At 47.9% G+C, this 121,896-nt stretch overlaps 1 protein-coding gene across 4 annotated transcripts; it reads left to right on the plus strand.

Annotated features, from left to right (window-relative positions):
- The first annotated feature begins 18,111 nt into the window (after positions 1-18,111).
- On the plus strand, positions 18,112-121,419 carry PARVB (parvin beta). Of its 4 annotated transcripts, none has more exons than XM_020982827.2 (13): positions 18,112-18,376; positions 75,859-75,948; positions 79,047-79,117; positions 86,339-86,441; positions 92,166-92,306; positions 94,108-94,223; positions 96,027-96,085; positions 98,397-98,416; positions 102,082-102,143; positions 103,516-103,584; positions 109,154-109,255; positions 114,296-114,368; positions 120,842-121,419. In XM_020982827.2, the coding sequence occupies exons 1-13, from the start codon at positions 18,247-18,249 to the stop codon at positions 120,916-120,918; spliced, it is 1,113 nt and encodes a 370-aa protein (XP_020838486.1). In that variant the 5' UTR covers positions 18,112-18,246; the 3' UTR covers positions 120,919-121,419. The 4 variants fall into 4 exon arrangements, with proteins under 4 accessions (XP_020838486.1, XP_020838489.1, XP_020838487.1 ...); XM_020982830.2 differs by lacking the exon at positions 18,112-18,376 and adding an exon at positions 62,450-62,648; XM_020982828.2 differs by lacking the exon at positions 18,112-18,376 and adding an exon at positions 62,857-62,960.
- Positions 121,420-121,896: the final 477 nt, after the last annotated feature.

Below are 121,896 nucleotides of genomic sequence, written 5' to 3' on the forward strand. Positions count from 1 at the left end.
GGTCTGGTAAAAGATGCAGCAGACTTGTCTCATATTTTTATAGGGCATATATGTATATATAGACAGGGAGAGGGAGAGGGGGAGGGAGAGGGGGAGGGAGAGGGAGAGGGAGAGGGGGAGAGAGAAGGAGAGAGAGAGAGAGAGAGAGAGAGAGAGAGAGAGAGAGAGAGACAGACAGAGACAGAGAGACAGAGACAGAGAGACAGAGAGAGAGAAGGAGAGAGAGACAGAGAGATAGGAGAGACACAGAGAGAGAGACAGAGGAGAGAGAGAAGGACAGAGAGAGGGAGAGAGAGAGAAGGAGAGAGAGACAGAGAAAGAGAGACAGAGAGAGGAGAGAGGAGAGACAGAGAGAGGAGGGAGAGAGACAGAGAGAGAGGAGAGAGAGAGAAGGAGAGAGATAGAGAGAGAAAAGAGAAGAGAAGAGGAAAGGGGAGGGGAGGGGAGAGGGGAGAGAGACAGAGAGAAGGAGAGAGAGAGAGAGAGGAGAGAGAGGAGGAGGAGGAGGTAGGAAGGGAGAAGGCTGATCTCCTGTGACTCCTCTCCCTGCAGCCTGTGCTTTAGCTGGTACACACGGCAGTCTCCTGCTTCTCTGCTCATATTTACAGCGCTATCCAGGCCAGAAATATCCTCCCTCCTCCGTTTACCGTTTGAATTCCTAACTGTCTCTTAAAACCCAGCTCTGATGCCAGTTTGTACCAGTCCATTGCTGTTTGGGGAATTCAAGGTTTCCACAGTGAAAGCAAGCTGGCCAATATGCTACAAGCAATAATAGGCTTTTGTGGGGTTTATTTTTACTCACATGATGGAAGGTCCTCCACTTGAGACACCCAGGAGGAGGACGGGAAGGATTGGGAGAGGTTCCAGTGGGTTATCTAGAGGGGCAGGACAGGATGCATTCACAACTCTGCCCCAGAAGGAATCTGGGCCCTGGGTGAGACAATCTTTAAGCCATGGCAAGAGGTGGAGGAGGACCAGTAAATCTGTGAGACCCAGCCTGGATCCAGGATTTTTCAGGCTCTTGTCACACAATTCAATTTATTCATTGTCAAACATGTATTAGGCACCCGCTGTTAGGCACAAGACAAACGTGAAATAATCTCTGCCGTTAAGGAGCTTCTATTCTAGGATGGGATTCAACCTGAACATAAATAATTACCAAGTCTGAAAAAAGGAAAGCAAAGTAATAATGCCTCCTGTTTTGGTGTGGGAACATCTGGGTTGTCACCTGGACAGAATCTAGGTGTTGTGTAGGGAGGGATGGCGACTTTCTCAGGTGAGTCTGAATGATTTTCCATCTCTGAGCTCAGAGTTTGGGAGACTACATTTAACAAATTTGCATGGAGCATGGGAATTTCCAGCCAGATTATGGGGGGGAGAGAAGTAAGAGGGGAGATTCCAGGAAAGAGGCAGGGCAGAGGGTATCAGGCAGTGCAGAGCACATGTCTAGAGCAGACAGCCTCTTACAAGAAAGGCTGGTCCTAGAAGACCAAGATGTTTTGGACCATCACTAGGTCCTCCATGAAGATTTCCCTGATTCCCCCCAGTTGGTAATGACCTTCCCTGTAGAGCTTTGTTTTGTGACAAGAGATCCCTTCTGGGCCCACTGGGGTTGGGTGCCCACTTTATCTCACTAAGGGGCCCCTAGCTCTGAGCTCATGCAAACCAAGTTCAGTCCTGGGACAGCATTAGCTGGAAAGAGGAGAATTAGACTCTTTGTCCCTTTACCCCCCAATCCTGGGGGTCCCAGGAAAATCACTTAAAACTCAGACCTAAGGGCTCCCCAAAAGAAGTAGTATGCTGTCTATGTACAAGGTCAGTCAGATATAGGAAATCTATTTATTTACTCAATTACAAAAGAAATGCCAAAAACATAAAAGACTCCTGATTGCACATTGATAAACACTTAGAGCATGAAGCAATTATCCCTTTTATACCATCCTGGGAAGTTGATATTTAAAAGCAGTAAAAAATGGAACTTTTAGTGGGATTGTTGAATATGTATTTCACCTTCCACTTGGCTCTGCACTGTCCAGATAACTCCCTCCAAGTCCATGTCTTCTGACAAGCTGGCCCAGGGCTCAGACCCAGCCTCCTTCCTGTGGTCAGCTTGTCTTCTGAGAAAGGTCATAGTGGCCACAGAAAACCCCATCCACAGTGAAGTCATCGCTGACAGAGGGACCCTTAAACGCAACAGAAATGTCTGTCTTTGGGTTGCTAGTCACTCACCTAGGCTCAGGAAAAGAAACAGAAAAGACGAGACGCCTGCTCTAGCTCCCAGGGTGGGGAGGCGAAGAAGTGGATAGAACCAGGAGAGTTCCAAGTCACGCATGCAGAGGAATGCATGGATACAGCATTTATGAAGCACGCTGTGTGCAAAGCGCTGTACTAAGCTTCAGGAGCTGCACACAGAAAAGCAAGACAGTCCTGCCAACAAGGAGCTCACCTTCTAATAGAGGAGACAGCACCTGGGGGAGATCTCAGGCGCAAGTGAGATGGAAAGGTCCCTGGTCCATAGGTAGCAGGGGCGAAGCAGATGGGGTGGGGAGAGCCTGAGGGCGTGGAATGAAGACTTCTCCTGCTCAGTGGCCAATCAGGGGGTCGCTTCATCATCTCAGCACAAATCTGTTAGCCCTGAACCACGCGTCCCCTTCAGGGGCCAGGAGAGCTCAGCCAGCCTGAACATGCTCAGTTAGACAGGGAACACTGTGGGAGGGGCTCGGCTGAGGGCCCCCATCACTATTGTGAAGGTACTTTTGTTGTTATCATTGTCTGTCCTTCTTTCTCAAAGAGGACCATGACATCAGGAAGGCGATGCCATGACTTGTGAATTGGAGTTAGGTGAGGCAGGGCTGTGCAGAGTCACCAGCCTCCCTTTCTCCTCCAGAGCCGCAGGGCCCAATGGCCGGATATAGATCAGGATGACTGGCCCTGAAGAGACTTTTACGGAATAATGGATAGAGTACCAGGCTTAGAGTCTGAAGATCTGAGTTTGAATCATGGCTATCTATAACTATCTATTTTTTATTTATTTATTTTTGGCCAGGCAACTGGGGTTAAGTGACTTGCCCAGGGTCACACAGCCAGTGAGTATCATGTGTCTGAGGCCGGATTTGAACTCAGGTCCTCCTGATGCTAGGGCCGGTGCTCTATCCACTACGCCATCTAGATGCCCCTATAACTATCTTTTTTAACACAAACATACACACATATGTATGTATATATATATATATATAATATATATATATATATATATATATATATATATATATTCACTCTGTCATTCTAAACAAGTAATATATATAATAGGTAGTTATAGATAGGTGAGTATATGTATGTATGTGTGAATGTGTGTGTGTGTGTATAAATATTTACGCTATCACTCTAAGCAAGCCAGATTTCCTCTCTAAGCTCTAGTTATAGTTACCTTGTTTTAAAAATAGAGATAATAGGGGCAGCTAGGTGGTGAAATGGATAGAACACCAGCCGTGAAGTCAGGAGTACCTGAGTTCAAATCCAGCCTCAGACAAAACACTTGACACTTACTAGCTGTGTGACCCTGGGCAAGTCACTTAACCCCAACTGCCTAAAAAAAAAATAAAATAAAAATAGAGATAATAGAGATAATAGGGGCAGCTAGGTGGTGAAGTGGATAGAGCACCAGCCCTGGAGTTAGGAGGATCTGAGTTCAAATGTGGCCTCAGACACTTGACACTTACCAGCTGTATGACCCTGGGCAAGTCACTTAACCTCATTGCCTAGCCAAAAAAAACCCCAAAACCAAATGAAAACAGAGATAATAATGATACTGCATACATCACAGGGTTGTTACAGGGATAGTGTGTGGTGCTATATAACTGTCAGGTGTTCTTAGCTACATAAAATATTGAGTATCTGCATAGATGACTCACCCCTTGGTCAGCTAGAGGCTCCATGAGGGCAGGGAGAGAGTCCTGTATTTAAAGCCAAAGAACTCGAGTTCCGGGATCACAGAATCTTACTTATGGAGGCGAGAGGCCCTCTTGTTCGTTCCTTCCCCTGATTTTACAGATGGAGAAACCGAGGCCCAGAAAGCTCAGGAGCTTTTTAATGTTTTATTTTTTAAATTCTATTCTTGATCCAGAGAATCCACTCCGAGCGCTCACAGGGACTGTGTGTGCCTGACCTGTGGTAGAACCTCCCGAGCCTGCGCTGGTCTGATCAGCCACAGCTGGGCGCGCTGTGCCCTGGCTCTAGCGCAGGGCTGTCATTTCGGTCCACTTCAAGGACAAAAGACTGGAACCGACCAACCAATCTGACCAATGTCAACAAACATGAGTATTTCCACGTGTCTTCACGTGGAATGTGAAGCCACAAATCCTTCTTGCACGCAGCTTTTATTTTTTTAAAAGTAGATAATGAAGGGCAGCTAGGTGGAGCAGTGGATAGAGCTCCAGCCTTGGCATCAGGAAGACCTGAGTTCAAATCTGGCCTCAGACGCTTGACACTTGCTAGCCGTGTGACCCTGGGCAAGTCACTTAACCCCGACTGCCTCGCCAAAAAGCAAAAAATAAAATAAAGTAGATAATAAATTCAATCCATTAGTTTCAAAGCTTCAGAGAAGGACTTCCATTCAGATTATTCCAGTATCTTTTGAGAGAGAAATCCTAGTGGATGGAGTATGGGACATGGAGTCAAGAAGACTTAAATTCAATTTTATTTTATTTTCATGAAGATCCAGTTTTCTTTCTCCTTCCTCCCCAACCCCACCAAATGAGAAAGCAAGCAAAACAGATAACCTCATTGCAAATTTGTACAGGCAAGCAAAGCAAATTCCGGCATTGGCCACGTCCAAAATAAGAACCCAAAATAAGAACCCTAACTCCTGTCTGGCTCTGTACTCAAGTCCCCATCCTGAAGGATAAAGACCTGAATCTGCATCCCACTTCTGACACATATTAGCTATGATTATCGTCCCCCCGATTCTACTCAGCTCACTCTGCATCAGTTCATACAAGTCTTCACAGGTTTCTCTGAAACTAAGATGATAGATCTATAGGTGGAAGAGGCCTTGGAGGCCACTGAGCCAATGCCTTTAATTGACAGATGAGGAAACTGAGGGCAGACAGAAGTGGCCCGCCCAAGATCACAGGGAGATAAATCATATTAGGTCATCAACAAACTTTAAAATACTGTAATAAGATATTAAGTTATTATTATTCAAAGTTGATAACCAAGTAGGATTAACTCAGTATGTCAAAGTTCTATGTGAAGGGAGACTGGAGCTCAGTCTTTTTTTTTTTTTTAACGTCCCAGCCAAATTTTCCAGGCCATGGGTTGGAAGCTTTAAAAATTGCTGCATAGGGAAAAGTCATCAGACAGCTCAGCTTCTGCCTGGCAGGTTACAATTGCTTTTACTTTGCCCAGTTTTCTCATTTGTGAAATGAGAACAATAATTCTCCTTGTCTAGCTCATGTCATCTCTTGCTTGGACTCGAGAGAGATAAAATACTCCTGAGACTGAAAAGGTTTTTAAGGAAACTAGCTTGCATTATGGGTGCCCAAGGAACATTCAGTCCCAGGACAACAAATTTATCACCCCTCTATGGCATGCAAGGCTATGTTTGATGCAAAGGGATAAAAAGACAAAAAGAAGTGGGAGTTCTGACAAGATGGTGGAGTGAGAGGTGATAAACAAGGCCAACTCCTCAATAGACACATTAATGAAGAGAAAAGTGCCCCTAAATCCAAACAAATGCTGGAAGGAAAGCAAAAAAGGGGGAGTTGTTTAGGGACCCCAAGACAGTGGGTGGGCACACCTCAGAGTGGGGTACAAGGACTCTTCAGGGTCCTGGAAAACCTTTCAAGGAGTCCCCAAGTTCAAATCTACTTTCCTAACAATACAAAGACATTTTAATTTCTAACATAGTAGCTACTGATAGATATAACCCACATAAACCAAAGTTTTTTGAGGTCCTCAGTAAGAGTATGGCTGTGAGACCAAACAGTTTGAAAACTGTTGCTCAAAGGAAGATCATCTGTTGTTCAATGGTGCCTGACTCTTGGTGACTCCATTTGGGGTTTTCTTGGCTATAGTATTAGAACGGGTTACCATTTCCTTCTCTAGCTCATTTTACAGATGAGGAAACTGAGAAAAACGGAGTTGTGACTTACCCAGGGTAACACAACTAGTAAGTGTCTGAGGCTGGATTTGAACTCAGGAAAATGAGTCTTCCTGACTCCAGGTCTGGTGCTTTGTCCACTGCACCACCTAGCTGGATAACTCTAGGATTAAAAAAAGAAGAAAGAACAAAGGAATGAGTAAGCAGAGAAAAACTCCAATTCAATGAAAGAACATAGATGAAAAGATGCCAAAGAGAAGTTACCAGAAGGAGAAAATAATATGCTTCCTTCAACAATGGCTCTAGAGATGAATCCGGCTCTCAGACAAGACCCATGGATGTGGCGTAAAACTCTTCAAAGGAAATAAAGGAGGATTTGGCCTAAGAAGAGAAACGTCTGCTCTCTGTAACAGCCCACCAGTAAAATGGAACAATGCTAATGGCACACAAGAAAATAGTAACACGGAAAAGGCTCTCAAAGGTTCGCATAACAGCACACAGTCAAAAAGAAAAGAGATCCCCAGGATGGAGATGAAATGATAGAAGTGTTGGAAAATGGCACATGATCAGATCAAAAGACAACTTTGCTTGGCATTTTACAGGGAGAGTTCAGAACGACAATTTACAAGTCTCCAGTTTCCCCAAAAGAGGTGAAATTGGAAATCTTCTAAGTAGTGCATTTTAGGAACTCACTCAGGAAAATTTCCCAAGACTGTTGAGATCAAAGGATGACATTTGGATAAACAAAATTTACCAGGATCCTTTATTGGGAAACATCAGCTTCAACTCCTCCATAGATTTAGATGAAGAGATGATGTTTACAAGCAGCTAAGAGGAAGAATATCACCGACTTATCAAAGATCCCACTTCAGATCACATGGGATTATTCACCCATCATGAAAAAACAGAGAAAAAATGGAACATGGTTTACAGAAAATGAAAGGATATCAAGCCTTATCCTAGAATCTTCTGCCCAGGGAAACCAGAAATAATATTTGAAGATGGAAGATCTAACTTTGATTGTCCACATTTCCACACACTTACATAGGAAGATATAGAAAAGAAATTGGCTGAAGGTTTTTTCCTGCAGAGGAACTGTGTCTTCTGGTCACTACAGGAGAGGAGAAGCCAGCAGGGAACATTTCATGAACAAATCAGGGGTGTAGTGACCTGAAATTGGTTGGGGTGGAGGGGGGGAGAAATTGATTTAAGGGGTTAGGGAACAAAATCGAAAAGAGTATTTATTATAAATGTTACTCAAGGCAAGAAAAACTCTCACAGGGATTTGAGAGAGCCCCAAGGAGGAGAGGAGGAGGAAGAAAAGACTTGGGAGGGAGGTTCCATGCCATGTTAACTGAGGCTAACATGGTGGGCATCATTTGCTAACTGAGGCAAAGATGATGTTGCTTTGATGTTTCCCCATGAGTCTTCTTTTGGGGCCACCATACCAACACTTATGCCATTCTGATGCATCATCCCTCGTTGGGGTGAGGAGGGGACCACTGGTTCTTGAAGGCTGTGCCAGTAGGACCCAGTGCCTGGGAAACATTGAGCCTAACAAATATACAGGAAGATACAGAAGATATATATACCTGGAAGAATAAGAGAAAGGGGTCTTACGGACTGACGTCTGGGAGGAGCCTCTGGGGGTGCTTTCCCAGAGTTTGGGGTCTTCGTTTTCTTTTGCCCACTCCCTGTTACTGCAGCCCAACTATTCAGTGAAGGGGCAGAGGAGCAGACTATCTGAGACTGGGGACTGCAGGAGGGGGTAGAGAGCATGCACTCAAAACTCAGGACTAAGCTAATGGTAACATCAGGGAGACCGACCAGAATTCCAGTGAAACCTTTCTAAAAATGAACAGAAGAAGGCATTGAGAAGGAAGAATAAACAAGCAGGAGAGTTTTGAAAGTAACATGTAGAACTGTCTATATGCCTTTAAAAAAAAAAGCAAAGAAACGTAAAATAGAGACTCATGGTTTCATATAGAATCCTATTTTTGTATTCAGCGTATACAGAAATGCTCATTTTTTGGTGTTTAAGTTCAAAATTTAAGAAACAGTTTTAAGAAAGAGATTGAGTAGAATTCCACCTCCCTGCCCCCACCCCCACCCCATCTTTTTTTCCTTCCTTCCTCAGAGAACTTTGCTGGGCAAACTCCTGCTAATTTTAAACATATATTCAATCCCTTTTCCTTTTGTCTCCTTTTGTCTTTTGTACCAAAAGTTGGGAGAAGGGGTGGGTGGGTGGGTGGGGAGGAGAGATCAACTCAGGCCACAATATTATCGTATCCTGCTGTTTGAAGCATTGTTTTCATTGTTTATTTGACTTTCTTAGGCTGTTTTTGAGTGTGTTAAAAATCACATGGTCATTAATAGGGAATTGTTGAGTCTTTTGAGGTTTGGGGGAGGATGTGTCCAGGCCCTGAGAAAATGCCAAGGGGGCATAGACAAGTGTCACCAAGTGCTTACGCTGCATTGCAGTCCTTGCCACAAACAATGGGGAAACTTTGGGACCTTGTCCACGGATCAGGGCATTAAGTAGGGCTGTTCACTCTCAGAAAAGAGAAGCATATTCTAAGTGGAAAAATGGAGGATCTCGGTTAGAGTCTCAGTTCTGTTGTTCTGACCTGTGTGACTCAGGACAAGTTACTTAGCCTCTCTGGGCTTCAGGTCCTCACCTGTAAAACAAAGGGATGGGACTTTTCCCATCTCTTTCTCTTTCTTTCTATTTCTACATCTATGATCCTAAGAACCTATCATTGTTATTCATGTGGTCCTAGAAATGTTAGCTATTGCAGTAAGACAAGAAAAAGAAATGAAAGAAATAAGGACTGGTAAGGAAGAGGTTAAAACGTCTTTACCTGAAGATGAGATGAGCGTTTTTTAGGAGAACAGAGATTGAGCTAACAAACAATTTCAGAAAAATGGCAGGATAAAAGATAAACCCACAAAATCACCTAGTTCGCCAATCAAAATCAGAAAAAGTGACAAGAGAAATACTATTTAAAATAGCAATGAAATGCATTAGCTGATTAGCCTACCACACACAGGGCACTTAAACTCAACCATAAAACATTTACAGAAATAAAGTAAAAATAATTAGGGATCCAGCGTTCATGGCTAGGCTGAGCTAATACAGAAAAGGGAGCATGGAAAACTATACAGATCGAAATAGCAACAGCATACTTTATAGAATTAGACGAAGTAATCATATAATTCATAAGGAAAAAGAAAAGTTCAAGAACAGAATTAAGGTTAGGGAAATTATGGGAAGAAATAAAAAGGAAAGGAAACATGTATTCTTAGATCTCTATTCACGACACGAATTAATAATTATTAAATTGTTTCACACTGGATAAAAAACAGAAAAAATATATCAATGGATATATTTCTTGATAAAACTAGGATCACAAGGCACAGGAGAAAATCGTCATTATCAAGAGAACTTGTTGAAAAGATAGCAGTTTGGCAAAAAGTGTTAAGAGACAAGCATCTCCTTCCCCAGTCCAAAGTAAATTCCAAATGTTTCAATGATTTAAGTATTAAAAAAAAAAATCACACCATGTGAAAACTAGAGAATAAGGAAATGTCATCTTAACTGTGGAGAGTTCTTAAAAAACTATGACTTGGAAGAAATTATAAATGAGAAAGTAAAAATCAAAAGCTTGTACAGTAAGAACGGGTGCATCCAGAACAAGAAGGAAAAGAAACTAACCCTAATTCTGCAGGGCTCTGACGGTCAGGTAGGCAGGGGTCTTGGAGAAAGGCCGAAGAATGTCCACTGTAAGCTCCCTGAGGGCAGAGACGCTTTCATTTTTGTTTCTCTATTGCTAGTCCCTTGCACAGTGCCCGGTGCTCGGTAACGCTTGTTATATTGAATGGAATCAAACCCATTTATAACTTAATAAATAGATGGTTCCTAGGGAGCTGCCAGAGGCACAGAGGAGATGGAACTGGTGTGGGTCACATAACTCTGTTAAGTGTTAGGGGCAAGATTCAAACCCAGGTCTTCCCGAATCCAAGCCCAGCAATCTACATGCTACTCTTCTATATTTTAAAAGTGTTTGAGGGTCTTTTTTCAGTGGAGGTCTTTGTTCTCAACTCACTGGTGTTATCATTTAGCCTGTTCATGTTCGCCCCTCTGTTTCCTTCCACTGGGATCCAACATTCCAGCCACTGGATGGGGGCACAGATCGGGCCAGCTTGTCAGATGCGGTCTGCTGTTTCTGTGCCTGTCCTATTTACCAGCCCCATCACGGATCCTGCTGGGTGTCTGGCTTCTCCATCGACCACAAGAGCCCTGTGGAATTTGGCCACTGAGTCCCAGAGTCCGCTGTTAACCCTCGCTCCATGACTCTGAATTCTCTAGTCTCTGACTGCTCAGGTCCCTGACCTCTGATGCTGACCCTCCCTTGGGAGGCCTTTCCTGGTCCCCTTACCACTAGCGCCTGCCCTCTGCGGATTCTTCTAATTTATTCTGTCTGTATTTTGTTTGTACATAAGCGTTTGCACGTTGTCTCTCCGGTCAGAGTGGGAGCTCCCTGAATGCACTCACTGTCTTTTGCCTCTTTGTGTATCCCCAGTGCTTAGCACGGTGCCTGGCATACAGTAGGCACTTAATCAGTGTGGATTGAATTGAACTAAACCCAATTGCCCTGCTTTCCTTATAAGAAAACTCACACTTCTTTGCACCATTAAAACACACACACGTGCACACACACACACACGCGGTGAGAGGAGGCTATTCACAGGGACACAAATTTGGAGCTGGAAGGAACCTTAGAGAGTCTCATTTTACAGATGAGGAAAATGAGACACAGGGAAGTTAAATGACTTTCCTGAAGTCACACAGACTGAAAGGAGCAGAGTCAGCATTTGAACCCAGGTCCTCTGACTCTTTGCACTAGACTATGCTGAGTTTACCCTATGAGGGGCAAGTGAACAGTTATAGTCCTTTTTTTTCTCTCCTGGATTGTTCTATAATGCTGGTTCTTGCAATTTAAAAGTGAAATGAAAAGTTGTTAGAAAAGTTGGAAAGTCTTTATTGGAAATGCCCATAGAGCTCAAAATGACTGGCAGGTTCTGAAGTATAAAGAGAGCTCTTCTTGCTCGCCTGAAGCCTCAACAATAGGGCTGCTGGCTCCCTGCAGGTGGCTGGCTGATGCCCGACTTGTAAAGGAACAGTAACCTTTGACAACAAGAGGCTCTAGTGGCTGGTTTTAATAGGGCCCCTCCAATCCTATCATTGAGCAGAGGTGGGCAGAACACTGAAGACTGAGAAAAATGGAAACGTCAAGGGCTGGTGCCTGGCTGTAGACACCAGCTGCTGACTTAAAGAAATAGTTGGAGCATCGGATAAATTTGGAGAGCAAAGACCAAAATTAATGTACTGAAATTTCAGTTTAAAAAGAATTCCTCCGAGGCTAGTATTTCCAAACACAATAAAGGAAGACCAACATTAAAAGATTTTTTTTTCCCAAATGTTTTGTTCCTTTCCCGGAAGGAAAATTAGCCATGTTTATGATCTGCTATAATTGACAAGAATTAGATTGTTGCAGTATCGGGAAGATGCCAGTAAGTCTGACCTCATTTCTGAGGAGGCTTGAAAGATTCTGTAATAGCTTCCTGCTACCTGGATGTGGGTAAGGATGGAGTGATGACCTCCAAATATCTTTGAGAAAAAAACAAAACAAAACCCAGAGCAATGCTGAGGCTGAGAAGTTATGTCCTAAAATAGCCTTGATATCATAGAACCATACAATTAATCCATTGAACTTGGAGTCATAAGGCTGGACACAAGCCCTTGCTTTTGTAACTTTGAGCATGACACTTTATAGCACTGAGACTCAGTTTCCTTATCTGTAAAATGGGGATAGCAGTACTCTGCACTCCCTTCCACACGAAGGTTGTACTACTTAAAATTTTTTTTCCCTAGTTCAGCTTTTTGAATATTCTGTTTTTACTTGATGCCTTTCCAGATTTAAAATTTGTTTGGTTAGAAAGATCTGCCTACTTAGATGAGGCAAAGCACCGACTGACTTCATGCTTCAATTCTTCACTGTTGCAGTAACATTGTTTACTTACATACTCCTACATTCTACAGGAGTATGATGAGTGTACTGTCAGTGAGCTTGTCACTTTCTAATGTGCCTATTTCAGACCTCGACAAAAGAAAATTTGATTAATGGATGCCATCTTGCATTGCTGACAGATTAGCTTGTTCAGCTGCATCTGTCTTTCTAATTAAAATGTATTTTGAATTAGTCTAGAAATTATGACTGATGGGGTAGAAAGGGCAGTGACCTTGGAACCAGAAGAACAGAACTCCACTGAGTCCTAGGTCCAATGCTTAGTAGCTGTGTGACCAGGGCAGAGTTTCTTAACCTCTCTGTGCCTCAATTTCATCACCTATAAAATAGGCATTAATCAATAAGCATTTATTAAGTGCCTATTATATGCAAGACACAGTGAGAAGTTATTTGGATAGAAAGACAGAGATCTAACAGTCCTGCCCTCCAGAAACTTACTCTCTGTTTGGATAATAACATTTGTGTTTAAAGAACTTATAGAATGGTTGTGAGCAGAATTATGGAAACCTCAAGCTGCTATGTGGATGTGAGTTCTTACTGGAATGACTGATTCATTCAAGCATTTCTTGAGTGCCTACTGTGTGCACTCTGAAGGAAACACAGAGATGAGGAAGATGTGGTCCTTTAACTGGGGTGATCCACCAGAGGGGACAGGTCATTTAGGTAACACAAATGGAATGTGAGACAGGCATAAAAGAGGTCAGAGGAGGGAAAGATTCCTCCAGGGTGGGGAGAAGACTACAGAGAATTGATCATTGTAATACTCATCCCGAATCATTGAGAAAAGGGTAAATTAAGTCCTTGAACTAGGACTGGTTCTAGGACAGTTTTTAGAGAAGGGAGTGAGGGAGACTTTCCTCCAGAGTCACAGAACCTCAGATGTCATCCTCAGAGAACATTAAATCCGATCCATGTGAATGAGTGAATAAAAAAACACATATTGAGTGCCTGCTGTATGCCAAGCACTGGGCTAACCCACATTAGAGCAGGAAGCCCCTTTACTACAAGCCTAAATCATTTTGGAAAAGGGAGTTGTCATCCCTATTTTATTTCCTCTGAATAATCAGAAATTTGATTTTGTTTTCCTTAATTCTCATTCACAGCTTTTGGAGGAAAAAAACCCAAACCCAAGGCTGATAATAATAGCTCAGGATCCCGCTCCCTTACCCCCCCCCCCAGTCTGCCTCTTGGATGGGAGTGGAGACTCCAGAGTAAGTTAGGACTTCAAGAATAAAAGGCAGAGTTCAGACAAAATACTTTTCACTTGGAAGACATTAAAGTCTTAGAGAATTTCCAGTCCAGGGGATGGCCTACTAATAATACCCTAATAATACTTAATAATAATAATAGCATTTATACAGTGCTTTGAGGTTTGTAAAGTATTTTACAAATGTTATCTCATTTCATCCTCACAACAACCCTGGGAGCTAAGTGCTATTATTATCCTTATTTTACAGATGAGGAAACTGAGGCAGAGGGGCAGTGACACAACTATTGAGTGTCTAAGGCAGAATTTGAACTCAGGTCTTCCTGACTCCAAATCCAGCATTCTGTCTATCCGTGTGGCAGATCCAAAAGTATCCTACCCAGTAGTTACAAGGGGGAGAGAGTGACCTGTGCCTTTTTTCCCAAGGGAGGGAAAGCCAATTGCCCACCTGGACCAGAGGACCATCAAGGGGTTGGCGTCCATTGTCCCCTCAACTGGACCATAGGATCGTATGCCTAGAGCTAGAGCAGGCCTCAGAGACCATTAAGTCCACCCTCCTCATTTTACAGATAAGGGAACCCAGGCCCAGAGGTTAAGTGACTTGCCCAGGGTCATAGAGGTGCTACCTGTCAGAAGGAGGTTTGGAATTCAGGGCTTCTTGACTCTGAAGGTGGTCCACCAGCCTTCCCAACGCATAGTGGAGATCTCTGAGTCCTCAGCAGTCCAAGTTCTGATAGTAGCCCTGGGGTGGGGCACAGAGCTCAGTTATCCGGGGTTCCAGAGGCCTGAGATAGAAGCTGCCTGTGGTTTTGTCATTTCTCAGGGCAGCCTGTGGCTTAGAAATTTGGCTGTCTCTTGGGCTGAAGTGGGTCTCCTAGGCCCTGCTCAGCCTGTTCCTTCTTTAGGCCCCAATTTTCTTGAGCTTGGCAGCCTTCCTGAGGCACACTGCCTGGCACAGAGTAGGTGCTTAATAAAGGTTTTAGATTATCCTTTCCTGGGTCACTGCCTCTGCTTCCCTCTCTGGGTCCCCCTGATCTCTGCTTCCCTCACATCCCCCACTTTGCAGATGAGGAAAGTGAGGTCCAGAGAGAAGAGACTTGCTCTAAGTCAAGCCACAGCTCAGTGGCAGGCAGGGTCCACCCTGACCTCTAGGCTCTTCTTTTGACCCTACGTTCCCCAGCCCCATTTGCATGGTCCCTTGGGATTCATCTCATTGGGATGTGGTGACTAATTTGGTAAAAGGCCTTGGCAGCCCAGATGGATGGATTGTCATGGATTCTCTCAGCAGAACTCAGAGGAGAATGAATGTGACGCTCCTCCCTTACCACTGTCCCGTTTTTTCCCTCCCAGCTACCCCAGGAAAGCAGGAGGGTAGAATGTTGGCCTGATGGCCATTAGTAGTACACCTAGGTGGGCCATGCATCCTTCCTGAGCCTCAGTTTCCTCCTCAGGAAATAAGGACATTGGACTTGGTGACCTCTAAAGTCCCTTCCAGATGAGTGATCCTAAGACCCTAAGATCCCAAGCCCTGCTGGCTCTCCATGGGCTCCCCCATCCTGTTTGCTCTTTCCTCCCAACCCCTAAAATTGTCCCTCTCAGCTCCTCCCAAATGAAGCAGTTGGCCCTCCACTTCTGAAAATAGCCATCCCCATCTACAAAATACCTAGAAGGCCTGAGATAAATAGATAGTTTCATTTCCCCACCATGCAAAAGCAAAACCCAGAAGAAGGCTGTCCCCATGGGTGTCATGCAGCGTGCCTGGTTTCGACGTTTGCTGACTCACTTCAGTTAGAGACAGGGTCCAGGTGCGAGGCGTGGAGCCCAATTCTGCCACTGACTGGCTCTGGGACCCTGGGGCAGATCCCTCCATCTCTGAGCCTCAGTTTCCTCATCTGTAAAAAGGACATAATGATCAATGCACTACCTTATGCACAGGGCTGTTTGTGAGGAAGGCGTTTTGTGAATTGTAAAGTGACTTAGAAATAATATTATTTAAAACAGCCTGTGATTTGCTCACATGAAGGGGAGACTTTCACGGGGGAAGCCCATAAACCGCCCCCCTCCCCCAGTGTGGTTATTGCCTTATAGATTTTGCCCATAACTCTCTTGTGAGACCTATTTTGTATTTGCATGCCCTTCCCGCCCTCCTCTGTCCCCACCCCAGAGCCTTCAATAATAATAATAATAATAATAATAATAATAATAATAATAATAACAACAACAACAATAATAATAATAATGATGATGATGACGATAATAACTAGCCTTTATATAGCACCTACTGTGTGCCAGGCACTGTCTAGGCAGTTTTACGAATACAATCTTATTTGATCCTCACAACAGCTCTGGGAGGTGGGTACTGTTGGTATCCCCATTTTACAGATGAGGCTCCTCCATCTGAGATTGCCTCCAGTTACCGTTTAGGTCTTGGTTGTATATAGTTGTTTGTGTATTGTTCTCCTTATTATAGAGTGAGGGCAGGGGCCATGTTTTAGTTTTCGGCGTATCCCCGGCGCTCAGCCTAGTGACTGGCACACAGTAAGAGCTTAATAGATGCTTGTTGTCGCCACAAAACCACAGAATCTCAGCGGTGGCAGTGTGCTCGTCTCTTAAAAGAGGGGCCTCTCTGAACTCTAGATCTCTGATCTGATGAGGCCATATTCATCTCCTCAGCCTCACTGGCAGATGGATATAATGGTAGCTCCCCATGACTCCCTCTAAGGAGAGCCAAGAGGGCCAGAATTCGAGCCCCCCAATCTCCTGCTTCCCCATTGGCACAAAGAAAATCTCTTCTGGAGGAGAGCTGGGGGAGCAGAGGCTAGAGATGTCTGTCCTGCCCCTTCAAGCCCCGCCTCCCCCCCAAGGTTACATGTGGGGACAGCCTTTTCGACCCATGTCTTGTTAAAAAAGAGCCTGTACAGAATTCAGTTTATGGCTTCATGAGAAAGGCAGAAGGATGCAATGGAAAGAGAGGTATCCTCGGGTCAGGACCACCCCTGACAGATCCTGGCTCTGTGGGCTTACAAAGTCCCTCCACCTCTTTGTAGTACTCTAGGCAATTTAAGACTCAAGGACTCGTGTTCAAATTCTGCCCATGAGCGTTGGTGCTTTAGCAAGGTGACCCACGAGTCCAGAGCCCAGGACGCTGAACCTCTCAGGGCTCCAGGCAACTTCCTCGAGGCCACATGTGGCCTTCTAGGTCCTTGGGTGCAGCCTTTAAACTGAGTCCAGGTTTTACAGAACAAATCCTTTTTTGAAGGGGATTTGTTCTGTGAAGTTTGGATTCAGTCAAAGGACTGAACTTGAGGACCTAGAAGGCCACATGTGGCCTCCAGGCCAAAGGCTCCCCACCCCTGTTCTAAGACCATAAATTTAGCAACAGCTGAGAATGTGTGCTGGTGGAGGGAATTTTTTATTTTGGGAACTCCCTACCGAGACAAAACCACAGGTCCCCCTTTCTTAAGGATTTTATGCATGATCAGTTTTAAACATTTTGTGCATTTGGTTGTTAAGTTTTGGGAATAAAGAAAAATTAAAGAATTAATCCATTTTTACAAAAGACTAAATTGACCCTTTCTGGTGGTAGCTGTTAGGGTTGCTGGTGGTTTAACCCCACTGACTTTCAGATTTTTACCTTCCTCTTGTGGTTTACACTGTGGTTCACCTAGGCTTCAAGTGTTTGGGGAAGTCCGGCCTTCCAGCCTGCAGGGCCCCCTGATGGCCCAGAACCTTGCCTGACTCGGATTTCTGGGTCACGGAACTCTGCTCCGACACCCATCTGCCTTTCAGTCTGGACGTGTGTGCCGGTGGGCGCTTCTGAGTTGGGTTGACCCCACACCCACTTCTCTGGCTCAGTACTTTGCCCTGGGGAGAACTCCTGGGATGCTTGGGACAGACCCTCGAGGAACAGATGAGGGGCTGGCAGTCTCCTTGGAGACTCAGGGGCTGTGGTGCCACTGGATCGCTGTAATTATTTTTCAGCCAGAATGTGGCGGCAGGCGTGTTGGCGAGGGCCTCGCAGTCCAGGGGCACCGCGGTCCACAGACAAGGGAACCCCTGGCCACTTGGTTGAATCTCACCTCCGGGCTGGCCGCCAGAGTTTCCGGGCAGTAGGGCCCTTGTCGACGCCTTCCTCTGACCCCGACCCCAGTCAGTGCCGACTGCCGTCTGGGCCGCGGAAGCAGCCTGGACGGCGCGGGCCACACAGGCTCCGAGCTCCGTGGGCTCCTGGTCCGGCCCCATCAGCCTGACTGTGGGAGGCGCCAAGAACGCTTCTGAAAGATTCCGCCTCGGGCATCGGCCGTCGTTGGACCCAATCATCTTGGTGACCTTGGACTTTGGCCTCCATTTTTGTTAAGAGCTTGCGCTGGTCTAGGCGCCCAGAGCGTTCTCTGGAGGACCAACTCTAGACTCCGGGAGGGTGGGCACTGTTTTTAGACCCCTCCCCGATCCAGGGCGTGGCACACAGTAGGCACGCAATAAATGCTCGCTCGCTTGATCTGGGCCTTTATAAAGTGAGGGCGTGGGTGCAGAGCGGGGGTTCTAGTGTCCAGCCGCCAGTGTGGGCTTGGGGATCACGCCCATACCAGCTGCTGGCCCCGGTGGGGGCGGGGTCGGCGCCCCGTGGCCAAGGTCAAGGTCAGCTGGGGCTAGCGGGCTGGCCAGGCCGGGGGCGTGGCAGGGGCGGGGCTCGGGGCGGACCCAGAGATGGGGGCGGGGCTCGGGCCGGACCGAGCTCACGCTCTCACACCGCCCCCAACTCCACTTGGGCTGCTCGTACACGCGCTCCTGCTCCCTGGCAGCCGCGCGCCCATTCCGCCGCCGGTGCCCCCGCCGCCCCCGCCGGCCCCATGTCCGCGCTGCCCGCCGCCCCGCTCCGCTCCCCGGGGCCTCCGCTGCGGCCGCCCCGGACCAAGAAGGACGAGTCCTTCCTGGGCAAGCTCGGAGGCACGCTGGGCCGGAAGAAGAGAGCCAAGGAGGGTGAGTGAGCGAAGCAGGGTCCCTCCCGCCCCCGAACTTGGCTCCCCCCACCCCCAGCGCGGGACCCAGGGAGGGGCGCGAGACCTCCGCTTCCTCCCCCCTTCGCTCTGACCCTCTCACTTTATTCCCTTCCCCCTTCTGAATCTTTCTCACCCTCTCCCTCCTCCCCCTCCACCATCTCTGTTATTCCTCTCTTCCACTCTCCTTCATTCCTTCCTTCCCGCTTCCTCTGCCCCTTCCTCTTCCTCAAACCCCTCCTCCCGCATCTGCCCATTATTTTTTTGCTCTCTTTCCCTCCGCTTGCTCGCCCCTCCTTTGCTCCCCTTCCCTCCCTTCCTTCCTTTCCCCTCTCTTCCCCTCACTCCCCAACTCCCTGAGAAAAGCATTTCACAAACTAGTGGGGGGGGGCTGGGGCACTGTCCTTATGTCATTGCACATGTTTTTTGTGGCCCCCCCACTATTTGCTGGAAACCCACTGAGTTAGATAATGAGGAACCCTGGGATAGCCCAAGTCCTGGCCTAGTCTTGACGGTTCACATCCAGGCCTTCAGGAAAGGAACTGCCTTTCAATATTGATGCAAGAGACAATTATTAAGCACCTACTATGTGTAAAGACCCTGTTTATTTACCCGAGGGTACGAAGATGGAGGGATTAAAAAAAAAAGCCAAACCCCGCTATGATCTCTGAACTGACCTAAGGGAGGCTTGCAGATATTGGACTGGGTTATTTCTTAGATTCTGTTTGATTCTAAAATTCCAACATTTAGCCAGACCCTTACTTCCTCACCTCCATCCCCTCATTTAGTGGTGACAGTTTCCAGTGGCCAGGGATAGCTGTCTATCCCCATTTTTCTGATGAGGACAGTCAAGTCTTTCAGGGTGAGGCCGTTTGCCCAAGGCCTTGAACTAGAGCCGGGCAAGGGTGAAAGCCCAGGTGCTCCTGGCCTGGTGGGTGCCTCAAGTCCTTTCCCCTCTCTCCTCACCAGCCAAGACCCCCCTAATGGCTCGTGGCCTTTGGAGCCTGCATTGGGTGATGAGAGGTGAAAGTAATGGGGGTCCAGTCAGAAACTCGGGCTTGTCAGTCCATGGATTATTTGTGTGTCTCTCTTGGATAAGCAATCTCCTTCAGGCCAAGGGCTCTTATTCACTATGGGCACCTGAGTATTTCAGTACCTTATATTGGACAAGTAAATGACCCCGATACCTCTTAATCCTAACCCTGACTGTTACCCAGGGGCAAAAGTGCTGGGCTTGCCCTTGCTCTTCTCTGCCCATGCCCACTTCGTCTGGGGGGGAAGGAGCGCTGATCCGAGCTGTCCGTCTGGTCTACACACCGTCCTCCCATTCTGGGTTGTGCCTCAGAGGAGTTACATAGGGCTGCCCTTTGTTAGCATACAGAGGCGGAAAGAATCGTGAAAAAACCCAACCTTTACCTGCTGTGAATGATCAGGCACAAAAGGAGGCAGGCAACAAGCATTTATTAAGCTAAGTGCTGAAGATACAAAAAGGCAAAAAAAAAAAAAGAGAGAGAGCGACTCAAAACTACAGCCAAAAAACAAGCCCCTGCCCTCAAGGTGCACATATTCTAATGGGGGAGACAACATGTAAGTAATGAGGTACGTACAAAAATATATACAGAGTAAGTAGGAGATAGTCGGAAAAGAGACATTAGCAGCTGAGGGCCAGAGGTGGGATTTGAACTGAGTCTTGAAGGAAGCCAGGAGGCTGAGGGGAGAAGGGAGAACATTCCAGGCATGGGGCACTGCCAGGGCAAAGGCGTGGAGGTGGGAGATGGATTTGGAGTGGCATGTTGGAGGAATCACAAATAGATTCCTGGGCTGGATTCCAGAGGAGTAAAGTTTTGTGTAGCTTCGTGTCTGAAATTGTGGTCTCTCATGACATCAGTCAGCATTCTGAAGTTCCATTTCAGAGAGTTTTCCTTCCTATTGTTGTGGTCCTCGTGTAAATTGTTGCCTTGGCTGTTTGCTTGGCCAGGCATCAGGTCATATATGTCTCCCGAAGTCTAGGCAGCTTGGTGGGGCGGTGGATAGAAGGCAGCACCTGGGTCAGGAAGACCTGAATTCCGATTCTGCCTCAGACCCTTCCAGCAGTGTGACCCTGGGCAGGATACGGGACCTCTCTCTGTGCCTCATTATCCTCATCTGTCAAACAGGGATAAAAATAGTATCGACCTCCGAAGATTGTTATGAGGATCAAATGAGTTAATATATATAAAGTACTTGGCGAATCTCAAAGCATTGCGTAAGTGCTATCTGTCTGTCTATCATCATTACTATTATTCTCTGAAGTTGTGCCTTCCATTATTTTTATGGGGTGATAATATTCCGTTACATACATGTTATGTTTTTAGCCAGTCACAGTTGATGGTGATCCCCTTTGCCACAAAGCAAAAATCTGCTCCGTGTTTGCGCACATGTGGGTCCTTTCCTTCTGTATTAGACTTCCCCAGGGAACTTGCCTAGTAAGTGATGCTATGCTTCGCGATGACAGGTTCTGCCCAGGTGGGTGTGACAGTCTTTCACAAGGTCCCTCCCCTTGGCACCCAGCAGAGGAAGCCCCCGTCCCAACCTCCTTGTGTGTTAGAAGTAGCATTTCTTTGTCATTAGAAGCAAGATTTTTTTGTCTGGGGGAAGAGTCAATGAGAGAAGATTTTCCATCGGTGCCAGTCATTCAGCCCCGCTCACAACAGTTGTGTTCTCCTTGTTAGGGAGTTAGTGGGAACTCTAGCAGAGAGCAGTTATCTTTGGGAGCACCACACGTGGGGAAGATGCTTAGAAGAGGGAGTGGGGGAGGGGGCGGAGGGTGACCACAGTGAGAGACAGAATAGGGGACTGCAGTTATCCAGAAGTGATTAAGAAGCCAGCATCGGTCCACAAATCTTAGAGATAAATCTTTCACTGAAATGGGATGTTGAGCAAGGATTTTAGCCAAGACTGATGCTCGTTTCCTTGAGCAGGCATTTTAGAAGCCACAAGAAAGGAGATATGATGGCTTTGGTGCTGAATGGTGAGCAGGAAGGGCTGTGTAATTGTGAATCACACCATGACTAACTGAAACCTTTTTCCATCATGTGGTATCCTTGTTTTAGAAAAGGGAACTGTGACAAAATGTGACCGTTGGGAAAAATGGAAAGGAATATTTAAAGTACGTATAACATAGTTCTTGGAAGCCCTGGAAACATTTTCTTTTGAATAAAATTGTATTTTTAAAATTTTTACATCACCTACCTCTCTCCATAGAGCCATCCCTTATAATAAAGAATAAAAAAGAGGAAAAAAGGTTTTCAGCAAAGCTGACCAAACTATTGAAAAACCCTGACATCTGCAAGCTTCCCTCAACCGTGGTCCCACATTTCAGCAAAGCAGAGGGAGGTGCCTGGGGTGCGTCTTCTTTGGGGCCAAAGGTGGTCATTGTAATTTCACAGCATTTGGTTTAAATTGTTTTGTGGTCCTTTCTGCTGATATTGGTGTCGTCGTGGTGAATGTTCTTGTCTTGGTTCTACTGACCTGACTTTGTGCTAGTACGTGGAAGTCTTTCCAAGATTCTCTGAATTCTTCATATTTGTCATTTCTCTCATTATGACCGTGCACCTGAGTTTGTATAGCCGTTTTCCACTCAGAGGACATTGACTCTGTTTCTGAGACTTTTCTTTCTTTTTTTCTTTTTCTTCTTTTCTTTTTTGGGAAGGCATTTGGGGTTAAGTGACTTGCCTAGCATCACACAGCTTGTAAGTGTCAAGTGTCTGAGGTCAGATTTGAACTCAGGTCCTCCTGACTCCAGGGCCGTGCTCTATGCACTGTGCCACGTAACTGCCCCTCTCAGAGACTTTTCATAAAAATGTGTGTATGTATATAAATATGTAAATTTATATGTAATACATAGCACATTTGTATATTATATATTTTATAAGCAAATTATATGTTATTTTAGAAATATATTTATGTATCATTTATTTTATAAATGTAATATATATTTATATGTTATTTGTTTTAGAAATATTATATACACACATATATTCACATACATACATACATACATATACGTACAAACATACATATATGTGTATGTGAAAAGTCTGATAAAACTGACCACAGGATGCCTAAACAAACTCAGGTACATGATTATAATCTATCTATACATATATATTTGTGCATGTATGTATGTACACACACATATGTATATATGCATATTTTTTCTTCTGCACTTGATAAATCTAAAGCTTGAAATTTTATTTAGATATACACACACCTATGAGAACAGGAGGAAGGTTCATGAAATCTTGTATCCAGTACAGATAGCTTGCATTTCTTTTTAAAGACTAGGATACATTCAACATGTTAGTTTCAAAGCTGTCCTGCTTTTCTGTGTCTCCTTTTGAACCTCCTCTGTTCTCTTCTGTATCAAAAGCCCAGGGACAGTGTTTACTGCGGATCAAATTACTCGCACACACTTTCGTGTGTCTATTTGTATCTGACATTTATTTATATAGTGGGAGACACCGTATCGCAGGGGATGGAGGATGGTCAAGATGACAGATTTATTGAATAGAGTTGGAAGGGTCCTCAGGGGCCATCTAGTCCAACCCCTTTATTGTACAGCTAGAGAAACTGAGGGAGAGAGTAGTGTGACTAAGCCCAGGTCACACGGGGTAGAATTAGCACGGCTAGGTGGTCCGCCTCCAAAGCCAGTGATTTTCCCACTGTGCTACACTGCCTTTTGTGAGGTGGGTTCAAATCCAGTTTGGGCTGTCTGTGGGATCATTTAACCCTCCAGTACCTGAGGCTACTTCCTAAGATTATGAGTTGTATTGATCCTCGTTGGTAGGAATTTCTTCCCCAGGAACTCTTCACATCAGTGAAGTTAGAGATCTGATGTAAATTGATCTTTGTGTGTATGTATATTTATTATGTATTACATATGTACACATATACGTGGAGAGAGAGCACAGTAAAGTTTGCAAAGTGCTTCACATAGCTTACTTCATTTAGTTCTTACAACAGTTCTGTGGGATGTTATTAACCCCATTTTGTTAGTGAGTCATTTCAGTGGTATCCAACTCTTCGTGACCCCAGTTGGGGTTTTCTTGGCAGACATACTGGAGTACTTTGCCATGTCCTTTTCCAGCTCATTTTACAGATGAGGAAGCTGAGGCAAACAGGGTGAAGTGACTTGCCCAGGGTCACACAGCTAGGTTGGATTTGAACTCAGGTCTTCCTGACTCCAGGCCCAGTGTGCTCTATCCACTGCACCACCTAGTTGCCCTTATCACCAGGTACAGATGGGGAAACTGAGTCTCAAAGAGGTTAAGAGACTTGTCAATAGTCACTCAATCTTGGAGGTAGAAGTCCATCCAAAATCCTCCTGACTCCTAGTCTAGCACTCTACCCACTCTGTCCCCTGGCCTCCTTCATTGTAACTCACCTTCCTATAGCGCTTTCAGGTATAGACAGCTGTTTGCTGTACTAGGAGGTGGGTAGTGTACATACCATTATCCCCTTTTTACAGATGGAAAAACAGAGACTCCAGGAGATGAAATGACTTGCCCAAGGTCACACATAGTCAGTGTCAAAGGCGTGAGTTGTATCACCTTCCACCTCTAGGGCTCGTGAGCGCTCTCTTCACTAAGCTAAGCCCCCTCTCAAATAGACTGGCTGCTGGGGGAAAACAGTTTGGATCCCTGTTTGAGTAAGACCCTTCCTTTTGCTTGTTGCTCTAGAATCTGTGTTCAAATCCCTACCACTGTTGCTTCTGGCAAGGGCTCATCCTTGTCTCTCACTAGTCAACCAATCAGTCAACATTGATTAAGCACCTACTTTTGTGCCAGGCACTGTGCTAAGCACTGGGGATACCAAAAGAGGCCAAAGACAGTCCCTGCCCTCAAGGGGCTGACAGTCTATCGAGCAGACTACAAACAGATTAGTGCTTGGCCTTCCTTCTTGAACAGGACCATGACCTCAGGAAGGTGATGCCGTGACTTGCAAGTGAATTGGGTTTAAGGGAGGGCCATGCAGAATCATGAGGCTCATTCTGGAGCCATCTGGGTCTGCTGGCCCACTGGAGGCAGCCGCCTACAGACAAGTATGTACAAAGCAAACTCTCCACAGGGTGAATAGGAGATGATTAACCAAGGGAAGACCCCGGGGTTAAGAGGGGATGGGGAAGGCTTCCTGTAAGAGGTGGGCTCTGTGACTTCCCAGACAGAACCCCCTTCTCTGGCTCCAGCGCCTCTCCGTGTCTCACCTTCTCTTAGAATGGCGGGGCCCTGAGAGAAGGCACTATCTGACTCTCCCACTTTTGTACGTGATTCCCCAGCTTGCCCCAATATGCTTGGCACAAAGTAAGCACTTAATAGATATCTTTTCTTTCATTCATTCATTCATTCATTCATTCATTCATTCATTCATTCATTCCCACAGCTGTGGCCCACAGTAAGCACTTAATAAATGCTTTTTCACTCCTTTATTTGTTGAAGTGTGACAACCCCAAATAAGAAGAGCTCTGGGCCTGATGTGTCAGGTCCTGCAGGGACCTCTCAAGTGCTCCCACAGCTTGGGGCTAGCTGAGAGAAGGGTTGCTCGTCCAGAGGGCAGGAAGCCATCACCAGCCTAGGAGGGGGCTGGGACTCCAGGTATTGACTTTCTTCTTTGGAATCCTCTTAATCTCTAGTTGAAGATCTAGCTGCAGATTAAAGCTCTCTGGTGAGTGTAAACTCAGCTTCTCCAAACAACCCCCTTCTCCCTTCCCCCTCCCCACTATTGTTCACAGTAAGGGGTGGTGTGGCTCACTTCTGTGGAGGAAAGGAAGGGGAAGGGAGGGCCACGAGGTAGTGATGGAGCCTGGACGTTCAGGGGCCAGATCTCCCAGAGCAGACCGCTTTTGAAAAACGATTATTAAATTGTAAATGTAGTCATCAAACTCACATTCAGGATACAAAGCGGAACTGGAATGAGGATTGTGGGAGAAACTATGAACCTCTTTTAAGTACACTTTTAAAAAGACATTTATATGCGATTTAACCGGGTAGTAACAGAACTGCCCACAATTGTGGGCATCTAGGTGGCATTGTAGTGCATAGAACTTTGGGCTTGGGGTCAGGAAGACTCATCTTGCTGAGTTCAAATCCAGACACTTCCTAGTTGTGTGACCCTGGGCAAGTCACTTCACCCTGTTTGCTTCAGTTTCCCCATCTGTAAAATGAGCTGGAGAAGAACATGGCAAACCACCAGTATTTCGGCATGAAAACTCCAAATAGGGTCATGACATGACTGAAAATGACTCAGTAAAATGGAATTACTCTGTTTCTACCTCCTATACTTTTTTGTGCATTAAAAAATGCTTTATTGATGCTTTTTTCTATGTCTGTCACTGTTTACTAGCCTTCCCCCTCCCCCAGTAGATATGCCCCCTTCTCCTAAACATGGAGAGCCAAGTAAAATCAGCCAGTGCATTGGGTCCCTAGGCGACAGGGTGGCTCCTTCTGGGCCTCTAGCACGTCCCTACTCTGTTATCTGAAGTCAGGATTGGACAGTGCTTTGGGTGGAATTCTGGGGTCTCTCCAACTTTCCTGCTATCAGTACTGTGCTGATCCCATGGACAGCCAGTGGGGTGGGGTGGGGTGAGGACCTTGATATTTCAGAAATTGCATTAAACATTTTAAGTAAAAATCAAAGATTTTTTTTTGGGGGGGAAAAGAGGTATGTTTTTCTTTTCTTTCCTATTCCATAGGTGGCTAAGTGGTGCCTTTTCGTTGGGAATGTATTATCAAAGAATAGTGATCACCGATGGAATTTCTGAAGTGCCAGAACTGTGTTTCTCGCCCTCGCCCCCAGCCCTCCCCTCCCCAAAGCAAAGTTATTTGATGAAAGTACCATAGGAAAAGTGGTAGTAGAACATATCCCCTAAACCTGAGCTGCACCCTCCTACAAGCACGTACACGGTCAGTAGGAGGAGTGGACACACATAGAGTATTTATATGACCTCCCATAGTGCCCAGGGGGAGCAAGCGATGTGTATAGGGCCTTCCAGGGATGTTGTCGTGACACTCTGCTAATCTGCTTGGATAAATTACTTCTCTCCCTCCCTCTCTCTTTTGCTTTCTCTCTTTCTCCCTCTCCTTTTCCCTCCCTCTTCCTCTCTTTTCCTCTCCTATCTGTCTCTTTCTCTCCCCTCCCCCTCCCTCTCTTATCTCTCTCTCTCTCTCTCTCTCTCTCTCTCTCTCTCTCTCTCTCTCTCTCTCTCTCTCTCTCTCTCCCTCTCTCCCTCCCTCCCTCCCTCCCCCCCTCCCCCTCTCTCTGTTACTCTTTTTTATCTCTCAGTTTCTTGGCCTGTAAAATGCAGATGTTTGGACTTGATGGCTTGGAAGGTCCCTTCCCACCCTAAATCTAGGATTCTGTATATACCCGTCACTGCAAATAAGCCTCCTCAATTTCTTGGGACTTTATTTTACCTCTTGACTGGAACCGTGGTGCTGTTTGACTTTTCCCATTGTTGAGAGTTAGTTTTAGATAAAAACGAAGATGACAGTTTGTTGGGCTGTGGCTCTTTCAGCTGGTAGTTTTGAAAAGGCAGAATTGTGTTTCAGGGCCAACTGGATCCTAGGCGTGGTCCCTTTAAAATTAGCCCCTTCCCCAAGCAGCCCTGGGGGAGGGGGGCTTGGAAATCACTTCCCTGTTTTTCCTTCCCTGCTTAAGAGGAAGTGACTTGGATTTCAAGCGTTGCTTGGTGTGGCTTAATCAAACTTCCTTTGATTATTCTTTCCATTATTATCTTTCTAGCCAGTGTTTCTCCTAATTTGTTCCCCCAATCCACATAAGCCTCCCTGAACATATATGCCTTTCAAGAAGGCTGGAGGCCGAAGCCCCTGACAAAAGGGCTCCCTGAAATGAGGAGCTCTTATTAGTGAATCAAGCCTGGTTTGAGGTAGTAGCCGTTGTCCACCGAGGGCTTTGGTGTGATTATTATTGTTATTAGTTACCATTTTTAGGGATATTTTTGGCATTGTTTTTATTTTCCCTCCTGGCACATAGGAGTCACTTGCTAACTACTTATTAATTGCTTGATTCTGATTCAGATGCTATGATCCTCATCCGGAATGATCATTCCATTAGCCCTTGACTGAAAAAGCACGTATTTCCATACTTTGAATTTGGAAGGGTGTCTTTTCATCATGGATCAGCCTTGAACTTGAGTTGTTTTAGAAAGTATAACTACTTTGCTACCTTGGTTTGAAAAAAAAATATGTATGTACACACACATACAAACACACACATACATACATACAATATATATACATACACACATATATAAGTGATTATCTTTTGGGGGGTTTTGCTAAAAAAAAGTGCATTAAAATTTAAAAAAGACATGATCATTTCTGCCTCAGACTTCACATAGCACTGGTATCTTTGTTACATCCCCATTTCTTTTCCTTTTCTTTTCCCCATTTCTTTTCTCCATTTGTCCCATGGCTGAACCACATGGGCTCCATTGAGGGAAAGCTTGTACAGAGAGATGAACGAAGGGTTAAAGGAAGATGCCCAGAGATTTTATTTTATGCCTTGTCTAGTTATTCTAGTTCTATTCTTTCCTCTTGTGTTTTGTGATTGTTACCCAGAAACACTGTTGCTTTTGTGGTTTTATTGAATATGCTATTACTTTAGAGTATCAATTGTCTCGATTTGTGACTTTGCTGATTCCATATGGTTTTCTATGGATACCATGTCATCAACAAATAGGGATACATTTGTCTCTTTTTTGCGCATCTTTATGCCTATAATCTCCGTGCTATTTCTAATTTTTCTAGAATTATGTCAAAGTACACGAGGGAAAGGAGCATCCTTACTTTACTCCTGTATTCATTGGGGAAGCTTTTAGTGTCCCCCCCCCTTTTTTTTTTTTTTGGCTAGGCAGTGGGTTTAAGTGACTTGCCCAGAGTCACACAGGTAGTGTCAAGTGTCTGAGGCCAGATTTGAACTCAGGTCCTCCTGACTCCAGGGCTGGTCCTCTATCCACTGTGTCACCTAGCTGCCCCAGTGTTTTCCTTTTGCCTATAATGCTAGAATTGGGTTTTAGACATAAACAGCCTCAGTTCCACCTTTTCTGGTATTATTGGACTTTTAAGTTGGTTTCTTTTTAGTGTGGTGTGACTCTCCTCCGTATTATGTGTGCCTCACTACAACCTTGTGAGGTAGGGACTGAAGTGGTAATGATCTCCATTTGACCAAAGAGGAAACTGAGGCATAGAGTGATTTGCCCTAGTGAGTTGCTTAGTCAAAGAGCATGAACTAAGGCCTGTTTGTCTTAATTCACAGGCTAGAGTTAACCTACTTTATCCTTGGAAATCATTCTTTGGCTACATGACTGTTAGTGGCTGTGTTAGTCTTTCGTAAATCCTTGAGATCCTTGGGTTTTCAGAAGTGGCTCCTTGCAGATTCTTGACTTTTCCCATTTTAATTTCAGTAGACATTGCAAAGCTTCTCTCAGGGGAAGGGAATAATCATTTATAATAGCACCTACTATGTGTCAGACACTATGTTAGCTGTTTTTTACAAATAATATCTCATCGATCTTCACAACAGCTTTGTGAGGTTGGTGCTGTTATGATCCCCGCTTGATAATGGAGGAAACTGAGGCAGACTTGCCCAGGGTCACATTTGAATTTGGATCTTCCTGACTGTGGGCCCATTGCTCTATCCCACTGCATGCATTCCATGCCAAAGCAGGTGTTTTGGACTCTGAAGTGCTATGTGGGTTAAATCGGATATTATTATTACTCCCTCCCCCCTCGCGCCCCCCAGCTAGGAAATGAGAATGTTTTCCTAACCAAGATTCGTCTGTGGGAAGCTCTGCTGGGCTAGCAGCCACTTTTCCTCTGCTTATGTTTTTACAAGTGAATAACAGTCTGGAGATGTTGAGAGGGTTTTTTTAAGGTTTTGATTATCTTAGGTTTGCTTTTTAATCAGCCTCCGGAACATTGGTCCTGAATGAGGTGGTGGCCAAGAGTGAGGAATGTCGCATTTACTGTCAGATGGGTTAATGTGTTGGCTGGTTGAGCTGAATTTTAAAACAAACTTGCATTTTTATTAATGCCTTATTTTTATGTTGCCTTCATTTCAAAGTGTCTTCTCCACACCCCCACCTCCTTTGACCAGGGAACCATGCTTCCTAACATAGACTGAAAAAGAGAGTTAAAAAACAAAAAAAACAAACCAAGGTGCAAAACTGTCCGACTGGCCAACGGAATCTGGTAGCACGTGGGCTGCTCCGCACCTGGAGTCCCCCATCTCTGCCAAGAATGGAGGGAGGTGCGCTTGCTAGTCTGTTCATAGGGGCCAGTCTTGGGCGTTCTAGTTATTCAGCTTCGGTTTCTTTATGCTTATTTTGAAGTGGTTCCCCCCCCCCCCCTTTTTTTAAAGTCTTGGTACAAGAGAAGACTTGTTGGGGAGGGCAGGGTTCTATTTAGAGAGGAATGTCCTGGGTGAAAGCAAAAGGCATCATCAATGCTTAAAAAAGAAAGGCGTTTGACAGGCAGGTGGCGGAGGGCTTAATCTTGGCGGGGAGAGCCCGAAAGAAAGCTCACTAACACGGAGAGCCGTTTATGTGGATGACTGGCAGCCGGCGGAAGCACAGTCTGCCCTTTTACCCAAGTGCAAGTCAGACACAGGCCAGATGGCCACCTGTGTGGGGGGGGTGCCTTGGGGGATTCTGGAGGGAGTTTGTCTGGCCACCTTCTGAGGTCCCTTCCGTCTTCAATTCTGTCTTCAGTCTCTCCTTTATGGACCATATGAAGAGATGGAGACTAGATGACTATGGTTGGAAAGATTCAGAACTGGTCTCCTTCCCTTTCCTGGTCAGTCAAGACCCAAAGACTGAATTTTATGAGTTGATACCAGATTGGTGTGGAGTGTTTGCTGGCTCTGTCCAGTGCTGGGATCCCATTCAGTGGCTCTGATGAAGGCGTGCTAATCGTGTTTTCAGGTGAAGCAGAGTTTTGAGGGATGGCTTTGAAAATGCTGGACAACAGAATTGGCAACAAAAAAGATTTTAACTTATTGGCATGACAGGCTAATTTAGTAAGACAGGATTTAAGCAGGGCAAATGTAAAGTCCCGTACCATACATCTGTGATCTAGAATGGGGGAGAGGAGTGTGTGTGTGTGTGTGTGTGTGTGTGTGTGTGTGTGTGTGTGTGAATGTGCAGGACATTGCTACAATGCTGAGCCAGCCTTAAATAAAGAGATTTTTAATACTATGAGGGAGAAAACAAACATTTACCAAGCACCTGCTATGGGCCAGGCCCTATGCTAAACACTTTCCAGATCTTTATTTGATCCTCACAACAATTCTGGGAGGTGGATGCTCTTATTATCTCCATTTTACAGTTGGGGAAATTGAGGCAAGCAGCAGTGAAGTGACTTGCCCAGAGTTACCCAGCTTACAGAATCTGAAGCTAGATTCGAACTCGGGTCTTCCTGACTCCAGGTCTGGTGCTCTATCTACTGGGCCACCTTGATGCCTCCAAAGGAGGACTGGAAAATTACTGCAGCTTTTATGGTTGCTGTCTTATCTCTTGGAGAGGCCTAGTGCCTTGTGCCTGGGGCTAGGAAAAGCTTGTGACGCCTTTATCTCTGGCCCTGGGCTCCTGGAGGCTCCCTGGGATTATGAGACCCAGGTCTCCCTAGCACTGCTCATCTGTAGTCCCCACAGTTTCCTTGGGTCATGTTTCAGTTTTTAAAGATTTTTATAATTTTCCCTCTCCCAGCAAGAAGATATCCACCCAATACGATGGAAAGAATGTGTGCTCAGAAGTTAGAGGTTCTGAGTTCAGCTCTAGTGCCATTGACATTACTGTTGTGACCTTCAGCAAATCACTTTCTCTCCCTGGGCCTCAGTTTCCTTCTCTGTAAAAAAAGAGGGTTGGACCTCTGGGGTCCCTCCTTGGTCCATCCAGGCGTCTTTACTCCCTGGGTGACTTTGGACAAGTCTCTTAACTTCCTTGGGCTGAAGGGGTTGGATTCAGTGGCCTCTGAGGTCCCTTGCGGCTCTCAGAATGTGATTTGCAAAGAGCAGGACTCTGGACACCTCATCTGTTCTATGGATGCTCTCTTCCATTTGGCCTCTGCTCAGGACCATCCTGACAGAGGTCATGGTCAGCCAAGGGCCCATTTCCTGGACTTGGACTTTGATGTTTCGGACTTTCCCCAAAAGGCAGGGCCTTTAATTTCTGTCTTGGCATTCCCATGTCAGATGCCTGTTGGTTGATCAGTGTGGCTCATTGGAGGATTACGGCGTAGTCACTCTGAGAACTGAAATCTTGGCGTCTCTCAAAGGTCCTTGGTACGATCTTAGCACGTGCGTGGGTGCACCTTGTTGGGGGAAAGACTCTAAGCTTCTGCTTGGCTCTTGGGTCAAATGGTTTCTCCTGCTATCAGCAAACAAACAGCAGTATTATTCTTGAATTTCCTTTACCTTTCGCTTGGTTGGGTGACTGTGAAAACATAGGCTTCTGCAGGAAGGTACATGGAAAGTCCCATCTGCTCCCTCCTCATTCTCCTCAAAGATACCCTCAATGCATATTGTTGTTCAGTTGTGTTTTGTGACCCCATTTGGGGTTTTCTTGGCAAAGACACTGGAGTGTTTGCCATTCCCTTCGTTAGCTCCTTTTACAGATGAGGAAACTGAGGCAAACAGGGTGAAGTGACTTGCCCAGGGTCACACAGCTAGGAAATATCTGAGACCTGATTTGAACTCAGGTCTTCCTGACTCCAGGCCGGGTGCTCTATCCGCTGAGCGACTTAGCTGCCCCTTGCAAAATGCAATTTCCCTGATTATCTCTTTTAATTATATAATTTTCACGAAGTTTTTTTGCAGATGAGAAAGCAGTCATTTGGATCCTTAGTTAATAATGTCCTCTTGACTGCAATATTTGGATAATAAAACTGTCTGAGACTTCCCCCAGCCCTTCCCCCCTCCCTCCAGTCGTTCGGTGTTTTCATCTCCGTCAGATTTCTTGAAAATCCATCCTTTGGTGTTTTCGAAGCTCGGCAGCCTCTTTGCTGTGTTCTGGGCCCATCCCAGCCCCATCCCAGCCCCATCCCAGCTGCCCTTCCTGCCTTTGTGTTATGGAGGGCCATTTCTGTTTCCTCATGTGACTCAGAAGCAACCGCAGCGGTAGAGTCCAAATGTGAGCATTCCACTGTCAGTGATGAGGAAAATGGGTTGTGTTTTGTTCATGGGAAGATCTGGCCCAGTGGGGTCTCACACTGAATTTCCTACAAACGTCCTTTCCCTTCATGACTCCTCACTGTTTTGAGAGGTGTGAATGTGATATTCCATCATCTTTCTCTGTAAGGTTTAAAACAATAAAACAAAAACCCCATTATATTGTTACACCATCACTTTTCAGATACAGCCCCTCCCCCTTTCCTTTCCCCAGTGAGCTATCCCTTCTAACAAAGAAAAAAAGGGAGCTTAAGAAAATTAGCCAGAGCCTGGGCCAAGTCTGAGAGTGTGCTTTGTGTTCCGTACCCATGGTCCTCTGCCTTGAGAGAGAAGGGAGACAAGTTCTTTTCTTGTCTGTCCTTCAGGGACCGGCTTGGTCAGTATACGGAGCTTTCAGCTTGGTTTTTTCCCTCCTCCATAATGAATTTACAGTCTCAGTTGGTATCTCCCTTGGCCGCAGGGTCTTGAGGCTTGCTGCTTGGGTGGAGGGTCAGCTGTCGCTGCCTGAGGGCTCCTTGGTTTCTTTGTAGTGATTGCTTTACTCTTGGTCAAATGGCTGTGAATGAAAGGGTGACTGGCTGATCTGACGGTCTCATCCTTCATCCCTTCTTCATTTTGTGATGTGAACAGCTCAGGATGGTGTTGTTATCATTGCGATTGGCGTCATCTCCTCTTCATCTTTTCCTTCCAGCTTGGTGTTGATTTTGACCCTTGCTCTTACAAATTAATGGTCTAGCGGCACACAAGTAGTTTGGAGATCGGTAATGAGAGATTTTCTGTCTGTCAAAATGCAATCACATTTTCTATGGGTTGTCAAATGTCATCGATGCTTGCCTTGTCTGGTGCCTTCTGACTCTATTGAAGAAAGTACCTAGGGATTTGGAACTGTGTCCAAGAAGTTGCAAACCTGTGCCTACCCTTTGACCTAGCAACATCACAAATAATGTAGCTATTTATACATCAGCACTTTAAGGTTTGCAAAGAGCTTTATGTATATTAACTCATTGTATCATCACAATGACCCTATTATTATCCCCATTTTACAGATGAGGAAATTGAGGCACACTGAAGTTGTGACTTGCCCAAGGTTACACAGCTAGTATCTGAGGATTTGAACTCAGATTTTCCTGACTCCAAGTTCCACGTTCTATCAGCTATTCTCCGTAGCCGTATAGATCTAGACCACAAAGAGATCTGAGAAAGAGGAAAGATTCTCATGTGTGTGAAAATGTTTGTAACGGTTCTTTTCATGGTGTGAAAGAATTGGGAATGAAGGGGGTGCCCGTTAATTAGGAAATGAATGAACAAGGTTATGTTATATGTATGTGATGGAATGCTGTAAGAAATGATGAAGGGGATGGAGAAACCTGGGAAGACTGGAATGAACTGATGCACAGTAAAGTAGAGCCAGGTTCTTCTGGTCCAACGGTTACAAAGACGTAAAAATGGATAACTCTGAAAGACTGAGGAATTCTTTTTTTAAATTTTTTAAAAATTTATTTATTTTTAGTTTTCAATATTCACTTCCACAAGTTTTTGAGTTCCAAATTTCTCACCCCTCCCCCCACCCCAAGATGGCATGCATTCTGAATACCCTTTCCCCTGGCCTGTCTTCTCTTCTGTCTCTCCCCCCTCCCTTCTCTCATCCCCTTCCCCTTCTATTTTCCTGTGGAGCAGGATAGAAAGACTGAGGAATTCTGACCAGCACGATGACAACCATGATTCCAGGTACTTATGATGAAACGTGCTTCTCATACTGCCTGATAGAGGGAGGATGGAGAGGCACTTTTTCTGGTCGTGGCCAATGCAGGAATTTGTTTGACTTTATACGTTTATGATGGGTTTTATTTTTCGTTCTTTTTTTTTCTTTTCTTTTTTAAGGCGATTGGGGTTAAGTGACTTGCCCAGGGTCACACAGCTAGTGTCAAGTGTTCAGCCTGAGTCTGAATTTGAACTCAGGTCCTCCTGATTTCAGGGCCGGTGCTCTATCCACTGTGTCACCTAACTGCCCCCTTTTTCGTTCTTTTTTCAGTAGAAAAGGTGATTTTTGCTAATTGAAAAAAAAATTAAAAAAGAAAGTGCCCATGATGTTTAGGTGGGAGACATTTAAGTGAGCTACAGCCCCTTCTCTCTCCCTCTCCCCCGTCATTATTGGAAACAAAGAAACAAAGCAAACCCCTTATAATAAATATGTATTATTGAGCAAAACAAATTCCCTCACTAGCTGTGTCCAAAAATGCACATCTCATTTCAGCAGTGTGCTGATAAATGTTTAACAACTGACTCTCCAGGAAAAAAAAAGTCCTATTTAAATTTAATTTGTATCGTTAACATTTTCTGTGTCACTCTTCAAAGTCTAGACAATCAGTAAAACAATAAATCAAGCCCTAATTTGTGGGGTTTGCAATTTCCGAAGTGTTCATGCTCCCACTGAAAATTTAACCATCAGCTCAAGCTGGTAAGAGCCGGTTCTAGCATGTTCCTGCTCGTTATTTAGCCTGAGTCCGCTCTGCCAGGAGGTGAGCAGCACGCTTCATCACGGGGCCTTTAGAGTCCTGGTCAGTCAACCTGACTGATCATTGCATTGGTCCGAGTTGCGCAGTTTTCCCTTACGTTGCTCTGGCTGCTGGACGTTTCTGCCTCTTGGTCCTTTGTCCCAGGAGTGACCCAAGTATCCCAGGAAATGGTGGTTTGTTGGGGGTTTTTTTCCTTTGGGCATAAGATGAAACTAACTCAAGGGATCAAGCAGCATCTGTTTGGTGCCAGGCACGGTGCCAGGGTGCTGGGGATGCCAAGACAAAGCAAAATAGTCCCCGTCATCAAGGAACTTGCATTTGATTTGAGGCGGCTACGTGCTCATGAGTAATTGCATACATGAAATAGAAGGTGAATTTGTGCCTGGAGGCAGTCAAGAAAGGCCTGCTGAAGAAAGTGAGCTGAGCCTTGCAGGACAAGAGGGATTCGAAGAGATGGAATGAAGAGGGAAAGCATTCTAGGCATAGGACACAGCCTGGGCAAAGGCCTAGAGGTGGGAGATGGAATGGTATGTGTGAGGAGCAGTGCTTGGCACACAGTGGGTCCTTAATAAATGCCAGTTGACTTAACAAAGAGGTGCTGGTGGAGCAAAGTGAGTTCTGCTGAGACTGTACCTGCTGTCCAAGGCCCCTCCGAGTCACGTGGGACACAGGCTTGGCACTCCTTTGCTGGCTTATGAATTCTTTGGCCATAACAATCCCGAAGAAGTCAAAGATTCATTTTTTCCAGAAAATTAGGATTTGATGAATGGCCGATGAGCAACTTTTGTCCAGTGCTTTTGGGAGGACACCGTATGTTCTGTGTGCTTCTGGGGTCCAGGGTGGGACAGTAGGAAGAACCCGGGCTCTGAAGTCAGAGGACCTGGGTTCAAATGCTGCCCCTTAGACTTATTCCTGCTGTGACTCTGGGTGAGTCACCTCGCTTCCCTGGCCTCAATTTTCCTCCTTTGTGGAAGGAGAGGTTGGGAGTAGGTGACCTTTGGGAACCCTCCCAGCTCTATATTTAGGATTCTGTCCCTTTTACTTATTCAGTGTCATGAGGAGAGATGCAATAGATATTATTCTCTCTGTTTTACATATGGAGAAACTCATTAGGCTCAGAGAGGGAAGCGATCTGGTCCATGGTCACACAGCTAAGTAAGCATCAGATTTGGACCTAGGTCTCTCCTTCCTGACTCTTGCCAGGAAAGCCTGCTGACTCTCCCAATTTGAATTTATTAAGTTGTTTGGTTAAAAATATGCTGGCGCGATAGGAAGAGATACCCACAGATACCTGTCAATTACACTCCTCTTCCTGCTGCTATCTGCATTTCCCCTCCCTGAGTGTCTTTGTGCTTTCTTAAGGGAAAAGTGGTCTGTGTTCAGCTTGCCTAGAAAACATCTTATTAGGGTAATGAGAGTTTAATGATTTAGTATTTCCTTGGAGCAGAGCACAAGGCGGTCTAGTGCCATTGTGTGCAGCTGGCTTTTTGTTTTCAGTTAGGCTTCATTTCCTTGTAAGCTCCCGTCTCCCCAGTCACTCAGCTCTTCTTCCCAAGCACCCTTTCCTTCTGCTGCTTGCCTCTAATTCTCTGGGGTGGAAGGTTCCCAGAATCCCCACCCCAATTGGCTTAATCAAGACCCAAGCACAGTGTTGTCACCAGAGGGAGGGAGGGAGGTTGTTATTATCTGCTCTTTATCATAATAGATTTTCCAGGCTTATTGTTGGGTGGTTCTGTTTCATCCTTCCCCACCCCCACGTCCCCCAGCTGTCAGATGGAAGTAGGAAGATGTGTGGTGAAAGATGAAATCCCCTCAGTTCCCTCCAAGGGCCCCCACGAGGCCAACCCTCTTTTTTATGGAGGAAGAGAAAGTGATTTGGGGTTCCAGGATCATGCCTGGCAATATCCATATCCCCTCGGCCACTGAGAATCCCCTCGCTCCCTTGCCACCTTCTCCTCTCCCTGCCAGCTGCCCGTGCCTTGTGTTTATTGTGGTTATAGTTCTCATATGCTTGTATGGGTCCGTGTCTCCCCGTTAGAATGTAAGCTACTTGAGGTCAGGGCTTGTTTTGCATTTGTCCTTTTACCTTCTGGCAGAGCAGGTGTTTAATGATCCTTGGGGATTGATGGATGGCCCGAAGTGGGTGATGGCATTCCTTTGGGCAGTGGTCTGGGAAGGTTATTTCTGGGACCTGTCAAGTTTCATAAACCTTCCCTTATTCATTCATTCATTCCCTTCATCTATCTATCTATCTATCTACCTATATATCTGTCTGTCTGTCTATCATCTTATCTATTTTTATTTGAGCACTGATGACATCCTACCCAGTCAGTCTGGAGAATTTGGTATTTTCCATTTTCTGCAGGACACTTCCCCCTTCCCCCTCCCAGCCCCATCCCATTCCCTAGTGCCTGTTCCACACTAGACATTCCTATATTCTTCCAGCAACCCTCATGAGGGCTGATTTCTGTTCCCCTCACCATCTCAGTCACCCTCCTCAGTATACTCAGACTTGTCCACCAACATGCTGCTCAGAATTAGCTACGTTATCCTCCCCCGTTATCTGATATCATTTATCTGCATATGATTATAGATTTTTCAGCCAGAAGGAACTTTAGAGACCTTTTAACAGATGAGGAAACTGAGGCCCAGGGAGGTGGATGTGACTTAACCAGTGGCTGTAAGTGACCAGAGGTGGGATTTTCCCCCAGCTCTTTTTGATCCCAAACCTACGATTCTTTCTGCTGGTAGAGTCTAAGCTCTGTGAGGTCAGAGACTTTAAAATGTCTGTCTTTGTGTTTGGGGCACTTAGCACATAGCGTGGGTAATGAATGATTGCCAATGGATGAAGGGTTTCCATTTGAGATTCTCTTCGGTGCCCCAGCTCTGTTTTCCACACCTAGGCCTGGGGTGGTGGAGGGCCCTGAGCTGTGCTCTTAGGCCAGCCTTGGGAGCCAGGGCTGGGGCCCCATCACTCTCGTGGGCTGATGTCCCCGATAATTGAAAGGAAGTCTCTTGCTTCCTGGGGAGCTCAGTGATAGATAGAGGAGGCCTGTGTCCCGTCAGCAGCTGCACTGCAGCCCCCAGGGCAGGCTGGGAAAGAAAGCCTCCTTTAGATTCACCAGGCAGGTCCATTCATGAGCCTTGAGAACCGACATAAAAGAAAGCATTATTGTCCACTCCCAAGGCAGACTTGGCTGGCTGAGACTCATGAAAACATGGGCATTTGTGCCATAATTAAGCAGTATCTGCTTATCCTAATTCTTTATTAAAAACAGGAATCATTGCGCTATTAGCAACATTTACCCTCTGAAAAGCACAAGAGACTGGGTCACTTCTTGCCTGGCCTCCTGCCTCCTGATCAGCCTCTCTGCCTCCAGGCCTTTCCTTTCTCCAGATACTCCTAAAGTGCAGGTCCGCTCAGGCCATGCCCCATCCAGGAAGCGTCAGTGGCTCACCATTACCAGTAGGAGATGCTCCTTTCTTTGGCGTTTAAAGCGCTTAACAAGGACAAGCCTATCTTTCCAGGCTGATGACCTAGTAGACCTTGCTCCAGCCAGAATGGCTGACTTGTTGGCCGGCTTGTAGGTGCTTAATAAATGCTTCTAGGTTAGTTATTAGACACTGGCTGTAGTGATATGTTCTGTCTGTATCTTACATGTATGTAATTCTTAGCATGTTGTCACCCTCATTAGATTAGAAGCCCCTTGAGGGTAGAGAACATCTCTCTTTTCTTTCTCTGTATCCCCAGAACCTTAATGGGGTACCTGGCACACAGCAGGTGCTTAATAAATGCTTCACAGTGATGATGATTTTCTATCCATGGAAAGTACATGTGGAATCAGCCCCTGTCTCATTACCTTCCTAGCAATTCTGTGTGGGAACTGAGTTTACTTAAAACAGTGGAAAGAGCCCCAGACCTGTGGTCAGGAGCCCTACTTGGGCTCCCGGTGGTGACTCATATCATTTTCTGGCCTTCGTTTCCTGGTGTGTAAATGGAGAGAGGGATATCTGCTGCCCCCCTCCTCACGGAGCGGCCGTCAGGGAGGGACTCAGTCTGTGGCATCACGGACTGTATGTGAGTGGTGATGGCTGTGGTTTTTATTTCTGTCCATTTAAATTGGTTCACAGAGAGTTTCCTAGGACCAGCTATACCAGAGAACTCAGTCCTGGCCCAGGATCATGGCATTCGAGGCAGCTCCAGCCCAGCCCCCTCCTGAAGCCCAGAGGGATTAGGACCACCATGGCTGCTGCCTTAAACATGGTTTTGCAGAGATGAGTGGGATGGGAGCATCGGCGCAAATTCCTAGTGTGTTCCCTAGGCTTTAAATGCTGGAGGTCAGCCTTCCATTGCCACCCCCTGCAGGAGCCTGTTTGAGGAGAGTGACCACTAGAGGGGGCAAGAGAACCTCATTCTCCCCCCTTGCCTTTTTTTCTTTTCTGTTCTTTTCTCTTTTCTTTCCTTTCTTTCCTTTCTTCCTTCTTTTCCTTTCTTCCTATCTTTTTAATCTTTCTTTCTTTCTTTCTTTTTCTTTCTTTCTCTCTTTCTCTTCCTTCCTTCCTTCCTTCCTTTTTTTCTTTCTTTCTTTTTCTAAACTTTAGATAACTGAAAATTGAGACAGACGACTTACTTTGATCTCATGGTTAACCTGTGGCCAGCCCTGGAGTATTGCTGGACCGTTGACCAGTCACCCATTGATCACTAGCTTTCTCCAAACAAAACTTTTCTGATTGCCACCTTTAACAGGGACCATGAGGGAAAGGGTGTCCATCCATTGGATGGATGGAGACACGTGACAATGTAGTGGAAAGAGACCTCGCTTCAGAGTCAATGGGCAGAGAGTTTATGTGATGCTAGACAGGTCACTTCTTGTCCCGGGGCCTCAGTTTCCCCTTCTGTAAAATGAGAGGTTTGTACTAGACGGCCTCTGAGGAAGTAGCTAACATTTATATAGCACTTGAAGGTTTGCAAAGTGCTTTACAAATATCTCAGTTTATCCTCAAAAAAAAAAAAAACGGTTTTTAATCACAGCAGGCCCCCCCCCCGTAAATATCTGAGATTGGATTTGAGCTCAGGTTTTCCTGACACCAGGTCCAGCACTCTGTGCATTGTGGCACCCCCTGGCTGTAGATGATTCCCAAACCTCTGCCTGGAATTTCTAGATTCCTTCTAGCTCTCTATTCCCAGTCCAAGGACATGCTGTCAGAAGGCATTCCCTTAAGAGGAATGAAGGAATGAACAAAAAAGCATTAATTTATAAAAGCACTCAGTGTGTGCCACATACAATTAGAAGCAAGCAAGGCAGGCCCTGCCCTCAAGGAGCTTACATTCTAATGGCATTTGGTAGAACTAGGAGGAAGGCCTTGGGCACGTAATGGCCAGGACGTGGTGTGATGGTGCCGGCAACGTAAGAGGCAGTCTGCTCCATCAGAGCGCAGGGAATTTCCTGCCCCAGTGAAATGATACGTCCATTCTAAGTAGTGAGTGTGCCTGGTGCTATGCTGGGCAGTAGGCACTTATGTTCTCCTGACTGGATACAATATGTACATAGGTAATAAGCAGGTATTTATTAAGTGCCTACTATGTGCTGAACACTGTGCCAGATTTTAGCTGGGTATGCAAAGACTTGGGGCTGCCCTCATGGTGCTTCCATTCTATCAGGACACATCTAGGCATAAACCCGATAATGTGACGGAAGGAGGGGGAGAGGTCTCTAGCAACTAACTCATAACTAGCTCATCAAGGAAGCCTTCCTGGAGTAGGGGCCTGCCTGTGAGCTGAGGCTTGAAGGAAGTGGAGAATTCTCCGAGGCGGCCTTGGGGGTCCGTAAAGCAACAGTGTGTAGTCCATGGCTCATTCAGAAGCCGGCCATCTTTCTCCAGAGACAAAAAGTCCCCCAGACGATCTTCTTCCACTGTTTCTCCATCCACCACTGATTAGTTTTATTTGCTGTTTGGTGCTGTCTGGGTGGGCCAGTCCTGAGAGCTCTTTTCAGAGGAGGCTGCCAGAGACTCTGGAGGCCTTGGAAGTTGCAAAGCCTGACCTGGAGATGAAACTCCGGTGGCCCCTTGGCTGCTGTGAAGGGGTGGTCCCTCTGGCCCTGGAGGTCATTTGAGACTTCAGTCAAGCAGAACAGCTGGTGAGTGATTAAGTCCTCCACATCTCCAGCTCCCCTGGCCTGCAGAGGGAGGCTCGGAGCTGAAGTTGTTCCCAACTGGAGCGAGCCCCACAGTTAAGTGAGGCTTCCTGCTCCCCTCAGTTGTATGTGGACAGAATGCCGGGGCAGGAGTCTGCTTGTGCTGGGGGGTCATCTGTTGGCCGGGGCCAGCTTGCTGTCCTGTCCACCATGCCCACAGCCTCTTGTGGCTCACCCCCTCCTCTCCATCCATTCCCACTCCTTCTTACCTTGACTGTTGAATTGCTAACCCTCAGGACCCTATGTCCCGTGGTAACGGCCTCCAAGCTGGTCTCTGCCTGTATGCCCCTTCCCCTCGCCAGTGCAGACTTTTCCTTTTTTCATATAATGAAAGGAGGAGCCTTTTTTAACACAGCTGTGCATAAATATTTATAAATGGCCCTGTTTACAAGTAATGTAAAATTAGAACAGTACTGAAAGAGATGTATACCCCTCTGTAGGGCGATTCCCCATCCCTAGATAAACTTCACTTCTTTTCCGTCATTGTTTAATCTCTCAGGCTTGAGTACATCATGAACCACATTTAAACAGAGCAGGTAGGTGGTGTGGTAAAAAGAACCTCGAAGTGGGCATCCAGAGACCTGGGTTCTAATTGTGACAGTGCCACTGACTGGCATTGTGATCTTGGACATATCACTGCCATTTTTTCATCTATGAAAGGAGGGGGTTTGGTCTCCTACCTGCTCTTCTCTCTGTTGCCAAAATAATCTCTGAAATCAGAGGACCTTGCTTTAAATATGGCCCTGGACAAGTCACTTGATCTTGAACCTCAGTTTCCTTATCTGAAAAACTAGAGGATGAGAGTAAGTAACCTCCTGGGTACTTCTCAGCTCTGCATCTAAGAGCAGCCTTGTAGGATTCAGTCATCTTCATGATGGCTGGTCTGAGTGTGAGGATCTCCCGCTCCGGGAAGCTCCGGGGCTGGTGCTTGTGTCTAGGGCCACATGCGAACCCAAGCTCAGTCCTTCCGCTCGACTTGGATTTGGGGAAGGAGGTTGGATTTGGAGTCCTAGGACTTGAGTATGAATCCTGGCTGATCCCACTTACGACTGTGCTCTGCCTCAGTTAAACTTGTAAAATGGGAATAATAGTAATAGTAATAATATTAATAATAATTACCTCCCAGGTTGCCAGTTCCCTCCCTGGGGTGTTGTGGGGATCAAATGGGAGATTTGTCAGGGCTTTGTTAACCTTAAAGTGTCATGTAAATATTCACCACTGTCATTTATTTTTACTATTAGGTCATTATGCATGACCTTGGGCAAGATTTCTTCCCCTCACTGGGCCTCAGTTTCCTCACCTGTAAAATGAAGGGTTCTTTTCTCCCCTGAGGTTCCCTTCAGTTCTAGTTAAATGATTCTCTCTCTGGTCAAAGGATCGCAGACTCTGAGATTTGGAGCTGCCTTGTGGCACCCCCCAGCACACTTTTATTTCATCGAGGAAGAAACCAGAGCAGGTCTGAGTACCGGTTGTGGCTCTTTGTCACTGGAAGTGGGACCTCAGACAATCCACTTACCCACTCTGGGCCTCAGTTTTCTTTCCTCTTACAAAGGAGGTGATTAATAATGCCTGCCCAGCCTTGGTCTTGATTGGAAGGATCAAAGAGAAAGGGGTGGCGGACATGAGAGCCTACAAGCATTTATTAAGCACCTACTGGATTCTGGGCACTGTGCTAAGCCCTACTTAGCATAATGGGAAAGAAAGAAGAGCCAGAGTCAGTCCCTGCCCTCGGGGAGCTTCCAGTCTAATGGGAGTGGCCAACATGCAGACACTTAAGTAGGAACAGGATAGAGATGGGTTTACTTGGGAGTAACCTCAGAAATTGAGGGGGGCAGGAGAGGAAGATGGGATTTTATCTGAGACTCAAAATGCTCCAGGCTGTGGGAAGCGTCCCATTGGTGTCTCTGAGCCCAAACTTTGGCCCGCCCTGGCTGCCATGTTGGAAATCCTTCCGTGGTCCGTAATAGCCAAGAAGGAAACTCATGTGTTTGGTGACGACGTTGGTATCCTCTCTTAAAAAAGAATCCTATTGTCATTTGGCGAAAGAGGTCTCCTTTGGTAGTGGCAGAGTCCTAGTTGTGAAATAGAAATATAACTACATACGTGTATATATGCATGTATATATACACATATGTGAATATGCACACACATTTATTTATTTTTAGCTCCTATGCAGAGAGGACAGCAAGGCCCTACCTTGCCCTGTGACCTCGTCTCAGCCGGGAAGGCTGCCTGAGCCATAGTTATGGCCTGTTTATAGGCGCTGGGGGGAAATTAATCACTGAATGGGAACACGCTTGCGTTCTTCAGCCTTATATAGGCGGTGCCTGTGGAGCTTCCCGTCTAGTATTTCTGGCTGCTAACAAAGCCTGGCGGAGATCTGCTGGGATAGGATCTCGGGGAGTGGGTCTCCTAGAACAGAGACAGGCAGATGGGAGCCTCAGAGTGCAGGAAGAGCCTTGTTAATGGCTAGCTGCACTTCACGGAGAGAGAAACAGCAAGGCATTCTGTTTTCCATTTTGGAGGGGAGGCGTGTGCTATGTTGGCCTTGTCGCCGAGGAACCAAGGTCTGGCCTTTTGCTTGGTGGGGAGAATGTGTCTCAGTTGCCAGTCAGCCAAGAAAATGCAGGAACAGACCAGGAATAGAAAGGAACTCGAGGTCCCTGCTTAGCTGCCCAGGCAGTGAGCCCAGGCACCCAGGTCATGTGTGCAAGATACTACTGTCGGTACAGAATGAAAGAGGCCCTGCTGCCTGGTGGGTAGTGAGCTGGACTTAAAGGCAGAGAGACCTGGCTTCAGATCTGTTTGTGGGCCCCTTTGTGGACAAGTCCCTTCCCTTCCCTGGGCTTCCTAGTAAACATTTATTAAACACCTACAGTGTGCCAGGCACTGTGCTAAGCTCTGGGGATACAAAAGAGGCAATAAACAGTCCCTGCCCTCAAGGAGCTTATGCTCTGGTGGCTTTTCACATCTCACCCCCGATGCTTAGTACCCAGGTGACCATGGGTAAGTTAGGTCTCATCCTGGGGCTGTCCTCCTGTAAAACGCAGGGGGGGGGGGAGGAAGGAGGCCTCTGATGACCCTTCCAGCTTGAGACCTGGGCCTCTGTGGTCCGACAGTCCCCACTTCCATGAGGTCACCAGTCCTGGACGTGTTGATGAAGCTGAGAGGAACACCACAGAACCCATGAGCTGAATATCCAGGCTGGAAACATGGGCGGGTTCAAGAAGGGACGTCCAGAGAAAGGAGGTGAAGAGAGTCCCGTGGTTGTTTGGACGGATGCAGAGTGTTGCATTCACTTCTGAACGCTGGGCTTTAAGAGAGACATTGACCCTCTGGAGCAGATTCAGAGGAGAGCCCCCAGCATGGTGAGAGGTCGGGAGCCAGATGTCTGACCAAACCAGGTGTACTGGGAGAGAGGACTAGGAGAGAAGAGGGATTAGACCTATTCTGTACAAGAAAATTCCCTGGCACACAGTAGGCTCTTCATAAATGTTTATTACATTTAATTGAATTGTGAGGTAATGGGTTTCCTGTCAATGAAGATACTAAAAAAGAGGTTAGGTGAACATAGCACCCTACATATAGTAGGCCCTTAATAAATATTTGTTGAATTGAATTGAATATTGTATCATGAGAATCAGAAAGGGGGACTCCACCATAAATTCACCAACTGTTTATTAAGTACCAAGAGAGGTGTCATGATGTAGTAGACATGGCACTGGACTTGGCGTCAAAGACCTGGGTTCAAATCCTGCTTCAGAAACTTACTAGCTGTGTGACTCTGGGCAAGATATTTAACTTTTCCCTGCTTTAGTTTTTTAACTGTTAAAGTTAAGGGATTGGATTCTGTGGTTTCTAAGGCTCCTTTCAACCCTGTATCTGAGATCTTGATGGTCATTCCTGGTGTGTGTGTGTGTGTGTGTGTGTGTGTGTGTGTGTGTGTGTTTTAATTTAGCTGAGGCATAATAGATTCTACTCCAGCTCATTTTAATTCTGTGAATTTTTATTTTCCATGTACTTCTTGTGAACACCAAATTGTTGAACTCTGCTTTCTAATCTATTCTGCAGCTTTCCTCCATTTTATGGGTTAGTTAATTTCTTTCCCATTCACAGTAAGGTGTGTTAGTTGTTATTTCCATGCATCATATCCTATTATAATGTGTCCTCTCTCTTTGTGTAGTATACCTCCAACGCTCTCTCACCACCCCCTTCCCCTTCTCCTTTACAAGGAAAAAGACTTATAGGAAAGAAAGGGAATGTGAAAAACATTAGTAATTTATAATTGGTATAGTCTAATATTACTCCTCTGTTTCTCTCTTCCACCAGATCAGATTCAGGAGTCTTCTTTTCTCTCCCTCTCCCTCTTCCTCTCCCTCCCCCTCCTCCTCTCCCTCCCTCCCTTCCTCATCTCTCTCTCTCTCTCTCTCTCTCTCTCCCTCTCTCTCTCTCTCTCTTCCTCTCTCTCCCTCCCTCCCCATCTCCTGTATGATCATCTCTCTGTAGTTGAAGTTTGCTTCTCCCTATTCTGTTCTCTTCCTAAAATTCCTCTCTCTCTCCTCCCCCATGTCTCTATTGACTTAATTTTATTTCTACAATAACGCTTTGTGTGTGCTTGTGTCCACCCTTCCTTTGCCCTTTTCCAATAAGAGTGAGGTTCATGGTTCCCCCAGCCCCAGGAACGTGGTTGTGTTGTGTACTTTTGACCCCAGTTATGAGAAATAGCGTGTTTCTCCAGCTTCTTTCTTCATTGCTTCCCTAGTGTATTCTTTCATCCATCACTTTTCTTTACCATAGGCCCTGAATTCGTCTTTTTTTTTCTGCTACTTTGACCCCTGGAGGCAGTCAGGGGACACTTGTCTCTTCTCTTACATTAGGATGCAAACACATCATTTAGCCTTTTTAAGAAGCTCAAATATATTTAGCCTTCTAGGTTTTTCACGTCTAGTGTTTCTGTGGCAAAGATTCTAGTTTCTCACCAGAAGTGCCTGAAAGCAACCTGTCTGTGCTTACTCAGGGAGCACATGACACAAGCCAGGTCTTCCCAGGGACTGCCCAGAATCCAGGTACCATGGTCTAGTACCGAGTGATTAGGTATGAGGCCTGCTTTGACTCTTGAGTTTCTAAAATCCTGTGGTTTAGATAGAAGGTGAGCTTCCTGAGAGAAGGGATGATTTCATTCTCTGTATTTGTATCTCTAGGGCCAAGCATAGTGCCTGGCACACAGTAGGTGACCGAGGCACTTAGGAAGTGTTGGCAGGTTAGTGAAGAAGCACAGATCCTGGGGTGGCTAGCTGGCACAGTGGATAGAGCACCAGCCCTGGCGTCAGGAGGACCTGAGTTCAAATCCAGCCTCAGACACATAATACTCACTAGCTGTGTGACTTTGGGCAAGTCAATTAACCTCAATTACCTCACATTAAAAAAAAATAATAATAAGGGATTATAGCAATCAGATAAAAAAAAGAAGCAAAGATCCTTTTATAACATGACTAATATGAAAATATGTTTAATAGGAATGTATATGTAGAACCTATATCAGATTGCATGCCATCTTGGGAGGGGAGAGAGGGGGAGAAAATTTAAAACTCAAAAGCTTATGGAAATGATTGCTGAAAACTAGAAATTAATTAATTTTTAAAAAAAGCATAGATACTAATCTGGGATCTTAAATTCTGGCTCCTTGGTGGAACCTGTAGACCTCTTCTCGGAATCAAGTTTTGAAATGCATAAAATAAAGCATGTAGGATAACAAAACCAATTATATATATAATTCCCCACCCCCCATCTGAATTCACAGTCTCCCATTGAAATCTCTCCATGGACCCAGGCTATGAACCCATGTCCTGGAGGTTACTGCAAAAAGAGATTGGGAGGAGAGTGTTAATTCTCTTTTGTTTCTGAGTCACTTTGATGGTTTTTACTTTTTCAAATTTTCACCCCCTTATAAATAGGCAAAAAGTGAGAGAGACTGGATTCTGAACTCGTTGTAACAGAAATTAAAAACATTCATAAGTAAATTCAATGAGCAAATTTGTAGTTGTCTGAATGAGCTATATTTTTAACTTAGCAAACATGGTAATTTTATGAGCCCTTCAGGTTATACATAACACATATTTATGTTCCCAAGAGAACAAAGTGATTTTAGATTGTAAATAGTGCTTGTAAAAAGTCTTACATACGGGGGAAGAGAGCTTGTTTTTTTCCCCCATATGGGGAGCCTGATTTTCTCAGACTTTTATATCTGCTAAGAAGGTTAGGAAATTTTTCTAGGATGCCATTAACTTTTTGGAGCAAAGAGATAAAGGACAACTCCTGGGATCTCCAGAAGGTCACCCATAAAATTGGTGAATTGGAAGATATCTCCTCAGCCATCTGGATCTCATCCAGCCCTGCTTCGGTGTAGACACTCAAGAAAGAGTCATCCAGCCTGGGTTCAAACCTACCCAGTGACAGGGATCTCACTACTTTCTGAAACAACCCATTTTTTCCTTGGACGTCTCTAAATCAAGAAGCATACTGTAGTTTAGAATTCATGTACTATTCCAGGTATGTGTGATGGTGACTTTGCCCTTTTGTATTTTTCCTAAATCTCTCTACTTTGTGCTCTTCTCTCTCTCTCTCTCTTGTTTAAAAATTATCTTGGGTATTTCTTGTCCTCTTCACCCTCATTCTAATGTAAGTTCTGCGAGAACAGGGATTGCTGCTTCCATCTTCAGGCCTCCCATGTACTAGCGCAGTGCCTTTGACCTGCTTAATGGTGTTCGTCGGACTGAATGAACTGATATTTGCTTCCTCGTCTGCCTACCTGGGCTGTTCTCTGTCTGCACAGTCACTCGGTGGCCCTGTCAGCACCCGTGCCTTTAAGGACCACCTCCACGGCAATGGTGCCCAGATCTCCAGATCTTGCCCCAGGAGCTCCCAGGCTTCATTTCCGTGACTCCCACTGCTTGGTAGGTGTCCCAGAGACATTTCAAACTCATCATGTCCAAAATAGAACTCCTTTCCCCCCAGAAATCCCCTTTTCTTGATTTCCCTGTTTCTGCTGAGAGGACCGCCATCCTTCCAGCTACTCAGATTGTCAACCTCCGTCATCCTTGACTCCTCACTCTGTTTCTGCCCACATGCTTGGGTTAGTTGCTAGCCCATGCTGTTTCTCCTTCCGCATCTCTTGTGTCCATCCTATTGTCTCTACTCACTTTGCTGCCCTGTTTCAGACCCTCATCACCCCTTGTCTGGAGGGATGGGGAGTCTGCAGCCTTGAGTCCACATGTGGCCTTCCAGGTCCTTGAGTGTAGCCTTTTGACTGAGTCCAAGTTTTACAAAACAAATCCTTCTATTAAGGGGATTTGTTCTGTGGAGTTTGGATTCAGTCAAAGGGCCACACTTGAGGACCTAGAGGGCCACATGGGGCCTCAAGGCTGCAGGTTCCCCACCACCATTGCTGGTGTGGGGAGGGGGTTGGTGCCATGCCAAGTGACTTCACTCAGCCCAATTGGTGAAGTAACAGAAGGGGGCAGGTAACAGAGAGGTGATGTGTCTGTGTGTTAGAAGGCTAGAGACACAAAGGGAAATTTCCCTGGTGGAATTGGAAGAGGAGCTGGCCACTGATGGGCTGAAGACTGGCTGGGAGTGGGGTGATGGAAGAGTTAGGGGCGCGGGGGGTGGAGTGGGGGTGCCATCAGAAGGAGAGCCACTTCTGTTACTTCTTTTGTATATATTTATTTACGTCTCCCCCGTGGTCTGTAGATGCTGTGAAGGCAGGAGTTTCTTTTTTTGTCTTTGTACCTGCCCGGCCCAGTACAGTGTCAAGCACATGGCAGGCACTTCGTGAATTATCGTGATTGCTCTCAGAAATGCGCTGCTGGGCTGAGGGGAATCTTAACATTCCTTAACAGCTGTGCTGCGGAGAGTGCTGGCTTTGGAGTCAGGAAAGACTTGAATTTATATTCGTACTCTGCCTCCAACACTTACTGCTTGTGTGATGCTGTTCCCTTGTCTGAGCCTCTGTTTCTTCACCTATAAAATGGGGATAGTAAAACTTCCACTGTCTCAGTGAGATAGTGAACTTTCTCCTGGCGTCCTGTGAGAAAGTACTGGTGCTGTGGATGTGAAAGTCCGGGACAGGGGACCAGATGAGGGGCGAGAGCTGACCGTTATGCTTGGTTTTTGGAGCGTTTGGGGGTAGAGAGAAGAGGAAGATTGTTGGTGTTTTTCCTTTAAAAAGTTATGAAGCCACTGTGCCCGTGGTTGGCTCCAACTATTAAGCCACAGGTCCCTCTGACTTCTGATTTATTATTTAGCCGCAATATGAATATCAACTTATATTTTTATAACAATGTATAGCACCATATTGTATAATAATACCTAACAACAATGTAACTTATGTTACCTTTAACAATTGTCACTAATTTATGTCAGCCCTGGGAAAGCAATTGAATTAGCCTGCCTGATCTCCCGCTTAGATTGGGCAAGTGGGGAGAGGAGGTGTCCAGTGTTGTGCAATGTGGGTGTTGGGTGTAAATGAGCGCTATTATGATCCCCGTCTGGTGGTTGGGGCGGTTATATCTCAGCCTCTTTTCTGGAACAGAAAAAAATTGTCTCACTTAGCGTGTTTGACAGGCGCACGAAGAACTGTTATTAAACAGATGCCGAGCGTGCTGTCACTGGATTTTAAATAGGCCGTGTCATTCCCTGGCTGGGATGCTTACTGTGCAGAGTGGCAGTGGGTGGGACCTACCCTCTGATAGGTTTCTGTGTCTATACAAGGATGGATCCTTGGCGTGTGATAAGGAGACATGTTTTCCTTTCCTTTTTGGGGAGGGGATGAGGACTCAGATGGGAGACAGGCAGCAGAGTGGGACGTTCCGTGCCGACGGCCGCCGTTTTGGGAGTCTGTGCCCTATTTGTGGGTGTCATCCTTTCATACTGGATTTGAAGTTCTGAGAACTAGGTTGAGTCCCAGCTAGGACATGTCCATCACCTAGTAAGTCATCAAGCATTTGCTATGCACCGGGAACTGCAGTGGGCCCTTGGAATAATAGAGAGACAAAAGTAAGAGCCCCTGTCCTCAGGGGGCTTACATTCTGTCAAGAGATACAACATGTACACATATAAAGCAGATTATGTACCAAATCAAAGCAGGGAATTGTGGGGGAGTAGGAAGGCGCTAGCAACCCACCGTTTGGGCTTGGAGTCACAAGAACCCTGGGTTCAGTTTCCAGTCCTAACACATACTGGTTGTGTGACCTCAGGCACATCACCGTATATTGCTGAGCCTCCATCTTCTCATCTTTTAAATGGGGCTAATAACACATCTGCATGCTTGCAGTGTTCTATATATCTTAGCATCCTGGAGGCTCCATCAGCAGGAGTCTGGGCTTGGAATCAGTTGTTGTAGGTTCAAATTCTAGCTCTGTGACCTTGGTTACATCATTTAATCTTTGCGTCTCAGCTTCCTAATCTACAAAGTGTAGGTAATTATGCTTTAGGCCCTGACCTAAAAGGGAAGAATGTGCTTTGTAAAACTTAGTGCAGCGTGTGATATAGATACTGTGTGCTCTCCTCAGCATGGGATGTTCCATCTCCCCTCTCTGCCTGGACACACTTCCCCCTCACCCCTGCCTCTCATAATACCCAGCTTCTTGCCAAGCTCAGCTCCAACATCACCTTTATATGAGGCATTTCTGACCTCCCCCAGGTGCTAGGGTTCCCCCTGCACTCCCAGGTCTTCTGTCTTTGAAGGTGTATGTATGTGGTACAAAATGGCTGGATTTGGACCTTCAGCAGCTCTCTTCAGCATCCTGGGCCTCAGTTACCCTCTCTGTCAATGAAGGGGCTTGGCCTCACAAGTCCTGTCCAGCTCTGACTGTGCTCCTGTGATAATGTGATTACCCGTGTGACCTAGGGCAGGTCACTTCTCCCCTCCCCCCAGTTTCCGATGGCCTTGGATATCTCTCCTAATTATAGAGCTTCCACAATGTGATTGATAATGTTGATTCCATGTGATGGGCAAGGCCTTTCCCTTCCCCAAGTCTCATTTTCTTCAACTATACAATAAGGGGTGTGGACGCCCTCCTGAGGTCCCTTCCAGACCCAGATCTAGGAATGCTGGGATTTTCTGACTCTTTCTATTATGGCTTGGTCCCTGCAGTACAAGCCACTTAACATTTTTTAAAATTTATTTTTAATGTTCATTTTTTAAAAATGTTGAGTTCCAAATTTTCTCCCTCCTCTGCCCCTCTCCCATCTATTGAAAAGGCAAGCTATTTGATATCAATTATATATGTGAAATCACACAAAACATATTTCCATATTAGCCATGTTGCCCCCCAAAAAAAAACCCCAACCCAATAAACGATTAAAAAAAAGCAAGAAACATAAAGAAAGTTTTTTAAAAATCTGCTATTATAGCATTTTTCATTATGGTTCCTTCAGAATTGTCTTGGGTCATTGCCTTACTGAGAATAGCTAAGTCATTCACAGCTGATCATCGTACAGCGTGGCTGATTCTGTTACAATGTTCTCCTGCTTCTGCTCCTTTCACTTTGCATCACTTCATGTAAGTCTTTCCAGATTTTTCTAAGAGCATCCTGCTTATCATTTCTCATGGCACAGTAGTATTCCATCACAATCATATACCACAACTTGTTCAGCCGTTCCCCAGTGTATGGGCATCCTCTCAATGTCCAGTTCTTTGCCACCACAAAAAGAGCTGCTATAAACATCTTTGTACACGTGGGTCCTTTCCCTTTTTCTTTGGTGTCTTTGGGGCACAAACCTGGCAGTGGGGTGGCTGGGTCAAAGGTTATGAGCAGTGTTACAGCCCTTTGGGCAGAGCTCCACCTCGAGCCCTGGGCCTGGCCTGCCTTCGTGGAATCACTTTTCTCCCAGGTGAGTAAGTTCCCCTTGTTTCTTTTTCTCTCTTTCTTTCTCTCCTCCATTTTCATTTTCTTGGTGGCTTTTTTTTTTTTGCTAGGCAGTGGGGTTAAGTGACTTGCTCAGGGTCACACAGCTAGTAAGTGTTATGTGCCTGAGGTCAGATTTGAACTCAGGTCCTCCTGACTCCAGGGCTGGTGCTCTGTCCGCTGCACCACCTAGCTGCCCCACACCCTGGCTACTTATTACCTGTGTGATATTTGGTGGGTCATTTCAACTGTTTGTGCCTCAGTATCCTCATCTGTCGAGTGAGGAGCATAGGCACATGGCCTCGGAGGTGTCCCGCAGACCTATTCTGGGATCCTGTGCTTCATCTGGCATTGGTCCCTAGGGGGAGCAAGCCTACACTGTTTCGGGAAGAATGGTGGAGTTAGGCATTGGTCTGCTTGTTGCGTTCTCACCGGCTCCTGGCCCTGCATTTGGATGCTGTAGGTCTGGGATTCTTCAGTCCAAAGCTCTTCCATATAAGGGCTCTGCCTTCAAAGAACAGAGAAAAATGTGGAAAAGCAAGGAAGTATTTTGTCACTCTTAAAAAGTTTCTCAAAAATAGAAGAGAGTGAGTTATTTCTTCCTTTAAATTACATCTGAAGTGATTTTCCTGAAATATTTTAGACCTTATTGTTAACGTTACTTTTCTTGAAAAAGAACTAGCAACCCAACCTTGAAGTTGGGTAAGTGATGCTGGGCCAGGAAGGCCCCGTTCAGCAGGCGATGGCAGAGACCGTGGTGCTCCTTCCAAGGGGATTTTCCAGGTAGCTGAAATCACTCCATTAAGTTGACATTGTTTATATAAATCCATTTCAAAATGAATTTTCCCGAAATGCATTGGTTGGCTTTCTTCAATCGACTCTCCTGGCCAGAATGTCAACCATAATTTCTGTTTGTGTACTCAGCCCTTCATACAGTGCACAGCATATCAGAAGCATGTCATTTCTTCCCTGATTTGACCTTTTCTGATGATTAAATGCCTTCATTATGAAAACCATCAGTTTTTTTTATGTAAGCTTAGCTGGATGGAGCCTGGTGCATTGAAGGGCAGCAGGAAGGAAGCTGGGTTTGGAGGAAGAGGACGCAGGTCACTTCATCCCTGGTCCCCAGTTTCCTCAACTGTAGGGTGAGGCCACCCATGTGGCCCCTGAAGTCCCTCTCCACCCTGAGAATTTGTGATTCTGTGATAGTTGAAAGTGGTGCTCCCACCATGCAGAGAGAGCAGCTGAGTGGCACAGTGGATAGAGTACTGACCTGGAGTCAGGAGGACTAAAATCAAATCCAGCCTCAGACACTTGCTAGCTGTGTGACCCTGGGCAAGTCACTTCACCCTATTTGCCTCAGTTTCCTCATCTGTAAAATGGGCTGGAGGACAAAATGGCAAACCGCTCCAGTATCTTTGCCAAGAAAACCCCAAACGAGGTCATGAAGAGTTGGACATGACTGAACAACAACAAAGCTCACTTCCAAGGTCTCTTCCAGTTCTTAGAGTCTATGCTTCTGGAAATCTTTCTGACACACTCCCTCCCGTTTTTATCCAGACTATTGGGATGGGCACTGGGCTTGTGATTTCATTAATAAAGGGAAATCCTAGATGAGGACATACCCTTAATCAATGCAAGTCAGTTCCATTTCTGAATGGAACCATTTTAGGCAGTTATCTATCTAGAATGCTAAGAAGCGAAGTAATTTACCCAAGGTCACAGAGTTAGTGTATGTTAGGGGCAGGACTTGAACCCTGCTCTTCCTGGCTTTTCTAGCCACTGAGCCATGTTTCATCTTTAAAACGGAGGATAGTAAATGTAAATTAACTTTGTATTTTTTATATAATAGACTTTTACTAGTATCTTTTGTTTTCATATTGCCTAGGTTTTCCCTTGTATCCCTTCACCTCCCCCTTTCCAGAAGGACACTCTTATAACAAAGAAATGCATTTATTTATTTATTTGGCAAGACAGTTGGGGTTAAGTGATTTGCCCAGAGTCACACAGCTAGTGAGTGATATGTGTCTGAGGCTGAATTTGAACTCAGGTCTCCTGACTCTGAGGCCAGTGCTCTATCCACTGCGCCACCTACCTGTCCCACAAAGAAATTTTTTTTAAAAGAAAAAAATTCAGCAAAACTGATCAACACATGGAAAACAATTGACATTATGTGCGCCCCTTCCCCCATTTCTTCACTGGGGACAAGTTTAGTTATTATAGTTTTTCAGCCTTCAGTTTTGTTATTAATGAATAAGCATTTATTAAACTCCTACTATGTGCAGATCTCTGTGCTAAGCACTGAGGATACAGATAGAAAAGTCGGATGGTGCCTGCCTTCAAGGATCTCCCATTCTAATGGAGGAGTCACCCATAGGGGAGATTTCAGCTACCGATCGAATGTTAGGTTGCAAAGCAGATGGCCATGCTTCTTCTTTTAAGGTTATTTCCACTGATACATTCTTACCAGTTTCTGACATAGAAACATCTTGTTGTGGTTCTTCTGCCCATTTATATGGTTACAGTCATTGAACATGTGGTTCTCTTGGCTGAGCTTCCCTCGGTCTGCATCAGTTCATGTACATCTTCTTGTACTTTTCTGTATCCGTCATATTTGTTGTTTCTTAGGACCCGGAGATCTGCCATTCTGGTCACGTGCCACACTTTTGTTACTTTAACCCATTCCCCAATTGATGGTATCTATTTTGTTTCCAGTTCTCTGCTACCACAAAAACCACTGCTACAGTATACCTATCTGGTATCTAGGGGGGCTTTCCTTTGGTCGATGAAACAGACTAGACGAAAAAGCAACAGAAAGAATTGAGTTCTATAACCCAGTGTTCTATAAACCTGAAAACGTAAATTTCTTAGGAAAGAACCTTATTTGATGAGAACTATGAGGAAGGTTGGAAAACCATCTCTGGCATAAATTAGCCTGAGACCAGCATCTTCTACCATATTCCACAATAAATTCAAATGACCTGAATTTCAAAGATCACAGCATAAAAAATGAAAAGCTGATCACATAAAGGTCTTTTGCAGCTAAGAGTAGGGAATAAATTCTGAACCAAATAGAGATAGAAGCAGTTACAAAAGAGAAAATAGAATTGAATTGAAAATAGAATTGAAAGAGAAAATATGAATTGAAAAGCTTTTGCACAAACAGAATTAATGCATCTAGAATAAGAAGGAAGGAAAGTAGGATGGAAGGAGTTTTTAAATTAATTATCATTATTCATTTTCATTAAATTTATTATTAATATTGAAATAACAGTTATATCATCATTAATAATAAAATAGATTATTAAAATAATAAAATTATTTTTTATTAGGCTCCTACTATGTGCCAGCTTCTGTGCCTCACCAGTCTTCACATTAATCTTAGGAGGCAAGTGCTGTTATTATCCCCCATTTTACAGTAAAGGAAACTGAGGCAGACCAGGGTTAAATGACTTGCCTACCACTGCCCGTAGTAGTGAGTGTTTGGGGCTGGATTTGAATTTGAGTCTTCCTGACTTCAGGGCCAGTACTTTGTATACTAGAGAAATCAAATGTGATTCAATGGAAAGAGCTCCAGCTCTGGAGTCAGAGAAGCTGGGTTCAAATCCTGACTTTGTCGGTCACTAGACCGTGACTCCGGCTAAGCCACGTCATACCTCTGAGCCTGTTTGTTCCTTGTAAAAGAAAGGGATTGGAGCCTCAATGGCCTTTGAGGGCCCTTTCTTGGTCTAGACCCTTTTTGTGGGTCACAGAGCCTTTGGGCAGCCCCGCGAAGCCCACGGACCCCTCTTCTGACTGATGTTTTTAAATAATCAGAGGAAACCTTCTATCTCATTGAGAGGTTAGTAAAAGCAAAGATGTGTTCTTTTTTCCCATCCAAATTGACAGAACCCCTGAAATCTCTCCTGGGAACCCTCAGGGGTCTCTAGACCCCAGGTGAGAAACCCCTGTTCTTAACGTAAGATCCCCCTGGGAAATCTGCCAGTGTTACATTTGGTCACTTCTCCACTGTGGTATATCAGACCATACTGGACATCCCAGCTTCCAGTTTCTGTGTCTCGGTTCCCTGTTAGAGTAGCCCAGGCTGAGGATGTTACACACAGTTGGTGATTACTAAATTACCAAATCGATGGAGGTTTGGTGTGTTGGGAAGAGCCCGGTTTCTAACCCTGACTGCTGACTCTTAGTATGTGTATGACTCAGTTTCTTCCACTGTTAAAAGAGGGGTTAGGGTCCAGAGCCTCTGAGGCATCTTCTAGCTCTAGGCTTAAGATCTTCTCGGATAGCCCCTTGTGCCAAGTGTGCTAAACTTAGTGAAGGTCAAGGTTAGCACCAAAGCTCCTGGCATGGGAAATGAGGGACTATATCCCTTTTAGAGAAGTAAGAAAGGCCTTGGCCACTTCCTCAGAGTATGCAGACCTGTGCTTCTGGGGGTTTAATTTCAAAAAAGATCAAATGCGTTTGGCTCTCCCAGTCAGTGAGGAATTTGGGGATCCCTACACAGCTTGTTGAACCAGACAGAGAAGGTAGAAGAAAAGGGAGGTATTCAGGCACGCAGGAGAGCCCCTACTGAGAAGAGGATGGAGGTTCTCCAAGCCACAGGTCCAGGAAAGGCTCAGGGCCTGGACTGGAAGTTGGCAGAAGCCAATGATGGAGCCCCACCTCTCCCCCACGGACCTGCCCACCCCTCTGCTTTCCTGCTTTTCAGTCCCTCCTCGTCTGAAAAACAAGTGGAAAATGCTGCCAAGGGGGTGGTAAGGAATCTTAAAATCACTTTAGGAAAGGGAGTTACTGTTGGAATAGCCAGTTCCTTAGACTTTCTATTGAGTGTCTGCTACGGGCACCACGAAGGAGAAACAAAAGGGGGGGAGGCCTCGGAGGGAACGGTCGCTGGCTCGTGGCTCGCCCTGATCCCCTCCCATCCTCCACACTCTCCTACACAAGGTCTTCCCTGATTTCCCCAGCCATCAGTGGACCCCCCTCCCACTCCCGAATACTTTGTATGTATCATGTGTATGTCTCCCTAATAGAATGTAGGTGCATTGAGATCAAGGCTAGTTTCACTTCTCTCTTTATGTCCTCAGGGCCTAGAACAGGGCCTGCATTTGTTACATGGGAAGGGAGGGACAAGAACAAGCATTTATATAGCACCTACTGTGTGCCGGGAACTTTTTACAAATATCATCTCATTTAAACCTCACACCAACTCTTTGGGGCGGGTGCTGTTATGATCCCCATTTTACAGTTGAGGGAACTGAAACAGACAGAGGTTGAATGACTTTCCCAGGATCACATATGTAGTAAGTGGCTGAGGCTGGGTTTGAACTCAGGTCTTCCTGATTCCAAGCCAGGAGCTCTATGCAGTATAGTGCCACCTAGCTGCCACAGATCAAGGGGGATGGACATTTTATTTTGTCAAAAGCTTTTTCTGCATCTATTGAGATGATCATGTGGTTTCTGTTAGTTTTGTTGTTGATATGATCAATTATGCTGATAGTTTTCCTAATATTGAACCAGCCCTGGATTCCTGGTATAAATCCTACCTGATCCTAGTGTGTTATTATTATTTTTTTTTTAGGCAGTTGGGGATAAGTGACTTGCCCAGGGTCACACAGCTAGTACGTGTCAAGTGTTTGGTGTGAGGCTGGATTTGAACTCAGGTCCTCCTGACTTCAGGACTGGTGCTCTATCCACTGTGCCACCTAGCTGCCCATCGTAGTATATTATTCTTGTAATCTATTTGCTAATATTGGGTATGAACATTTTATTTTTATTTTTTTTAATATAAATTTATTTATTTTTGGTTTTCAATATTCACTTCCACAAGTTTTTTTGAGTTCCAAATTTCTCACCCCTCCCCCCACCCCAAGATGGCATGCATAATACCCCTTCCCCTGGTCTGCCTTCTCTTCTATCTCTCTCCCCCTCCTTCTCTTATCCCCTTCCCCTTCTATTTTCCTGTAGAGCAGGATAGACTTCTGTACCCCATTTCCTGTATTTGTTATTTTCCAGTTGCATGTGAAAACATTTTTTTTAAAACATGTGTTTTAAAACTTTGAGTTCCAAATTTTCTCCCTTCCTCCCTCCCCACCTACCCTCATTGAAAAGGCAAGCAACTCAATATAGGTTGTACATGTGCAGTTATGCAAAACACTTCCTTAGTAGACATGTTGTGAAAAACTAGCTCTATTTCCCTTAATCTATCCTGCCCTCCCATTTATTCTATTCTTTCTTTTGACCCTATCTGTCCTCAGAAGTATTTGCTTCTGATTACCCTCTTTCCCAAGCTGCTCCCCTCTCTATCACCCCCCTGCTCTCTTGTCCCCTTCTCCCCTATTTTCCTGTAGGGTAAGACAGATTTCCATACCCAATTGAATGTGTATGTTATTCTCTCCTTAAGCCAAATCCTATAGAATAAGATTCCCTCATTCCCTCTCACCTTCCCCTGTTTCCCCTCCACTGTGAGAGACTTTTCTTTTCTGTTTTTTTTTGTGAGATAATTTACCCCATTCTACCTCTCCCTTTCTTCTTCCGAGTATCATCCTCTCTCATCCCTTAATTTTATTCTCCAGATATGACCCCTTAATCTTCAACTTACCCTGTGCCCTCTATCTATCTATCTATCTATCTATCTATCTATCTATCTATCTATCCACATACATAAATTTTTTTTTCCTTCAACTACCCTAATACTGACAAAGTTCTCATGAGTTAAATATCATCTTTCCATGCAGGAATGTAAACAGTTCAATCTTAATAAGTCTCTTATGATTTCTCTTTCCTGTTTACCTCTTCATGTTCCACTGAGTCTGTATTTGAAAGTCAAATTTTCTTTAGCTCTGGTCTTTTCATCAGGAATGCTTGAAAGTCCTCTATTTCACTGAATGACCATTTTTTCCCTGAAGGATTATACTCAGTTTTGCTGGGTAGGTGATTCTTGGTTGTAATCCTATCTCCTTTGCCCTCCGGAATATTATATTCCATGCCCTGCGGTCCTTTAATGTAGAAGCTGCTAAATCTTGTGTTATCCTGATTGTGTTTCCACAGTACTTGAATTGTTTCCTTCTGGCAGCTTGTAATATTTTCTCCTTGACCTGGGAACTCTGGAATTTGGCTACAATATTCCTAGGAGTTTTCCTTTGGGGATCTCTTTCAGGAGGAGATCTGTGGATTCTTTCAATTTCTATTTTGCCCTCTGGTTCTAAAATATCAGGGCAGTTTTCCTTGATAATTTCTTGAAAGATGATGTCTAGGCTCTTTTTTTGATCATGGCTTTCAGATAGTCCAATAATTTTTAAATTCTCTCTCCTGGATCTATTTTCCAGGTCAGTTGTTTTTCCAATGAGATATTTCACATTGTTTTCTAATTTTTCATTCTTTTGGATTTGTTTTACAGTGTTGTGATTTCTCATAAAGTCACTATCTTCCAATTGCTCTATTCTAATTTTTAAGGAAGTATTTTCTTCAGTAAGCTTTTGGACTTCCTTTTCCATTTGGCCAATTTTACTTTTTAGGGCATTTTTCTCCTCATTGGGTATGAACATTTTAGCTACCTTATTTGCATGATTTAAAATTACCAGAGTGGTTGTCCTAACACACAGTTCTACCAGTAATGTACTAACGTGCCTGTCTTTCCACAGTCCCACCAACACTGATTTTTGACATCTTTGCCAGTTTAAGGTACAAGGTCAATGTGAGGTGAAACTTCAGGGTTGTTTCGATTTCCTTTTCTCTGATTATTTGTGATTTGGAGCCCTTTTCCATATGTTCGCAATTCTTCTTTTGAGAATTATTTGCTCCTATGCTTAGCCTGCCACAGACTCTGCTGATCTCCAATCTTGCATCTCCAGCTGCCTTTGAGACTTTTCAAACTGGATGTCCAGTAGACATCTTCAGCTCAGTGCGTCTAGAACGGAACTCAATAGCTTTACCTCTAACTCCCCCTCTCCTATTGTTGTTGAGGGTGCCCTCATCTTCCCAGTCCCCTAGGTTCCCAACGTAGGTACCCCATCTTGGACTTCTCATTCTCTCACCCTTCACATCAAAGCCATTCCCAAGTCCTGCTGCTTCTTTCTGCTTTCCAGACTGTGTCCCCATCCTCTTCTCTGCCCTGGTCACCTCGTGCCTGGACTGTTACAGTAGCTGCTGAGAGGTCTTCCTACCCCACACCCCTCCTTCCAGCACATGCTCCATTCAGTGATTTTTCCCAAAGCCCTGTTCTGACCAGGCACCTCCTTTCTCAGTAAACACCAGAGGCTCCCTGTGGCCTCCAGGATCAAATACATGATGCTCTGTTTGGCATTCAAAGCCCTTCAGAACCTGGCTCCCTCCCACCTTTCTGGTCTTCTCACACCTTACGCCCTACCAGGTACTCTTCCATGCCAGGAGCCTGGCCTCCAGACTGTTCCACAAACAAGCTCCTCCATCCCTCAGCTCTGGGCATTCCCTTTGTCCCCCCAGGTCTGGAATGTTCCCCCTTCCCTGTTCTTCCTGTCTTGGCTTCCTCTGAGTCTCAGCTCAAATCCCCTTCTGTAGGAATCCTTCCCAGCCCCTCTTAACTCCAGTATCTTCCCTCTGGTCAGTGTCTCCTCTGTCCTGTAGATGGTTTGCTTTGAACGTAACTGTTTGCATGTTGTCTCTCCCATTAGACTGTAAGCTCCTTGAGGGCAGGGACCATCCTCGGCCTCTTTTGGTATCTCCAGAGCTTAGTACGATGCCTGGCACACTGTAGAGGCTCAGTAAATGTTTATTGATCGATTGGTCTCTTTGGGAAGGGGGACACAGGACAGTTCGGGCAGATCTTTGTAGCCCCCAATCCTTTCTGTCACTTCATGGCTAGAAGAGGGTGAGGCCAGAGAGGGGACTTGGGTGTGTTTGTGCCAGCCATGGCCAGATCGTGCTGCGCCTCCCTCCTGGTCACTTGGCCATCCCACCTTGACTTCCCTGCCCCTCCCCCCAAGGAGGAGTCCCATAATCTGGATAAGCCATAGTCTGTGGGAAGCATTGAAAAGAGCATTGGGTCACGGGGGACCCGGAGGCCACCTCGCTTCCCCTCCCCCAGCTTTGGTGATCCTCCGTAACCTTTAGGGTAGCTGGGTGGGGAAGGAAGGCCTCCATTCAAATCCTAAGTCAGACGTTAGCTGGTTGTGTGACCTTGGGCAAGGCATTTTACCTTTGCCTGCCTCGGTTTCCTCATTTGTTAAAGGGGATAATAAACACCCACCTCATGGGGTTATGGTTGGGATAAAGTGAGGCCGTATTTACAAAACACTTTGCTAACCTCTGTCCTGAGAGAAGGTGGCATTCCTCCCCTCTCTGAGGAACAGTCATGTTCACCTGCTGCCTGCCTTGGTTGCTTCTTCTGTGGACAGTCCCTTCCCCTCTCTGAACCTCAGACTCCTCATCTCTGAAATGAGGGGTTGGACAGGATGGCTGCTGTGGTCTCTCAGCTCGAGATTCCTGGCAGGGCCTTAGTTTCCCTATTTGTTTAAGATGAAGGCATCAGATAAAGTGATTTTTCAGATTCCTTCCATTTTTACATCTTATGAATAGGCCTTCAGAAGTCATACTCGGATGTTGCTGGGTAAATTAATTCACTCAGTTTTGGAACTGGTCTCCTGGGCTTGAGTGGTTCTAAGTGGTGAGTGAGTGAATGTGGACTTTCTCTAGGCATCCCCAGACATGGCCAAGCTTCCCTCTACCCAAGCCATCTGGCCTTCTGCTCTGCCACCAGGCCACCATAGGCCCCTCTTCCTCTCCCTATGACTCTGGGCCGGAAGTCAAATTGGCCCTCCCATTGCTTTCAGAAAAAATACACCAATCAAGCAGTCAGTTGCCCTCCCTGTGACTTCTGGCCATCTCTCCTTCTCTTACCCCTGTCTCCTCCTTCTCTTCCTCTCTCCCTTTATTCTTCCCTTCTTCCCTCTGTTCATTCACCTTATCGATCGAATGAAGCTCACAGACCCTCTTTCTGGGAGCGCTGCCTGTCTGTAAAGCTGCCAACCAGGACCGTGAAGTAGCTATCTTTAAACCTCCTCAGTCTCTCCACTTTCCTTTAGGTTTCCTCTTTTTGAGTGTTTGATTTCTGAAGTCATGGAAACAGAGTGGGGCAGAATTTTGGAACTTCTGAAAATGAGGAAGTCCTGTACATAGCAGCTGTAGGAGGGGATTATTATTATTTCACGTCGGGCACAGAGTGCCCCATTTATTCGGCTTCCTATGGACCCTTGCTCTTTTCTACCTGGAGCTTTAGAGCTTTAGAACATGCCACATGGTGGGTGAGGGTTTCCTCCAGGCCCCCAGAGCCACGTTGGCTTTGCCCAGGGCCCCAGGTTTCTGAAGATATGCCAAAGGAGTGGATCCACCCTTCCTTTCTCATTTCCTTCTGTGTTATGGGCTTCCTTCTTTTAGAGGTGAGCAGGGAGAGGAGGATGTGTGTGGCCTGTGGGGTAGTTGCTGGTAGCCAAGATAAGGGTGCCATTTTGTATCGTGAAACAACAGCCTTGGCCTCCCTTTGAGGGGGTCAGGTTTTTTTGTGGCCTTCCTTCCTTAAGGATTCCCAAAAAAGCTGTCTTGAAAATTGCAAGTCATAGTGGAGGGGGAGGCTCTGCTTCTTGCCCCTCTGGGCTTCACTGTGGGTCCAGGTCTGACACAGCCTCCTCTCCTGTTGTCTGCTGAGCCCTGGGCCACCAGGGGCCTGTGACCGTTAGCCTCCCTCATCACCAGTGAGTTCTTTTGTTCATCCTTCTGTTTGCCTTTCAGAGTCTGCTTGGAGCTGAGACCCTGCAGGGTCCTCCCTAGGCATGTGTTCTGCTTCCTTACAGTATCGGGGGGATCTGCAGGCTCAGGCTGGCTTCCTTGAGTCCCAGACCTGGAGGGACCTCTGAGGCCATCTCTATCATTCCTTCCATTTCATGGATAGGGAAACTGAGGCACAGAACACTGACGTGACCTTGGCTTCTCGGTCTGGAGGGGGAAAGGACCTCTGAGGACACTGAGTCTGGCAGCCTCATTTTTCAGACAGGGAAATCAAGGCCCAGAGAGAGCAGCGACTTGCCTGAGGCTACCCAGACATAGAGCTGGACTCTAACCTTGGCCTTCTGACAAACAATCCTGACCCAGTTTGTTGCTGCCCCAGGACAGGGGCTCTCGGGTCCCTGGACACGGTCATTAGAACCATGGGGACAAGGACAGCCCTCCTTGAGAACAAAGGTGCATTCGATCCTAGATGGTGTAGTTACTTCGTTTTACAGAAGAGGAAACTGAAGCCCAGAGAGGCCAAAGACGGCCAAAGAATTTCTCCAGAGTCACATCCTACTTGTGTTAGGATGAATAGCATGGGCAGGGCTCTTGAGTGTATGAATGAATGAGGAAGCATTCCCTAAACTCTTACTGTGTACGGAGCACTGTACTAATGCTGGGGGTGCAGAGAGAAGATTGTTCCTGCTCTGAAGGGGAGAAACTCTGTAATGTGCCTTGCAGACCTTTGTCCCGAGAGAGCATGACAGTCATTCCCTGTCTCTTAAAAGAGCCCTGGTTCTGAAGTTAGAGGCCCTGGGTTCAAATGTCACTTCTGACTCTTAGAACATGGGTGACCTTGAGTAAGTCCCTTAACCCTTCCTTCTGTGCCTCAGTTTCTCCCTCTGTTAAACAAGGGGCTTGGACTAGCTGACCCCTGGGGCCCCTCTCAGATCTACCATCTATAGTCCTGGGGCCTTGTTGACTGGCTGACTGACTGATGGATGGACAGACTTGCAGTTTTAGTCATGGGGAATTTTTGTGTGGGAAGGAGTGGACTTGAGGGCCAGGAAACTCCCAAAAAACCAACACAAATAAAAAAATGAACCATTAGGCCAGAGTGTGATTGAGCCATGCCTGACGTCTGTTCTTTCCAGGACGGCTTAGGGCTTTCCTGTCCTCCCCGGACCCCATCCAAAAGGAAACTACTTATTCCCTGGGAGCCAAGGCAATAACTGTCAGTCATGTGGGAGTTGGGAAAGCATCCCAGGGGCCCAGATCGAAAGCCGCGCCTGCCAAAACTCAGCGAGATGGCAGAGAATCTTCCTAGGCTCGGTTTTGTTTGGAGAGAAAAATAAGTTAGGGGATTTATTAATTGCCTACTGTATACAGTGTATACAGTATGCCAGGGGAGGTAGAAGAAGAGTTTAAATAGTACAGAGGCCCTGTCCTTAGGGAGCTCAAAGGCCAGGAGCTACAAAGAGGAAGTACAACCACCACAAACATTTATTAAGCACCTGCTGTATGCAGAACTCTGTTCTGGGTGCTAGGGGGCAATGAAGAATTAGTCCCTCTACTCATGGAGGACAGTTTAGTAGGAGAATGAAACAATCATATGGAACCATTAACAGGCATTTCTTAGGAACCTACTATGAGCCAGCCACGGCCCTAAATACTGAGTACAAAGAAAGGCAAAACCAGCCTCTGCTCTCAAAGAAGGTTTGGGGAGGAAAAACAGAACTGGTACTGGCATATGAGACAAAAAAAACCCCAAATCCAAAAATGTAGACCTGGAAGGGCCTCAGAGGCCATCTACCCCAGCCCTGCATTTTACAGAGGGGGAAACTGAGGCCCAGAGAGTGACTTGCCTAAGGTCACCTAGATAGGATCCTAGGTCTAGGTAGCCCAGCCCCCTCATTTTACAGAGGGGGAAACTGAGGCCCAGAGAGTGACTTGCCTAAGGTCACCTAGATAGGATTCCAGGTCTAGGTGGCCCAGCCCCCTCATTTTACAGAGGGGGAAACTGAGGCCCAGAGAGTGACTTGCCTAAGGTCACCTAGATAGGATCCTAGGTCTAGGTAGCCCAGCCCCCTCATTTTACAGAGGGGGAAACTGAGGCCCAGAGAGTGACTTGCCTAAGGTCACCTAGATAGGATTCCAGGTCTAGGTAGCCCAGCCCCCTCATTTTACAGAGGGGTAAACTGAGGCCCAGGGAGTTTAAGTGAATTTCCCAAGATCATACAGATAGTGTCAGAGGCAGGATTTGAACTCAGACCTTTTGACCAAGTTATCAGGAATGAAGTGACAGGAGATGGAGCTACTGTACCAAAAAGGGATATTTTTCCCCCTCTGAAAATGTACAGAAGCAAAGTAGAGAATTAAATATGAAAAAGCAAACAATGTCATGATCACTTGGAAGTGAAGCCTGGTCAGGATAATTCCCACTGAGCTGCTTTCACCAGACACACGATCCTTCTGCCCTCCTGGGCTTCCTGGGCCCAGGCCAGGCTCGGCTTAGAGGGCCGGCCTCAGAGCAGGCCCCTTCCCTTCCCTTCCCATCCTTTCTGTCCCCAAATCTTCCATCCCCTTCAGCACAGGGGAGGCAGGCCAGAGGGGAGCAGGGCGAGGAAAGGGTGATGGGCGCTGCCCTGGCTGCCGATGGCACGCAGGCCCTCGGGGATTTCAGCTGGAAAGCTCCCTGGTGTTACCAGGGTAACGGAGGTGGGAGGCCCCGGGGCCAGACCCCTGGGAGAGCTGCTGCAGGGTAGCCTCCAGAGCGAGGCCATGGCTCCATTGAGTGGGCAGAGCCAGAGGACCAAGCGGGCCCCTCACATCCTTCTGATGAGAGGAAGCCAGAGGGGAGGGGCAGCTGGGAGAGCTCCCCTTACCGCTGGTCCCCAGCACGAGGAAGTGCTTGGGGTCATAGTTTGATCTACAAGCGAGCGCCTAGTCCATTTTACAAAGAAGAAAACAGGCTCACAGAGAAGCGACAGGATCCTGTGATTGTAGACTTAGCCTACAAGTCCATTTCACAGAGGAGTAAACTGAGGCCCATAAAGAAGTGACTTGGGATCCTAAAGTCTACCTGAATGCCATAGATTTTTTTCCCTCGTATTTACAGATGAGGAGACTGAGGATCTGCCGGGGGCAGGCCTTTATCTTAGTTCTCTTTCCACATTCAGTTTCTTAGGACCATAAGAGCACAGCTGCAGAGCTGTAAGGGAACTCATTGGCTAACCAACCCAACCCCCCCTTTTAAAGTTGAAGAAACTGTAAAGGTTGAGTGACTTGTCCAAAGTCACACAGGTAGGCGCATCAAAGGCAGGATTTCTGCCTCCTCCTCCTGATCCCCTGGCCCCCCTCCCCTCCCTTGGTCCTTGTGCTCCAGGCTGGTAGGAATTGTGATTATTCTTGATAGCTCAGATAGCCACCCTACCCCAGTAGAAAGTGGAAATGTCATCTGGGGCTTTGGAATGATTTTTAGATCAGAGCAGACATGTTTTGGAATCAACAGATAGATAATAAATATTTGGCCAGGAGGTCCCCTCTGTCCCTGTGGGGGATGCCCATATAGCCCTGCTCGGGCAAGATCCCTGGGACTTCCCTTGGCAGAGAACAGCCTCCAGGGGGCGCTGTGGTCCTGGCCTCGTTCATCCCCAGGTCTTGAGATGATCTCACCCGACCCCGTGTTTCAGCTGCAGCAGGCTCCCCTCCAGTCAATTCTGTTGTTAACATTGAAGGTTTCATCTTTTGATTTTCTCCTCTGCCGGAGAAACATGGCACTTCTGTAGATGCCGGTAGACAGCATCAAATTGGTCCTGTCTCCCTCGAGCAGGAACGCGGCCCCCTCGGCTTTGGGGAGGATTTTTTTCTGCTTTGTCTGTATGAACGCTGGTCCCGAATGTTCTCTGCCTTTTGGTGCCTTCATTAAAATGCGTCTTCCGCTTGAAATGAGCAGCTGGTTCTGTTATTGCAGGGCCGCGAGGGTCCTCATCGCAGCTTATTTCGGCTCTGTGGCCCTGCTTGTGTGGGATATAACACTGTCTCCTGAGCAGAGTTGTCTCTGCTTTTAATTATTAGGAGTATTGGTGCACCCTCTCCCCTGAAGCTTCTTTATTAAACTGCTTTTTAGTTGTGTGTCCTTCTATCTGGGCCTCAGTTTCCCCATCTGTAAAATAAGAGGGTTGGACCTAGAGATGACCTCTGTGGTATTACCATTTGCAGAATGAAGTGATGGCTCTGTGTCACCTCGAAGGGCCCTCTCAACTTGTAATTGATGGTTTTCCAAGTCAGATGAGGCTGGTGATTTATCTTTGTGATCTTCGCCACATCACTTACATTCCTTGGGCCTCAGTTTCCCCTCTGTAAAGAAAAAGCTAGGTAGTGCAGTGGATAGAGTGCTGAGCCCGGGGTCAAGAGGACCTGAGTTCAAATCCACCCTCAGACACTTACTAGCTGTGTGATCCTGGGCAAGTCATTTCACTTGGTTTGCCTCAGTTTCCTCATCTGTAAAATGAGCTGGAGTATCTCTGCCAAGAAGAGCCTAGATGGGGTTATGGAGAGTTGGCCGTGACTGAAATGACTCGACAACAACCAAAAAAATCAGTCTCTTGGGCTGGACCCCATTAAAGATCTCTTCCAGTTCTAGAGTTAATATCCTTGGTCAGAATCGCTGCATGGCAAATCGCTGAGCCTTCGTTTCCTCACCTGCAGATGGAGGGGGTTGAGCCAGCTGCCCCCAAGGGCTTCTGCCGCCATGTTGTTTTGGTGGTTGCCTGAGATTCAGATGACCTGGCAGCCCCGGGAGGCGCGGTGCTGATTCTCATGTCGTTTCTCCTAAAGTTGCTTTTGCGGAGACAGTAGTTAGCACCAGGTGAGGTGTGCTGCCTTCCTAGCAGGTTAAACATAATTGCCAATTTGTTATGATAGAGGCAGGTGTGATGTGGTGGTTAATGGCTACTCAGAAGGATGGCAGCAGCTGCTTGTCCAAAGGTCCCGGATGGAACTGTTGGGTCAGGAAGAACAGCCTAAGTGAAATCACCTTCATTTCTCTGTCCTCTCTGGGGGCGAGGAGCCTTGGGGGGCTTCTCACTGACAGGTAAATGGACTCTGTGTGTGTGTGTGTGTGTGTGTGTAAATAACCAAGACTTTGATCCGAGGCGATGGCAGAGGCCGGGAGGCAAGAGATGATCACCCAGGGCCTCTCTGAGGGGACATCCTGGGCTGTTGGCCCTAGTGACACCCCTTGGCATTTTGGGGGCCCGGGAGCCATGGCTCTTGAGAGATGCTTGCAAACCTGAGCAGGATGTGTGCCAGGCAGTGGGGGAGCACCTTGTAGTGGTGTTTAACTTGGACTCACAGGAGCCGAGTTCAAATCTCAGCCTTTGATTTTGGTCAGGTCACTTATCAGTCAGTAGTTAACGAGTGTTCGTTAAGGGTTTGTCCTGGACCAGGCGCTGAGCTAGGAGCTGGGGGTGCAGAGAGAGGGAACAGAACAATCTCAACCCACAGGGAGCTGATATTCTAATGAGGAAGACAACAAATACTTCTGAGTCGATACAGAGTGAATACAAGGTGAGTAAGTATAAAGATAAATTAGATAATGAAATAGAAGGTATCTTGGCAGGGAAGACACAAGCAATTTGGTAGGGAAAGGCATCAAGCAGAAGATGGGGCTTGAGCTAGTCTTGAATGAAGAAAGAGATTCTCTCAGGCAGAAGTGAGGAGAGAGGGCATCCAGGTATGAGGGATGGCCAGTACAAAGGTGTGGAGGCAGGAGATGAGGAGCGGTATGTGAGCACAGGAGAAGAGGTCAGTTTGGCTGGATCTCAGAGTGCAGGTGGGGAATAACATTTAGTGAGGGTCAAAAGATGGTTTGGGATCAGGTTATATAGGGCTTTCAGAGCTAAGCAGAGGCATTTATATTTTATCCTGGAGGCAATAGAGAGTCACCAAAATGATTTAGTAGGGTAGTACCATTGTCAGGGCTTGGGTTAATGGGAATCACTTTGGCAAAAGTGGGTAAGATGGCTCAGAGGATGGTATGATGTGAGGCCGGGAGATGTGGGAGGAGGCTGTTGTGATAAAAATAGGGAGAAGGAATGAGGGCCTGGCCTATAGGAGATGCTTGAGTGGTGGCGAATCAGGTAGGAGAGGTGTTGTAGAGATGAGAAATGCAAGGGTGGGGTGAGGGTGAGCGCTCTCCTCTCAAAGTCTCCGTGTTACTGGCCTTCTCCCCATCGTCCCACAGGCCTTGAGCTCTGCAGCCCGACCGACAAGGTGCCGGTGTCCTGTCCCCTCCTACGCCTCTTCTCTGGGCTAAAACATCCACAGGTCCTTCGACCTCATGGTCGGGTGCGCTGGGGAGGGCGGCTCCTTCACATTCACAAGGGCCTACAAGTGACCTGAGAATAGACAACCAAGGGATGGTAATTACATTTTCTTCTTCTGCAAGTGCCCCTCATCTGCGATCTCAGCGATCGATCCCTGAGTTCCCTCCTGCCAGCCTGTCTGTGCTGCCCATCCCGGCAGGCCCTTGTCTGTGTCCTTCCCAGGCTCTGCCGCAGGGTCCCCCCAGTGTGCCACAGGCCTTGCCGATCCAGCTGACCCGTGTCCCCTCATGCCTCCTGTCTGTGAACACACGCTGGCCCTCGTCGCCTCTTTCCTCCTAACCGGCACCCCCGCCCCAAATCTCCCCGTTCTCCGGCCCATTAGCTCACACCTCGTTGTCCCTTCCTCTCTTTTCGTCCCGTCACACATTTCACCCGTGGCGACTTTGACTCTCCTTCTCCAGAGAGCCCCTTCACCGTCTGGTGCCGCATTTCCCCCCTGACCCCACGCCTCTCCTCTGGGCCACGTTCTTCTTTCTCCTAGGGCGGTGGCGGTCCCCAGCTCTCTGTTCTACGGCAGCTTGGATATGTTCTTTTTAAAACATTAAATTTTGTTTTGTTTTCGATTCTACGTTCTCTCCCTTCTGCCTCTTGCCTGCACCTCCTCCTTCACTCCCCCACCTTGAGAAATCAGGAAGAACAAAGCCCCTGTGACAGACATCTGTCAAGCGCAACAAATGTCCACATTGGCCGTGTCCAGAAATACACATAGATGTGTGTGTGTGTGTGTGTACATTTACACGCGCGTGCATGCACACACACACACGCACACACGCGTGTCATTCTGTCGCCTGAGTCCAGAGAATATGAGGCCTCATTCTTACTGTTTGCTGGTTACGGAGAAAGCATCTGACTCGGTAGGGCAGAGCCTCCCTCCCAGGCTCTTTGACAGCAGTTCTAGCCAGCAGTGACGTAGCGCTTCAGAGACTGTAAAGACCTTTGGTGATGTTTCATCCTCCCAACTCTTTTATTATCCACATTTTACAACTGAGGAGACTGAGGCTGACAAAAATGTCTTGCCTCTGGTCACACAGTAAGGATCTGAGGCAGAATTTGAACTCGGGTCTTCCTAAGCCCAGGTCCAGCACTGTATCCACTGTGCCACCTAATGTCTCCCGTCTCTTCATCAGAATCATTCAGGCTTACCAGACCAGAACCAAACCTGATCATTGCGTCCCCAGCCCTGCCTCTCCTCCCCCGATGATAAACATCAGGAAAGGCACAAAAGGGGGAGGAAGGGTCCACTGGTGACCAGCAGTAAGGGCCTGGAGTTTCTTGGCAGAAGGGTGGATGAGGCTGTCCTTGCCATTTCTTCACCAGGCCCCAGGAGCTGGTCGAACTTGGGGAGCTCTGCTGTATAATTGGCCTTGTGACCTTGACCAGACACTTAGCCCTCTGAGCTGTGGTTTTCTTTCCTCCTCACACCATTTACCTGTGGGAGCATCGTGACGACGGTGCTTTGTAATCCTTAAAATGTTATAGAAAAAGGGGAGCTATTATGTCGAGCTTTCTTCTGCCTCTGAGAACAAATTGCTCACTTTTTAGAGATTTATTTACCATCCCATTTAGGCTAGTGGAGGACACACTTTGGACACGCTGACCTAGTTGGCTCATGGTCTAAAACAGTGAACAGATGGCTGTCCACAGTTGCCTTTGACCTCCCTGGGCCAGCAGAGGGCCAGCCTTGGAAGGGCTTGTGATGGGGCCTGGCCTTGGGGTGGTACAAGCACCGAAGCTCTCCTTCTGTGCTCCCTCCCACGCACTCATTTTTTCCTGTGTTTTTAACATTTGTCTATTTACTGCAGGGACAAAGGGAAAAAACCAGCCGTCTGGGTGTGCAGCAGTGATCAGTTAGCTCTCTGCCCGACACCAGTTTCTGTTCTCGGGCTTCCTCCGATTTAAGGGGACGAAGCTGCTGGTGTTCACCAGTCCCACCTTCCCTCGGGGTAAGGCCTCAGACTGACCGGAGCCAATGGTTGGGTGCCTGCACCGGGCAGGGGCTGGTCCTTTCTGGCGATGTCGGGGGCTGATTGCCCCCCCAGCTCCCATCCTGTGGCCTCTCTCCACACGTGGCTGCATCTGGAGCCGTCCTGGAGATGTGCCTTCTCCACTTGTCTCCTTCTGGGCCGGGGAGCCCCTGAAGCCTGGGGCTCCCTGCAGGAACGTGTGTTGCCCCAACCAATCTCACTCTGTAGTGTTCTTGGCATGTGTGTGAACACACCCGTTCCAAGTGGCCTGGCATCCCTGCTGGGTCTGTTTTTTCTCAGGCATCAGCAGTCACGGAGAGCCAGCCATCATCAAGGAGAGGGTGGATGTGACCTCTGGAAGGGAAAGTCTTGGCAGGAGGTGTCGGAGGTGACAGAAGTTGCCTGCACGCATGTCAAGGCTGGAGCCCCAAGGAATTTCATCCACCTGGGAAGAGAATGCAGTCAGTCGTGCTAGATGATGAAATGGCCCCTCCCCTCAGGGAGGTTATGTTCTAGACCCCATCTGAAGGGAGGTTTCAGCTTAAGAGAACCTTCTAATGATTAAAATTCTCTGAAAGTAGAAAGGGGCTGCTTTGTGGGGTGGGGAGTTCCCAGGCACATTGGTGGTAGCTAGGTGGTGAAGTGGATAGAGCTCTGAAGCTGGGGTCAGGAAGACCCAGGTTCAAATCTTGCTTCAGACACTAGTTGTATGACCCTGGGTGATTCACTTCAACTCTCTCTGCCTCAGTTTCCTCATCTGTAAAATGGGGATAATAATAGCATCTCCCTCCCAGGGTTGTTATGAGGGTCTTGTGAGATATTTTAAAGAACTTTGTTAGCCTTAAGAAAGTGTAGACTCTGGCTGTGGGAGAGTGAGGGAAGAGGCCGTGTGACTCAGTGGGGAGGGCCCTGGATTTGGAGTCAGGGCTCGTGGTTGCTGTCCGTGTGACCATAAGCAAGTCACTAGGTTCCTCTGGGTCTTGGTCCCCAACCTGCCCCTTGCCACCCTCACTGAGTTGGACCGCATGGCTTCTCTATCCTCTGCACACAGTCGATTCTTAGGTATTGCATGTTGAATGACTATGTAACAGGATAATTTGCTGAAAGCATGGGAAGGTTTTGCCCCCTGGGTCTGCTAGGTTCCTTTTTGCTAGTTTATCCTTTGAAAAAGCCCTGGCATGGCTAGATATCAGCTCTGAACGTCTGCCTCCCACGTGGATACCTACTGGAGGTCTTCACACCTTTCCGGGGCCAGCTCAGACGCTGCCTCCTCTGTCATACCTTCCCTGATCTCCCCTCCCCCTCAGATTTTCAGTGATGACCAGAGGAGAGGCAGGGATGACGGGGCCAGGCTGTGACCATGTCCAGAGCTCCTCAGTGGCCTGGGAGGTTGGCTGCTTGATTCTTGACCTTGGACTTGGAGGCACATTCAGCTCTGTTTCTCTCCGGTGTCTGTGGCTGGGACGTGGATGGACAGGAGCTTGTGGGATTTGCAAATGCTGTAAATCTGGGGGGATCATTGGCTGATTCTCCAAAGGACAGAATCAGGTCTCAGAAAGACCCACCAGCTGGATTTAACGAGGTGGAATCAGAGGCCATGGGGGCTACGTGAGTGAAGTTTTGCATTGTGGACCAGATTGTCCACTGGTCGTCCGGGGTGGGGGGATGTGGCTAAGTGAAGATACACATGAGAAAGGCCAGGATTGGTCAGGGGAGCACCTAAGGGGTTAGTCCTGAGGCCATGTGGGGTGTCCCAATCTCTATTGTGTGACCAGGCCCAAATCAATTCACTTCCACAATTTTAAAAAAATATTTTAAAAAATGTTTCAAGATGCTACTCATGGCCCAGCACCTGCTCTCAAAGAGCTGACAGTGGCCCGGAGGCTTGTGCAAGGCAAGAACCGCTGTCCGAGGGCCCAGCTTGGAGGGAGGGACATTCAGTGAGGGGCTTCATTAGGGCATCCCTTTTTCTAAATGCACCGCTAAGTTCTCAGTCACCTAGGTCACAGTGGTGGCTCAAAAGGTCTAGGAGTCAGGAACACACGAGGCTCGATTTCCACCTGTGTGCTAAGGCCCACAACTCCCTCGTCTTGTCTCAGAGACTTTGAAGGCTTCTGCCAATGGCAAAATGTTTGACACGGCGGAAGTGGCATTCATAGACGTGGTCATGCTTAATCACACATGACGGTCGTGTTTAATAAGCCGAGGATGGACGTCCCCCTTCCCCAGAACAATGGCTCAAGCCAAGAGAGTTTTCCCCGTGAATCACACAGCCCAAGAATCCTCCTTTGAACTTGTGTAACCCCTGGTGTGGCCCGAGCGTGGTTCTGTGAAAGGTTGCCAGGTTCCTGACGCTGGCGGAACATTAGACGTGACTCCAAGAATGTGGCTTCTTCTTGGCTCTGGACTCTTGGGCTCTGTGGCCAATGGACCAGGGCCTTAAACCAAAATATTCCCGAGATTTGAGTGGAAAGCCACGGGCCTGGTAGGCCATAAACTCTTGGAGAAAAATGTAGGTTCCAGAGAATCGTCCTTTTCCAAAACCAGGCTGATCCTTTGAAGGGAGAACATCTGATTTATAATCGTGGACAAGGCCTGGGCTCTTTGACTGGTCGGTGGCTGTGCACATAAGACGAAACATGACACCATCCTTGTCAGTCATCAATAGCACTTTAAGGTTGGGAAAGCGCTTTCTATATATGCTCTGTCATTGATCCTCTCAACGGCCCTGGGAGGTCGATTCTTGTTTTACAGATGGGGAAACTGAGTCAGGGACAGGAGAGAGCCTCATCTAGTTTTCCTTCCTAGAATTCTACTCTTTTTGGAAAGATAAAATCTCGAGCTGTGCTTGGTATCATCTTTAACGTTCTGTGTTCCAAGAAACTGCTCAGCTCTCTGCCGTGAAATGATCTCAGTCCACCTCTGAGGGCCTTTCTTTGATGGTGGGACCTTATCCAGCTTGTGGGTGTGGATTGCTTTTTCTTCTTTAAAAGCTGCTGTGCTCTACTTCGCATGGGAATTTAAAATGAGGCAATCAATTCAATTTAGTAAGCATATATTAAATACCTCCTGTATACCAGGCACTGCTAGTTCCTGGAGATACAAAGACCAGAGTGAAAGTCCCTGTGGTCAAGGGGCTTATAGTCTACAGTGAGAATACAACATGGGCACAGATGTGTAGATAGAAAGGAATTTTTGAAGGAGGGGGGAAGCCCCAGCATTTGGGGGAATCAGGGAAGACCTTGGGTAGGCATTGGCACTTAAGCTGGGTTTCAAAGGGAGCTTGGGATTTCAACCTATCAAGCATTTTATTAAGTGTCAACTGTGTGTAAGGCATCAAGTTTGAGAGATATAGAGCTAAAACAGATAGCAGTCCTGCCCACAAGGGGCCTACATTCTAGCCTAGGGAGGTGTGGCAGCAGGGATGTGTGTGTCTTTCCCCCTGATCCTTTCTCCTTCTCTGTCTGTCTCTTTGTCTCCACCCCCACCTTTCCTTTTTTCTCTTCCTCTTCTCTGCCCCACCCCTCTCTGTCTTCTCTCTCTCTCCATCTCTCCCTCCTTCTCTCTCTCTCTCTGCCCCCGTCTGTCTCTCTTTGTCTGTCTCTACTCCCGCCTTTCTCCCTTTCTCTCCCCCTCTTCCACTTCTTGCCCAGCCTCTATCTCTCCTTCTCTTTCTCTCTCTCTCTCCCCTGCTTCCCCCATCTCCTCTTCCTCCTCTCCTCCTGCCTCCTCCCTCTCCACCTCCCTTCTCCTCTCCCTCCTTCCCCAAATTCTTTCCCTTTGGCAGCTTTCTCCATGTTTATTTGCCTCCCTGACTCAGCCTCAGGCCTGCCAGCGTCCGTCTGTGGGCCAGCAAGCTGGACCCTGAAGAAAGAACAAGCAGAGGGCCCCTCCCCGCAGTTCACCCAAGATGTGTCTGTTCATTTGTCCTCAGAAGAGCCTTTTGCCTCAGAGAGAGGGTTGAAGAGGGGGCCAGTTGTTTACAGTTCATGATGTCCTTTGTAACCAGTTTTATGTCCATCAATTAGGGGTGGCAATAGGGCTGGGACATGCCTTTCATCAGCATGGAGACCTGCCAGTGAGGAAGCTCCCTCTCTCCCCCTTGCCTCAGTGATGCTCTTAGAGGGATGCCAGGGGCCCTGAGGGCTCAGTGGCTTCCCCAGGGTCCCAGAGGCAGGATTTGAACCCAGGGCTTCCTGGCTCTCAGGCTGGCTCCCCAGCCCCCATGCTACATCCTCCACTCTCTAAATCATTGTTAGCCAATGTTATTTATTTCTGAGTGCCTCACAGCTCATCTTTTTGAAGGCGGGAGCTGTGACTTTGCTGTGGGATCCGATGTGGCCGGCCTCCAGAGGTCCTGCTCCCACTTCCTTCTGCCATGTTGTTGTAGAAATGTCGACTGCCCAGTGACCTTCCCCCTTGGTGTTCCCTCAGGAGTGGTTTCTCCGCTGTGCTTGGGAGCGGGCATGGCCCATGTCCGCCATGTCACCCTTGGGCTCACGGCTCCTTTCTTTGCTCTTTCTTGACAGTGAGTGACCTCCAGGAAGAGGGCAAGAACGCCATCAACTCTCCCATGACGCCTGCCACAGTGGACATCCACCCGGAGGACACCCTCCTTGGTACAGTCTCTGCTTCCATCACCCCTTTGTTGGCCAGGAATGTGTCTGTGCCTGGGGAGGGGGTGAGGTGGGGGCATAGACAGAGACTGGGACCAGAGAAAGCATTGATTTCGGGCTGTGACGGGCCCTGTGCCCAGTGCTGGGCATAGAAATATAAGCAAACAAGGCAGACCTTGCCTGCCCTCCGGGCGCTTCCATTTTAATGGGAGAAGACACAGAGAAAGGGGAGTTGGGAAGCAAAGGGCAGTGGGGTTAGGACACCAGTGGAAATTCGAGAAGGTGAGGAGTGATGAAAGGATTTCTTTAGGGTTCGGAAGCCCTGGGTGCAGATCCTGCCTTGGACACTCACTCCCTGCATGACCATGGGCCTCACTTTCCTCCCAGGGAAGGGGAGGGGGCTGGGACAAGCAGCCCTGGGGCCCGGCCAAGCAGCCCCTGGGGGCCCTTCTAACTCTCAGTCAGTGATCCTGCGGTATCTTGTGCTGCCTGTGATCACACAGCCAGAGCTCGGAACGACCTCGTGGGCCCAGCTGGCTCATCCCCCTCATTTTATAGATGGGGAAATTGAGGCCCCGAGACGGGGAGTGCCCAGTGCTGCAGAGCTGAATCTTCCGCCCTTGTTCTCAGCCTTTGCTAAGACAGAAGGCTTGGAAAAATCTTGTAAGCCTCGGCTTGGCTGGGTGATGGCTCTTCTTCTCTCCTTCCTTCTCCCGTGCTGTCTGGCCTCCATGGGCTGGGGGCTGCTTCCAGGCTTCCTGATGGTCCTGGGCATCTCCTGTAGAGTCCCAAGGGGGCTAAGATGGCTGCTTCTTTGCAGCCAGTGTCATCAGGTACACGATAGCTCCCCAGGTTTATAGAGCCTTTCCCCACCAACAGCCACCCCCAAGGGGGGCTATTACCCCATTTTACAAAGTAGAAGCTGAGGCTCAGGGCGTGTGACTTGTCCAGGGTCACACAGCCAGTCAGTGTCTGAGGCAGGATTAGTGCTTCGGTCTTCCTGACTCCAAGCACCCCCACCCCTATTGAGGCGGCTGCTCTTACTCTCCTTCGCCACGCCGCCCCCCCGCAATAAAAAGGGGGGTTGTGGCTTTTTGAACTAGAGAGCCTTAGCTCTCGGAGTGGCCTGTGTGTTTCCAAACACTGTCCTTGGACTCAGTCCCCAGCTTTTCTCCCACTGCAGGTTCTTATAATGACCCCAATCCAGCCACAGCTGTGGGGATGGAAAGGAGCCTGGGAGTGCAGGCAGCTTCTTGGTCCCTGGATCAGGAGCCAGACGCTGGCCCTGCTGCTGCCCGGGACTGAGGGGATGGCGTGAGGCCTCTCCATAAAGCCTGGTTTTGGCTTTTGTCCCTGTCCCTCTGTGGGCACTGGCTCCACAGGCCTGGATCCCCAAATGACCCCGCAGAGCCCCTCCACGGGCGGCCTACAGAGGTGTGGCTTGGGACTCACTGTGCATCCCAAATCCCCTTCCCCAAGCCAAATTGCTCCCATTTTGTGGATGAGGAAACTGAGTCTGAGAGCAGTTAATAAGGAACTTGTCCAACGTTACACAGCTGGTGAGTTTCTAGTAGAATGTAAACTCAGGGCTTCCTTATTCAAAATCGAGCACTTATTCTTAGAAGCAGGTTTGTTTATTTATTTTTGGAAGTAACATCTAATAAATAAAATTAACATCTGGCATACCCCATTCTCATATTCTCTTTCTCTCTCTCTCTTTCCTTTCTTTCTTTCCTTTCTCTTTCTCCCTCTCCCTCTCTCTTTCTCTCTCTCTGTCTCTTTCCTTTCTTTCTCTTTCCTCTCTCTCTCCCTCTCTCTCTCTCCTCTCTCTCTCTCTCTTCTCTCTCTCTCTCTCTCTCTCCCTCTCTCTCTCTCTCTCTCTCTCTCTCCTCCCTCCCTCTCCCCCCTCCTCTCTCTCTCTCTCTCCCTCCCTCCCTCCCTCTCTCTCTCTCTCTCCCTCCCCCTCCCTCTTCCCCCCTCCCTCTCTCTCTCTCTCCCTCCTTCCCTCCCTCTCTCTCTCCCTTCCCCTCTCTCTCTCTGCCTTCCCCTCCTCTCTCTCTCCCTCTCCATCTCTCTCTCCCCTCCTTCCCCTCCCCTCTCTCTCCCTCTCCATCTCTCTCTCTCTCTCTCTCTCTCTCTCTCTCTCTCTCTCTCTCTCTCTCTCTCTCTCTCCCTCTCTCTCCCCCTCCCCCCTTCCCCCCTCTCTCTCTGCCTTCCCCTCTCTGTCTCTCTCCCTCTCTCCCTTCCCCTCTCCCTCTCTCCCTCTCTCTCTCTCCCTCTCTCTCCCTCTCCCCCTCTCTCCCTCTCTCCCTCTCTCTCCCTCTCTCTCTCTCTCTCTCTCTCTCTCTCTCTCTCTCTCTCTCTCTCTCTCTCTCTCTCTCTCTCTCTCTCCCCTCCCTCTGTCCACCCTCCCCTTCTCCAGCATCATAGATTTAGAGCTGGGAGGGACCTGACAGGCTGCTTAGTCCAACCCTTCCATTTTACACAAACTGAGGCCCAGAGGTGACAGAAGGGGAATCGTAGCTATCATTTATAGAGCACCTACTATGTGCTGGGTGCTTTATAATTATTATCTCATTTGATCCTTCACCCATCCTGAGAGGATTTTACAGATGAGGAAACTGAGGCAGGCAGAGGTGAAGTGACTTGCCCAGGGTCATGTAAGAACGTGCCTGAGTCTATCCTGACTCCAGCCCTAGTTCCCTCCAGGAAGACCTTGAGTTCAAATCTTGCCTCAGATACACAACTTCTTTCAGCCTCAGTCTCCCCATCTGTAAAGAGGGGATAATAATAGAGCCTGCCTCCCAGGGTCATTGTGAGAATCCACTGAGATGGTGTTTGTAAAAGCGCTTTGCAGACCTCAAGGCCGTCATTGCTACTATTCTCTCATCATCAGTGCTGCAGACCTGTCACCAGTTTTGGAAGAGTGAGCGCTCTGCAGATGGGGTCGGGGGGGCCCTGGCCTGGGCCACTCCCCTTGCCGAGGCCAGGCCTCGCGGTCTCCGTGGCCTTCTCAGCTTCCTGTCTGTGTGTTGCGGGACAGGGGGAGGTGGGGGCAGGGCACCTGGCTCTGACTGTGGGTCCCTTTTGTCACTCGGCAGAAGAGAATGAGGAGCGGACGATGATTGATCCCACCTCCAGGGAGGACCCCAAGTTCAAAGAACTGAACAAGGTAGGCGGGGTGTGTGTTCTGGGGGCCACCACTGCGGGGTCTGTGGCCAGCGAGGGGAGCTGGAAGGTCAGTAAATGGTGCCCCACGGGGGCTGTCCCTTCTTATCTGGGTGGTCTCGGTTAAGTCTCTTAAATTCCCAGCCTCAGTTTCCCCCTCCTCTGTGAAGACCTTTAAAGATATCTTCCAGTTTTAAATCTGTGATCCTTTGGGCAAGGCTTTAGGCTAGGTGAAAACACTGAGGATCTCTGCCCCTAAGAGCTTCCTGGAGCTTGGCGGGTGGGGAGCCCTCTACAAAGAGAAGGATAAGGAAAGTATGAGGCGGGGAGAGGTGCAGGCCAGGGATCCCACACCATGCACTGGGAGGGAAGGCGGAGGCTGGTTAGCCCAGCTGCCTCATGTTACAGATGAGGAAACTGAGGCCCTGGAGAATCAGGTCATTGGTCAGTGTATGTCTTATCTCCTCTGATAGAGTGGAAGCTCCTGGAGGGCAGGGCCAGGGCCATCCTAGGCTTCATCCTTAGCATGTCCACAGGCCTCCAGGCAGTCTCCTAGCTCCCTCAGAGAGGAGGAGGAAGAGGAGGTCTGCTGTCTTGGGAGCATCCAGCTTCAGCTGGGGCCCCCCAGGCCCTTGGAGGGTGAAGGGGCCACCCACGCACATTTTTGGCTAAAGGATCTTATTATTCATAATAATGATAACAATCATTAGCATTTCTATAGTGCAAAGCAGTTTACCAAGATGATCTTGCTCAGACCTCACAACAGCCTTCCTTGGGAGGTTGGTGCTATCATCATCCTGAATTCCCATTTTACAGATGAGGAGACTGAGGTAAACTTAGACATGAAATGACTTTGGGAGGTAGGTGCTATTATCGTCCCTTATCTACATTTGACAGATGAGGAAACTGAGGCAAACAGGGTGAAGTGACTTGCCCAGGGTCACACAGCTAGTAAGTGTCTGAGGCTGGATTTGAATTTAAGTCTCCCTGATTCCCAGTCTAGGGCTTTCCATTGTTCAGTTATTCATACCACACTTAGCTGTGTGACCGTGGAGAAGTCACTAGAAGCTCTCCCTCCCTACTTTTGTTTCTTGTTCTGTAAAATGGGACTAGTGATGTCTGCCCTGCCTCCCTCCCTCCCAGGCTTCCTGTCAGCTCTATAGGCTGTAATACACTGTATGAATACTAATTATTGTTACTAGAGAGTCTAAGTTGTCAAAGCTGAAGGGCCTTTAGAGGTCATCTGGACCAACCCCCTCATTTTACAGATGAAGAAACTGAGGCCCAGGAAGTCCAAAAAGTCAAATAGATAGTAAGTGGCCAACCTGGGATTTGAACTCAGGTCCTGAGGCTTCATGCTCAGCACTCTCCACCTCAACTCACTGCCTCCTGGAACCCTTATTTTACAGATGGGGAAACTGAGGCCCGGAGAAAGTGGTCTATAGATTTGAACCCAGATTGTTGGACTTGGAATCCCAATGTTCTTTCCCCTGGACAGCCCTGCCTTGGGAAATGATGACCTTTAAAAAGAGGAGTGGGTGGGAAACCTGATGCGTTCCCACTTTGCTGTTGCGTGTTGTTTATTTTATTTGTCAAGCATCTGTGGCTGCTTTGCAGAGCATTTAAGGAATCAGTTTGATTCCCCTGCTTGAAGAGTGCAGCCACATCTGATGGTTATTATTTGTCCCCAAGAGCAGGCAGGATGGACGAGGCTGTCAGCTGGAGGGTGTGTGTGTCGATGCGCGTGGGTGAGTGCGAGTGGGGACTGGGCAGCCGCAAAGCCCTTTCTGTACATGCTCTTCAGGCCGTTTCCACAGACACCTCTTAAATGTCTGTCCAGGGAGATAGGAAGCTTACAAAAGATCCAGCTCCTGCCCTTGTGGAGCTTGCGGTCTAGTAGGGCTGCCCTCTGTATGTACTGGTGGGGACTTTGCATGGGCCAAAGCATACGTATATCCATATTTATACTCAGCTTTCTCTGTGTGCGTGTGAGTATCGTGAGATGTATACATGTAGGGACGTCTCCGCTCCAAATGTTCCCGTGGACATTTGTGCCTGACCTGTGATGTCTTCATTCTCCCTCCCCATCAGGACTCCTTCTCTGCCCCTGTACCCTTTCCCCCAGGGAAGGCTGTCTTCTTACAACAAAGGGAAAGCAGCCCTGATCTTTGGTAATGGAGATCAGAATTCCATGGAGGAAAAGACAGCAATGGCTCAATTTTTAGGTCACTTTGATGACCACTGCCCCGCCCCAGGTACCTCTGATAGTCATCTGCCCTCCATAGAGGGCACCAGGGGTAGTTTGGTTAAAATGAAAAGAGATTGGACATTCTGTGGTTCTAGAGGGGCAGGGCAGCTCTCACTCTTCATGTTAGATAAAATCAGTGGGAAATATGCCTTCCTGTTTAATAAGCACATGGACAGGAAGAGATGTAATTAGCACCACTGTGGAGGATCTTCTGCTCCAAAACCAGGCTTCGTAGCTTCCCCGTTCCTCTGTTTTGGGTGCAGTAAGGCACTGAGAAGCAGCAGACCCTGGAAGGAACCATGACCTCCTGTATGTATCTGGGGCCACTTGGGATGCCAACTTACCACCGGCATTTCCCAAAGGATCGCTGAGGTATGTCTCACTTACTGGGATAAGGCTTTTCTCCTCCCTTAGTGGTGGGCTGCTTTGTGTGCATTTGGAAGTGATTAAAACCCAACTCTGTGGGCCCTGGGGGGAGGCAGAGTGTGGAACCCCATTGTCATTCAGAAAAGACCAATAGAAAAATCATGTTTTATTCTGGTTCAAGTGGCCCCAGGAGCCACTTAATGTAAAATGCAAGAAGACTTTGCCAAGGACATGAGAAATAGAGAGATAAGGCATTCTCCTTCATCCTTCAGCTGGATAAGAGGCCTGCCTGGAGAGGAATAACTTGTCTAGAAATAATAATTGGTGTCCTCTTTTCAAAAAGTAATATGTGAAATTGGTTATTGGAAGAATGGATGAGACCCAGAGCTGCAAGGGACTGCCGAGGGTATCTAGCCACACTTGTCATCTTACAGAGGAGGAAACTGAGGCCCGGGGAGGGGAAGTGAATTAGAACTATAGCTGTAGACCAGGGGTGATGTGACCCTTTGACTGAATCCAAACTTCACAGAACAAATCCCCTTACTAAAAGGATTTGTTCTGTAAAACTTGGACTCAGTCAAAAGGCCGCCCCCAAGGACCTAGAAGGCCCCATGTGGCCTCAAGGCCGAAAGTTCCCTACCCCTGGTGTAGACCCCAGAAGAGGCATTAGAGGCGGAGTTGGAGGCACATCTAATCCAATCTTCTCATTTTACAGATGAGGAAACTGAGGCCCTCTTGCTTTATAATGAGGGCTATTTTCATTGAGTTGTATGAAAGAATAAAATTGTTTCGACCCAGCCAGAATACCTGGCAGATTTGGATTAATCCCTGCCTGTAGCCCCTCTTCTAATACAGTCTGCAACATTTGTTAAGCACCTAGTAAGTGCAGGTAATACTCCAAGGCTGCTGTGATTGGGGGAAGGGGCAGTGACCTGGGGCTCCCTGCAGTTTGGACTCATCCCTCCTCTGTTCTTGGCCCGCCCTCCCCACAGGGCTCTCCTTCTTCCCCCCAGCCCTGTTCCATCCCTTTTCTCTCATTAACCTGGGAGCCCAGACAGCCAGACAAGCCCTGTGAGGAGGCTTGGCAGAGATGTCTACTTTTTATTACTTAGAGGATACTCACAGAGAAGAGTCATCTTTTAAACTCAGCATTTGTGTGTGTGCAGGGGTGTGTGTGTGTGTGTGTGTGAGTGTGCGTGCGTGTGTGCATGCAGGTATATGCAGATGTGTCTGTGTGTGCATGCGCATGGGAGAGGGCAGTGAAGGTCAGGTGACCAAGAAGGTCAGCGGAACGATATTCCCCTCCTGACACAAATAAGGTCTGTCCTTTTGTCTTCATTGGCCCCACTGTCCCTGAGCTGAGCTGGCCACTGGCTTTCTTCCCTCTTTATTCTAGTCTGATTTCGTGATGTACTTGGGAGGTATATATGATTTGTTTCACAGAAATTTACTTTATGGTTGATTTTGTGAAAATGAATATGCCTTAGTTCTAAAGGCACACATACTGTGTCTCTCACTCCCTCTCTCTTTCTCTCTCCCTTCTCCTCTCCATTCTTCTTCTCTCTCTTCCTCCCTCTCTGTCTCTCTTCCTCTTCCCCTCCCTCTTTCTCTGTCTTTTTTTCTCTGTCACTATCTGTCTCTATGCCTCTGTCCCTGTTTTTGCTTCTTGAACATTTCCTTGAATCTTAGAATTTTATTTATTTCTTCTTCTTTCAAATCTGAAAGTCTGATGTTAAAGGTCGCTTAATTCACCCCTCCTCTGCCCCCATTGTACACAGGAGGAAACAGATCTTGAGAAATCCAGTGACATATATAATGTCACTTGGTAATTAGTAAGGAGGCTGGCCCTTGAACCCAGGGCTCCTGGCCCCCAGTCGTCCCCATCTCTTTCCACTGTCCTGCACTGCCTCCCCAGAAAGTTAGGGCCCTGCCTCAAATGGGGTGGTTGTAGCTCACAGAATTTGGATGGATCAGCTTGCATATGTCCACCCTAACCCAGTCACCGACATAGGGTGTTTTAGAGGCTGCTCAAGCTCCAGAGCTGTTTGACTAACAGATTTCTATAAGAAGCTAAAGCTCTTTTTTCATGGACTCCGTTAACAGACTGGTGGTGCTCTTATTCAGTTCCTGAAAACATTTATTAGGCATCTTTTGTTTTGCAAAGCAAGTCCTGGACTGGAGAGGTGCCAGCCCTCAGGTTGTTAGGAGACAGACAGAAAGAGCTTCTTCCCGGCCTGACCCGGCACAGACTGCTTTGAAGGCTTTCGGCCCAGATGGAATGTTTTGAGGAGACTGGAGCTTGAGTCCGAGGATCTGCATTTGAATCCTGGTTCCGTGGCAGACTCCCACTTCTCTCTAGGCCCCGGTTTTTTCCTTTGTAAAGGGTTGGGCCTCTCCCAACCCTTAGTCCCACAGATGGTGTCATACCCCAGCATTGCAAGGCCTGCTGGTCACCATGTGGCTCTAGGACAATTTGACATGAATCTGGGGCGGCTTTTCCTTAATTACCATGGTTTTCTTCTGCTCTTGGCGATCTTCCTCACCTTGGCCTAGAAGAATAAGAATGAAAATTATAACAATGAGCTAACAAATATATATGTAGAGTTTCTGTACAGTGCTTTATAAAAATTATCTCCATTTTATAGATGAGGAAACTGAGGCAGGCAGTGGTAGAGTAACACAGGCTCTGAGGGAGGATTTGAACTCAGGTCTTCAGGTGCAGCATTCTGTCCACTGGCACACATAATTCGTTGAACTTCCCTTGTGCCACGGATCCCCAATTCCATGTTCCAAGTTTCCAGAATTTTATAGGATAATAGAGTCAGAGATGCAGGGCAGGAAGAGACTTTATAAGTCATCAAGTCCAGATCTGTTGTCCTACCGATGAGGAGAGTGAGCCACAGAGAAGTTAAATGACTTCTCCAAGCACACCCAGCTAGGAAGTGTCTGAAGCAGAATTTGAACTCAGGCCCAGAGCCCTGGGCTCCATCTTCTCCAGGGAGTCTTTTCTGAGCTTCTAAGTTGGTGATAACCTTTCTCCATCCCATCCCTCCCAATTAATCACCTGGAAACTAGGGCATCTTGCCATCTTCTCTGTTGCTGGGGAGGGAGGAATGTGTAATGAGGCTGGAGTGGTAGAAAGAGGCCAGGTTGGGAAGGTTTCTAAAATGCCAAACAGATGAGTTTATACCAGATTCTTGAGTTAATAGGGAGCGGCTGACGTTTATTGGGGAAGAGAAGGAGGACATGGGCACTTCAGGAAAACAGTTCAGCAGCTGGGCAGAGGGTGGAGGGGGGAGTGAGGACAGGAAGGGCCAAGCCCCAGGAGAGGGAGGAGGGTGCAGGAGTGGTGGGTCATCAGAGGCCGCAAAGGGCCAAGGAAGATGAAGACAAAGACAAGACCATTGTGTCTGGCCGTTGAGATCATTGGTAACTTTGAATGGAAATGCTTCAGTTGAGTAACGTGGTTAGAAGCCAGATTGTGAGGGAAAGAAGGAAACAGGCATTTATTGAGTGCCTGTTGTGTGCTCGGTGCTTTACAAATGTAATGTCCTTAAGGGGAGAGGAAATAGAAGAAATGTGTGTGGAGGCCTATGGTGCCTCTTTCTAGGAGTTTGGCTGAGGAAGGAAGAAGACATCAGACGTTAACTGGAGGGCCAGTGGAGGGAGCCTTGGATCTCTTTAAAGGCAGGAGAGAAGGCACAGATAGGGAGAGGCTGAAGGTCCAGGAGAGATGGGGGATAGTTGAAGGTGTGATCTGCTGGAGAAGACTGGGGGGATGGGACCACGGGGTTGGCAAGGAGAAAGGAGGGAGTGAGAGATGATGTCGAGGGAGAGGAGATGGTATGTGAAGCAGCTTGGAAACCTTAAAGTGCTTTATTAATGTTGGCAGCTGAAGGTACAACGGATGGAGTACTGGGTCTGGAGTCAGGAAGACCTGAGTTCAAATCCTGATTCAGGTCCTTACCATGTGACTCTTTACAAGTCACTCGACCTCTGTCTGCCTCAGTTGCTTCCTCTGTAAAAGAGGGAATAATTGCCCCTCCCTTGTAGGGTTGTTGTGAAGATCAAATGAGATACTGTTTGTAGAGTGCTTGGCCCAGTGCCTGGCACGTAGTAGGTCTTATATAAATGCTAGCCATGATCATGATGAATGCATGCAAGGACAAGCCACCCCCTGGTCTCTCCAGAGCCCTGGGGAGCCAGAGTCGGGCGTGCTAGGATTGTGGGGGCCCCCCATGGGCCCTTGGGGAGGGCCCTGTGTGTAGAAATGTGGGCCCTCCCCCATTTCTCCCCACTCTGCCTTACCTCCTGGCAGGACCCAGTGTGCGTGGCTCGTGCCTCCTCTGTACAGCAGTGGCGGCAGGTGGGCCTTTGGTGGTGGCAGCTGGCCACTGTCAGAGCCACTGAACATATTGCCGAGGAACACTGGGGCTCGGGCTGAGGAAAGCCGTTTTTCTCTCTGTCTGGAGGGGCTTTTCCAGTTGGGGGAGGAGCTGTCTTGTCTCTGAAGTTTTCTCCATGCCGGACACGTGGTCCGGTGAATGTCTGGTTCTGGTTCAGGTCCCACCTCGCCTCGGTGAGTTGCTAACAACTGATTTTATGTTTTAGGTTTTAATTGACTGGATTAATGATGTTCTGGTGGAGGAGAGAATCATCGTCAAGCAGCTGGAAGAGGACCTGTATGACGGGCAGGTGCTGCAGAAGCTTCTGGGTGAGTGAGGCATGCCAGAAGGGGGTGGGGGCTGCCCTCACGGGCCCATGGAAGAGAGCAGATCCCAGCCTCAGTGGACTCCATCCTGACCTGCCTCCTTCCAGGTGTAAAGCAGGTGCAGCTGGGAGGGGCATCAAAGCCAACCTCCCATTTTACAGAACAGGAAACTGAGGCCCAGGACCACCACTCTGACGTGTCTCTGTCCTTGGAAAGGATGACTGGGGCAGTGGTTTTCAGCAAATCTCTTTGTCTCTCTCTCTCTGTCTCTCCCTCACACCTCTTAGTGTGTGTGTGTTGGGTATCATATGCTCAGCCTGTAGCTCTGCAGAGGGAGGAGCAAAGCAGTGTGCTGCACTCTGGGCCTTCCTCCTCCTCAGCTCGCTCTGCCTTCACACGGACCCAGAGGGAGCTCTTTAAATCCTCGCCTGAAGAGATGGTTTTGTCCCCATTTTCCAGATGGAAGAACTGTGGCATGGAAAGGATTATGGCATGATTTCCATAAATTATGATAATAAGAGATGATATAATAATAATAATAATACATAGAACAGCTATAAGAGAACAGTAGCATGATAGTAATTCACCCCAGACAAAAGACGAGAGGAAGGAAGGGGAGGGAGGGAAAGAAGAAAAGAAAGGAGGAAGGAAGGAAAGGAGAGAGAGAAAAGAGGGAAGAAGGAAGGAAAGAAGGGAAGGGGAAAAGGAAGGGAAGGACAAAGAGAGGAAGAAAAAAGAGAAGGGAGAGAGGGAAGGAAGGAAAGGAGGGAAGGGGAAAAGGAAGGGAAGGACAGAGGGAGAAAAAAGGGAGAGAGGGAAGGAAGGAAGGAAAGGAGAAGGGGAAAGGGAGGAAGGAAGGAAAGAAGGGAGGAAGGAAAAAGGGGAGAGAAGGAAAGAAAGGAGAGAGGGCAGGAAGCAAGCAAGGAAGGGAGGGAGAGAGGGAGGGACAGAAGGGAGGAAGGCTTGGCCATAGTCAAGCTCCTCTCTGCCAGCCTCATCTCCTCCTTCGCATTGCAGCCCAAATGGATTGCCCCTGTCCCTGTTATCATTTTGCCTGTTCCTCATTTCCATGGTTTCTCTAAATGTCCCTTGTGCCTGGGAAAGGTTGTCCTTTCCCTTGTCCCTCCATCTCTGTCTCTCAGTTCCTTCAAAACCTAGCTCAGATACCACCTCCTCCATGAAGCCTTCTCTGATAAGGCCCTCTTAGATTGTGCCTGGACCTCTTCCTTGGCTCTCAGCTCGTATCATGGTTATTTGTAGATTTTCTCTCCCGGCACACCACTCCCACCCCATTAAATGAGAAGCTTCCTGAGGGCAGGTACCTTATGAATGATGCTGCTGCTCCTCCGCCATCTCTGTTGACCTTCCCAGTTAGACTGGGAGCCCCTGGAGGGCAGGGACATTCTTCCTTTGTATTTGTTTGTGTCTGGGTATCTAGAGATCCCTGCGGTGCTTGGCCCATATTAAGTGCGTAACAAATGCTTTCCCGCTCATTTATTCATTACTTCATTCTTTTAATTTTTGCGTCGCTCGTCCCTATTCTACACTTAATTGCTCGCTCTTGGTGATAGGCAGTGAGATAAGAGGCCGTTTGGGGACACTTGGGCTGCTTTCTCCTCTTCCATCCCAGGCGCGTGAGCTCTGAAATCATCGCAATCCCCTTCAGGCCTGTGATTCCTAGACCCTCTGTGCCAACAGCTTCCTCACCCGCGTCCTCTCTGGATTCCTAATGACGCCTCCGTGCCATGCTTCACGGCGTCCCAAATGCGTTCCCATCTGGTGGCTCGTGTAATCCTCCTGGCTGTCCTGGGTGCTCAGCAGATCGTACCGTGGGCCCCACATTCTCCAGATGAGAGGCCTCCCCTTGGGAGGCTTCTTGACTCGACCCTGTCCTCTCCTGTCTTCTCTTCTGGTTGGACACGTCTTAGTCTCCCTCTGGATCTTTATCCAGGTCACATCTGCTAAGGCCAGCAGCCACATCCGTCAGGGCTCTGACCTGGGCCCTCTTGTCTTCTCCCTTGGTGATCTCATCAGCTCCCAGTTATCAACTCTGTGCTGTTGATCCTCTAATCCACTTAGCCGTTCTTAACCTCTCTGCTGACCTCCAGTCTTGCATCTCCAACTATCTCTTGTGTTGGACATCATATAGATGTCTTAAACTCAACGTGTGCAAAACAGAACTCGTTAACTTTCTCCCCAAATTCTTCCCTTTTCTACGCATCCCTATTGCTGTTGAGGGTTCCACCCTTCTTCCAGTCCCTCTTGCTCCCAACCTAGGGTCATCCTGGACTCCAAACATTCTCTCACCCCCAGATCCATTATGGTGCCAAGGCCTGTTGACTTCACCTTTGCTGCCTCTATCAGATACACCCTCATCCCCTCCTGGACTATTGTCTGTTGTGGGTCTGCCTGCATCACATCTCTCCTCACCCCAGTTCATCCTCCATTCAGCCACTAAAGTAATTTTCCTAAAATGCAGGTCTGATGATGTCACCCCCTACTCAGTAAACTCTCTATTGCCTCTAGGAGCAAATACAAAATGCTCTGTTTGGCGTTCAGAGCCCTTCTGAGCTGGTTCCTCCTGCTTTTTCTCACTCTCTGACACATCTCTTTGACGCAGTGATGCTGGCCCCCCGCAGACCTTCCATCTCCCAGCATTGGGCCCTCTTCACTGGCTGCCCCCGTAACTAGGATTCTCTCTCTCCTGGTCTCTCCCTCCTGGCTTCCCTGACTCCATCAGGTCCCCAGACAAAATTCCAAGCTTTTCCTGCCCCACCTTAATTTTAGCGCCTTTCCTCAGTTTGTTATCTCCACTTTATCGCATGCATGTGTAGCTTACTTGTAGATAGATTTTGGCTTCTAGTTGTCCCTGTTGGATTGTGAGCTCTTTGAGAGCAGACTGCCTTCTGCTTTTTTTATTTGTTACTCCCAGCCCTCAGTACAGTGCTGGTCACACAGTAGGTGCTTGGTAAATGTTTGCTGACTGACTGACTGATAGTAATTAAACTTCCATATTGTTAAGTGATAAATGGCCTACAGACATTCCATTTCCTGCCAGTCCTTTCCCTAAGGAGGCTGACTACCTATTCAGGGAGATTAGGAGTAGACACACAGAGAGGCCATTAGGCGTCCAGGGCATATGTGGTCAGTGCATGGCGTGTGTGACAGGCAATAGAAGTGATGGGTGGTCAAGGCAGGTGAGACCGGTCCCCCAGTGGGCTTCCTGGGGGAACTGAGACTGGAGGGGGCATCTTTGGTTAGGTAGGGTTTGAGTAGGTGGAGAGCTGAAGACATGGGGGACCCTTGGGCCTCAGTCTTCTCTGTGAAATGAGGGGGTGGGACTCAGTGACCTCCGAGGTCCCTTCTGAGCCTAGATCTAAGGCCCTGTGGCCTCTTTAGTAGAGGGAATTTTCTTTCTGGGAATTCCCTGCCCCAAAGCAATCACAGATGTGAACCACGAAGGAAAAAGAAAAGGTGTTTTTGTTCTTTAAAATGCATCTTCTGGGTCTGTCTTCCATCCCCTCCTCCCCACCCCAGCAGGTTTACCTTTCCAAGGTTTCGGTAAGCCTCCCTTTCTGGGCGGCATCCCAGAAGCATGTTGAGTGACAGAGCCCCCCAATATAGTTTTTTGTTTTTAATTGGCCATTAATAATCCATGTGTGAATGATCAAGAAGTCATTATTTTTTAGTCATTTTTGAAAACGTTTTTTCCAGATAGCTCTTACTCTGTCTCTTTCCCATGCTGAAGGCAGAGGAGTCCAGGTCTTGGGGGGGCAGGGTGCCTCGGCCTACCTTCCCTTCTCTCCCCCTCCCTCTGGACGCAGGCTCAGGGGCCACCCCTTCCCAGCCTCACAGGCTCCCCAGGTCATTCTGCCTGGGCCCTCTCCTCTCTGCCTGCTCTCCAAAGCGTTGGGATTGAATGAGCCAAAGCTGGCTTCGGGGGTCTCGCCTTCGGTAATTGAACACCAAGCAGATGTGACAGTGTTTGTTCAGCTCAAAGCTCACTCCTGGTAATAAAGCGCCTGGGGAGTATCCGGGAAGATCTAATCATTCTTCCTGCTGGGGCGGTGTGGGAGGAAGAAGGTTAGCGGGAGAGGGAAAAGACAGTTTTAAGCCGGTTTTTATTTTCTTTATCAAAATTGCCTTGCCTTTCTAAGACCCTTCTGGCAGACTCTCTTCAGCCTCTCCTACTTAAAAGGCCTTTCTCTTATGCTGGATTTCAAATTCTTAGTCTTCCTTCTTGGAATCTTCCCCCCCCCCCCATTGGGGCAGTTTTCTAAGAGGGATGGTTAGGAAGTGTGTCATAGGAGGAGTGCTGAATGAATGAATGGGCATTTATTAAGCACCAACCACGTGCCAGACATGGCATTAAGTGCTGGGGATACAAATACGGAAGCAGGTAGTCGCTGCCCTTAGGAAGCTTACATTCTAATAAGCTCTGACTGCAGTTTTGGCAAGCCACTCTCCCCCTCCTTGGCCTCATTTTCTTTCTCTGTAAAATACAGGGGTTGGATCAGATGGCTTCTAAAGTCTCTTCCAGCTCTGACATTTTGTGAAATGGGGACTTTTAAGATCAGAGGTTATCAGCTTCACTTCATTGATTGAATGAATGAATGAATGGATAGATGGATGGGTGGATGGATGAATGAATGGATGAATGAATAGATAGATGGATGGGTGCATGGATGAATGAATGGATAGATGGATGGGTGGGTGGATGAATGAATGAATGAATAGATGGATGGATGGGTGGATGGATGAATGAATGAATGAATAAATAGATGGATGGGTGGATGAATGAATGAATAGATGGATGGATGGATGGATGAATGAATGGATGGGTGGATGGATGAATGAATGAATGAATAGATGGATGGGTGGATAGATGAATGAATGGATGGGTGGATGAATGAATGAATGAATGAATGAATAGATGGATGGGTGGATGGATGAATGAATGGATGGGTGGATGAATGGGTGGGTGGATGGATGAATGAATGAATGAATGAATAAATGGATGGTGGATGGATGAATGAATGAATGGATAGATGGATGGGTGGATGAATGGATGAATGAATAGATAGATGGATGGGTGCATGGATGAATGAATGGATGGGTGGATGGATAGATGAATGAATGAATAGATAGATGGATGGGTGGGTGGATGAATGAATGAATGAATAGATGGATGGGTGGATGGATGAATGAATGGATGGGTGGATGAATGGGTGGGTGGATGGATGAATGAATGAATGAATGAATGAATAAATGGATGGGTGGATGGATGAATGAATGAATGGATAGATGGATGGGTGGATGAATGGATGAATGAATAGATAGATGGATGGGTGCATGGATGAATGAATGGATGGGTGGATGGATGGATGAATGAATAGATAGATGGATGGGTGGGTGGATGAATGAATGAATGAATAGATGGATGGGTGGATGGATGAATGAATGGGTGGATGGATGAATGAATGAATGAATAGATGGATGGGTGGATGGATGAATGAATGGATGGGTGGATGGATGAATGAATGAACAAAAAAGTATTTATTAATCATTGGCTATGGGCCCTGCTCTTTGAGAGTTTCTATGGCTCCAGATCTCCCCTTTGCCTGGGGGTACTATGGGGAGACCCCCACTCTGACTAGTTGGGTTCTCAGACCCGTCCGGCCATGCCCCTCTCCTGATTTTGCCTTTTATCCTTCGTCCTCACTGCAGAAAAGTTAGCCGACCGCAAACTGAATGTCGCCGAGGTGACGCAGTCGGAAATAGGTCAGAAACAGAAGCTGCAGACCATCCTGGAGGCGGTTTATGACGTCCTGCGGCCCCATGGCTGGGCTATCAAATGGAATGTGGACTGTGAGTAGTTTGTTCCCTTGGAGGTGGGCAGCTGGACGGTACGCATAAGACTTTGCACCCATAGGCCTTTTCCTTAGACATGATCTGACTTCCCCAAAGACAGCGTGGTCAACAGTGGATTATCTGCCTGAGTAGAGGCGAACCAGTGGTCCACATAAGCCCCAAGTCATGCAGGGCTTCAGCAGCTTGTGTGTTTATGGTATTAAGCAGAATACTGTCAGGATTTAAATCAGCAGGAAGAGGCCAGATTGGGCCCCTGGACCAGGTGACCTCAAAAGGCCCCTCCAGCTCTACAATTCCAAACAGAAGAGTTCCATGGGACCGCAGCCCCCAGGATCTTGGTTCTGGAGCTAGAGAGACCTCAGAGGCCATCTATCTGGTCCAGCCCTCTCATTTTACAGCGGGGGAAACTGAGGCTGACAGAGGGAACGGGACATGTCCAAGGTTGTGCAGACAGTAGGCCTCAGAGCGTCAGCCTCCTCATTTCATATCTGAGGGAACAGAGACCTGCAGAGGTCAGAGACTTGGCACTAAGTGTCAGAGCTGGTCCTTTCACTCTGGAGCTCCTGCTGTCTCCCCGTCCCTTGTCCGTCCCCTTGCTCCATCACGTTGCACTTTTTATCCCACCGAGTTGGGGACACAGTATGTTTCCCCCCCCGCCCCTCCCCCCACTTCTTCCTGGCCCTCTCTGCACTGCCCTGGCTCTGCCCTTCATTCCAGAGCCCTCCTGGGAACCTCCCGCTCCTTTCTCCCCCTTCCCAGCTAGTCTTCTTGGGAGTGGGAGGTAATTATCATTAGGTGTTTTCTGGAGGGCTTTTTTGACAGCAGTAAGCCTCCCTGCTAAGTGAGAGCGAATAGAAACATAATTAACCAGAGCAGGTGTTACCTGTCAGCACGAACCTGAAAGCAGAACTCACCCCTCACCTCCTCCTGTCTGACGGCCACCTTCACAGCACGTGCTGACGGCTGTGGCGTGGAAGCGATGATGTGGCTCTGTCTATGATGGCAAAGAGAATTCATTTTAATATGGATGTTTCCCACCAGACAAGCTGCCTGACGTCAGAGCCACGGCTGGCCTGGCCCGTCCGGCCTCGTTCTTGGAGACCATCTCCTGGGCTGTGGAGGGCTTGGATTTGTCGGTGCTAGAGGGAGGGGATGTGCCGGACCCCAGTTCTCCTTACCCGGGCAGACATAGAGCTGGGGGGCCCTTAAAGATCATGAATCAGTGAAAAAGGCACCTTACTGAGGGCTTGGTTCCAGGCAGGAGAAGGCACAAGCTCACAGCCAGAGCCTAGGGCCCTATGAGCAGAGGAGAGGTCAGTGGGCCAGACAGCTTGGATCACTGGGCAGCCTGGGCCCATCTCATTTCCCTTCTTGCCCTTTGGAGCAGCACTGAAATTCCCAGTCCAGTTTCAAGGTGTACCATGTAGCCTCATGTAACTTACAAATTAGAAACTGATGAGCAGAGGTTCAGTAACTTACTCATCATCCCGTGGCAGGTAATTAGTAGTGGTGGGATTGAAACCCAGCTCTTGACTCAGGCTTAGAGAGCCGTAGAGGTAGAGTCCGAAGGGACCTCAGAGGTCAAATGCCTTCATTTTACAGAGGAGGAACCTGGGGCCTAGAGTTGAGATGTCTTGCTCAGAATCACCCAGGAGGAGCCAGGATTTGAATCCAAGTCCAGTGTTCTCTCTACTATACCTTGCTGCTTCCTTATCACTGCCCACTCTCCCCTCCAAACTGCATCATTTTTTAGTGTAATATTGTCCAAAGGCGCCTTCCTTTCCTCTTCCCTCTGTAGCAATCCATGGGAAGAACCTCGTGGCGATCCTTCATCTCCTCGTCGCCCTGGCCATGCACTTCCGAGCCCCCATCCGGCTCCCCGAGCACGTCTCCGTACAGGTGGTGGTTGTCAGAGTAAGTAACACTGTCCCTCGTCCTGCTTTGCTCACCCATCGGCCCAGCTTGGGCAGGCTCCCTGGCTCAGGGCTTGCAGGGTGCCCTGCCTTTTTTTTTTTTAATTCTCCTTTTTTCTCCTGAGAAGCCCTGTTGTTTTCCTTTTTGATGGAATTTATAGCTCACTCTGGATTTGAGATAAATGATGGAAATGAGAAGCAGTGGCATGTTCGAAGGAAAGGTGCGCCCAGAGGCTCCCAGAGCTTCCAGGTTTCATTTCCAAGATTTTTTTTCAAAAGGCACATTCATCTCCCTCTAAAGCCAGTATGTCAGAATTCAGTACTCAGCTCCTAAATATGCTTATCACTCAGCAGAGAAGTTTGCAGGCAGGGCCGAGAGACCCAGCAAAACAAAAGTTTCTGAGACTCACTCGCTGCCCTCTCCCCACCAGGCTTTTTTGACTCCCAGTGGTTCAGGGTTAGTCTTCTTTGGATGAAGCTACAAATGGGTAACGGGGGACCCCCGGCCTTCAGGATGGAGGGCTGTGTATCTGTCTGTGTGTAAGTGTGCAAGAGTGTTGTGTGACAATATGTAGGTGTGAGTGAATGTGTGTGCATATGAGTGTGTGTGCAAGAGTGTGTGTGCACATATGAGTGTGTATAAGTGAGTGTACAAGAGTGTGACTGTATGTGAGTGCATGTGAGTGCATGTGCATGTGAGAGGGTGTTCAAGAATGTGTACATGTGAGAGTATATAGGTATGAGAGTATGTATGGAGTGCATATGAGAGTGTGTGTGTGTGTGTGTGTGTATGTATTTTTTCTCATTTTAGCCAAGAGGCCCTTATCGAGCACCTACTGCATGTAAGAGCCTGTGGGACCCCATCTAGTCTGCTGCCTTCGGCTCAGAACTGAGAAGGCCAGTTCGCTGACTGCTAGGATTAGAACACAGGAAGTGAGAGCTGGTGAAAGGCTCTGCCTTACCTTCTTTGTAGAGGTTGGGGGCTGTGGGTGCAGAGCACGGCAAAGACCTGGAGAGAGTTGATCTGTGGTTCGTTTTGCTCAGCCGCTTTTCCCTCTCCCCCTCTTTGGTTTTGGTTAGAAGGGGCTCCCTGGCACCCATGAGGGTGAAGTTGAGCCAACCCTTGGCAGAAAGCAAGCCCCCAGTTTTCTTCATTTGAAATGAGCCTGCCGTGCTTTTGTCTCTGGGCCGGTGTCCCCAGATGTTCTGTCCAGAGCCTGCCCCGAGCAGCTTTCACTAGAAGTGGTGGGAGTCCCTGGGCTCGCACCTCTCAGACCTGGCCCACGCTGAGTAGCTTTGGGCTTGTCCCTTCCCTGCCGGGCCTCTGTTCTTCACCTCTAGTCACTGAGGTAGAGGGGGTCTCTGGGTTCCCATTCAGGGCTGACGCTCTGAGATTCCCAGCATCCCACCCTGCCTTGGGCAGAGCGCCCCTCCCCATCCTCCTGGTCCCCATTGCCCTTCTGATCCGTCCCAGCAAAGTCTAGTTATGTTCTGTCCCGTTCCCTCAGGGTCTGGCCTGGGGCCTGGCTGACCTGTAAACTGACCCGTGAACAAGGACACCTGGGCCCCTTGCTCAGATTCTCTTTCCACCCCCTTCTCCTCCCTGCCAGGCTGCTTAAGGAGGGATTGGGGAACGTATGGCAGCCCCTTCCAGGTTCTAAGCAGGGCCTGCTAGAGACATGTGAATCCTGAGGAAGAACCGAATGCGAGGGTCTGCCAGGCTGGGGTGGGGGCCTGTTGGGCGGTGGCCAGGTGGGACTCCCTCGGCAGCTCGGCTTGACTTCCTGGCTTTGGGCTCTTTCAGAAGCGGGAAGGCCTGCTGCACTCGGCCCATGTGGTGGAGGAGCTGACCAGCACCACCGAGTAAGTGCTCAGCCCTTCTCCGCTGGACGTTGATCGTCCTGTCCTCATTACCACCCTCATCGTCATCATCTCCAGTATCCAGCTTCCCGTGGGGGGCAGAGCCATTTCCCATTAATCTGGAGGTTGGCTCGGAAGGCAGTTCAAGTCCCGACCTCCTCCAGATAGAACTGCCTTGCCTCCCCAAGGCTTTGTGCCTCGTGGTCCCTGCTTCCGGGGGCACGAGTTTTAATCAAGCGATCCTTCACTCACAAGGTGCCTACTGTATGCCAGGCTGTAATTTGCCATATTCTTTGGTCCTGTTACAAACACCTGACCTGGCTTCATTTAATTGTCACACTTAATACTTGGGCAGAGGGAGGGAGGCACATAGAAGCTTTTTTCATTGACACAGAATCCACTTTGAATCCACTTGGGGAAAATTGGAAAGTTTTCCCACACTCTACTATATTGGCATATAGTAAGTACTTAATTAAATGCTTCATTCAATGCAGCAAACATCTATTAAACTCCTACTGTATGCAGATCCCTATGCTGGGTTTGGGGAGATAAGATGTGTGTGGAGCACATGGGGCTCTGAGGAAGGACGGAGCGCATCAGCCAGGGGTCCTTCTGGTTCTGAGTCTGAGATCCAGCCTCCTTATTCCACAGATGAAGAAATGGACTCAGGGAGAAGGGGCAGTCCAAGTGGCCTGACCAATCAGTCATTCCATCAGCCAGCTTGAATACCCGTGAAGTGCCAGGCTCTGTGCTGCTAGGTGCTGGTGATACCAAGATAAAAATAAAACAGGCCCTGCCCTCAAAGAGCTTACATTCTAATAGGAAAAAGGACCAGAACTTTGTATTACAAGGGGTTTCTTCGCCTTTTGTGTGTCACAGACCCCTCTAGCAGTGTGCTGGAGCTGAGGGGACCCCCATCTCAGAATAAATTTTTTTTATAATATTTTTCCCAGTTACATGTAAAAACAATTTTTAACATTCATTTTTTTTAAATTTGGAGTTCCAAATTCTCTCTCTCCCTCCCCGGGACGGTAAACAATCTGACATATATTATACGTGTACAATCAGTCACGCCAAATATATTTCCCTATTAGTCATGTTGTGAAAGAAAACACAGACCTAAAAAACCCCCACGAAACAATAAGGTTTTTAAATGCTTACAATAAAATGCCTAGGATTGCGATGGCAGCCAATTATAGTGAAATACAGTTATCAAACCAAAACAACCCTCAAGGACATATGATAAAAAATACCGTTCATCCCTGGAGAAGGAAATGATGCTGTTTGAATACAGATTGAAGCAGACCTTTTTACTTTCTTTCTTTTTCTTGAGGTGTTTGTGTTTTGTTTTTTTGCTCTGTTTTCTTTCACAACATGGCTAATATGGAAGTGTTTTGCCTGACTACACATGTATAACCTATATTGAATTGCTTGCCTTCTCAATGAGGGGGGGAGCAGAGGAAGGAAGGGAGAGAATTAGGAACTCAAACATTTTAAAAACGAATGTTAGGGCTAGGCGGTACAGTGAATAGAGCACCAGCCCTGGAGTCAGGAGGACCTGAGTTCAAATACGGCCTCAAGACACATTACACTACATTTATCTTTTTTTTTTTTTAAGCAATTGGGATTAAGTGACTTGCCCAGGGTCACACAGCTAGTAAGTGTCAGGTGTTTGGTCTGAGGCCGCATTTGAACTCAGGTCCTCCTGACTTCAGGGCCGGTACTCTATCTGCTGTGCCACCGAGCTGCCCCCACATTACACTATATGTAGCTGTGTGACTCTGGGCAAGTCACTTAACCCCAATTGCCTTGCCCCCCCAAAAAAAAACCCCCAAAAATAATAATAATGGCTCAGACTCATATAATCTAGCCACTGCTCAGATTTTTACAATCTAGCCAATAGCTCACAGATGCTCAGATTCCTTAAGAGTCTGGCTAATATGGCAGGTCTTTAATAAACCTTGTCTTTGGCTGGAAAAAAACCAAAACAAAACCAGATGTTAAAAATTGTTTTTACATGTAACCAGGGAAAAATAGAATACTAAATAAATTAAATAAAAAAGGAAATACAGTTATCAACATTAAAAAAAAATCCTCTGCCACAGGTGATGAATACTTGCTTTTTATAAGGAGGATAGGATGGGGATAAAAGGCTGTGACGAACAGTTAGTTATATGAGTTATTCTATAACCAAACACATCAGTCGCCATGTCAATATGCTTCTATTCACCTGCTTTTTGCCTCCTTAAGAATCTTCTACCTCCTTAAACGAAGCTGCTCTAATAGAGGGTCCTTTTCCTGTTTTCGTTTGCAGGATGATGATGGGAAGATGTGGTAAGTAACCGGGGAAATCGACACATTAATAATGATAACGATGATAACAAATAATAGCCAGCATTTATATAGCGCCTGCTGTGTGCTGGGTACTGTGCTAAGTAAGCACTTTACAGATAGCTCATTTGATTCTCCCAGCCACCCTGGGAGGTGGGTGCAGTTATTGTCCTCATTTTACAGATGAGGGAACTGAGGCAGACAGCCGTGAAGTGACTTGCCCAGCTAGTCAGCATTTAAGGCTGGATTTGAATTCAGGTCTTCCTGCCTCTAGGTTTTGAACTCTGTGTGCTGTGGCACCCCCTAGCAGTTAAGTTCTCTGGCCAAGCTGATGGACATTGGACCTATCTTATTCCTGCTGGAGGGGAGCCTGATGGTCTTGTAGTCTGGGTGTTCTTTCTCTCATGATGTGCAATATTAGCTAGGAGAAGGGAAGTCATGGCCACGTTTGGCCCATGAGAATGGATAGCGGTGGACCCTGGGAAATTGGGCAGACATCCCAGCTTTCATTGGGGTTCTCAGCTGCAGCCTAGCAAAGAGGCGGGGAGAGGGTGAATTAGGGTTTGTGTAGGAGAAGGGGGTCATTCAGAGAGGGCGAAGGCAGGGAGGGAGCCCTGAATGCCACCCAGAAAAGAGAGTGCGCTGATCCCATCAGCCAGTTTCCCTAAGAATATGGGATTGAATGTAATCTTCATGTTTAAGAGGATTTTCCCCTCTGTATTCTAAAGCTGATCAAAACCAAGGCTCTTGGGTTCGGCTCTGATTTATAGAAGTCATCCTGCATTCTCTGCCTTGGGAAAACCAGGAGTTGAGGGGCAGAGGGTTGGGGGGCTTACTCCAGGAAGGGAGGGAAGGTGTTTGTGGCCGCTTGGGATGTTCTCCCCTTCCTTTTCCTCTCTCGCCATGACAGAGCTTAGTTTTCACCTGACTGGCCAGCCCTGTCTGGGTCACCCCAGCAGCTGGGGCCAGGGCGCAGGGCTTGAAAGGCTTTGCCCCGGGGCCAGTGACGGGCTGTCAGAGCTGGGCTTCCCAGGTCAGAGGGGATGGAGGCAGGCGTCTGCGGGGTGTGGGCTTTCCAGAACGGCTCAGGTGCTGGGGGGAGGAGAAGGGGAGACAGGATTGATAGCTGCCTTTCTTCTTATGGTAAGTCTGCCTCAATGTTAGATGCTATGCCTGAGAAATGGTCAGTCAGCCAACACTAAGTGTCTGCTGTGAGCCAGGTGCTGGGCTAAGTACTGTGGGTACAAAGAAAAAGAGAACTCAGCCCTTGCCCTCAAAGGGCTTCCATTCTGACGGAGGGGGCAAGGTGCCAATAATTAGGTGCGTAAACAGGCATAGAGGCATTAGAAGAGGAGGGCACTAGACTGGGGGGGGTCAGGTGCCAGGGACCACAGAGTCTCCCTTCTCCCTTCTCCCTCCACCCTCCCTGGGAACAGTGAAAGTCACAGCTGCCTTGTGTTTGGGAGAAGGGAGCGATTCTGTGTGCTGGTCTGGGTCTGCGTCTGTCTTTGCAGATTGCAGCCCTTCTCAGACATACTAGGAGATCTGGAATCAGAGGAGCTAGGTTCAGATCCTGTCTCTGCTTACCTCTTGTGTGACCGTGGGCAAGTCATTGGCCTCCCTGGCCCTCAGTTTCCCACATTGTAAAATAAAAATCTACCCCTTGATCTGGGATCCTGTGATCTGCTTGCTGGGTGTCAGGAGCACCCATATACCGGTGGACTAAATTTTCCCTTTTTGGGGTTCCTCAGCGTCCTCTTGACTAAGCTGGAGAGAGGCTAAGAACCTTGGCCACTTCCCAGTCGGCCTGTCAGGTGACCAGGTTGAGGTCCCCAGAGACTCCTCCGGCAGCAGCCCGTGAAGGGCTTCTTCTCTTAATAGGAGAAAGCGTCTTTGAGGAGTGAGGGATCACGATGTGGGGTCACCATGGCAACACTTCCTGGTTGCCATCTCCCTCCCTGCCGCCCTAGGCCACCCCTGGAAACTGGGCTGTCTGAAGGGTGAGTGGGCCCGGCATCCCTTCTGTAGCCGGAGGCAGACTTGGGAGGGGAGCGTGAGGTGGGGGTACCCTCATCCCCCAAAGCTAGGTTAGACCCCACTGTGCTTTTGTCCCTGTTCACTGGCCACCCCTTCCCACCCCCCACCCCAGCTGGGAGGAGGTTGGAAGTCCTAGGTTTGGTAATTCTTAGGTTCCTCTTCCAGATCCCTCTTTGCGGATCAAGGCCAGCTTACTGAGTGCCCTAACCTTGTTTGTGCCCTGGAGCCCTTTGGGGGCCAGTCCGGTGAAACCTCAAGGGCCCTTTGCAGAGTCAGGTTTTAAATGCACAAAATAAAATACAGGGCTTACAAAGGGAAGCAGTTGCAGTAAAATATGTTTATAAGAATACTTATTTACCAAAAACACCCAACAAATAAGTTCCCCGATCCCCTGAAATCTGTGTGCCTTGGCTCCTGTGAGCCCAAGATGAAAAATCTCAATGCTTCGGGAAAGGAGAGAGGCCGACTGCATGATCTAACCTAGATTGACGCCTTCATGGTAACAATAGTAACAGTAATATTAATAATAGCATTAGTAATAGCAGTAATAGTAACTAACATCTCTATAGGACCTCAACATTCGTAAACCACTTTACAAATGTGATCTCATTTAATCTCCATGAGTACCCTAGGAGGTAGGTACTATTATTATCCTCATTTTACAGATGAGGAAATTGAGGCAGACAGAGATAAAGTGACTTGCCTAGAGTCACACAGCTGGTAAGTGTCTGAGGTCTGATTTGAACTCGGGTCTCCAGGTCCCATCTGCTGTCAGCTGTTCCATCTAGCTATACCTTAATTCAATCCAACTTAATTCAGTGAGTGTTTATTAAGTGCCTGCTACATGCCAGGCACTGGGCTAAGCTCTGGGGATGCAAAAAGAGATAAAAGAGGGTCCCTGTTCTCAAGGAGCCAACATGCCCACAAATACATGCAAAGCCAGCCTCTTAAGAGATGCAGCCTGTGCTTAAGAGGTGGCCATGGCCTTGCTTATACACTGTTGGGGGTGTGAGGCAGGCTGCCATAGTTCGTAGGGTTTTTTAAAGCCAAATTCTGAGGCATTCATTTTGTTTTTTAAAAAGGTCATGGAATAATCCTGTTAAAATAGTTTAAACACTGTATTGTAGTATAGTAATACAGAAGAGAGAGTTTTGCGTCAGGAAGACCCGAGTTCAAATCCCACCTCGAACATTTAGTAGCTGTGTGGCCCTGGACGAGTCATTTAAACTCTGAGCCTCAGTTTCCCCATCTGTGAAATGACTAAATGGTTTGAAGGGCCCTCCCAACTCTAGAACTAGGACCCTCATCCCTACACTTTCCTGGGTCTCAGTTTCCCTGTCTGTCAAATAAAGGGTTGGCCTCAGTGGCCCCCGAGTTCCTCACCTGAAGGTTCCTTGTACCAATAAAAACACAAGTCCATTCTCTAGCCTCTTTCCTAGCCTCCTGCCAGGTCAGTGCTCAATGCTAGGATGCAAAGACGGAAAGGAAAGTGCCTGCCCTCACGGGGCTTCCTTCCAGCCTCGCAATGAGGCCATCTCTGGGCTGGCTACAGCTTGGTCTGAATGCCGGTTCCCTCCATCATCCACGGCGCTCTCTTGTCTAATTCACCTCTCATTCCATGTGCCCCACAGAACGAGACGCCTTCGACACGCTCTTTGACCATGCCCCCGATAAGCTCAGTTTGGTGAAGAAGGTAAGCTGGGGTCCTCTCTGGCTCTGGGCTCTGATGGCAGGAAGGCGTCCTTGCCGCCAAGGAGGCGGCTGATGCTTGAAATCTAGAGCATCTTTGCGGCTCACATTGAGATGTAATTAGAGTCAGGGAGGGAGCTGTGACGTAGACATCAGCTCTTTCTGCTCCCAGGGGACCTCCTGGCCTGCACGCCTCACAGATTCTGCAAGGCGCTTCCCACCCAGCCTGTTCTGTGGAAGCTCATTCAGATTCAAGCCTCTTCCTCTCTCCCTTGTTTTTTAAGCACATAGGCCTGCCGGATCTTGTAAGTCCTGTCTGAAACCTTTCTCTGAGCTTTCCTGTCAGAGTGGGGCTGGAAAGTAAATTGAACCCATTTTTCTTCCAGACAGGCGTGCAAAGGAGAAAGGGCCTTGAAGGGCCTCGTCAGCTCATGTAGATGTCAAGGCCCCGAATAGGGAAAAAAAAACCAAACCACGTGAACTTCCTTCTCTTGAAGTCGGCAGTGCTAGGAGCTGAGCAGCCTCCAGGAGCATCTGGCCTGAATTTTTAAAAACTGTTTTATTGTTAAAGACATTGAAACCCATCCCCGGTGGGGCATAGAAATACATTAAATCTCTATGTCTTTATTCAGGTGAAGCAGGATAAATGGAGGACTCAGAGTCCACTGCTGGGTGTCTCTGAGAAATGCGCATCTGGTGACTCTGGCCTGTGCCAGAGCTGCTCCTTTGTCTGGACCTTTCATCCATCTGAGCTTGTCTGCAGAAGGATGGGAGCCTTAAAGTGGAGGGGGGTGCGGGGTGGGTCGGCCGGTGATTTTCAGATCTTCTAAAATCCCCAGTGTGCAAGAAGGCTCCTAATGAGTCAGAGAGTTTTAATTATTGGATCCTGGATTTTATCATGTGAGTCTGCCCTTCACCAGTATTTATCCTCTCATTATTGGGGGACCATGTTAGGCCTCAGTTTCCTCATCTGTAAAAGGTGGCCCTCCCAGCCCTCAAGGATCCCCTGCATGATTCTGTGTCTTTACGTAGTCAAAGGACCGTCCCACGGAAAAGAAAGCAAATGCATTCTCTGTAGCAGGTTAGAAAGGGGTGGGTTTCTTCCCCATTAGAAGGATAATCTCGATTAGAACAGTTTGAATGGACCAGGCTGTCTCAAGTGGTGGTGAGCTCCCTGTCACACGAGGAATGTCATTGTCCTGTATTTTCCACCCTCCAGTGATGGATGCATCCATCCCATTGAAGTATCAGCTTGTTTCATTAGCTTCTAACTTTGGGAGTTTGTTTCTTTTTTTCAGTGCCCAGAGCTGTCCTGTTGGGCCGTGGGGGCCGGGCTGGCCATCATTAACCCCTCATTCTCTGTGTTCTCTCTGCAGTCTCTCATCACATTTGTGAACAAACACCTTAATAAATTGAACTTGGAGGTGACAGAGCTGGAGACGCAGGTGAGACTCGCCCCTTGGGCGCACTTCCTGAGGCCTTGGGGGGGGAGGCTGAGCTGGGCATCAGGAGGTACCAGCTGGGCAGGGGAGTCCTGATGGACAGCAGCCGTGGCAGGAGACCTGAGTTCAAGGCCTGGCCCTGAGCCTCAGCGTCCTCAGTATCTACAAAATAAAATCAGACTTGTCTGTCCCCCCGGGCACCACCGCGTCCCTCCCTCTATGGTGAGTGCTTCCAAAGGTTTGGTGATGGTTGGGTTCAAATCTAGATCTGTCTTACTATTTGTTTACACTCTTTTGAAGAGGGGCAGCTATGTCGTTGATAGAGAGCTGACTTTGGGGCCAGGAGGGTGGGGGGCAGTCCTACCTTGCCCCCTGTCTGCTGGCTGTGTGACCCTTAACCTCAGGGTGGTCTAAGCAGCTTTCTAAGAGGGTCCTTTAGAGAGGAGCACTGCCCTGCACTGGTGGATGGAGTTTTCTCACCTGGGAGCCCCCTAAACAAACAGAATCACAGCTCCAGTCCCTGTCCCTAACATCCTTCAAAATACCCAAGCCAAGCCCATATGATAATAGGGGCCCCTCTGCTCCTGGGCTGGAAGGAAGCCTGAGAAGGGTCTGTTTCCAAGCCCTCTTCAGCCACATGAAGATGGCAGATTGATTCCCAGGCAGTAGTGGGATTGGTGACTTCCTCGGCTTTGACCTGAGATGCTCCTGCTTAAACTCCCCAGTGATCGGTGTCATTCCGGGGCCATGGCCGTCACCTCTTTACAGTAAGGAGAGCGTCCAGCCGCCTCTGAACATTTATCCACCTTCACGCAGTCTCTTTGTTAATAACCCTCCCTTGCTGCCCCTTAAAATGAATGTTAAGAATTTGTCCAGAGGATAATGGTGAGTCCTTCCAGCACAGAGTGAGAATCAGTCGATTGGTGAATGGTCAGTCAGGGTGGGTTATCTCTCCAGCCCTACATCCGATGATCGTGTGACAGGTTTGAATCCTGTCTCGGCTGATTGTAGGACCATGGGCAAGGTCACACTTAGCTCTGAGCCTCAGTTTCCTCATCTGTAAAATGGGGCTCCTAGAGTGCCTGCCTCAAGGGATTTCTATGGGGATCCACCGAGGGAACCCATGAGGTAGCCTTAAAGCCTCAGTGAATGTATTCATTATCATCCCCCCCTTACTCAGGGAAGGACCTAATACTGCCCAATGGGCCTTCCTTCAGGATTTGTGGAGTGAATGAACTGAAATTAGCCTTGGGCCAATGGGGGATGGACCCCTGGCTGCAGAAATAGAGGCTGGGGGTTTCTGCGTTATCAAAGCTGCTAATGTAGAATATTGTCTGCCCCAGACAATGGCTGTGATTGCATTAAGCCCTGGGTGGGGTGTGGAGACCAGGAAGCATGTGGGAAATGGGCCCTGAGGGCACTGCAAGGGATCTGGGCACCAGGAAGAGAGGGTCACCCAGCCTTCTGCCTGGCCTGAGCAATGGCCAGGGAAGAGAGCACCCACTGGAGAAACCAGAGAGACTAGGAATGGAGCACAAACAGGGCCCCTTTGTTCCTTCCTCTGAAAGTCTTTGAGAGCCATTGGACACAGTGGAAAGGGAACTGGCCTTGGGCTCAGGAAGATCTGGATTCAAGTGCTGCCTCTGACACATCCTAGCTGGGGGATTCTGGGCCAGTGACTTACTCCTGGGCACCAGCCTGCATCTAGGGAGCGAGTTTCCACACCAGGAGTTCACCAGTGAAATCACAGGACCAACCCCCATTCCCTGTTAAATTTAATGGACACATTTTAACTTAAAACAAACAAACAAACAGACCCTACTATGTGGCTGAAATCCACAATTTCATCCATCGTGCTCTTCTTTGGGGTCTCCTTTGTCTATTGAAAGCTTGTGTTTTGTGAGATTTTAGACAGCACTTCCCTGCCCTTGAAGAGTGGGGTGCTATGGGCTTAGAATACAGTATACCCTGTCAGACTTTTCCCAATGTGCTGGTTAGTTTCATTGGGCTTTTTCCCCGTCTTTGCTATAAAGGTTTGCCCTCTAGGAGAAGCAGGTGGAAGAATGCCCCATGAAACAAATGTAGGTGAAATGAATATTAATATTTGATTTTAAAATAAGAAGCATTGGTTTGCTACTGATTAGTAAATTCAAAATACAGAAGAAACAAAAGAAGGAGCGTTCGACTTAGAGCCCAGGAGACGAGGGCTTGGAGGCCCCGCTCTGCCGCTGGGGCATAGATTCGCTGTAAGCTCCCTAAGCCTCGTTGTCCTCCTCAATTAAAAAAAAAAAAGCATAATAACTCTGCTTTCCTCTGTCCTGCCCTGAGGACAGTTTCTGTCAGAGGCAGGACCTGAACCCAGGTCATTCTGGCTCTGGAGCCGGCCTCTGCTCACTCTGCCTCACCTACAAGGTGGTTGTTGGGATCCAGTCTACATAAAGACTATTTAAAGGCTGTTTATGATTGTAGAGCCTCAGTTTTCTCATCTGCAAAATGGGAATAACAGTACCCTCTTTGGATTGTTGGGAAGCCTTCAAGGGCCCTTGAAATTGGAGCTGTTTGTAATTGGAACAGCCTGGGGTCTCAGATCCCCCCACTCTGTTATGGCCTGAATCTGCCAGGACTTAATCAAGTGCTGAGGAGCCCCAGCCGCAGAAGCCACCCTCAGATTCATGAATCACTAGGCTTTTGTTTCTCTTCTTTCATAAAGGTAAACCTGACACTTATTAGAAAGCCTTCTGCTGAGATGCCCAGTCACCCGCAGTAAATTAAGGGGTTCAGGTGACACGGAATGCGCCAATGTTTGGGCTCGTGAGAGATGCTTGAAGGAACCTCCAGAGGTAGAACCTAGTGCTGGCCTCTCGTGGGACAGACGAGGAAACTGAGGCTCCTGCTTACCAGGGTCACTCGAGGTACTTAGGGACTGGTCAGCAGGAATGAAAGCAAAAGCATTCACAGAGTCAGAGACCTGGAGCCAGATGCTAGAGGTCATTGAGTTCAGCCTCCTCATTGTACAGATGAGGAAACTGAGGCACGTGAAGGGACTGGCTCAAAGTCACATTGCTGCTGAGTGGAGAGCTGCGATTTGAATGGATGTCCTCGGAGCTCTTACCCGCTGTGCCCACAGATATAAAAATGCCTCCAACTGAGGTCCTCCATGTCATCTCTACCTACTAAATCCCAGTGGCTCCCTGTTGTCTCTGCGAACAAATACAAAACACTCTGCTTGGCATTCAAGGCCTTTCACAACCTGGCCCCCTCCCGGATTCCCAGTTTTCTGACACCTTCCTCCCTAACACATGATCTTCGATCCAGTGGCACCAGCCTCCTCCGTTCTCTGTCCATCTCTCAGCTCTGGACGTTTTCTCTGGCTGTCCCCCCTGCTTGGCATGCCCCCCCCTCCGCTCTGGCTTTCTCTGAGTCCCACCTAGAATCCCACCTCCTACAGGAAGCCTTCCCTGACCTCTCTTACTTCCAGTGTCTTCCCTTTGTTTATATGTTGTCTCTCCCATTAGACTGTAAGCTCCTTGAGGGCAGGGATTGGCTTGTTGCCTTTCTCAGCACAGTGCCTGGCACACAGCCGGCGTTCAGTGAACAGCCTTTGACTGACTAGAAAGCTGCCAACCTTCATTGGTTGAGGGTCTTTATGGATATTAAATGTGTATTATATATTCATATAGAATTGTATTATATAAAAATGTAAATCACATTTATAATATATGACCAGTATATATGAAATGTCTATTATATATTAGTAGAGAAATATATAAGAAATATAAATCACATTTATACTATCATATATTATCATGTGATAATTATATTAAGATATAATTATATATTTACTTCAGTTGATCTTTCCAACAACCCTGGGGGTTAGATGTATCATCCCCATTTTATAGATGAAGAGATTGAGGCAGACATAGGTTAAGTGGCTTGCCCAGGGTCATGCAGCTAGTCAGTGTCTGAGGTGGGATTTGCGGTTGGGTCTTCCTGACTCCGGGCCTGGCGCTGTATCCACTTCAACACTGAGCATCTGGCTATTCTGAACATTAATTACAAAAAGAATAGAAAAGCTCATGTGGGACATTGTATGCTCTTGTTCTATGGAGCTGGTTTGGGAAACAAGTGTGTTTTTAGTTTCTCCCTTACTTCTTCCTCCTCCTGAGCTGCCACTCCAGGAATGGGCCAGTCCATCCTCCCCTCTCCGTGGGCTCTCTTCATTGCTCCTATCTGCTTGCCTGTTTGTAAGTCACCAGGCAGCTACTCACTCCTTCCAGACCTCTGGGGTCTCTGGCATCTTCTTTTTTTTTTTTTTGGTTGGGCAGTGGGGGTTAAGTGACTTGCCCAGAGTAACACAGCTAGTAAGTGTTTGGTCTGAGGCCGAATTTGAACTCAGGTCCTCCTGAATCCAGGGCCGGTTCTGTATCCACTGCACCACCTAGCTGCCCCCTGGCATCTTCTTTAGGAGCGTCTCTGCGTATCCTCATTTCTTCTCCTGTCATCCTGGTGTTTTCTAGACCCTGGGGACCCCCATTGTTCTTCCCTTAGTCCATACTTTATACTTTCAAAATGGCGCCTAGAAAGTCTAGGAAACATGGAATCTCTTTCCTGCTCTCCTGCACATTGACTGTGAGACCTCCCCCAAGGTCCTTCCCTTTTCTGAGCCTGATGAGGGAGTTGGACGTTTCCAGTGGCAGGGATCTTAGAGGCCATCCGGTTGGTGCCCTCCCTTGACAAAGAAGGACACAGTGGCATGGGGTGGGGGGGAGGGCCTTTCCTAAAGTCACATGTACATGGCAGAGCTGGGACACAGGAAGGGATCTTACAGGTTATTTGGTACATCCCTCTTGTTTTACAGAAGAGGAAACGGAGGCCCACGGAGGTTATGTGACTTTGCTAAGGTCACACAGATGGAAAGTGAAAGAGCCGAGAGCACCATAAGATCATAGGCCTCACCCTGGAAGGGGCCCTTGCCCCACCCTCCCCCAGTTTTACAAACAAGGACAGTGAGGTCCAGCCATTTGTCCAAGGTCATGACTAGAAAGTGGCAGAACCAGGATGATCTCAGAGAGTCATGGCTCTCCTGGAGCTGGGAGGGGCCTGAAGCCCAGGGATTTTAAGTGACTTACCCAAGGTCACCTAGGTGGTAAGGATCAGAGATGAGATTTGAACCCAGTCCTCTGGGTTCCAATATCCTGTGGTGTTGTATGGTTCTCTGGCCTTGATTTGCTTTGGCTTCTCCCTCTGCAAAAAGGGTGAGTGATCCGTCCCAGAGCTCAGTGAACAGTGGTTAAGCACTAGGGATGATAGTGACCTTGCCTTGACGTCTTGGGGACACAAGGCTTCATCCACCCAGAATTATTCTTATGGCTTGAAAAGTGAGGGTGTCTTCTCCCTCCCTGGGGCCAGGAGAAGGTGTCTTTCTGGCCGTGGCAGAAGGAGCATGGCAGCCCTGACAGAGGGAGCATGGTGCCGGAGGCAGGCATTCTAGACTCAAGTATGGCTTTTCTCTGCTTGAGGGAACCAGAGGCAGGACCTATCCGGGAACATCACCGATGCTGGTTTTCTTCAGTTTGCAGATGGCGTGTACCTGGTTTTGCTCATGGGCCTACTGGAAGGATACTTTGTTCCTCTCCATAACTTCCATTTAACTCCAGAGAATTTCGAGCAGAAGGTATGTACACGTTTACGCGCACATCTGGGTGTCGAGGCTACGGGCTTGTGATGGCTTGGGGAAGGACCCCAGGAGGAGCGTGTCATCATCTTATGGTTATGCCCCTAATGATTCAGGAGTTAACCTGGAGACTGTGGTCATTGAAAACTTCACTCTTGGCCCTCCCAAAGGTCATCTGAAAGGTGTCCATCTCCATGGCTTTTCGGGGGTGGGCAGAGAATGTGAGCCAGTGCCAGTAGCCAGACAAGTGTAAAACTGGCGCGTGGGCCTCAGTCTGTTTACTGGATCCTGGCTGGCTGCCCTGAGCTTCTGGGCTGCTGAGGCTAACCTATGGCATCTGGGGCAGGTCCAGCCCAGCAAGGGTGGGAGGGAGCCAGCAGAGTCCAGGAAGGGGCCCCCGGCCAGACTCAGGAAAGGTTGGGAGGTCTTGTCGACCATATTCTCAGGTCTCCTCCAAGTGGGAAGAAAATATGTTTGGTTGTGAGTTCTTGCCATGTCTCTGCTTCAACAGGGCAGGTGCCAGAGGCATTGTTTTGGAGAGAAGACTGTTTTAAGTAAAACTGTTAAAAAAAAAAATATATACACACACACACACACACACACACACACACACACACACACACACACGGAGAGGGGCTGAGATCCTAGCCAGTAAACAGACTGAAATTTAACTTGACACACATTTGATGAGCATCTGCTGTCAGGACACCGTCTCAGATACTTGGGCACAGAATTGAAAGGTCATATAGTCCCTGCCTTCAGGGAGTTTACAGTCCAGTGGCAGTAAGTGAGCCAGGTAAGAAGGAGGACTAGACCTGTGATTTCATTAGACCTACAGTCTTAGAACATTGCCTGGGACTCCTGAGAAATTTAAGTGATTTGTCCAGGGTCACAGAGGCAGAATGTACTAGAGACATCTTCTAAAAAAACAAACAAGCCAATTTAATTTTGTTTTCAGGTTCATCTTCTCTCCCTCTCCCTTCCCCTCCCCCCAGCTGAGAAAGTGAGAAAAACAAAACCCTTTACAAATCTATATAATCAAACACAACAAATTCCTGCATTGGCCGAGTCCACCGGCCTTCATCAGCAGCCTGAGTCCATTTCCCCTCTCTCAGAGGACTCATTGTGAGTCCTTAGTCAGAGGCTTAGAGACTCGCTGTCTCTTCTCATTTTGCCAAACTGCCTCCTGCAGAATTTATTACAGAATAAGAACAGCATTTCCAAAGCACTTTAAGGTTTGCAAAGGTCGTTACAAATGTCATCTCATTGAAACCTTGCCACAGCCCTGGGAGGGGGTGCCATTATTATCTTCATTTTTTAGATGAGGAAACTGAGGCTGAGAAAAGTTCATGACTTGCCCAGGGTCTCACAGCTAATAAGTGCCCTGAGGCCAAGTTTGAACTCAGGTCTCTAGCACCTTCTCGCTGCACCACCTCTAAGTACAAGTAGGACAGTAGAGCAGGTAGAATGTGATGGGGCAGACCCTACACGGTGTTCTAGGACTATCTGAGCGTTTATAATAGGGGGTAGGTGGGAGGGAGGCTAATCTCCAAAGGTGAAAGTCTGACAGTCAGAAGATATGAATTATGAGACTTTCTTAGAAAATTGATCTGATTTCTTAGTGATTTTATTAGTATAGGGAATTTCCAGGTGAGGAAAGGCCCTCATCCAGTGCAGGTTGGCACTTTTTATAAGTCAGTCAATCAGTAAATGTTTATTAAGCACCTGCTATATGCCAGGCACTGTGCTAAGCCCTGAGGATACAAGGAAAAGCAATACATAGTCCTTGCTCTCAAGGAGCTTACAGTCTAATGGGAGAGACAATGTGCAGACAAATATATACAAAGTAAGCTGTATGCAGGGTAAATAGGAAATAATTACCAGAGGGAAGGCACTAGAATTAGGAGGAGTTGGGGAGACCTCCTGAAGAAGGCAGGATTTTATTTGGGATGTAAAGAAAGCTGGGGAGGTCAGTAGTCAGAAGGAGAGAGAGCATTCCAGGCATGGCAGACAGTCAGAGATGGAGAGTATTGTTCACGGACCAGCCAGGAGGCCGGGGTCACTGGGTTGAAGTGTAAGTATCACAAGGAATAAGGTGCAAAAAGACTGGAAAGGGAGGAGGGGCCAGGTTATGTGGGGCTTCAGATGCCAAACAGCATTTCCTGTTTGCTCCTGGAGGCAGGAGGGAGCTTCTGGAGTAGGGGGTGGCATGGTCAGACCTGAGCTTTAGGAAGATCACCTTAGTGGCTGGATGGAAGATGGATTGGAGTGGGAAGAGACTGAGGTAGGAAGACTCATGCACAGGCTATTGCAGTAGTCCAGGCAGGCATCAGGGTGGTGGCAGCCTCAGAGGAGAGAAGGGGAGGGTAGGAGAGATGCTGCCAAGGTGAAATCAACAAGAAATGTTGCAGAGGTGAAATTGACAGGCAACAGCTTGGACTTGGGGGGTGAGAGAGTCCAGGATGACTCCAAGGTTGGGAGCCTGAGGGATGGGAGGATGGTGATGCCCTCTACCATAATTGGGAAGTGGGTATGGGCTGTTGAGGGGGAATGATAATGAGTTCTGTTAGGGACTGAAAGTCCCAGAGAAGTTAGGGATGGATGAGTAGATTTGAGCATAGAGATGAAAATCTCTGTGTTAGTTAAGTGAGAAAAATTTCCTGTCTTAGAGAGGTGTCTGAGGCTTAGAGTTAAGTGATTTGCCTAAGGTCAGGCAGCCAGAATGCATCAAGAGGCAGTTTGAAGCCACATCTTCCTGGCTTTGAGGCTGACTCTATTCTCTGTCTCTCTGTCTCCCTCTGTCTCTCTGTCTCCCTTTGTCTCTCCCCGTCTCTCCCCCCGCGTCCCCCTCTCTCTCTCTCTCTCTCCCTCTCTCTCTCTCTCTCTCTCTCTCTCTCTCTCTCTCTCTCTCTCTCTCTCTCTCTCTCTCTCTCTCTCTCTCTGTCTCTCCAAAATGAATTACAAGGTCATCTCAGTGCAAAGACTCACTCAGTCTGTGAGAATCCCCCTCGTTCAGTGGTCCCTTTGTTATGTTTTGTCTACTGACGTCTCATGGCAAAGTTTGACCTCTGCATGTTGTCGTGGCTTTCTGTTCAACTCAGCCATCATAGACTTTCTAACATCTCGAGTTGTTTTCAAATGTGGGTTGAACTAAACACTGATTTTTTTTCAAAATGCTTTTCTGTTATTATTCTGCATTGTGAGTAAATTTTTATCCATATGTTTCTGATTCATTTTACACTTAACTCATCAAAATATTGTGGTTCGAAGGGTTTTAGATTGCTGAGCATTCTGAGAACTCTTCCAACTGCAGAATTCTCCAATGGCTTGTCCCCAGTTTATTCTCCCCCACTTTCTTTGGCTGACCCACAGCCAGCCCCTTGGGTCTTAGGTTGGGTCTCTCTGAATCCTCATGGGTTAGTTGGAAGGTTTAAGTGCCCCTGCAGCAAATGTTAGGTAGTCAGAGGCCTTTTCAAGAGATAGGTCCTGTTATTATTTTCATTTTACAGATGAGGAAGCTGAAGTCCTCAGGTCACAACTCCATGGCTCTAGTAAACACCCCCAGAATAACAGGTCACCAGCTCATTTAGGACCTGATGATATTAATTGGGAGAAAGGGCTTAGAAGTCTCCCTTAAATCCCCTTGTGTTTCCCACTTATGGAAATCCCAGACTCACCAGAATAAAAGGCCTGTGGCTGGGGGGCAGGGTGGGGGAGGTGCTTTCTGGGTCTGAAGTGCTTTCCATCTATTTTGTTGCATTTATCTACTACCTGCTGTGTGCCAGGCACTGCATACTAAACACTGGCATACAGAGAAGAGCATAAGCCAGGTCCCTGCCCTCGGGGAGCTCACAGTCTAACGAAGAAGACACCGTGCAAACAACCGAGTTCCTACAAGGCAGCATGGGAAAGGAGGGATGGCGGGGTGGTGGGGTGAGTCTCTGGGGAAGCCAGAGGACGGCGAGGAGGAGGGAGAGCCTTCCAGGTGTGGGGAAAGGTCCAGAGATGGAGGGTCACAGAGGAGCGTCAGGGGGGCCCATGTCACTGGACCAGAGAGTGCGTGGATAGAAAGACAGCCTGAAAAGGGGGGAAGGGGCCAGGTCAGGAAGGGTTTTCCGTGATAAATAGTATTTTATGTTTGATTCTGGAAATAATGGGGAGCCTTGGGCTTGACTGATTGGGGGTGACCTAGTCAGACCTTCATGAGGATGGACTCAAGTGGGGCAGGGAGACCCGCAAGAGGAGGGAGGGGAAGAGGGTCTGCGCCAGAGGGCAGCCGGGTGAAGGGGCCTCTATGTGGGGAGACGGCAAGGTATCGATAAAGCACTTTGCAGACCTCAGAGTGTGCTGTAAACTCTAGCTGTGATTATTAAGTGACTTGCCCAAGGTCACCCAGCGATGAGGTCTGAGGCAGGGTCCCCTGCTGTCCATTCTGCATCCCACCCATCTAGCCCAGTTGAGGAGACACGTCCCTGAAGGCAGAGTGCCTCCTTTCTACTCAGAGACTCAGGCTGTGCTGGGACTGGACCCAGGCCTCCTGATACCCACTGTCCTGTCCCACCTTACTTCATAGAAGGGCAAAGAGGAACTTTGTAAGCCATATAGAACTTTGTAAGAATAAATCATTTTATAAGGAAAAAAAAGAAATCACTGGACTCCCATCAAGGCGAGGCAACCCTCTGGCTCCACTTGGGGATGAATTTCCTGAAAGTAGAAACAAGGCCCTGGAGGGTAGACCCTGGGGCAGGGAGAGCCGGGCAGGGGCTCCAAAGATGAAGAGAAAGGTGGTGTCAGTTTGTCCTCAGACATTCAACATGATCCTCTCTTGGGGGGAATAAGAGGAGGGGTGGAATTAGATTCAGTCTGCCTAGCTTTTACGAATTGCGTACTGTGTGTGTGGCATACAGCACCTGGCGCTTAATAAATGTTGATTGCTTGCTTGAGGGTGCTGGGCATGTGACAATAAAAACTGGGCTGCTCCCTCCCCTCAGGAAGCTTACATTTTGTTTCTAGCCCATGACTCTTTTTTTTTTTGGGCAGGTCCACAACGTCTCATTCGCTTTTGAACTCATGCAAGATGGCGGACTCAAGAAACCAAAGGCCCGCCCAGAAGGTAGGAGATTCCTTTTAAGGAAACTACAAAACAAATGACTGATTTCTCTTGTTTTCATCCCTTTCCTTTTCTGAATAGTATCCCTCTCCCCCAGCAAGCCCTATCTTGTAACAAAAAAGGAACGAAATACACTTCAGCAAAGTTACTCTACGCAGTCACCAAATCTGAGAGTATATGCAGCGCTCCGCACCCATAGCCCCCCACCTCTGCAGAGATGGGAGGGAGGTACCTTTTCCCATCATCCTCGTGGGGGCCCAACCAGGTTAGTCCTGATAATTCCATGCTGTAGGGGAGTACCTTGGAGAGCTGCCTAGCCCATGGAGAGGTGAAGTGACTTACCCAGAGTCACCTAGCTAGGCTGGGGCAGAGGCTCAAACCCATGCTTTCTCCCTTTGATAGCAAGACATATTAGTGGTGACTGTCGCTGCCTTGGAGTGTACCACGGCTGGGTGGTAAATGAGCTCCTCATCCCCTGGCGTCTTCAAAGGGAAGTTATTGAGAAGCTGTCGTGGGGCTGGGAGGGGAGAGATTCCTATTCACCTTCGGACTGGGCTGTAGACCTACTTCTCAGAAAGGGACCTATGAGGTCACTGAGTCTATTTTACAGATCAGGAAACTGAGGCCCAAAGCAGTGAGGTGACTCTAGGTCATTGGGTCATAGATTTTAGAACTAGGAAGAACCTTAGAGATTGAGTTCAGCCACCTCACTTTACAGTTGAGGAAACTGAGGCTTAGTGATTTGGCCATCGTCACCCATGTAGTAAGCATAAAAGCCAGGACCCATAAGATAAAAATATGTGTCTAGAGCTGGAAGGAAGCTTAGAGGCTACTGACCCATTTTATAGATGAGGAAAGTCAAGTCGCCAAGTACTTATAAAGTGCTGCTGTGTGGCAAGCACTCTGCTAAGCTGTGGGGAATATAGATAAAGGCAAAAGAGAAAGTCCCTGCCCTCAAGGACCTTATATTCTAATGGAGAGGACAGCCCAGAAAACCGTGTGTGGTGTGTGTGTGTGTGTGTGTGTGTGTGTAAGGGGCCCACAGGCAGGACTATGAACTCAAAGTATCATCCGTCAGATTATCTCCAACCCCAGCGATTTCCAGTGATGGGCCCCCCATCATCTTACAGTTGAGGAAGCTGGAGGCCTATAGAAATCAAAGGACTTTTCCAAGCTCACACTGACTTAAAACAAGGGGAAGAGGCCCAGTGATTGGATTCTAAGACACTGGAGGGGAGGGAAGCAGGTTTCACTGTCCTTGGGCTCCCCCCAGAGCCTTGCACGAGGTTCCCTCCTGAGTGCATGTGTGGGCCAGGCTGGGATGGGCTTGGGGAGCAGGCACACCCTGGGCTAGGAGGCAGCTGGCGCCCAGAAATAGCTGGGGGGAAGGTTGGCCATGGTCCAGTTAGCTCGGGTTTCGTTACATCGGGCATTTCTGGACCTTGGTGATACCACTCAGGAGAGTTCATTGGACGGCCACCTTTGTCTGTCCCTCTGGCTGAAGGCAGCTGTGATGTCTGGAAGGCTTCACGCCTTATATCCTGTTGAGGAGTTTGAGTCACAGGGGTGCAGCAGGGGAACTCTGTAGTGCCCAGGGGCCTGGTTCTTCTTCTGACCTCCAGAAGGAGCCCCCTTTGTGCCAGCCCCTGGAGTCCTCCCTTAGTCAGACCTGTCTGTTTTTTGGGTTACCTCTGGACTGGGTCACTCTCCTGAGTATCACAGCCAGACCATGAGGCCAAGCTTGACCTGATTCCTGGCTTGGACTCACAAGAATCCTAAGGGAACAGTGTGGTACAGTGCCCAGGGCATTGGCTCTGGAGTCTAAAGGTCTGGGTTCGGTTCCTGCGTCTGACGATTGCTTCCTCTGTTCCTTTAGCAGATCACTGGCTTATCCTCCCAGAGCTACATTTTTCTCCCCCGTAACATGAGAGGATTGAGCTAGATGGTATCCAGGGTTCCTTCTATCTCCAGTTCTTGGGCAGATCACTCTCTATGCCTCAGTTTCCTCCCCTGTAAAATGAGGGGTTTGGACCAGATGGCATCCCAGGTCACTTCCAATTTTCCATCTGTGACGTTCTTAGGTTCTTTTATGTTTCAGAGGGGCTGAGATCTGTGGGGGGATCTGGAGTCTGTAGCTCTGTTTCCTTTGCTGTCATTTTGTATGACTTCACAGGGTCAGAAGGAGGAAAACAGTGAGTTGTTAAGTATTAGAGAATTAATGACAACCATTCTGACAGTGTTTGTGTAGAGTACGTGCTTAATGCACGCTGTCCCCTCCCCCACCACTAGGGGCAGGGACCTGTTTCTCTTTTCTTTGTCTCTCCGGGACTGGCACATGGGAGATGTTTAAGGAAGTCTGCGCTTGAGTTACTTGTGTTTATTTTGTGCCGCCAAATAGAACGGAAGCTTCTTGAGGGCAAAGGCCGGCTCCTACTTATCTTGATATCCATGCCTAGTATACAGAGGGTGCTTCAGAAATGCTTGTTGGTTGCTTCGCTCACAGACAACAGGTGGCAGGTATTTGCCCAGTGAAGTGGTAGGGCCGGGATCTGCCCCTCTCAGACACCCAGCCTGGTGTTCTTTGGGCAGAGTTAGGGGTAGGGTCTTTTTTGACGCCTGGAGCCTGGCATTTCTGGTGGTTGAAATTGGTCTTGGCGGAGGTAAAGAAAGGCCCTGTAGACCGACTCCACCGGCTCCATCCCGGCATTTGTCGGGGTGGGGGAGGGGAGAACCTTGCTTCTCCAAGGGCCCCGCCCCCAACCCTGACTCTCCTCTGCACCTGTTGCTTTGCCTGGTTTCTTGCATCAGCCAACCTTCCCAGGTTAAAGTCATCACCTCTAATTTCATCCAGCCTTGCTTGACTCCACCTCTCCCCTCTGATTGGAGGGCGGAGTCCCAGGCTCCTCCCACGGCCTCCCGTATTTATAGAGGGCAGAAAGCCCGCCTTGACTCGTGTCCTCTGCGTCTGCTTCTCTTCTCGCTTCCAGCTCCTGGAGGATGCCCCCGGGCCGGCAGGTAGCCCCTGGTGACCCGTCCTGGCCCAGCAGGTAGCCCCTGGTGTCCCGTCCCGGCACCGGCCTTTCCCTACCCTGAGATGTAAGCTCTTTGAGGAGAGGGACTCTTAAAAAAACCCCATAAAACAAAGCCAATTGTACCCCCAGTGCTTAGCAGCAGTAGGTGCTTAATAAATGTTCGTGGGATTGGATTCCGAGCAGAGAGTGCCTGTAGGGGAGCGGGGCGTGTGCGTGACTTGATCCAGCTGGCTGGAGTCAGAAAGCTTTTACTCTGAGGCTGCTGGGGTTGGAGTTGGCATTTACTGGGCGATCGTGTGGGAGGCTTGCCTTTTTGTGGTCACTGGGAAATGTGCTAGATTTGGCCGCTTTTCTTCCTCCTTTCTCACTTTGGGTAAGTTTCTCCTTTCATTGGATGAAGAAACATTGGCTTGAAATTTCTTCCATTATGTTCAGAGGGAAGGAAGGTAGTGAGAGGCTGGGCCTGGACGTTAGACAAGAGACAAAGGAAGAACTGGCCAAGTGGACCAAAAGTCTAAGGGAAAGCTCTTTGGATCCTGAAGCAGAGACTGTCAGAGCTAGGAGGGCCCTTAGAACAGGGGATGTCAGGGCTGGGAGGGGCCTGAGAACAGGGGATGTCAGGGCTGGGAGGGGGCTGAGAACAGGGCATTTCAGGGCTGGGAGGGGCCTGAGAACAGGAAAAGATTGGAGCTGGGGAGGTGGACACTTTCAGATTGAGTTCGGCCATCTTTTCATTTCACAGAAGGGGCTCTCTGAAGGGAGGTGATTTTCCCAAGGACTCAGGGATTTATCATTGATGAGACATATAATGATGAAAAAGAGTTTTGTTCCCACAGACACTTCTCTGTGTGAGTTTTCTCTCTCTGGTGCCTGAGAAGTTGGTTTTGTGAACTGCTGTGGCCCCAGGTCTCCTTCCCCAGGTGGTTGCCACCCTCTGGTGCTGAGCTTTTCTCACCTTTCCGGGCTGTTCCTTAGCCAGCTGACTTGGTCTGTCCGTTATGTTTGAGGCCTTTCCAACCTGGTCAGACCTGCCAGAGACTGGGCTTCTCTGGCAGAATCTTCTGGAGGCAGCGTCGCCTCAACCATGGTTTGGTGTCAGAGGGAGTCATTCATAGATATCTTCTGTGATATTTCCTCGTGGAACTCTTTGATTTGCCAAAAGCCAACATGACATGGCAAATTCTCCCAGAAAGATGCTTCCTGTGAAGGCCCTGCTGAAGGGAGGATGACCCCAGCTGACTTGTAAGCCAGGGTGTGCCCCCCCCCTCCCCTGGCATGGGGCTTTGGATGGAGGGATGGAGGGTCCAGCCTCCTCAGCTCTGCCCCTTAGTCTTTAACTGAGGTGCTGAGCAGCAGATGTTGAGGCCTCCAGGAAACTTGCAGATCCCAGGTGGAATTCCCGCTTTTCCAGTTGTGATGCTGTGTCAGCTTTTTTGGGCCACAGTGTGCTGTGTGACGTGGGGAGGTTGGGCTTGGCCTCTGAGGGCCCTTCCAGCCCTTTACTACCCATTATGCTGAGAGAGAGAGAGAGAGAGAGAGAGAGAAGGAGAGAGAGAGACAGACAGAGAAAGGAAGGAAGGGAGAGAGAGAGACAGACAGAGAGGGAGAGAGAGAGACAGAGAGAAAGATTGATTGTGTACTTAGCCTGAGTTGGCTCCATTTCTTCCCTGGGTCAACGGTCTGATCAATGCTAATTTTCCCTTCTCAGCATTTATAAGGACTGAAGCTCAGCATCTCTAGGTTGGCCAGTCATAGAATCATTCTTTTTGTGCCTGTTTATTCACCAATGTTATTGTTAATGTGGGTTTTTTTTTCTGTCAAGTCAGAAGTCAGGGGAAATTGGGGAGGTCACAGAACTGAAAGGACTCTGAGGGGCTGTGTCTGGTACAGCAGCTGCCTAGGGATCCCCCCCCCCACACACACACACACTATCTCTGACAGCTGATCATCCAGCCTTAGCTTGAAGACCTTCAGTGATGGGGAACTTACTACCTCCTGGGATGGCCCATTCCTCTTCTTCCTTTGGACCTCTCTGTTCAGGATTCTTTTTTTTCCCTTTCATAAACTGATCCAAGGTCTGCTTCTTTAAATCTTCTCTCCTCACCTCCTCCCCCCCCCCCGTTTGCTTCTGGTTTTACCCACTTGGGCCAGGCAGAACATGGTAGCCCTCCACCAAGCCTCTACTAAATGCCTGCTGTGTGCCAGGTGCTGGGAATGCAGTGGCCTCCTGAGGTGAGCTAGCTCCTCAGGGCAAGTATCTGTGCCTCAGATCAGTCGTGGCTGAGGTCCTGTTTGGCAGTTGCTATGGCAAACATTGGTCAGGGTGCTTGAGGGCTCCAGTCGTCATCCCTGGCTGACGTCCTCTGGCACCGGGGCAGAGGCTGGGCTAGAGAGCCCAGGAAACCCAGACCTGCCCTCCGACCTTCCCACCCCTTTCTTCTGGTCCTTGTTCTCTGTATTCAGGTCAAAAAGAGAGAGGGACAAAGAGGGCCTGGAGGCCTGTTTCTAAATGGACCAGCTGGGTTTCAGGGAGGTGTCAGTTTGTCTTTAAATAGAAATGTTATGCCATGGACATGGCAGAGATTTCAGAGCTGGGAGATTGATTTCCAAAAAGTAAAAATAGCCAAGTCCTATGAAGGCCCAGCAGCCAGGGACTTGTGAAGGGCTGGCGATGCGTTATCCCTGATCTGGGGAGGTGGCCGCGCTGGCCCTTGGAGAGCCCTGGACAGCAGCCCCGAGAGCTGGCTTTGATCCCTGTCCCTGGTCCGCCGTCCCCTTCAAAATGGGAGTCATACACCTGTCCTCTCCGCCTCCCAAGGGCTGGGGGGATGAAAGGAGAAAACCCACATGAGCTACTTTACCTGGCACTGCCTTCCCCTGCCCAGCTGTCCAGGCAAGTGTCCTGGTGCCCAGGTCTGCTCAAGAAGCCCCAGGGGCTCCTGCCCACCCTTCTAGACTGTCTATTCCCTGCTCCCTCACCCGGTGAGCCCTGTGTCTGGAATGTGCTCGCTCACAGCCCCTCAGAATCCCTAGCTTCTTGTAGTTTTTACAGTTAATGGTCAGGCTGTCTCCCTCCCCCTCCTCACTCCCACTGGAGGACCTTGTAAAGGAATGCCCCTGACTCCCCAGCTGCAAAAGCCCTGTGTTGACTTTGGAAATGATCATCTGCTTGTTTCCCTCAGTAGATCGGAAGCTGCAAGAGGGCAGGGGCTGATATCCCCAGCTCTGACAGAGAGTGCACTGAGCTCTTTGAGGTGGGGGCCATTCTCCCCAGTACTCTGCACGTCGTAGGTGCCTAATGAGGACTTTTTAATGAACGGATTACTGCCCTAGTTCCTTGCATTTGCTGTGAGGGATTTCTGTGTCTTATTCACACAGGGTTGGGCGGGGGCTTGTTCCCCACCCCCCCAAACCTCCTAAAGAGCTTCTTTTCCTCCCCTGCAGATGTCGTCAACCTGGACCTCAAGTCTACCCTGAGGGTTTTATACAACCTGTTCACCAAGTACAAAAACATTGAGTGATCCCAGAAGCTACTGGAATACTCATCCGCGATGTCTTCCTGAAGGGGAACCAGGCCTCGGTCTCTCCTTTGTGCCTTAGTCCAGTTTGTTTACCTTCGTGAAGCTGCGGGATTTGCTGCCTCCTCTTCGGGGTTGTCTGAAGCCCTGTCTCCTTGGTGCTAGGGAGCAAAGCCCGCTGGAAATGATGGGGCCGGGGCTGGGGGCCCCCCACCTCGGATGCTGGATCCCTGCTCCTGCTTTGCTTTCGGGACAGATTTCTAGCTCAAACGGAGCTCAGCAGAGGCCACCTGGCCTGTTCTAGGATGGACTGAGGTCTGTCCAAATGCCCCACACTGTCCTGGCTTTCCAACTGTTTCTCTCGGGCTGGTGGAAGTCCCTTTAAAACCTTTGCTTTCCAGTAAAAATGGGCTTTGCATTTTCTTTCTTTCCACCCTCCCCTTCGTTTCAAAGAATATCTTAAACTATTTATAAGAAACTCTTGATGTTTCCTCTCTCATCATATGAATGTTTGGCTGCCCATTTTATATGACGTGAACTACACGCCAAAGGGGTGTGTGACAGATGGGCTGCAGAGCTCACCAGCCTGAGAGCCGGGAGAGTAAGGAGGGTCTCCTTCCAGCTGTATCACCTTGGGCAAGTCATTTCCCCATCACTGGGCCTCAGTTTCCCTAACTGTCAAATGAAGGTGGGTGAAAGTAGACTCTGGGCCATCTAGTTCAGCTCACTCATTTTGCAAGCCAAATAACAGAGTCCGAGAGATCTAGGATGACAGGATAGAGGCCCCTTCCCCATTCTAGCCCCCTCATTTACAGATGGGGAGCCTGGGCAACATTTAGTGACTTTTTAGCATGACACTCATAATGAGAATCAGAGGTGGAATTTGAACCCAGATCCCACTCTGGCCTCCTTGAGTCTGACTTTCTGGGTGTCCTATTTGCAACTGCATCCATCTTTACTTTTTAAATGACTATTTTCCAA

This window comes from Phascolarctos cinereus, unplaced genomic scaffold (genome assembly GCF_003287225.1).
Source record: "Phascolarctos cinereus isolate Bilbo 61053 unplaced genomic scaffold, phaCin_HiC Scaffold_1;HRSCAF=81, whole genome shotgun sequence".
Lineage (NCBI taxonomy): Eukaryota > Metazoa > Chordata > Mammalia > Diprotodontia > Phascolarctidae > Phascolarctos > Phascolarctos cinereus.

Excerpts from the sequence above, each read along its gene's own strand:
- PARVB (XM_020982827.2), top strand. The coding sequence starts at position 18,247 with ATGTCCGCGCTGCCCGCCGCCCCGCTCCGCTCCCCGGGGCCTCCGCTG. Across the intron at positions 102,144-103,515 it reads AGCTCAGTTTGGTGAAGAAG|TCTCTCATCACATTTGTGAA; the intron begins GTAAGCTGGGGT and ends TTCTCTCTGCAG. Across the intron at positions 114,369-120,841 it reads ACCAAAGGCCCGCCCAGAAG|ATGTCGTCAACCTGGACCTC; the intron begins GTAGGAGATTCC and ends CCTCCCCTGCAG.